The 144,179-nt window shown below is 39.3% G+C and overlaps 1 protein-coding gene across 1 annotated transcript; it reads right to left on the bottom strand.

Annotated features, from left to right (window-relative positions):
• Window positions 1-60,559: 60,559 nt before the first annotated feature.
• Window positions 60,560-109,956, bottom strand: STMN2 (stathmin 2). Its single transcript, XM_068525538.1, has 5 exons — window positions 109,812-109,956; window positions 82,806-82,901; window positions 78,913-79,085; window positions 68,751-68,942; window positions 60,560-60,779 (listed from the first exon to the last, which is right to left on the bottom strand). The coding sequence occupies exons 1-5, from the start codon at window positions 109,828-109,830 to the stop codon at window positions 60,720-60,722; spliced, it is 540 nt and encodes a 179-aa protein (XP_068381639.1). The 5' UTR covers window positions 109,831-109,956; the 3' UTR covers window positions 60,560-60,719.
• Between the last annotated feature and the right edge of the window lie 34,223 nt (window positions 109,957-144,179).

The following is a 144,179-nucleotide window of genomic DNA, read 5'->3' as shown; positions in this document are numbered from 1 at the left end:
GCACTGTACAGTACAGTAGCCACTAGTCACATGTGGCTATTGAGCACATAAGATGTGGCTAGAGTGACAGAGGAAATTAATTTTTCATTATATTTAATTTTAATTAATTTAAATATCCACACGTGACACTGTGGCTGCCATATTGGATAGCACAGCTCTAGATGGACACATTATGTTTAGCCCACCGCTTCATGGATTTCCTGATATAACAGCAATTATTTCTGGGGACAGGTACTGCCTAATGCTCAACCATGTTCTGTCTGTGGGTGGATTTAAAATCCACAAGGCAGCTGTGATGCTGGGTAACCTGCTATTCTCTCTGTGGCTCTCGGTAAACACCACCACTGTCCAGCACTGCTTGCCAGCCTGCAGCTTCTCTTGTGTCTTGGTCAACACAGCTCTTTCCTCCCTGGGGGGTCCCAAGCAGCAACCATGTGATTTCAGGAAGCCCAAAGAAGCTCTTCAGAAGGACAACGTGGGTGATCCCTGCTCAGAGTGCTGACCCCAAACCCGAAGCCCCTGCAGCCGTGTTTTCTGTTTCTCAGAATGGCAGTGAGTTGCGTTTCCACCAGGGAACACTGAGAATGGTTCCTGCTGCCATTGTCCTTTGCCGAGAGCATCCTGCAGTTCCCACACAGGACTTGCTCCAAGCTCAGCGCTTGCCAAACTTCTCCTGGCTTCTGACCTCTTTTTAGCAGTTGAGCTGAAGTTTCTCTTCACCCGCTTTTGCTAATGGAACTTGACAGTCCCAACATAACATTATCTTTAAACAGGGCCCTTCCCAGCTACTCTCTAACCACCTGCAGAATTTCTTTCTCTTTTTACCCATCCCACATACTCTCTGTTTTTGTAACTCCTGGCCCCCGTAAACTTAAAGAGCTCAGAGGCATTTCATACTCCCCATTTTTTCTGAACAAATTCAGATGAATATATAGTGCACTCTAGTTTATTCAAAAGCATGGGGGAGTAGGGCATTCTGATCGATAGACAATTTTAGCTTACTGAAAATAACTGTACCTGCCAAATGTAGGTTGGCCAATTTTCTGAGAATTCAGAACAATAAGACAGTCTTAACAACGAAGCTATGTAATGTAATGCAATGCAATCTTTCTTTGGTGGCTTAGAAGACATTTCAGGGTCTTGCAATGCCTTGGAGTCATCATTATGAACAGTAATTACCCTTCAATTGTACAGCATGGAATAATTATGTTTATCTTAGTTTTCCAGTAGGTTGGATTCAAGACAAACAGATCTTTGCTGCAAATAAAACAGTTTCTAATTTTTTGTCTAATAGTGATTACATTTTAATTTTTGGGTTCCATGTGAATTAAATGTGTTATGTTACATTATTAACATTAACAGTGCTCATATGGAATGTCTACAATTTACTTATATATTCTAGGAATTAAACTAAAATCTGAAAACATTTCTTTTAAGTAAAGGTGTTTTTGAGGCAACTGGTGCAATCCAGAAAGTTGAGTATAAATCAGGCTTTTCAAGAATGAATCTTGTATAAGAAAATTTATTTTTATGAATATGAGAATAATGTATTCATCATAATAAATATGGAAAGCACAGAAATTTTAAAAAAATCTATAATCTCATCACAATAAATGCCAGCTGGGTGATTTTTCCTCCTAGTTCTTTTTCTATGCATGTGTATGTAAATAGATTTCTATATATTTACAAAACAGAATTATATGAAATTAGCTTTCATATTTGGCTTCTTTTATTTAAGATTTTGCCATGTTATTGAAGTCTTTGAAAATAATTTTAAATTGAAACACTATAATTTATTTAACTGTTTCCCTTCTTTGACATACAGTTGTTTGCATTTTCTCACTGTAATAAATAATGATGCTGTGAACATCTTGTTCATAAATTTTGCAGAATCTCAACTTATTTCCTCAGCATATATTCCTAAAGTTATTACTTGCAAAGAATGTGAACATTTTTAAACCCCTTGACATTTATTGCACAATTGCTTTCTAGAAAGATTGTACCATTTATTCTTCCAGCAACAGCACGTGACAGTGTCTCCCAGCGCCCCCTGCAGGACTGTGCCTATACCTGGTGGTTCGAGCTGAAACCATGGAATGAATCCGAGGTGCCTGGGTCGACCTGGCCTCTACCATTTCCTACCTGTGGGACCTGAAGCAAGTTATTTAATTTTGCTGAACCTCAGTTTCTCAAAAGTAAATGGTATGACATAATGACAAATTGAGGTGATAATAAATCACAGCATATTATTCAGTGCATAGTAAGTGCTTAATAAATGCTAGCTATGAATAAAATTGATAGTTAAAAGGTCTATCCTAATGGGCAATATGGTATCTCATGTCATTTTATCTGGTATTTTAAACAACTTTAAATAAAAGTAATGGTAGTTACTTTTTTATTATTACAGAAGCAGTCCTAGAAAAACTAGAAAATACAAATCAGCAAGAGGGGAAAAATACATAATCCCAACAATCTTATCTTTTTGATGTATTCGCATCTGCACTTTTTTTTTTTTTGAGGGGAGTGTCATTTTATTGACAGCTGCCTTAGTTTCTTGCCTGATTGTTGCTCCATTCTTTTATGTTCTTACTTTTAAGGATAGTTCTATTTTCTCATAACTTGCAAACTTATATTTAGGACAGGGTGTTAGAGAGTAGGAGGGAGAAAAATCCTCCCACCTTCTTCCTGGTGGGCAGGTTTACTCTGTTTCAAGTAGCCTTGCATTTGTGCACCAGGATTCGTGTTTCTGAATCCAGTCCCACTGGTCTTGAAGTCCCTGAAAATTCCTCCTAATTCTGGCAATCACTTGAATCTTCAGTGTGTTTACTTTCCTTTCCTACCTGCTTCCCCATCCCTACCTCCCATGACTCACCTTCCACCGCTTTTCTGGGAAGTTGAGAGAGGCTGTGTCTGTTGGCCAAATTCTGTGTTGTACCAAAACCCAGACTATATTTTAGAAGATATTTTAAAAAGGGGAAAAAAGTTGTCCTCTAGTCTCTTAGTTAATCTCGGGTTAAATGCATTTTTCTTTGATTGGTGCTTTGAGAAATAAAAAAAGTATGTTCTCAAGAATTTTACAGTTTAGTGGGAAAAAGAAGAGATGTATACATTTAACAGCAATTCAGTGAAGAAAGTGTGAAATGCTGTAAGAGAAAAAGCTAAGGGGAGTTTAGAGGGCGAGCTTATTTTCAAATGCAGAGATTAGGACGTTTTCATGAGAAAGTAGCCCTTTGTATTAAACCTGGAGGGTGGATTGGATCTGACCAAGCTGTGTGAAGGGCAGGAAGAACGTGGCAGGAACAACCAACAGCAGGGACCAGGTTCAGAGGTGGCCTTGAGCACGGCAGGTGTAGGAAGTGTTCCATAGTTCATCTGGGAGATGTTTGGTGGTTTATCTGGGGAGATGGTCAGTAGGTCATTTGTCTGGAATGCAACCTGTATAAAGGGAATAATGAGGCACCCATCATAGGGGACCCTGCTGTCAGGCTAGGGAGGCTGGCTCCTCTAAAGGTTGAGGGAAATGAGTAGAGCTTTGTTCTGGGAAGAATACTCTGGAAAGAGTTGGACCAGGGACCAGAGAGCCTCGAGCTGGGCTCTATTATGTGACACTGCCTATAGAGTCCAGACAGGCAGGACAGGCAGTGACTGAATGAAGCTGGCTTGTGGTTTCCCTGTTCAACATCTGGGAGTGAGTTTTATTCATTCTACCAAGAAACATTTTCTTAGTTTTTTTAAATACGTGGTCTTCTCAGTCCCTCCCCTCCCCCTGACTCAATTTTGAATGAAGACGTGGATTTTGAAAGCTAACATCTTGTACTCTTACTTGGCGTCACTTTGACATTGTTTTAAGTGCTTTTAAATCCTTTATCCCTACAACCACCCCACCAGGTAGGTACAATTATTATCCTTCTTTTTAATGATGAGGTTATTAAGGCACAAGCTGATGAGCAAAACTGGCCCAGATCAAACTCATGACAAAAGTGGGAGGACCAGAGTTTGGATCCAGGGACTGTCTGGTTCCAGGGACCCTTACTTGATGCCCCTGGGGATACAGAGAAACACCTCTAGTATGAGATAGTCAACTGAGCAAGCACAGGGTTAGAAGGCCACTGACACTTGCTTTCAGTGTCTTGAACCAATGGAGCATTGGGAGCTGAAAAGGATAAACCCCAGCTAAGTGGCGTACTCTCCTCAGCTCCAGCTCTCCAGCTGGTGGTTGTCATGTGGGAGAACAGGCCAGCACCACGAAAGTTTTCAAATTTTGAAAGAAGGTGGAAATCTAGATTTTTGTGTGAAATTTTGTGATTTTTAAATGTTGGCTTAAGTGTATTTAAACATATTATGATGGCCAAATAAGATCCATCTGTGGGTCAGACTTGGCCCACAGGCCACTGTTGGTTAGAAGTCTGGGAGGCCACAGTGGTCCAGGCAGGGGGTTAAGAGGGTCTGAGTCTGCATCCTGCATCTTGGTTAGGAGAATTTTGCTGTATGGAAGGAACCTCCCTTTTGTTCTCAGCATGGGAGGAAAGCCAGGGCACAAATGTATTAGAGTCTTGTGAGATGAGATTCTTCTGACATGCTTACACACTTGAGAGAATATTTATTCCCCTGTCAGATGTCATATTTACCCAACTGTACATAGACTGGGCCAGCTAACTGGACGATGGACATAGAGGGAACTGAGACTTTCACTTCTACGTTTAGTACCATGTCCTGAAGCACTAGTGAGTGGGGATTTGTGTCAATATTGGCACCCATGCGATTTTAATTTATAGAGATGACTGTATGACAGCATAGCTACTGCCACTGAAAGAAGATTTGTATTACTTACATTTCCCCAAATGAGGGGTCATGCCATACTCTGCAGGGCCACATGGGGAAGCACCAGTCAGTCAGGAGACAGAAAGGAGTGAGGGGAAAACATAGGCCAGGGCCTCTATTGTGTTTTCTGTGGGAAAGGCAAGGCAGAGCAGGGAGACGTTTTAGGATTGGCTAGTTTGAATGATTCTGGCAGTTGGGGCATAGGGGCCCTCCCTAGTTGGCTGATAGCTGGTGCTGGGTTGATTTAGGGCAGGGGAAATACTGACTTGGTGTGTAAAAGTTAGGTATAGGAGGTGGCTAAGGGTATGGACTCAGGATTGGTTGGTTTGCATATGAAAAGTGTGTTAACAGGCAAGTTATTATCTTAGGAATCTGGCCTGGGAGGGACAGTCTCTCCCTGGCCAGCTAGGCCCCCCCAAGAAGTCAAAACATCATATAATATAGAAAATAAAAAATAAGATTAATATAGAGTCCCATCAGGATTTTTAAGAGTTAAGTGCCTTTACCACTGCTCTTTTCTCTGGAATAATGCAAGTATTTAAGAACATGAATTTTCTTCCAAGTCCAGCTTAGCCATGTCCTCAGGCCTGGGTGTGAACTCTTCTCCTTTTCATCGTTTCCTACAGATGTTAGTTTTGATTTCTGCTTTGATCCAGGAGTTATTTGGGAGCGAATGCCTTCCAATAAAATGCACCCATCTTAGATGTCCAGCTCAGTGAGTTCTGGCAAATGTGTCCACTGGGGTAAACATTGCCACAGTCAAGACCCAGAACATTTCCATTCTGAATATCTTTTTATTATTTGTTTTAATGCCATTTGATTATGATCAGAGCATAGCCTGTAAAAGTCTGTATTTTTAAAAATTCTGTTAAGGTTTCCTTTGTACCCAAAGAAACAACAGCAAAAAAAAAAAAAAAAAAAAAAAATAGTGATTTGTAAAAAATATTTAAATATCAAATATTCTCTCCCAGATCATCTTCATTCTGTGCCTAAGGTAGTCTAGGCATCCTTATATTAAGCTGTAATCATGCTGCAGTGTTACGAGGCCTTTCTCTGCATGCCCAACCCCCTTCACTAGAGAGGGAGCTCCCTGAAGTCAGGGTCACATCATCACTGAATCCCTGGGGCTACAATGGGACTCAGTGTGGTAAAGATGCTTGATCAATAGTCACACCTGGAGTTGAATTAAGCATACTTGCCTGTGCCCTTGAGAACCCACCTGGGTGCCTGGTGATTTAGAGACTCCCATCCACTACCCCAGGCCTTATCTCTACCGTGGCTCAATTCGTGTTAAGATATCTCCTATTTTATTTTATTTTATTTTTTGGCCTTGCTGCATGGCTTGCGGGATCTTAATTCCCCAACCAGGAATCGAACCTGGGCCCTTGGCAGGGAAAGCCCCGAGTCCTAACCACTGGACTGCCAGGGAATTCCCTCACCTGTTCTTTAGAGAGCCTGAATAAATAAACTAAATCATTCTAACACACGCCTATTGACTTCTCTGCCGTGACCTGGTGGCTTGAAATAAGAAAAAAAAGAAAATAAGAAATAAGATTAATATAGAGTTCCATCTGGGTCTTTGTACTTCTAGGAGAAGCATGGATTGACAAAAGGGCTAATTTCTACAAGAGGCCCAAGCCTATTATCTATCTTGTAGGTCCTATTTCATTTCGATTAGATCATGAAAATAGATCAGTTCTTGTGCAGTTTGTAGTCAGCTCCGTTTCCTGGTTCTCACACAGCAGCCTGACATTGTTGTGTTTGGATTCACAACACCGCCAGGGGATGTTTACATCCCCACCCAGACAGCTGTGCTCATTGAAATAGAAGGAACGATGATGATGTTTACTTCCAGAATGGTAAAACACTGAAACCCCTGGTCTCCAAAAATAGGTCACTATTTTATTTAAAGGTGAACTAGAGCTGTTTACCTCAACTCAGCGCTGTCTTATAATGGTTTTCCCAAGTTAGTGTTAAGTTGAAAATGGTCTGACATTATTTTTAAAGTGTCAAAAATGGTAAAAGTCTTGGAAATTCTGCAGATTTTATTTCTGGCATAATCAGAAGATTTGGAATCAGGGTTAAGAGACTGTTTTCATGTATTTACTCTAAATTAGCTAAGTCTGGAAAATCACGGAGGTAGCTGGTCCTTTTCGCATGAGTTCTCAAAATCAGAATTGCTTGGCTGATGGCTGAACTCTGACCTTGTTGTAAAGTTTCCAAGGCTGCCTTAATCCTAAAACATACTGGCCCATTTAGGAATAAAACAAAGGGTGCAGAGGAATCTACTTTACCAATAAGTGACCACTTCTGGTGGTCCTGGGGAAGCAAGATAATCCCCTTGGGGGTTGGCTTTAAAAATATTAGAAAAAAAAAAAAAAATATTAGACAATTTTCACCCTGCAATTCTCATGATACAGCTTAGTTCTGTGGACAAGCTGAGCTCTTGGGGAGGAGCTTCACGTTGGTGTTCACTTGTGTAAAAAGGGCCGTCTTTTCACTGTTGAATGCTCTCCAGACCCAGCGTCAACCTTCCCAACCCCTATAGCTGTATTTCTCACCCTTCATATATTGCCCTCATTATTCTAAGAGCTTATATTAGAAATATAATAAGAGAACATTTTGACAGGTTTCAGGAAACTAAGCTTACTTGACAGGAGCAAACTTCTTTCATTAACATACCCAAAGGTCATTAAAAAAAAAACAACCTCCTAAAGATCCTCAAATATGTTTTCAAATCTTTGCATTCTTTGGCCTGCAGGAAAGTGCTGTAAGAGCCTCAGACTTCCATTATTCACATGCAAATGGAATCCTAGCATACTGTCTGAATTTCAATTAATTTTTGGCTTCCTTGCTGATTCAGGTGATCTGAGTGGTATAGGCTGTTAGTTGCCTACTCAGTATCTATTCTTGCCTTCTTCCTGAGTGACAGATTTTTTAGCTGAGCACATTACTGCCTAGAACAAGACACGTTTCCAGCCCCCATTCTGCCTTGGAATGGCCAATTAGTTCCAAGTGGAATCTGTTGGGAGGGACTTCTAGAAAGTGCACTTTATGACAGGGTCAGATGGAGGCAGGGCATTTTTCCTTGCTCATCCTCACTTCCTCAGTGCCGACCAGGATCATGGACTTGATGGCTAGACCTTCAGCACCATAATGGGTTTTGAGGTGACCTTGAAGATGGAAGCTCCTGTGTTAAGAATGCTGGAGTAGGGAGATGGGAGTGTGGGTCTTTGATGGTCCTGTGGTGCCACTGTCACTGCTGCAGAACTGCTTATTCTTGGACTTCATTACTGTAAGGAAATAATAAACTTTTTCTGGTTTAAGCCATGAATCCTATTTGATATACTGTGTTAATTAATGCTGATTCTGTTCATATTATTGAGAATTGAGTTATCTGTGAGAATTTCATTTACCTAATGCTTAATTAGTGCTTGTTGAGAGCAAATTCTTCCTGGACTAAATGTGATGTGGTTATAAAAGCAAACAAAAAACCTAGGTGCCAAATATAGAACTTGACTTTTAAAGCCTCTGCTAAGAAATCATATTTTCTAACTTCTCTAAATAGCTGGAAAACTGTTCACACACCCACCCACCCACACAAAGGATTATTGGCCTTTAGCTCAGGCAGACCTGTGTTTGAATTCAGGGCTCTGCCTCTGACCAGCTATTTGCTAGTCAGCTGCATGATCTTAGGCAAGTCACTCAACTTGCAAGTGGCTTCTTTTTTCTTCACTTACACAATGGGGAAAAGAATATGTACTTCACATTTGTTTGGAGAATTAAACCAGATAAGGTATGTACAGCAGAAGTCAGTAAAATAAAGTGGACTGAGTTGACATAGTAGAACGTAGGAGAAAAAATTTAGACAGTTGAAGGGAGGGACAAAGTCCTAAAAATAGACTCCATAGCCCTTGTCTGTGTATTCCTGCATTCATATTTCAGCCATTCCCTTACTTCTAGTCTTTCTCCTCTGTGACCCAGCCTGTGTACTCTTACCAGCCCTGTCTTCTTAGGTCTGCTTCCGCTGCATGAACCTGCAGCAGCCTGACATTTAAGACACTGCAAGATCTGGTCAGTCTAAAGTCTCTGACATCATAACCAGCACTTCAAAACTGAAAGCTTCTGCTCCAAGTGTTCCCACCTTCTTTGTCGGTCCCACACATTTCCATCCCTATCCAGGGCACCACGGCCCAATGCCTCATCCATGTCAACCTACAGAGCCAACTCATGCCCGTCTTTTCCATAAGGCCCTTCTTAGCCATCCCTAGTTTCCTGCCCATGAACCACGTGATTTAGCAGTTATCTGTTGCTTTATATTATTCTCTGATGTATCAGTGTTTTCCCTCCTGGTCAAAGAGGTGGTTTTATTCGTTTTTGTCTGTGTCAGCAACATGTTAGTTGCACATCTGTCTAAGGAGCAATAGTGGTGGGTGGTTCAGAGCCCGGGAAAGACCGGCAGGGTATCTCCCAAATGCTCACAGGGAGGTGTGGCCTCTAGGAATTGCCTGTGGCTCAGAGTCGAAACTTCAAACTTGCAGACAGAAGCCTAATTTCATTCATTTGTTCACTCAGTAGATGTTGATTGAATTGACCACAAGCACTGAAATTTCCAGCTGACCCAATCTCTCAAGGGCAGACTTACAGTAACCAAGATTACTTGTAAAGTAAGTAAGCAAGGTAACTTATAAGAACCAGAGGTACTGAGGCGGCTAAAAGGATGCTCTTGACCTTCTGCTGGTGCACTCTGTCTCTGTGGGCTGGTGGAAGGATCCCGATTTTCCTCAGCGATTACTTGGTGAGTTAAAAAACTTCCTGTTTCATGCCCTGAGCTACAGTTAGCTTGATGCTCCTCTCTCCCCATGGGGCTCTGCTCTCCACTGCCCACATGAGCCAGTGCACAGCTCAGGTCCCTGGCTCCCTGGATGTGCCGGCCAGGCCTTGCCATGGTCCTTTGGCTGGTGGTCCAGCTCCGCTGCTTTTCTACCCAACGCTGCGAATGTCTGACATGTACAGGGAGCTGTCCTGATGCTTTAAGGTGACTGGGCCTATCTTTCCAGGTACCGATTTTGCATTTTATCTTTCCGAGGTCTACCTTATCTCTTTGTTTTAAGTTACTGCTGCATCGGAAGTACTGACATCTCTGCGGCCTCCTGCTTCCCTGCGGAAACCACGGAGCATTTAACAAATATTTGCCATCAGATTGAAGACTGGATGGATGAAGGGCAGGCTACGGAAGATTGGCACCTTGAAGATGGTTACGTTTCATTGGAAAATTAAAAAGGGATGACTATTTCTTAGGTTATTAGTCAATCTTCAACTGAGTTGAAAAGGGGAGCTCTGATAGCATTGCTCAGCGCCTAGCTGTTTGATTGTGACCGGGGGGGTCTCCTCTTTAGGCTCTAGGTCAAATGCGCAGGAACACGAGTCAAGGATAAAAGAGCCCCAGACACGGCCTCTTGGATCATGGCTTCTGTACTCAACTCTCAGGGGGGGAAGACCTTGCAGAAATGTCCGCAGTGAAAGGATCATGTGCTGCTGGGGCTGACGTGGAAGTGGTTAGCAGTGTCTTTAAAGGAGCGATGGAGGGAGGTTTGTGGGTTCATGCCTCAGCCCAAGCCTATGAAGACGGTCCTCAAGTCCTCTTGCCATCCCTTTGGCCAGAGATCACGGCCTCCTGGTCTCTACGGGAGAGGTAATGCTCTGATCTCTTTTCTTGCTGTTGTTTCAAACAGGACATGACCTCCAGTCACTTAAAAGCTGTTTTTATTTCTTCTTCCTTGAGACAGCCCATCCTGCTTCTAGCTGCTTGCCTGTGAGGGAAGAGAGAGGAAGGAAAAGAAAGAAAGAGGGAAGGAAGTTCCTGCCCCACATGGAGTGAGACTCGTCTCCTTCCCTAGAACGTTCAAGGATTCTTTTCAGCAGGTCCTCCCCACCCCAGCCTGACCTTCCATGGTGCTTCCCCTGACTCAGCCTCCTCCAGCTCGGTCACAGCTGGCCACACAGACCTCCCACCTGCAGCTCGCCCTGCCTCCTTCCCAGACCAATGTGGGCCAGAGGCAGGAAACAATCAAGCAGAGCCCAGCGCTGCCTCTCCACAGGGTCAGGCCCTCCCATCCAGACATCCTCACCTTTCTGCTCACCCAGGATGCATGACCCTCGGCTGACCGCTGGGTTGCTGCCTTGTTCAGGGGTTACCGCGACCCGTCCCTGTCCCCTGCCTCCTGTCTGCTGCACAGGACATCTTGCAGCTGGCTTTGGCAGCCTGAGCCTGCCCCCCCCACTGTGAGACCTGGTTTCTAAATCTGCCATTCCGCTTGGGACCTGAGAGCAGTGACCTTAGGGAATTCTGGTCCAGGAAGCGTCTTGATTCTGTCGTGTCTGGGTGGCTTGCAGTGCGTGATTTGGGAGGCTCTAGCTATCCTCCCAAATCTCTGCAGCACTTACATCTCTGGATATGGATGATTTTCTCAGTCCTGTGTCAAGTGCCTACACACTCAGCTTTTCTAGTCCTCTTCCAACCAAACAGCTGTCCCTGAGTCCTTCCCGAAAGTGAAATCCTGGAGCCGCCACTGCCCTCTTCCCTTCTGCCTGGACACACCTTGCCACGTCCTCGTAGCTGTCCCTCAGCTGGAGCCCTGGCTGTCGTCCCACATGCAGCCGGCCCAGCTGCCAGGGCTCCGGCTGTCTGTGGGCCCTGGTGTCCTGACCACCGTGGTGATCACCCCTGTTTAAAAGACCTGATGGTTCCCCTGAACTGTCCCCATGGCACACTCAGTCTCTTTATCCTGAGACTCAGGGGAAGCTGTTTGTACTCCTGGACCAACTGGATGGGGGGAGGTGGATGGTGCAGGATAGAGATGGCACCCTTCAGGCTGACAATCTTTACTTATTTATTTTATAAATTTATTTATTTATTTATTTATTTATTTTTGGCTGCGTTGGGTCTTCGTTGCTGCGCATGGGCTTTCTCTAGTTGTGGCGAGCGGGGTCTACTCTTCGTTGCGGTGTGCGGGCTTCTCATTGCGGTGGCTTCTCTTTTTGCGGAGCATGGGCTCTAGGCGTGAGGGCTTCAGTAGTTGTGGCTCACGGGCTCTAGAGCTCAGGCTCAGTAGTTGTGAAGCACGGGCTTCGTTGCTCCATGGCATGTGGGATCTTCCTGGACCAGGGCTCGAACCCGTGTCCCCTGCATTGGCAGGCGGAGTCTTAACCACCGCGCCATCAGGGGAGTCCCTAGGCTGACAATCTTTAAATTCTGCTCGACATATTTAGAGGGGGCAGGGACAGTATGGGGAAGAACTGTTTCTAATTTTTACTTCAAAACCTTGTCTCCTTCTGTGGCAGAGAAACCAGTTTACTTTTTGACCATTCTGTAATGAGTCCGGATGTGGGGATCTGTGGTACAGTGGGCCGCGCTTTCAGGTATGTTCCCATAAGACTTTAGCTGTCCTTGTAGATGGAAGCGCCAGACAGCTTAACAGGGCTCTGGGCCTCTCCAAATATCCTTGGCACCTGGACACGCCTCACCTTTCGCCGAACTGTCTGCAGTGTGACATGCCAGCCTCTGTCCGTGACTCCAGCTTGTTCAGTTTTCCCACTTAAAATGCTTTTCCAACCCACTACCCTTGAGATACAACCAGCACTTTGCAAAAAAACTCAAAAACCAAAAAAAAAAAAAACCCGCAAAAACCCAAAAGCCAAAAAAAAAAAACCCCACCACTGTGGCTGTTAGAAACAAGGACAAATTCTAACATATAGTAGTCTGTCCTCTGGGGACCAGTGGAGTTTCTTCTCCAGGACTTTCTCTGGTCCAGATGAAAATGACTCTTTCAATGAGCCTTCCATCCGATCCCTCAGGACGTGTTTCTACTCTCATAAATTTTGCTATCAAGATCATTTTAGGAAAAAAAGCCATTTTTGTTTCTTCTCCAGGAAATTGATTTTGACATTTCCATCCTTATGGGAAGATTCTGATGGAAGACTTTGAGCACAGCTGAACGACTGTGTGATGTGGGATGGACTCAAAGGTCCTCAAGAAAATAAATGAAGTGGCCAAAGTCCTTTGAGGGAGAATCTATTTTCTGACAGTTTTCTAGATTTTGGGTCTGGTTTCAGTGGGTCCAACAGGGTCACAGAAAGTGGCCAACTGAATTTGGAATCTTCTCACGTCACAAGGCTGGGAACCAGACTGATGATCATGGCATTTTGCTGCCATTGGACGTGATAATGAAGAACAGAAGCCCTGGGATCAGACTGCCACTGTCTGTGTCCTGGCTCCACCAGGACAATGTCCCCGTTCTCTGCCCCTTAGAGCAGTCTGTCCAACCTCAGTTAGGGCAGGTATTGCATCATATCGTAATCAGATCTTTTCTTCTTCACTAGATTGTGTGCTCTTTGAGGGCAGTGACCATTTCCTTTTCAACCATCCATCCATTTGTAAGTTCCTCCTCGTATGGTACTTATTCATCCATGTAAGTGCCATGTAAGGAGGCACTTATACATGCTTGTGGCCCTACCCTATTCTACATACAATAGTAAGTTGTCTTTTAAACTCACTGCAGGCCTGTGGAAGAGATGTAATCAGCCTCATTTTACAAAGAAAGAGACCGAGGTTTAAGATATTAAGTTGTTTACCCCAAGTCATGCAGTTAGTATGTGGGAGAGCCAGGTGAAGCACCCAAAATAAGAACCCACAAAATGATCCCCAAATCTACTTGAGTCCAAAACTCAAGCTGTTAAGCCTGATGCTGTTTTCCTTGTCTGATCATAAGCAGCTTGGCAGGCCTCCAGATCTTGTGGTTGACTGATGTGCTGTGCTTCTTTGTCAGAAGGTCGGCTAGAAGGCTTTCACCAACTGTCTCCTAATGTCTCTGATAATAAAAATGTATTCCTTTCATGATGCTGTCTTCTGAGGGCCAGGGATTTTTTTTTTTTTTTCTTTTCCCAAGAAGTACTAAGTTACCAAGTAAAGGATATTTTGTTGTTCTGACTTCTCTAATCCTACTTTAAAAAACTTTTTTGGAGCATTTCAAATCGGTCCTGGATAAAAATACACAACCTTCTGAGAAATATGGCAATTCCGGCTCCTGTGGGAAAACATGACTTTGGGCCCCAGTCACATCTTTTCTGGCCTCAGAACAATACTAATGTGGGAGGTAGCAAGGCGATGGCTCCACTGGAGATGAAACCAGGCACAAGCGGGAAGGAAATACGACCCTACTGTTTCCAGACAGCCACAGACAGGTAGGCATGTCTTTATTCATGGGATCTATTGGGGTTATAGTGAATTCTGGGGACAGTGAGGTGTGAGGGCCCAGAGTACTGGATACTGGGAAGCAGAGTTAACAGACCCCGATTGCACATCTGTTTGTTTTTTTTTAAACATCTTTATTGGAGTATAATTGCTTTACGATGGTGTGTTAGTTTCTGCTGTATAACAAAGTGAATCAGCTTTACATATACGTATATCCCCATATCTCCTCCCTCTTGCATCTCCCTCCCTCCCATCCTCCCTATCCCACCCCTCTAGGTGGTCACAAAGCACAGAGCTGATCTCCCTGTGCTATGCGGCTGCTTCCCACTAGCTATCTATCTTACATTTGGTAGTGTATATATGTCCATGCCACTCTCTCACTTTGTCCCAGCTTACCCTTCCCCTTCCCCATATCCTCAAGTCCATTCTCTAGTAGGTCTGCGTCTTTATTCCCGTCCTGCCCCTAGGTTCTTCATGACCATTTTTTTTTTTTAGATTCCATATATATGTGTTAACATATGGTATTTGTTTTTCTCTTTCTGACTTACTTCACTCTGTATGACAGACTCTAGGTCCATCCACCTCACTACAAATAACTCAATTTGGTTTCTTTTTATGGCTGAGTAATATTCCATTGTATATATGCACATCTGTTTTAATGAATCCAAAAGATTTCAAATACTTTGGTTTGTGTGCTGACACACCCCAGGGTGAGGCATGGAAAAATCATCACGGCTCAGCCGTTGGGGTTTCAGAGGTAGAATGAGACACAGGGGCCCGCTGACCGGAATCCCAGAAGATCTGGAGCTGAAAGATGTGGGGAACCAAAGAGGGCTGGGGGTGTGTGAAGTCTAACCACCCTCACGCCCACCCCGGAAGATCTGGTAGGGACGTCTGCCATCTAGTTAGTTCGTGAGTCTAGCTCTTGGCACTGGTGGATCCATTAAAACAATGTTAATCTGGTTCAATGTACTCTCCTGCCTTCTCAGCCAGAGGAAGCTTGTCACAGTCTCCAGTGAGGGAGGGAGAGGAAAGCAGAGCCAGGAAGTTCAGTTTATTTCTGAAGAAAATAGAGAAAGGAAGGTCGATGTTGAAGCCACCCGTGCAAATCTGTGAAGGGATGAATTATTTTTAGTCAAGGGATTATGAGGTTAAAACAATAACATGACACACACACACATGCACACACATACAAACACACACATGCAACAAACCCAAATGCCTTATGCTGAAGCCTGAAACTACTGCCAAACTTCTGACCACGTGTAAGTTATTTTACTTTTCACCGTGATTGATTCAGAACTCAAGTGTTGCTAAAGAAATTGGATAGGATCTTCATCCCCTCTTTACTTGAGTTTCATTCACGTTCTGCTGGGTTAGCTATTTGCTCTCTGGTCCCCAGCAACTAGTTTATTTTTTATCCTATGGACTGTATGAGCTGTTGGATTGCTTATATTAAATATTTGCTGAATGCCGGGTGTTCTACTACATACCTGACTTGTGTAGCTCATAACTCTAAGAGTTGATTATGATCACTCCCATTTTCTGGAGAGGGAAACAGACTTAAAAGTTTCAATGACTTGGACTCAAGGCCACAGAACTGGTTGGAGCTGGGATTCAAATGTAGGTTTCTCTGACTGCAAGGCCCTCCACGGCATTGATAAGGCTTCCTAGATCAGGTTTCTTCTTCTGTATTAGCTGCTAGCTTGCTGAAGACAGATGCATCACCTATATCTAGCAAGTGTACAGAATCTGATGAGAGGTATTAAGTGTATTGAATTAAATTCTGTCTTTCTTTTATTTTCTCTACCTTTATTTCCCCATTTCCAAGATGTATTTACTTACTTATTTGTATTATATATATATGAGATATATATATATATATATATATATATATATATATATATATATATAGTAAGCTGTCTAAAATGTTTTTTTGGCAAGATATTTAAGGGATGTAATAGCAACTGGGAAGGAAATACCTATGTAAATAAATACTATCTAGACTCAATAATTGTTAATAATTTTTCTTAGTCATAAAATCTAGCCTCTCTCTCATTTCTTTACTGCCTTCCTTCTCTCTCTCTCTCTGTCTCTCTGTCTCTCTCCCTCCCCCTCTCCCTCTCTCCCTCTCCCCCTACCCCCTTTCTGAGTTGTAAAAGCCTAAACCTACTGCCAGACTTTTGGCTACAGGCAAATTATTTTTCTTTCTTTTTTAAAAAAATTTATTTATTTTATTTATTAATTTTGGCTGTGTTAGGTCTTCGTTGGTGCGTGTGGGCTCTCTCTAGTTGCGGCGAGTGGGGGCTACTCTTCGTTGCAGTGCAGCGGGCTTCTGATTGCAGTGGCTTCTCTTGTTGCGGAACACGGGCTCTAGGCGCGCGGGCTTCAGTAGCTGTGGCACGTGGGCTCAGTAGTTGTGGGTCGCGGGCTCTAGAGCGCAGGCTCAGTAGTTGTGGTGCACAGGCTTAGTTGCTCTGCGGCGTGTGGGATCTTCCCAGACCAGGGCACAATCCTGTGTCCCCTGCATTGCAGGCGGATTCTTAACCACTGCGCCACCAGGGAAGTCCCAAATTATTTTTCTTTTTTAATGGATTGACTCAGTCTTAAATATTGCTAAAGAAATGTTTGGGAGCTTTTCCCATTCTTTATTCTGGTGTCATTGAAGTTCAGCTGATTTTAGTTATGAGAGTTCCAAATGTTTTATAATGGGTCATTTGCCCAGGTAAAGTAGCAAATGAAATGCTTTATACAAAGCTAGTGAACAATATAGTTTTATCCCTTTGTCAAGAGAGAGAAAAAAAATGACCATCCTGGTCACTGCTGGGCATTTCCTTTAACCAAACACTTTCTCTGAGCTTGGAGACAGATTAAATCCTTCAGGTTGATGAAATAGCCCCAACTTCTTCCTAAGTAATAGGACAGTTATTTCCACCAGTTTTTGGAACATCAAAGGCTTAGCTCACTGGCAGTTTAAGTCAGAATGATGCTTCCTGTTAGTCTCACCAGTAGGTGCACAGAATGTGTTTAATTGGCACAATAGGGGACTTTTTATTTTTAAAGTTTTATTATTTTATTATGAATTAGGAAAAGTAGAATGAACACATCATATCTGTTATTTTAGGGATATAATGATTCCTTAGTATAAATCTATAATTTTAAAAATGAGTTGATTTTGGAGGCAATAATAAGTAAATAATTGTCCTGGTGGCAACACACAGGGAAAAACTTATTAAGGTGATAAGCCAATAAGTAGAGTCTTGGAAAGCATCAATGAGGACAATCATTCATGGAGAAATATGGGATGAAGGAGGCCAGCTGGTGGATACCTGGATATCTTGCAGTAATTGAGATTGTTATGCATTTGGAAAGCCCTGATGCCTTTCTGCCCTTCTTCACCTCGAAACTTTGCTACATGTGACCTTCTTGCACTGAATAAAGGGTGCTTTGCTTTCTATTGTTAGCGTGCTGTTGATGGATGTTCTGCACATCAGCTTCCCTACATTGTGGCAGATTCCCTTTAGGTTTCTTGGGTCATAGTTTTTCAATTTGAGCACCAGTCTTTAAGATTTTGCTTCCATATCCCCTAAATGAATTTTGAACATCTAGAAATAGGCATCTAATATTTTTCATCATCATTTTAAATGGTTGTCAAGGATCTAGTTCCAAGAATTTCATAAATATTGACACAAAAATAAAAGTTGTTCATCACTCGTGTAATAAATCCAATGGAATCATGACCCATTTAAGAAAAGAATGTACGGGTAGGTTCTTCTATACCAGTCAAACATTTTACATCAGTGCTTTTTCTCCTAGAGCTTCACCACTCTATGCTCTGCTGATTCCCTTTGTATGGGTTACATTAAAAATCTCCAATGTAGTGGGACTCATTGGGATGGCCAGCTCTAATCCCGTAGACGTGCCTCTTTGGGCAGAGTTCTACAGCAGGCCACTTAATAGGCTACTGGTTCTCAGACCTGGTTTCTCCAGCTGTGATCAGGTGGGGTCATTTAGGGAAAAGCATGGAGTGAAGTAGAACCATAAAGGGCTGCTTACCTCCAGTCTTCCTGCTATGTGTTAAAATCCCCATAAATTAGATTTTTCTGTTGCTTGCTGCTGATGGACGTTACTAACGGCTGGATTGTTCTTCGGTTGTCTGCTTAGATGGCATTTCCTCTTAGATGTTTTCCCACATCCTCAAAGATGCATTTAGGGTTCTCCCTTCCGAGGACCCTATTATAGTAAGCGGTGCCTCCTCCTACCTTAGCACTCAACTTATCTCTTTTTGTCTCATTAGACCATAAAATCCTTGACAATAGGAGTTGTATTTAATATTCAGTGTGTCCTTAGCACTTACAGAGTAGATGCCCTATGATAGTTATTATACAAATGAATAAAATTTTTGTAATCAACGTATTCCCTAAAGGAAAGGGTTTCAAAGTAAGAGTAGAGGACATCTCTCTATCTGTCATCTCTCTAACCACACTCTCTGTCCTTAATGGCTAATTTACTAAAGAACTACCTTTTGAAAGGAAGATCACAACTTCCATGGACCTTGAATGGAGAAGCCCACCTTACCGCTCAAGAGCCCTATTTGCAAACATTTTTGTACTCAGTGACCTAAATCAACCTGGAATTTTTTCAGATATTATTTAACTGTTGGTTCAAAGCTTTTATTGAGTGTAAGTCCACAATCTCTTCAGCTAAGTGGATCTTGCTTTTAAAAAACTCAACTCCTCCGCATCTGAACCCAAACCCTGCATAATTCAATTTCCACTCTTCCTTTTTTGATTAGTAGCATACCATCTGGTAAAATGTGTTTGTGTGTTTAAATGCATTGTATTGTATTTCATGGGTACTGGGCAGCTTGATATTTATTTATAAAACCCATAGTAACTATGGACTGAGGGCACTTAAAATGAAAAACACAAGATACCTTCCTGTTTAAAGCGTTATTTTGTCCTGTTCTGTTGTAAGTAATGTGCAGAGGAGAAAGAAGAGAACACAGCAATGCTGGCAATTCTAAGAGCAATGAGTGACACACTGAGTCACTCCAGAGAATAGAGGTGACACTGGAGTCACCTCTAGGAGCTTATTGGACATAACCACTGGGCCTTGGGTATCACGGAAAACTGGCTGGACAGCATTAGCTGACCTATTTTATAATAACCCAGAGTTACCTTAAATATTGCATTCTGTAATCCCTCAGTGGAAAACCTACCGCTATAGAATCAAGATGTATAGTAGTCTCAATGGCGGAAGAGCCAAACATTAAGTATTTCTGCAGTTTCTGGTCTGGTAAATGTGTCATGCAGTTTATTTTTCAAAAAGTGACACATAAAACACTTAATTTAATTTAGCAATAAGGTTTGGCTTCTAGGCAGTTTCTCATGTGTGACTTCAACAGGTTTTTCTGGGTTGACTCCTGGAATTTGTAAGGAGTAGCACATGAATTAACGACAGTTGTGCATGGAAAATTAAGTGTTACCTTGCTATTTATGCTGCTATGTCTCTCCATGCAAATCCCAGTGGAAGACCTACATCATGAACAATTCCTAGCAGGACAGCCTTCCAGTTCCATGGTACTAGAGAGAGAACATTGAACATATGAGGGAAAAAAATGTACACTTGGGCTTTTCGTTCTTTATTACCTTGGTGGAGTGGTCACACACTTTTTTGCAAAGCCAGAAAGTTTTTGATGCAATGAAATCTTTCCTGCCAGGCTGCCCAGAAACAGCTGAACCTTAGTAAATGAGGACGATTTCACGCTGGTTACAGAGACAATCTTGTGTAGAATGAGACGGTACTATTAAGAATCCTCTATGTCATGTGTTATTCAAATTAGCAGCTTCAGTTCTCCCTGATTTATTGGGAGGCAGAAAGCCTGGGCTTATTCCTGCCTGGTCTCCGTCTCAGGTCTGGTTGGGTGGAGACACACATGGGGGTGCTTTGTTGATATTACCTTGGTAGCAAAATTGGGAAGAGGGACAATTTTGTCTTCAAAGTCAGCTCTGTTTCAATCTGTAATCTCTTCTCAACATTAATTACATGGTAATATCTGAATACATTCTTCTTGTAAAAATAACATGATATGATGAGTCTGAGTTTCCCTTAACCACTCTTCCCAAGCCTAACCTGTTCCCAGAGATCACTGTTATTATCAGTGCATTGAAGATCCATCCAAGAACATAGGTTACGTATTTACGTACGTGTATATGCACGTGTGAGGTTATGGGACATTGCTTTGTGTGGACATATGTGTGGTATGTGTGTTTACTTTACCAAAAGGAAGATCAGACTATGGATTTTGTTCAGTCAGTTGCAATTTTCAATCCACAATATTTCCTGGAGATCTTCTATATAGACTGTTCTTTTTAACTGCTGTGTATGTTCGTTGGTGTGGTATACAAACAACAGTTGACTCAGCCCTTTTGTCTTTGATGAACAGGTATGTTGTTTCCAGTTTCCTTTTACTTTCCTACCTCCTGGAGTTGGCTGATCCCTTCTAATTCTTGGGCTCCCAGGGTCTACATGTTGCTTCCATGACGCAGAGAAGGACACCCTGAACCCCCTGGGTCACCTCCTGTCATGTAAAATTTCCCTTCCATCTGCTGGGAGGAAAGTGCCAGCTTAAACTAACTTATTCTGGGGTCTTCCTCCATTTCAGAATTTGGGATTGCTCCCCGCTACCTGCAGCAGTGGTTCTCAAACTTTTATTGAATATAAAGATTGTCTGAGGTGCTCATTAAAAATGCAGATTCCCAGAACTTACCTCCAGAGAGCCTGCTTCAGGAATTCTGGGCTGAGGCCCAGGAACCTGCATTTCAACACATACTTCAGGTGATTCTATTGGGAGAGGCACCAACATTTTGAGCAATGACCTAATCACATATTTCTTAGCACTTTCCCACCCTCCCTTACCAGGTTCAACCTCTCACCCTCTTCTGTTCACACATCAGACTCCTTTCTCTAGTCTACAAACGTGCTTATGCTTCTGAACTTTTCTTATTTTGTTTCCTCTGCTTAGATTTCCCCTTTCACTCTCCTCTTCTAGCCCTCGATTCCACCTGGCAAATTTCTACTCATCGCTCAAAGCCCAATTTAAGTGTCACTTTCTCCACAAAATCTTCCTTCACTCTCTCCAGCCCATCCTCTTTCACTTCGTCCTTTATTCTGTTACTAATAAAATGTGTGCTTGTGCATGTGCACACAGGTACATGCATATACATACACATATTTTTTATGTCCAGCTATACAGGGTCCCCATATACGGTTGTTAAGGCTGTATACTGCACTTACCTGGGGGCATCGTTTACATGAATAATTATTATAGCATATTTATTTGGAAAAATTTCTGGCAGATGACAAGAAAATGTCAAGAAAGACAGCTTTTTCAAAATTGCACAGTGCACCGTTGGGGAAACCCAAAGCCTGGTTATATAAGGCCTATTTTCTCCTTAGATTATGAGTCATTCAGGGGACGAATTATATAGGGCATAGTGATCTATGATTTACCAAACTGTTAGCATAGCCATTGGCACATAGCAATAAAATTGTCAACATCTACTGAACATTTACTATGAGTTACACACTTTCTGAAGACTTCCCATGTTTCAATTTGTTAAGGTTATTTAATTCTCACAATGATCTTATGAGACAGCTGTAATTATCGTCCCGTTTTAGAGATGACAAAACTGAAGTACAGGGAGGTTAAGTAACTTGTCTGATGTCACACAGCTGGGATTTAGCTCCGCAGCCTGACTCCTAGCTCAAGCTCTTGACCATCCAAATATATTTATTTGAATTATTGTGTTCTGACTGTAGCTAAATTTTTTTTATGTGAATAGTTATTTAAGTTTATTGGAATATGAATCATTGATCAAAATTGAGAATGGAAAATTTAGCATGGTATACATTATGTTAAAAAGCAAATACAAGTAATTATTATTTTATTATTATTTGTATATTTAACCTAATGTATAAGAAATTTATTTTTTTATATTTAGTATACTGTTGTATTTGGTTTAGTAATATTTGGTTTAGGATTTTTGCATCTACATTTTTGAATCATATTGTCAATAACTGTACCATTTTTCTAGATTCCACATATGTGTTAATATATGATATTTATTTTTCTCTTTCTGACTTACTTCACTCTGTATGACAGTCTCTAGGTCCATCCACATCTCTACAAACGACCCAATTTCATTCCTTTTTATGGCTGAGTAATATTCCATTGTATATATGTACCACATCTTTTTTATCCATTTCTCTGTTGATGGACATTTAGGTTGCTTTCATGTCCTGGCTATTGTAAATAGTGCTGCAATGAACACTGGGGTGCATGTATCTTTCTGAATTATGGTTTTCTCTGGATATATGCCCAGGAGTGGGATTGCGGGGTCATATGGTAGTTCTATTTTTAATTCTTTAAGGAATCTCCATACTGTTCTCCATAGTGGCTGTATCAATTTACATTCCCACCAACAGTGTAAGAGGGTTCCCTTTTCTCCACACCCTCTCCAGCATTTATACTTTATAGATTTTTTGATGATGGCCATTCTGACCGGTGTGAGATGATACCTCATTGTAGTTTTGATTTGCATTTCTCTAATAATTAGTGATGTTGAGCGTCTTTTCCTGTGTTTGTTAGCCATCTGTGACCACAGCTAAATTTATTTACTTTTCTAAGGTAATAATTTAGGCACTACACTGTGTATCTTAGACATTCTGAGGAAAAAAGATAAATTAATAATAAGTGATATGTGTATAACCTTTCACACAATTACAAGGCATATTCACCTCTAATGATAATAATAGTGCCATTTAATTCTTTTTATTAAGTGCCTCTTATATGCTAGGCATCCCTCTAGAAGATTCTTTACATGCATTCATTATTCCATTTAGAAATTGCAATTACATGCAAAAATAGGTAATAGTAGTTCCACTAAACAGTGAAGAAAACTGAGGCTCAATGACACTGAGTGATTTGCTCAAGTACAAGTGACGGCTCTGAGCCCAGGACTGCCCGACTCGCAACCCCTAGGCCCACCATTACCCATTTTGTAGACGAGGAAACAGAAGATCAGAATGGCTAAGAACCTTATTCTTATCTAGTGGCTCAAAAGCTCCTATGTTTTGCTCTACAGCATATTGGCCCTTAGATTAGCTTAATATTGGAATCAGAATGCTCCAACTGCTGTCATTTTAACTGTGACAAAACTTATTGATTGTAAAACTACATTGTACAGATGAGGAGACTGGAGCTGAGAGACTGTCAATGACTAGTGAATGGCTAAGCAGGAACCTCAACCCAGGGATTCTGACTTCAAAAGCATTATCAATAGCTTGAAGTCCAAGTTCTGGACTGTACCATTAATAATTGTTAATTACTAATGCAGCAGGTCCATTTCCCCCTGAGCCTCCCTATGGTGTCCCTCCAGAGCTGGTACCTCGGACAACGGCTGGCAGCCCACATCACCAACCCCAATGATGTGATCCCTTTTGAACTTCTGGTGATAAAAGCAGAGATATACTTGGCTCTGACTAGAATGCCAGCAGTGCCCAGCTGGCTGAGGTTCACTGGGGAAATGTGGAGCCTTCCAGGGAGTGGGGAGATCTGAGTCACACACAACCGAGCTCCCTGGAATCCAGGGAGGAGAAGCCACCAGGGAGGAGAAGCCACGAGCTCTCTATGCGTATAGGTTCTGGTCGGAGGCTGATACATTTGCACTGGCTCTGAAATTGTCTTCAGCTCATGTGAGTGCTGTTTTGAGAGGTGTAGCTGTGAGGCTGTGTCCCTGTGGGAGCTCCTTGGCTCACCCATCTGCCTCTTACTTGCCAAGGGGAAGGTGAAGCCAGGGCTTTGGGGAATATTCTAAGAGATGCCTGCTTGGAACACTGGAGATGGGCTAAGGCTGGTTTTTGAAGGGGGTTGTATCAGTTAGAGACAGATTGCCAGTCTGGATTCAGGGGAGTTCCAGCTTTTGAATGCAAGGCCACCTGACTATAACGCCCCAGTTGTTTTCTCCATATCCCAACACCCATCTCACCATTAACTTCCTAACTGGGCATTATTTGAGTCCTCCGTTTTACAGAGTAGAGAATGGAGGGTCAGAGGGGTTCAGTGATAAGCTCACACTTTAAGGCCAGAATTTGATTCCTGGTCTTGGGACTCAGAAGGCCATACTCTTTGCCCTGTGACATGTTGCCTTTAGACTGGCTTAATATCAGAGCCAAAATTGATGGCTTTTTGAATTTTTTGTTTTTTGCTTGTTTTTTTGAGGTAACAGTACAAGAAACTTTTTATTTTCCTGACACATTTAGGACAAGTTCCCAAACTGATATCCCATTACCCCAGAATACTATGATGCATATTCCTTACCAACAAGGACATTTTCCTATACAACTATAATACAACCACTGAAATCAAGAAATTACCACCAAAGCATCACTAACATTTAATCCTCAGGCCCCATTTAAATTTCACCAATTGTCCTAATAATGACCTTTATAACAAAAGGATCCAGCTTAGAATCACAGCATACATTTAGTTGTCAGGTCTTTTTTTTTTTTTAATTTTATTGGTGTATAATTGATTTACAATGTTGAGAATTTGTTGTTTGTTAATCTAATTTTATATAAAACAAATAATCATGGACTCCTGAACTAGTTGCGGGAAAATCACCCACTCTGCCAGCCCTCATCTATAATCTAGTCATTGCATGAGGTTTGAATGGTATGTTCTGCAGCAATGCCAGGGACCAGGATGCAGGTGTGAGGCCGGCAGGTATGACTGCAGTCAAGTGTTCATGGTGGATTTGAATAATGAAGTGGGTCTTGCGATTCTGTGCAGGATGTGCAGCCAGGAGGGGGTGTGATTCAGTGGTTAGTCTGTTTCCCCCCCATGGGAGCTTTTCATTTTAAATCTATTGACTTGGCCTGGCTCCACATCCCTTCAGTTCTTTGAGCGCTGGCTTTGCATCAGTGAGTCTGAGAGTCTGGCTCTTGCAGTGGGGTTCACAGCCTCCTCGCTGGGGCGAGTGGATTTGGGGGCAGTTCCTGCCTGGGGCATGGACACTTCAGAGAGTGAAAAATCCCCCAAGTTTTTGTGATCCAGGCACAAAATGATTTGAAACAAAGGAAAGCTGGGAAGGCAATCATGACAATAGAGCAAAGAAACAAAAACATATGCAAAAACAAAAACAAAAGCAAAAACAAAAGGCAAGACCTGGAGCTCAGGTGAGGGATGGAATAATATCTACTCTGGGGCACATCCAGAGGTGTGAACCGGGACAGATGGATATAGCAGAGGGGAGCCGTAGCAGTCTCCATGAGGAGCAGCACCTTCTAGACACGGGCAGTCCCAAAGTGGAGGAGGAGCCTGCATGGCTGCTTGGAAGAGACAGAGGTCTCCAAGTAGAAGTGTCCATGGAGCCCAACCCTTACCTGTGATGGGGAAGGTGAAACTGTGGGGTCAGGCAGTCAGAATCAATGTCTGCAAGAGGTGGACACCAGCGAGGCGATGCTTGAGTCTGGTTCTCCACACGCTTGTTGCCCCGGGACGGCAGAGCTGACGGTCTGCAGTAGCAAACATCTGGTGCCGGCTGATACCTGGACCAGGTGAGTCAAGAACTGACAACATCCACTTAGGAACCAGGTCCTGCCAGGCTCAAGGATCATGGAACATTCAGGAAACAGCGATCCTCATCCCTCGGCTGTGAGTCCTCAGCTGAGATTTAAGCTCATGCTCGTACATACCTTGTTTCCATAAGTCTCCGAATCACCCAGGTAGAAGCTCTGACCCACAGCTCTGAGACACTGTCTCTGATTCCCTCAGTGCTGATTTGGACACCCCTGAAGTGACTGTGGAAAATTCATGATTGATTGGTGGCTGACGTGGCCCTAGAAAGCATTTCTCAACTCATGATGTGATTGTACTGATGAACTAGAGTCTAATCCATGGTAGGAATGTTCCCATGTGCTTCTGCTACTAAAATTACTTAATTAACCTGCCAACTCCTCAATGAACAATCAGAAAGTATACTGTGGACTCAGTGGAAATCATATGTCACAGGCAGAGACCAATTTGAAGAAAAGCAAATCTGATGCACAAATTCCCAATCTGGGTTTTTTTAGGCTCAAATTCTTCAATGTCTAATAACAAAAGATATCTCTTCCCATTAGGAATGCCAGACCACAAAGAGTTTTCCCCTGGGAATCTCACACATCTGGACTGGAAATTTAAAAAAATCATCAGTTACTTCTACATAGTTGGAGGGTTAGCATAATGCAGATATAAGGGCCTGTTTTTTTCCTCCCAACACAGAGCTCTTCCTGACTCACCTGTAGAAAAATTATTAAACACTACTACAAGGTAGAGACTCCACTGGTGAAGATGAACTCTAAGCTCCTAAGCCTTTAAGACTCTGTTCTCTAAGAGTCAATGCTGGGGAGTTTGGGAGGTAGAGCAATGATTTTGAATCACTTGGGGAGAATAAAAAAGATCCCCTTGTGCAGATGGCACCCAAGATCAATTAAATGGAGTCTCAGGGGAGACCTTGGCCTCTGTAATTTTATAAAAGTTCTCTAGTGGATCCACGCGTGCAGCCAAGGCTGAGACCCACTGCTGTAGGACAAATCATGCTAAGGCCAACTTCAAAATCTAAACCAGGTTGTAGGTGTGATGGGATATTGATCTTCTCAGTACTTAGCGTGACCAGGGCCCCTGGTCAGGGGCAGGCCACCTCTGGCCTCAGACCTCCCCACCTAGGTTGCTGAGAAATAGGATCATTTTCTATGTGAAACAGGTTGAGAGCACCTGGTGGTTTAAAATCAATCCTCTTATTTACAGGAAGTTGGCATGAAGGTCATCACGCCACAGGAGTGGATGTCCTCAGCCATTTGGGTCAATGCTGCCAGCTGGCAGCTCCCAACAGAGGGCACCTGTCATGTCTGTGCTCCATTTCTCTTTCACTCATCTGTCTGTGCCTCTGCCTGCCTGCCTACCTGTCATTCAATTTACTTATTTACATTATTTTTCCAACAGTTTTAAAAGGGAGCCCTAGGAAAATATTGTTATACATCTTTATAAGTAGAAGACATGAACAATTGGTTGCTTAGGGTCCTGTTCTGCTGGATTCACTCACCTGATCCCTTATTCTGGAATTCCCTTACCTGTGCACTTTCTTTTTAAAAAATTTTTTTAATTTTAATTTTTTAAATTGAAGTATAGTTGATTTAAAATGTGTTAGTTTTGGGTATACAGCAAAGTGATTCAGTTATATATATATATAATATATATATTTATATATATAATATATATATTTATATATATAATATATATAATGTTCTTTTTCTGGTTCTTTTCCCTTACAGGTTATTACAAAATATTGAGTAGAATTCCCTGTGCTATACAGTAGGTCCTTGTTGGCCTGTGCACTTTCTTGTGTCTCAGGACTTACTGGTCTCTCACTGGAACCCCCTTATCCGCATTTCCCAGTTTACATACCACTGGCATGCTTCACGGCCCACTACCAATGTTGCCTTCTCGGCGCACCCCTGCCATCAGAAATGTAATCTTTTGCATTTTTGAACTGCTGTAGCGCTTGCCTGCTATGTCTTAAAGCACTGATCGCTTTGCACAGCAAGCAGGTGGATGTCTGAAGATATGTCTGATCTCCTGGTCGTGGATGTTATTGGTGGCCTATCAACCTCCCATTCACTTTGTGACAGGCTGCCGTTTCCCAAAATAAGTCGCAACAATCATTCCAGTCTCATATATTTTTCCAGAATCTTGCCATGGAACCAGCAAGATGTGGAATTTATGTTCCTTCCCCTTGAATCTGGGTGGGCTTTTGTGACTTCTTGTACAAACAGAATGCGACGAAAGTGAGGCTAAGTTAGAAAAGGCTACACAGCATCTCCCTGACTCTCTCTATCTTGGGATAGGTGTCTTCAGAGCCCTGAGCTGCTCTGAAGAAATCCAGTGACTTGGAAACTACCGTGCCGGGGAAAAGATGCAGTGACTCCATGGAGATAGAGAGAGATCCTGAGGAGCCCCCTAGTGATCTTCAAGCAGCCCCCTCCCCCAGATGTTGCCACATGGCCCAGAGAAGAGCTGTCCCCACTGAGTCCTGCCCAAATTGCAGATTTGTAAGCTAAGTAAGATTGTTTTTAGTCACAAGTGTTGGGTGGTTTGCTCTGCTCATACGTAGCCAGGACATTACTTTTCCTCATTCCTCTCACAGTTTCAGTTTTGTTAAGCTCGCTCCCGCCAGCTCTTGCACCCAGACTAGAGAAAGCTTGGCACATCCTCAGTTCTAGGGGGTGGTTCTATTTAGTCTAAGAGTGTAGGAGCAGGTCCACTTGCCAATGATTGTTTCAGGATTCAATTCAGACCCAAATACAAGAGGAGAGGTTTGTTGGGGAGTTCTTGTTATGTTCTTTTTCTCTCTTTTGGGAAAACTTCTGGAAGCTACTTTCTCCCTCCCTCTTTAGATTTTTGTCATGTGCAGATGTGAGGTTCAGAACCACTACACCTGTATCATCACGAGCTCAAGATGAGTCTCCATCATGGAGGAGAGCAGAGGCCAAGTGTATCACAGAGGAATAGAGCCAGAACCACTAGATCACACCACTCCTGAAGCCCACCCTACTGCAGGACTTCCCGTTATAGCAGTATATCATTTGGGTCAGGTTTTACTGTGCGTCATGCAGACCTGAAATAACAATGACTTAAACAGGATGGATGCTAAATTCTTTTTCATGGAAAAGTGTAGGAAAGCAGATCAGGGCTGGTGTGGCAACCACCATTCTTTGAAGTCCTCGGTGGCTCAGGATTCTTCCAGATCATCATTCCACAATCTCTAGGATATGGACCTTATCCTTAAGGTCTAAGATAATGGCATCCGTTTTCTAGGAGGCTAGAAGGAGGAAGACATAAGGAAGAAGAGGTCGAAGTGTATGTACCATCTGTCTCTTGGGGAAGATTCTTAGAAGCTGCCAAATAGACTTTGGCTTCTATCTTGCTGGCTAAAACTTAGTGTGAGGGAGGCTGAGAAGGTAGTTTTTATTCTGGGTGGGCATATGCTCAAGTAATCGTGGGAGTTATATGGCTATGGGATATTGGGGGACAATTCAGTCTCTGATGCAGCGAGGCAATAAACTTCTTTACCATTTAAAATGAGTTTATACTGGATTTTCTGTTAACTTGTAGCCAAAGAAATCTTGACTAATACACCCTATTTCTAGTGTATAATCTAGAATACTCTTCTTTCACCAGTCTCTTTGGCCAGAAGTTCAAGTCCTGGGGACCTCGAATCAACAGAGAGAAAGAGTAGTTGTGTCTGCTTCCCTCATTCAACTTATATCTTTCTAAGGGAGAAGATGTAACAGCTTGTGGATAGTCTAAGTCAAGGATGGAAATATCTTTTGAATTAAATGCCAGTGTCATCATACTGACCTTGCAGGAGGGCAGGGACCATATGCTATATTGTTCACTGTGGTAGCCTAGCACATATTACAATGCCTGGCACCTAGTAGGTGCTCAATGAATATTTGTTGAATAAATGAATGACTAGTTGAGTTCTGACATATTGATATAGATTGCCTAAGGAGTTGTGTTGAGGAGGATTCCAGGGCTTTGTCTTGGCTGAGCAGCAGATATTTCCGATATCTGCTGTGAGCTTAGGATGGGGGTATTTGCCGTTGCTGGTGATTGATGGAGAAATACCTCAGATGTTTCTTTATAGCAAGTGTCTGTTATTATGCATCTTACACATATTATGCATACTTACTTTCAATTAAAAACCATCTTTTCCTATAAAATTACATTTTTTCCACATAAGAAATCCTGCCCCAGAAACTTGCCCATGGCAGGAATCAATCAATATTTGTTAAGTATCAGTTATGTTTTTCCACAACAGTGACCTGCACTCAGTGTGCAATCAATCAACCACCACTGATTGATGTGTCTGAATTAGATATTTCTACATATGCCTTCATGTGTATTTATCCAAACGAACATCTTTTGGACCTAAAAAATATTACCAGCACCTCACAACTTGGAGGTAATGCTAAATTGAAGGAGTAGCAAATATCAGTGAAGGACTTGAATCAATTAAAAAAAAAAACCTATGTGAAGATGGTTTTTGTTTATTTTCATGGAAAATAATTCAAAGTATATATTAAGCTCTAGGAGCAATGACAAGGACACAACTGTTGAAGTAGTCACGGTGACAATGGGAAGCCAGTGAGACCCATGTGTGTAACATGATCTCCCAGTGGGAGAGAGCAGGGGTCTTTTGGATGCAATGCCTTATGGAGGAGAAAGGGCCAGTCCTCCTTCTCAGCGTCTTTTAGGTGCCAGTGCATTTAGAATGCCACGTCCGGTTTTTACATCCATATGTCCCATCTTCAAAAGAGGCTCTTGTGAGTCGAATAAAATGCACGTGAATAATAATGGTTCATAAAAGCCAACATTGATCGAGGTCTTTCTATGTACTGGGCGATACTCTAGTGATATTATATTTATGTTTAATTTAGTTCTTATAAAAAGCCCATGAGGTGGCTACTAATACTTTAAGGAACTAGGGATTGATTTATGAGTAGAAATATAAGGAGAGCATCATGCATAGCTCAGTTGAGAAGGATCAAGAAAGAAGTCAGGGTTGTTGACTCAGGAATGAATACACTGCAATTATTTAAGACCAAACCAGGGTCACACGTCTTTGATATAGAACATGGAGAAGAGATGTGCTTCAGAAAAGGAACTCAGGCTGCATGCTGTAGATGGCATTATAACGGCAGTAGGATGGTCCAGATTGGTCCTCAGGGTCGTGCCCTTTTGGGATGAGATGCTGGGCTATATTAGCATGGATAGAATGGGCAGCGTCTGAAGGTGTTGAGTTTCCCTTCGGTAGCATCGCACATAGGATATGCCCCGCCTCCCAGCCCTCTGCCAGAAAAATGGTAGAAGAAACGTAGGTACAAGAGAGATTTCTTTGAGGTGATATTCTATGATCTTTCTAACCCTTAGAAGTTATACCTTAGAATATCTCCAATTCTATTTTATTTAAATGTTTCCATTTCTTCTTCTATCTCTCATTGTCTTCTACGTCATCTGGTTTAAAGGCAAGGCAAGGATGGTGCTTGAAGCCCAGTTCCCTTCCTCAGGGAAGCTCTGGGTTACTCCAGGCCAGTGTCTGAAAGTCTTTAGAGAATGTCTAACTCGATGCTGTCCATGAGCTATTAGCTTGTGGAGGAGACTCTGGAGAGCGATTTCAGTGAGGGAAGAAAAGAGGGCACACGTGATCAGGAGTAGAGGAAGTCACTTAACACCTAGGAGGTAGAACGTGGGCTAAGAATTTAAATCCTGCTCTCATCCTTGGACAATTTCTCTCCAGTGTCCCAGCATCTGCTAATTAACTGACCAAATAAGGGCTGTGGTTCCCTCTCAGGATTAGAACTCGTGATATTCTCTCGTGAAGTTATTAGAGAAATTAACATAAGGTGGTATCTGTTCCACACGTTCAGAGGTTTTTGAACTAAAATTGCTGTAAAATGAGAGTGATTGAACAAAGGTATGAGATTCCTAAATGACTAAAGGGATAGACTTGACACGAACAGGAATTGAGGAACACAGAGGGGATGGAAGTGGAAGCAGAGAGTTGCCTCCTGCCAAGTGATGTGAAATAGGGAATCCAGTACGAAGACAATCGGCAAAGAAATTATTTTGGAAACAACTTACCAGCCACCAAGCACATATTGGGATCTCTTCCCTTCTACCATTTGGACCTCTAATCATTTGAGATCAATATCTCCAAAGAAATTTTAAAACATGTTGATTGACTTTTAGGACTCACTCTCTGACTGCTGGTGGAGAGACTAAGGTGTGACCTTGGGCTATTTGTCAAGGCTTTGATGTCTTCCTATTCTCAGGTGCCAACTGCAAACCTTGCTGCTCTGAAGGAGAGATTTCTGTACGAAGAGTCAGAATAGTTAAGGGACTGAGTTTTGGCAATAAAATAAAAATGCAATAAAATAAAAATGCTCCCATTCCTGGAGTCTTTCCTCTGGAGTTCTTGTACATTTCAGGAGCACTGTAATGACTTAAATATTAGGAATAAAATCAGATCTTCTTGAGGTCTGCAGTGTTTTCCCCAGTGATCTCAGTCCTATGCCTGAGTCCTTCTGTTTTTTTTTTTTTTCCTTTATCTGCGGGCTGAACGTGACTTGGACATTTTCATTTTAGGAAAACGGAGCCTGTCTGTACCAGGGCGGGGTGGGTGTGCACAGTGTCAGGGCTTCTGGGCGCAGAACTAAGTGCTCATTGATCACCCCCAGAAGCCCTGAGACTGCACGCCCGTCTGCTGCTTGAGCCAGGACTGGCCCTGCAACAGCTGCATTTTAACAGAAGCTGTTTGAAGAGCTTGCTGTACTCATTTCCAGATTGTTCTTTAGGCCTAGCTATGGTTCTTCAAAGTCTAAACTCAATGTGCCTGGGCAGTTCCGCATTTCCCCCAGCCTCTGTTTTTTCTCTGGCACGAGAGTCCCCACAGCCCCCATTCAACCAGGGATCTAGATTCTTTGTTTTTCTTCTTTCTCCCCTCCCTTCCCCCCTTCCCCCCTTCTCCCTTTCTCCCCTTCCCCCCTCCCCCCTTCCTTCCTTCCTTCCCTCCTTCCCTCCTTCCTTCCTTCCTTCCTTCCCTCCCTCTCTTTCTCTATTTCTTTATTATAGCCAGCATGTTTTACATGAGATCCTCAGACCTTATTCATCTTAGAGATGAAAATCTGTACCCTTTTACCAATGTCTCCCTATTTCCCCCCAGATAAGAATCTAGTTTCTTATCCTATTTTTAGTTGTTAAGTGGGTAAGTTTCAAACTGGATTAATGTCTCCTGCAGCTTCTAAATTTAACCAGGTTTCCAAGTTGAAACCTGACACTGATTCTATGATACAGGTAACCAAGAGGCAATTGTTAGGGGTGGGAAGCAGCTTCTGTGGCAAGAATTCAGACGCTGAGAAGAATAATAATGAGTTTGACACCTGGAGACTCCTGTAAGGTGAGGAAGGAGCTTGTGATTCTCGAAAATAAACCATTGATTCCCCTCCCCTTCTAAATCAGAGGGGTGATCCAGTGACTTCATTTCTGCTGGGAGTCAATAGAATTTTTCTTAAAGAATTTATTAAATTTTCAAAACAATGGAAAGATTTCTTTCTGTTTGTGTCTTTTCTTTTTTCTTTCATCTTCCTCTCTCCTTCCCTCCCTTCCTTCTTTCTTTTTTTTTTCTCTTGTGCCAATATTTCCTAATGTGAAGAATCCAAGGAAAAGTTATTTCTTCATTGAAAAGTAGAGGATCTGCACAAATTATCCATTACATTTTAAGATGCCCTGGGTGCTCTAGTTAAACCACGTTGCTATATTATGATGCCTACCAAGGACTGTGGGGACAGGCATTAGGAAAAATTGCCTTTTACGTTTATTCATTTCATAGTTACTCCACCTACTGCCTTGGCTTCCACATTTAATAGGCAAGAAATAGAACCTGGAAAGATGTGGCATACCAGGCATTTAAAACTCAATGTAGCCACTCAAGGGGACTATAAGCCTGTCCCTGAGAGCAGAGGCCTTGTCTTATACACTCTGGTGCCCTGGAGAATCCAGCCTGGCATCTTACACAGAGTGACATTCATTCAGCTTTGTAGAAATGGAGGATATTAGTCTGAACTGGCTGTCTCCCTCACTCTACTGTGACTTTATGGAAGGAAGGAACTGCGCCTTCAAAAAAAAAAAGAAAAACAAACCAAAACTTTAGGTTCCCCCCACTAGATATTAGGTAGCACAATAATTAAACTATAGTACATGATTTGTGCACGATAAGTTATGAGAGAGTTGATTTTTAGGTGTATAAGCAACTCCTGGACTGCTTATACACCTAAAAATTGCTTTTGAGAATACACACACACACACACACACACACACACACACACACAGTGTTAGGTAATGTTTATTCTGCTATAATTTTAGAAAAGGGATAAAAGGACACCAAGATAGTTATAGCTTGGGCTGTAACAATCTAAATGTGCACGACCAGCTTGGGTATTATTTTAGTTACAATCGCATGTTTTAGAATTCAGTGACGGTTGCTTATTGGCTTTTCCCTGTAGAATCCCCCAGCAATCTTCAGGCATGAATAACTAGCACGGGAGCTTCAGCAATGCATGAGCTGTGTGTGCAGAGCCCTGCACCGATGCCATGCATGAAGGGTGAGCAGGGCAGGAGGAAGAGCAGACACCAGATAGACCGTCCCAGGACAGCTCTTTGGCTTCTGGAAATTACCATCTTGCTGGGTGAATAGAAAACGCAGGCAAACCCATCACCGCTCACCACCTGCCCATGCATATATGGCTGTTGACTAAGCTCATCAATACATCAATAACCACAAAGAAGCTGTTCTGAGGCTGTTAGAATGTGTTTTCTTTTCTTTTCTTTTTTTTTTTTTTTGGTCGTAGGGCATAGTTATTTATTTATTTATTTTTGGCTGTGTTGGGTCTTCGTTTCTGTGCGAGGGCTTTCTCTAGTTGCGGCAAGCGGGGGCCACTCTTCATCGCAGTTCGCGGGCCTCCCACTATCGCGGCCTCTCTTGTTGCGGAGCACAGGCTCCAGACGCGCAGGCTCAGTAGTTGTGGCGCACGGGCTTCGTTGCTCCGCGGCATGTGGGATCTTCCCAGACCAGGGCTCGAACCCATGTCCCCTGCATTGGCAGGCAGATTCTCAACCACTGCACCACCAGGGAAGCCCCTAGAATGTGTTTTCTTGAAGCAATGAGAGACAAACTCAATTTTTCCAGATGGAATTGGTATCTGCAGGTTCTGGCTGCGTGGCTGATTTTTACACATGCACACACACTTGTGGTTTTCTTTAGTTAGGGTGGGTCCCTTTTGGCCTTGCCTGAGGTTTGTCACATTCTTTCACACACACAGTGACTACTAAAGATATCAGGTTTTCCTCACAGCTCCTGGCAGCCCCTCAGCTTTCAGCAGGTGTGGTTTCAATTTATATTTAGTCTCTTAGATACTCTAAGCAGGCTCATTCTCACCTTGAGGCAAACGACGGTGGGAGGACCATACTATAAATCTCCTTCCTGAGCGTCTTCTCTGGGAACCACTTCTAAGGAAGAGGGTAAGGGCAACGGGTGGAGTATTTTCTACCATCAAGTTCAAAGTGATTGTAGACAAAGCCCCATTGATCTCAGCACACCTTGTCTTCAGAGGAAGGTGGGGTATCCTATTTAAAGGGAGGGAAACTGAGACACAGGGGTGAAGTTACTTTCTTGAGGCTGTGGAGAGCTTGTGACAGGAACAGATGCCTACAGCAGCCTGCCTTCTTGGTTCCAGCCTCCTGCCTTAAGCTTGGGTCTGGCAAGATTGATTTTGATTCAGGGTGGGTTCCCTTCACTGAGTCTCCATCCAAAAATGGGAGTGAGGGGACTTCCCTGGCGGTCCAGTGGTTAAGACTCCATGCTTCCACTGCAGGGGGTGTGGGTTCATCCCTGGCTGGGGAACTAAAAAATCCCTCATGCCACACAGTGCGGCTAAAAAAAACCCCAACAAAACAAACAAAAAAGACAAAACCCAAAATGGGAGTGATCTCTCCTTAGCCAGCCTACTTCCCTTGAAGTCCAGGAAGAACTTTTGCACTTTGGGGCTTTGGCTGATCAAAATACAGGGGTTTGATACAGGAGAAATGATTGCCCAGCTAGTGGAACCTCTTAATAGCTGTGTGGTCTTGGGAAAGTCACTTTACTATCTGAGATTCAGCTCTTTATGTGTCAAATGGGGATGCAATATTGATGACAGGACAAGAGTTTCTGTGAGGGCCAAATGGGATAATGCACCAGAAAGTGCTTTCATTAAAAAAAAAAAAAAAATTATTGTGTGTGTTTATTTTTAAAATGGAAAACTTTATACCAACAGAAATATGCACATATTAAATATTCGCCCCCTTGGGAGCATGAACATTCTGTAGGAATCTATTTATTTACCCCTCAATTTCTTTGGCATTTCTTGGAATTAGGATTCTTTTCTTCTGTGTCACCCACTGACCCTCACTCTCCTCAGGTCTTTCCCAAAGAACTTGTCCAGTGGTTTGTGTCTCTATGTTAAGTCTTCTAGAATAATGTGGCTTCTGACACTTTTCAGGTCTTCGTGGTTACAATTATTTATTTGTATTTTACCAAAAAAATCCCTTAAAATATATGCATGTCGTAACAGATCAACCTATGCCCAGAAGTATATAAAGAAAAAGTTAATCAATTTCCCTCCCTCTGCTTTCATCCCACTCCAGTAACCAAAATTAACAATTTGATGTTTATGCTTCCCCTCTGATATCTGCACTTATGCAAATGCATTTAACTGTATATGCATAAATAGGCATTTAATACAGAAAGGGAATCATACAATAAATATGGCTTTGCAACTTGTATTTTGCTTTAAACTATATCATTTAAATGGATATATTCATTTTAATGGATACACAATATTTCATGGTATGAATATGCCATAATTTATTCAATTATTTTCTGATTTACCTGGATTCAATTTTTCAAGTCCCCCCAACTACCAAAATATGATGCAAAAAACAATCAAATACAGGAATCTTTAAATATATGGGTGCTTTTACTTCTATGAGATAGATTTTCAAAAGAGGTGTCATTGGGTCAAAGGCATGTGCATTTGAAAATTTATTAATGCTGTCAGATGATTATCAAAAAGATAGTACCAAATTACACCTCCACCTGCAATAAATGAAAAAGCCTGACTTCATGTTGGACTCCTGGCCAGCACGGATGCCATCAACATTTCTGATGGGTTTTCATTCTCATTTCCTTGGTTATTGATGAATATGAGTATTTTTTCATACATAAACTGGCCATTTTCAGTTCCATTTCTGTGAAATTACTATTCAACCTTTTTCTATGGAAGATTCTTTTCATATCAATATCAACTCATCTGCCATATGTAATTCAGATATTTTCTTGTAGTATATTGTTTGCTTTCTACTCTTATTTATGGCATCTCTTGCCACATGAGAATTTTTAAGTAATTCGCTCTGTTTTCAGAAACCTTTCTCTTATCTTCTGTGGTTCTGTGGTGCTGCAGTATCTCTGGTTTTCCCCTTTTCCCCGGAATGATTCTTTTTCCACTTATCTCCTTGTTTCCTCTTCTTTTTCTTCATTTCTCCCATAGCTATGAATTCTGCCCACTTGGTCTTTCTTTTTTCCTCCCTCAAATTTAGGAACATCTATCAATTCTTTGTCATTTCTCACCTTTATACTGATGACATCCTTGTCTATATCTCTAGCCTTAGGTTTCAGTTGCCCATCAGACATCTGCACTTGGATCTTTCGCCCTCATCTCCCAGGCAGCTTGGGTAAGAACAAATTCTTTGTTTTAACCCCCTACACCAGTTCGTCACACCAACTTCCCTGCATGTCTCAATACAACTAGTTCTCTGTCACCTGGACTTGAAACATTGGGTTCACCTTCAACTCTTTTTTTTTTTTTTTAATCAATTGCTATTTATTTATTTATTTATTTATTAAATATTTATTTATTTTTTGGCTGCATCGGGTCTTAGTTGCGGCACACGGGATTTTTGTTGCAGCGGGCTCTTCGTTGCGATGCATGGGCTTCTCTCTAGTTGTGGCTCACAGGCTCCAGAACGCGTGAGCTCATTAGTTGTGTCATGCGGGCTCTCTAGTTGTGGTGCCTGGGCTCCAGAGCACGTGGGCTCTGTAGTTGGGGCACATGGGTTCTCTAGCTGTGGCTTGGGCTTAGTTGCCCTGTGGCATGTGGGATCTTAGTTCTCTGACCAGCGATTGAACTGGCATCCCCTGTATTGCAAGATGGATTCTTGACCACTGGACCACCAGGGAAGTCCCACCTTCAACTCTTATAGCAAAACACTTATTCCAGTTGTGTTAAGGCCAGTCTTTTTCTTTCTGTGCCCGATGCCCCCTCCCTGGTCTAACACCTGTCACCTTGTGAGTAAATACTCTCAGTTTTGCAGGCAGGTAATTCCTCCCATCTGCAATAAGTGTTTGCTATAGTGTATCAGGAAATGCTCTTGTACTTGGAAGAGTGAAGACACACTTCAGGGTGAAGGTTATGGGCACGGGGATTCTGGATAGGAAATCTCACTGGTAGAATGAAATCATGTGTGATGTCAACACCTGGGGAACAGGTGGACACTCACATAAATCTGGAAATGAGGAAGGAGTTCCACTAACAAAGATCTTCTCTGACTTAGATGTCTAGGTAGTTGCTCTGTATCACATGTTTTGTTTTTTTTTTAATTAATTTTTATTGGAGCATAGTTGCTTTACAATATTCTCTTAGTTTCTGCTGTACAGCAAAGTGAATCAGCTATATGTATACATATATCCCCTCTTTTTTGGATTTCCTTCCCATTTAGGTCACCATAGAGCATTGAGTAGAGCTCCCTGTGCTACACAGTAGGTTCTCATTAGTTATCTATTTTATACGTAGAAGTATATATATGTCAATCCCAATCTCCCACTTCATCCCACCCTACCCACCCTTTCCCCCTTGGTATCCATGTTTTTTTGTTTTTTTTTAATAAATTTATTTATTTATTTACTTATGGCTGTGTTGGGTCTCCGTTTCTGTGCGAGGGCTTTCTCTAGTTGCGGCAAGCGGGGGCCACTCCTCATCGCGGTGCGCGGGCCTCTCACTGTCGCGGCCTCTCTTGTTGCGGAGCACAGGCTCCAGACGCGCAGGCTCAGTAATTGTGGCTCACGGGCCCAGCTGCTCCGCGGCATGTGGGATCTTCCCAGACCAGGGCTCAAACCTGTGTCCCCTGCATTGGCAGGCAGATTCTCAACCACTGCGCCGCCAGGGAAGCCCTGGTATCCATGTTTTAAAGATAGTTTTACCACATGGAACAAGCTAAAAGGTGAGGATCTCAGGCAAGAGGCATGCAGAGATATCAGCCCTTGGGGCGAGTGTAGTATTCAGAGGAAATCATGTAGAACAGGGCAAGCTAGCTAGAAAAGGATTAAAGACTTGTGCTTCACAAGTCAGATTTCTTTTCTGAGTACTCTTCCTGTGTTTCCACTTTGTTCTCCTTCAGGATTTAGTAAAGACTCTTACAGGGGTTGGCTTGTGTCAGCACTGCAAAGGGGCAGAGCTGACCTCCCCTAGGATCAGCATGGTGGCGGTGGGTGAGCTCACAGGGAAGGGACCGAGTCAGAGCAGGCACAGTAGTTGGGAGGCAGTGTAGTGAAGTGACTGAAGATATGGCTGCATATTCAGACTCCTGTCCCACCACCACCTGGCCGTAAGAACTTCATCAAGTTGCTGGACTCTTCCTTGTCTGTTTCCTCATCCATAAAATGACAATATATACTCAGCAGGTTGCTGGGAAGATCTAATATATTGATGTTTGTAATGTGCTTAGAACAGTGCCTAGCCTATAATAAATATTATATCAACATTTCTTTTCACCAGGAAACTCTACTCTGGGTACTACATTTTGGAGGTTCTGAATTTTACTTTCTTAAGGGAAATGCCATTATCTTACATGCTTCATGACTTGAAAAATGTACTAACCTCCCATGTGCCACTTCGATCCAGATTTTCTAGTCTCTGAACCATGTATGGCATCTTATCACCAGGATACTCTTCCTTGCAGCCCATTTTCACCATGACCTTGGATTCATTCTGTCTGTAGAGCATCACCTTTTTTTCTTCCCGTTTGCTTTGTTCAGGGTGGTCTCATATACTGTCCTTGTTCCTACCTCTTTGTTTTCATTAAGAATATTTCTTTACCTGGAATGTCCTTCATTCCCAATTCTTTCCCCGTTCCCTACCTCCCCTCCACAAACTCTACCTATTCTTTTAGATCTAAATTAGTCCAGACTTTTTCCAGGAAGTATTCTACGGCCACCTTAGCTTTCAACTATTTATAGGTCATCTCCACTAGATGGTTCGCATGTACTTTGAACTCAACATATTTAGACCTGAGCTCTTTTTTTTTTTTAATATTAATTTTTAAAATTATTTATTTATTTATTTATGGCTGTGTTGGGTCTTTGTTTCTGTGCGAGGGCTTTCTCCAGTTGCGGCAAGCGGGGGCCACTCTTCATCACGGTACGCGGGCCTCTCACTATCGCGTGGCCTCTCCTGTTGCGGAGCACAGGCTCCAGACGCGCAGGCTCAGTAGTTGTGGCTCACAGGCCTAGTTGCTCCACGGCATGTGGGATCTTCCCAGACCAGGGCTCGAACCCATGTCCCCTGCATCGGCAGGCAGATTCTCAACCACTGCGCCACCAGGGAAGCCCTAGACCTGAGCTCTTTATCCTCCACTCCTCCCATTTATTTTCTTATAGTTTTTCTCTTATTGCTGCCAGCCAGGGTCTGTGAGTTGAGGACACCAAATTATGACCCAGTAGAAATTAAGAACATCCAATCAAAATGCATCATCATTGATCCTGCTCATATTTTATCCTCAGTATCAATTGGCTACCATGTTGTCTTGGTTCTACATCCTACGTAATTCTTTATCCCATACCTCTCATTAGCTTTTGTCTTAACTACTGAGATAGACTCCTAATGATTTCCTTGCCTCTCATCTTGTCTTACTCCAAACCATCTTCCAGGCAACAATTAAGATAATCTTTCTAATACACAATACAATTGCCCTAGTCTCCTCTTCTGATATTTTAAAGACTTTCTATTGTGTAAAGTTGAAATCTCCATCCCTATTGCCACCTGGTTTCTGCCTCTCTGCCATTCTCGTATCCCATCATTGCTCAATTTTTACTCTGACTTCAGCTCATTAATGGGCCACCATGCCATTTCCTGACTCAGTGCCTTAGCACACCCAGTTCTTTCTACCTGGAAGATCCTTCACTCATGAGTCTACTTAGAAAACACCTTCAAGACTCTCCTCAAATGCCACCTTTTTGTGATGTTTCTCCTAGTTCTCATGCCCATCTTAAGCATTATCTATCTATCTATCTATCTATCTATCTATCTATCTATCTATCTATCTATCGATCTATCATCTATGTAAATTGTCTATCTATAGATAGATAATTATAGGTATTTGTAGGTATCTATCTACAAATTGTTCAATCTTCAAAGTAATAAAAAATATATATTACTACACACACGCACACATACACACACACACACACACTACACTAAAAGTAAACACTTTGTTTACAGTCTGTCTCCCCTACCAGCCTGAGTTCCTCGTGGGTGGGATTGTGGGTTATTCATATCCCTCTTGTTTAGCAAGATGCTTCATATGTTACAGGTGGTCCATTAATCTTCATTGAATAAATTAATAAACAGAATAAATCATACTCTTTACAGCGAGAGTGTGAAGTCTGCAAGGGAGAGCGCAGTGCCTTTTACATACACTCTTGCACCTCATTCACGTTTGGAACTCAGTAGGCGATCAACAAATATGTATCGACGATCTCAGTTGAACTCTGCCACACAGAAGTAGAATCTGTTTTATATTATTATTAACAAATATGTTTATGCGTATATGCCGTGCTCTCATAATTAAAGTTCCTTTAGGGCAAGGACAATATTTTACACACTGCTTTCCCCACAGTGATTCATGCAGTGCTGTTTAATGAATGTCCATTAATTGAGTAACCAGGTAGCAGAGCCTAGATTATTTCTTTCCCAACTCTTATGGATTTTTGTTTCCTGGGACAGTATTTGGTCTCTCCCATTAACGGTTCCTAGTGAAGAAGTTGCTGAGGCCTTGGGGGACCAGCTTCGTTAGGCCAAGCAGGGGCTCTAAGCTCTTTATGAGTGTTCTGATGTGCTCTGACAGGAATAACGTCTCTAGGTGTCTCAGATAACACACTCTTGAAAGCACCTGGTCATTGACTTTCGTCAGGAAATGGCAGTGCTCCAGGGCCTGTTCATTCTGGCTGGCAGTGAGTTGAGTGAATTCTGGGCAGCCTGTCAAACGTGGGTGGCCATTTTCAATTCTGCCCGCACCAGCAGAGCGCTCCTCTGCATTTCCTTATCTGCCAAGCAAAAATGATAATTGCCTCTCATCTATCTCAATGAGTTATGATGAGGCTAAACCAGACTATTCAATGTGAAGGAAGCACCCGTTGGAAGTGCTTGAACAGCATCGATGCTGAGTAGAAACCGGAAAATTCCTTCTCACCCGATATTAATACCTGCTGTGACCTATAGCTGAGTGATGAAAATTATAAATGATTAGGAAGTAGAGATTTGTTCCATTAGATAAGGGTAATTATAGAATTATGAATATGGAAACGCCTCTTTTTTTCTTCCTTTTTAATACATTTTAATCCAATTACTATATTTGTCATCTGTGAGGATTATGTATTTTATTAGTCATGTAAAAGGAATGAATAGCATTTTACGCCCATTTTTAACAGATGGGGCAGGCAGGAGTGGCTCCCATACAAAATGATTGCCAGGGTCAGAAAAGTTGTTGTCACACGTGGTCAGACACTGCCCCCTGGTGGTCCAAAATGATCTCACATCTCCTCCAGGAAGGAAAACCCGCAATCCAAAGGCAACACATCCTTAGGGGATCTGAGAATCTCTCTCTCTCTCCTCCTCACACACATAAAACTTCTTTCCCTACCGTTCTCCCTACTCCACCATGTTATTTACACCACCATAACTGCCATATTATAATTTTATTTTTAAGAAAATTATTTATTTATTTATGGCTGCGTCAGGTCTTCGTTGCTGCGCGTGGGTTTTTCTTTAGTTGCGGAGAGCGGGGGCTACTCTTCGTTGCGGTGCGCGGGTTTTTCATTGCGGTGGCTTCTCTTGTTGCGGAGTACGGGCTCTAGGCGCGCGGGTTTCAGTAGTTGTGGCTTGAGGGCTCAGTAGTTGTGGCGCGTGGGCTTAGTTGCTCAGTGGCATGTGGGATCGTCCCCGGACCAGGGATCGAACACGGGTCTCCTGCATTGGCAGGCGAATTCTTACCCACTGCGTCACCAGGGAAAGCCCCATGTTATAATTTTTATACATAAAAGTTTATAACTTTTCTAATTCCAATGTAGGCTTGCTGAGCACAGTTTTGAAGGTTAAGGAGACATTTACTGAGCACCTCCTATGTGCCAGGCCTTTGCCTCCACCTCAGATAAGAATCTTTGGACAACTTTATCTTATGTATCCCTTTAATCTAACAGACTATGAATCTCATCATTTTCATGGCCATTTCCCCCGAGTTGTATGAATGTATATATATGACTTATTTGTTGTCAGTCTCCCCTCACAACCATGTAAGATCCATGAAAGCAAGAATCACATCTGTTTTATTCAGTATTGTATAGTTAACACCTAGTCAAATATTTGGCACTTAATAGTCCATCAATAGTGTTTGTGGAGCGAATGGGTAAAACTGGAAGAAATTATTTCAATTGCAATGTGATAATTGTTGATACAAGCAAACATAGGGAGTTACAGAAGCAGAGAGGAGAGCCAGCTAATGGGGGGAAGTGGGAAGGGATGGATATGTGTTCAAGATAGGTTCCTAAAGGAACCAGTGGATGTGTGAGCTGTAGAAGAAGGCAGGTAAGCAAGCAGATAGAACAGCACGAGCAAAAGCATGAGCCTGAAAATGAGCATGGCGTGTATAAACTGTGATTATCAGTTCAGTCATGTCGGAGGGCACCATGCTTAAGACCATCCAGTGGGCAACTGGCAACTATTGCTAAGAGTGTGAGATAGCTATATTTGTTTTTTAGGCAGATCACCATTTGAATGGCCTCACAGCTGTGGATCAGGTTCTATTCATTTATATATGCAGGGCTTGATGTGCACGAATCACTCTCTAAATGTTGAATGCAAACATGAATCAGTAAGAACAGGAGTAAGAGAAGGACAATCATGAGGATGGTTGATGCAAGTAGAAAATAAGTGAAGAGAATGGGCACAGGTCTGTGTGTAGAAGAAAGAGCAAAAGATGGCGAATGCATGTGATAGTTTTCTCAGATTGTGTAAACTCCATGCTGGATCCTCAATGAATGTTTGCTGAATGACTCAGTGAACCGGAGGACTTGTTACCAGAGAAATAGTGACCTGAATGTGTTGCAACAAAATTCTACAGATTGTGCAGTTTCATTCCCCGTTTACCAATGTGCCAGGCATTGGGCCAGTTGAATTAATCGAGTTCTACCTTTGTTCTCGGTTTGGTGTTGTACTGCTCATTCTGTAGTGCCTTCCTTGTATATGCCATTTAAAGAGTGAGACCATTGATTTGCTTAGATTTAACCTACTTTTCATAAGGTTTCAACTGTGAAATGAGTGAGGAAAGCCCCCTGAAATCTGGGTTTCACTTACGGAAATTGACCCCTACTTAAAATTTTAGAAGCTTTGTTCTGAGTGTGCTGCCATGAAAATTATGTTTTGGCTTATTCATAGTGTAGGATTTTACCTTAAACTTATACATAGAACAAAATCCATTTTGGAGTAGCTTTCCTTACATGTTTTTCTCTTTGTGGAAACTAGCTGAAATTCATGGGTCTTTTAATAAGTATATTACTTGAGAGTGAATTCCACTGCATGGCAAGACCTTTCTAGAATTTATTTCAGTTTCTGGAGGATCTGAAAATTTAAGAATCAAGCACAACAATTTACAAGTGTTCTGGATTTTGTGAAATTTTAAGGAATCATCTGTTTTTACTGAGGCTTCCTGTATTCTTAAATTTACTGAATTCTTTAGTGATAAGATAGTGTGGAAGGAGTCTGGTAAGAGGCTTGAAAAGAAGCTTGATTTGAACTGCAGAGAGTTTCTCTCTATAAATAACACTTTTTTTGGATAACATTTTCTGAAAAGTTCCAAATTGTTATTACTTTTGAGAAGACCATTACTGGTAAAAAGTCAATCAGAAACTATTTTAATTATGTCAAACTGAAAGAGATTTAAGGGAATTTGGTGTTTTCCAGAACTTTGTAAGTGCTGTAAGAGTGAAAGTCAGAGGCACTGTAGCTGTGTGGTCCAGAAAATCAGGAAGTCGTTGTCGCCATGTAGGAGTCTGGAGACGGCAGGAAAGGCCAGTGTCCATGGTCACAGTTGTCCTGAAGTAAGACATTGTCAGAGAAATGTGACTGCTACAAAAGATCATCTTTGCTTTCCCCCCCAATTCCAGGGGGGAAAGAATGACTTCTACTTCCCTTCCACCTTCCAAATCTAATGCAAGCACATATCATTGGCAGAATCAATAGAGTACCAGGAACTCTGCTGGCAAAGAAGACAGGAAGTGTAGTTCACAGGCTTTTAGTCCTTGGGGAGAGTACAGAGGGATGAGAATGATGCTGAATGATGTTAGACAATATCAAATATATTCATCAACAATAATTAGAAGACCTATAAATCTTACTGGCTCCTTATATTGACAGAGTATATCCTTGAGTAATTTTCTCAGAAATTGGGCAGTACCTTTTATGAGTTCTTTTATATATGAAAGTATCTTTATTTTGCCTTTGCATTTGATTGATCATTTGATGGATATAGAGCCCTACCTTATTTCCTCAGGACTTTAAAGATATTTCTCCTTTATCTTTTAGCATTCAGAGTTGCCAACAGGGACTCAGAATCAATCTGATTTTCACTCCTCTGTAGGTAAATTATTTTTAACTCTGGTGGCAATTTAAAGGATTGGATATTTCCAAACTTCAGCATTTGTGTGGGTGCAGTCTTTTTGCATTTGCTCTGTTTAGCACTTAGTTGGTTATTTCTATCTGCTGATTCATGTTGCTCTGTAGTGCTAGGAAATTTTCTTCTGTTATGTCTTTATTTCCTACACAAACTTCTCCCCCTCTCACCCAAGTAATCTAGAAGAGCTCTGAGATGAATGTTGGAGCCCTGAATCCATCTTTCTTCTGTTCTTTCTTTTGGTGTCAAATCCAAAATAATCATTGCCAAGATTGATGTCAAGGAGCTTACCTTTGATATTTTTTTCTAGTAGTTTTATGTTTAAGTCTTTAATCTATTTTGAGTTGATTTTTGTGTATGGTGTAAGTTAGGGGTCCAGTTTCATTCTGTTGCATGTAGTTGTCCAGTTTTCCCAATACCTTTTATTGACAAGACTATGCTTTCCTCATTTATATTATTGACTCCTTTGCCATGAACTAATTGAGTATATAATACATGGGTTTGTTTCTGGACTCTTTATTTGGCTCCTTTGATTTGTTTTTATGCCAAGAGCATACTGTTTTGATTACTATAGCTTTGCAATATAATTTGAAATCAGGACGCATGATGCCTTCAGCTTTGTTCTTTTTTTTCAAGATTTCTTTGGCTAGTCAGGGTCTTTTGTGGTTCCATACAAATTTTAAAACTATTTGCTCTATTTCTGGAAAAATGTCATTGGAATATTGATAGGAATTGCATTGAATCTGTAAATTGCTTTAGAGAGTAAAATGAGTTTGAGTGTGTTCCCTCTTCTTCAATTTTTTTGGGGGAAGAGATTGAGTAGAATTTTCATTAATTCTTCTTTAGATGTTTGGTAGAATTCATCAGTGAAGCCATCTGGTCCTGGGCTTTTCTTTGTTGGGAGGTTTTGATTATTGAGTCAATCCTTACTTGTTACTGATCTGCTCAGATTTTCTTTTTCTTCACAATTCAGACTTGGCAGATCGTATGTTTCTCAAAATTTATCCATTTTTTCTAGGTTGCCCAATTTGTTAGTATATAAATTGTTCATAGTAGTCTCTTATGATCCTTTGTATCTACTGGATATCGGTTGTAATGTTTTCTCTTTCATTTATAATTTTCTTTAGTTGAATCCGCCCTCTTTTTTTCTTGGTAAGTTTAGATAAATGTTTGTCAGTTCTGTAAACTTTCCTCTTAGAAATACTCCTGTCATCCGATAAGTTTTGGTAGTTGTGTTTCCACTTTCATTTATTCTAATTTTTTTTTTTTTTTGTCTCTATGTCCTTAGGGCTCACACTCATTGTTTTAGTTCGAATACAAAGATAGTGTTGTCTAACTCTCACTAAAGCCTGGAAAGGGGAAAGGAGTCAGCTGGCCTACATACTCAAGATATATGCTCTCAGTTAAACACTCTGATACCTGGTTGCCCCACACCTGTTACCTCTTGACTCTGGACTTAGAACTCCCCCCAACAGCATCTACCTCTGAGATACATGCCTTCCTCCAGCTGGATTTCTCCACAGATCTGAGTCCAACTGGTCTCCATTTTTCAAAGTTTGCTCAAAACTTCTGGCCTATTTACAGCACTTCTATTTTCTATTAGTGCAATGGAATTACTCTATCTTAAATATATTTTATGCTATTTCACGGATTTGGGACAAAAACAATGAGAAATGAATGTATCCAACCCTCCATCTTGATCTAACTGGTGACTTCTCAATTATGTTTTCCTAAAAAAATAGTCCCTTAAACCATTTATGGTGTTGCTCAAATAAGAGGAAATCACCCTTTGCTTTCAGAATTTTAATTAAAAAATTGATTTTCAAAATATGTATATTCAAAATTATTATCCCACATTTACAACACAACTAAAAAGTTATTGTTCTATCTGTTCTGATACATTTTGTGCAGACCTACTCAATGACAGAGAAATCAATTTGTTAATCCTTTGAGATTACTTTTGATTCTGAATTTTTGTTTTTTTTTTTTTTTACTCTCCGTACTTTTAAAGTGTTGTCATCGGCCATGTTGGTGGGCTGAGCCGTGAAAGGAGGAAATGAATCAAATCACTAAGAAAATGGAAATGTTCCCTTTGTTTCATTCATTTGTTTTCTTTCTTTCTTTCTTTCTTTTTTTTTTTTTTTTTACACTCCACAAATGTTTTCAAGCACTCTGTTAAATGTTGGGAGGAGAAAATCATGGTATTTTCCAGAAACTAAAGAAAGTAAGGTTGTTACATAGATTATAGGGCTATGATGATAAGAGATGAAAGCAGTGAGACCACAAGTTTGTAAATTACACTAAGGAATTTAGAATAACTTCAGGGCAATGAGAAGCCACCAAAATATTTTAAGTGGAGAAGTGACCCAATCAGATATCAATTTTATGGACTCCCACCTTGGCTGTAGTATGTAGAACAGACTAGAAGTGGGTAAGATTTTTTCTTTGCAAAAGACTGTCCTATTCTTACACATTTTTCTTGCTCTTCTCTTCCATTTGCTGTTAGATTCATTTTACAAAAATGAAAACCTAGCCAAGAGAATACAAAGCAGTTTAATAAGAAGGTTGCACGTGATTCTGTAATAGATCTTCTATAATGGACATTCTATAATTGCTAAAGTTTAATAGATTTCCCCATCCTTTTTGTGATAATTTATAACTAGGCTTAGTTTATAGCTCTGGACTAGAAATGATGTTTCTTTCTTCTGTAACCATCAATTTCATATTGAATGTATGAAACATGAAAAGTTTCCCAAAGAGGTATTACTCAAAATGTTAAACTCTAGGGGAAACTTTGACTTACTCTGTTCCTCCTCATTGTTTCTTTTTAGTATGTAATTTGGTAATTAACTGTCCATCTCCCAGTAGATAATGAAAAAGACATATAGGCAAAATACTGTGGTTACACAAGTGCTTGTTAATGAGTAAACAAATAAATTACATATAGAATGTTGCTGACAACTGCTTCTTATTGTTGTGTTAAATGTTGTGTTCCTTCAGCAGAATAAGTATATTTTACTAATATGTTTGGGCTTTGTGGCTACAATAACTGTGAGTGGAAATATATTTGTTTAATGCCCTACTCTGTTCCCAAAATCATCTGAGATATTTATATGTGTAAATATAAGCCCTCATTGCAGGCAGAGAAGTGTTTGAAAGCTAAATCTGTAACAAAACTTGTATGAAAATCAAAGTGGGGCTTCCCTGGTGGCACAGTGGTTGAGCATCTGCCTGGCAATGCAGGGGACACGGGTTCGAGCCCTGGTCTGGGAAGATCCCACATGCCACGGAGCAACTGGGCCCGTGAGCCACAACTACTGAGCCTGCGCGTCTGGAGCCTGTGCTCCGCAACAAGAGAGGCCGCGATAGTGAGAGGCCCGCGCACCGCGATGAAGAGAGGCCCCCACTTGCCCCAACTAGAGAAAGCCCTCGCACAGAAACGAAGACCCAACACAGCCATAAATAAATAAATAAATAAAAATAACGACTGTGGAGTTTTCATGTGTTGCCCTTTCTTAAAAAAAAAAAAAAAAAAAATCAAAGTGGCCTGGGTGTAATTATAAAATGTCTTTCAAATAGCTGTTTGTGATGAGTTTAATATAAAGTTCATGACAGAAAAGTTTGCATTTCAGTTCCTTCTAGATAAAAAATAACCAAAGTAACTAATACTTTATAAATAGTAAGTACTACTTCCTAGAGGTTAGGCTTTTTTTTAGTGCTTAAAGTTGCTAATTCATTTAATTTTCACTATAACTTTATGAGGTCGGTACTACTATCATCCTCCGTTACATCTGAAGAAACAGAGGCAGAGGGGCTAAGTTATTTGTTTACTGACACCTGACTGATAAGTAACCAAGGTGGGATTTGAACCCACACACTTTGGTCCCATGTTACTGGCCAGCACACCATGTTTCTACATTGTTAGAAGGCTATCTCAGTAATCCCAACAAATGATGATGGTAGATTAGACAAAGGTGATAAAGTATCTATCTATCTATTATCTATCTATCTATCAATCATCTATTTATCTATCTATCTATTGATTCTGAGAATAGAGTCAACAAAATTTTCTGATATTTGCCTATGGAGTATGAGAGAAAGAAGGGGATCAAAGATGACTACACGGTTTTTGGCTGAGCAATTTAAAGGATGAAAATGTAAGAGAATGGGGAGTGGGATTTGGGGGGAATATTGGAAGTTTTGTTTGGGGCATGTTAAGTTGAGGTGCCTATTATACAAATATACAAATGGAGATGCATGCAGTATATACAAATGAAGATGTTGAGGGTCAGTTGGCTATATGAGACTGGAGTTCAGGTGACAAATATAGATCTAAAAGTTTGGGAGTTGTATGCATATAGATGATGTTTAAACTTTGAGACTGGTACAGACCACTAAGGGAATAAGAGTGAAAGTAGATCAGACCAGGGACTGATCCCTGGGACACCCCAACACTTAGAGGTTGGGTAGAAGAAGAGGGTCCAGCAAAGGAGAAGAAGAAGCAGAAACACTGAAATGAAAGCCAAAAAAAAATCTGGGGTAGTTAAAGCCAAGTGAAGGAAGATATCATGGAAGAGAGAATCATCAGTTATGTCAAGTAATAGGTCAAATAAGATGAGGGTTGAGTATTTACCATTGGATCTGGCACCCGGAGATCATTGGTAATTTGACAAGAACAGTGTAGGTATAGTAGAATGTGGGTAAAAGCCTTATTGGAGATGGTTCATGGGAGAAGAGGAGAGAAAAGATAGTGAAGGGAGACAATGCTTTAGGAGTTTTGCCGCAAAAGGGAGCAGAGAAGTATGTCAGTAGCTGGTGGAAAATTAAATAGAAAAAATTTTTTAAAGTGGGAGACATAATAGCATGTTTTTATGCTGACACTGTAGAAAGAAAAAAATGATGAAATAAGAGGGAGAGGAGAGAATTCCTGGAGCAATATATCTGAGCTTGTGAGAGGAGATGGAATCTAGCACACAAATGGAAGGGCTGGCTTTGGATAGCTCATCTGTAGTAATAGACAGGAAGGCAGACATAAGTGTGGTAGGTGGATAGATGTGTTGGTGGGAGTTTGTGGAAGTTATCTTCCAATTACTTCATTTGCTCAGTGAAGGAGAGTCATAAGCTGAGTGTGAGGATAGGGGAGGTGGTATTAGAAGTTTGAGGAGGTTTAAGAGAGTATAAGAATAAAATTAGAGTAATAAAGTGTGATTTCCTGGAAAAATTAAGGGCTCACTTGGAGTTCAAGTTCGTGAATTTAAAGAAAGACCAGTGAGAACAGATGTGTGATTTCTACAGCTGTGTTCATCTGCATGGGTACAGCATGGATTAGATGGAGAGTTAATTTAGCTCGGGTGTGGGTTTGGCCAACTGAGAACAACCCATTAAACGGAGGGAGTTGTAGGGATGTGTAAGAGAGAGAGTGCAATAATTGCCCATGGAAAATCAGCTGGTAAGGAGGGAAGGGATGACTGGGAAGGATAAGGAACATGAAGAGGTTCTATCAAGGAACTGGAGTCTCAGTGTGACTGAAGGATAGGAGTCAAAGTACCAAAGGGATTCAGCTAGAAAAAGGAGGTGGTAATCAAACAGCGCGATGATAGAATGGAGATAATGGGGGGATTATGATTATTGATAATAACTGATCATAATATGATTATTGATAAGGTCTAGGGAATAACCAGGAGACTAAGTGACTGAGGAAGCTTCATCCATGTGGATATCATGTGGATATCATCATGAACACAGAAATAGAGTTGAAGAGAGTAACAGTGATCCAAGAACTAAAAAACATAGAGAAATGAGGGAACGTGACCTGGGGGTTTGTAGTGCACCCCAACAATGAAGACAAGAGGTTGAATAGTCTGGTGACATGAGACGCAAGAGCGGGTATTTCAGGGAGGAGTTAGAATGATCTGAATGTGGAAAACAAGACCACACGCTCCTTGAGAAGCCTACAGGGGAAGCAGAATCCCCAGGGGAGAGAAGGAAAGACATTGTTTCCATTGGGAATTTCCATTGGGAAAGACATTGTTTACGTGGGGAATTTAAGGCTTAAAGGAGACAATGCGCGTACAGTATTCAGCACGTAAATGCCAGGAATTTTGTTGTCACCAGACCCTGAGAACTGTGCCCTTTGCTGTACTTTCCCATTTTGGAAGAGAGTTCAGTTTAGTTAAACTCCATTTCCTCAGGAACAAATGGGAACTTCAGGCTTCAGAGCCCTGGACTAGCTGCTGCTTTAAGTGGCCTGACCTTAGGGCAGAATCTGCAGCCCACGTGGTGTGACCTGCTGGGACCAGTGTTGCTTTCATGGAACGTTGCTGAAAGTGTTACCATTAAATTCCTAATTAAAGAGTTGCCTCCATTTCTGAACATTTCATATGAGTGGAATCTTACAGGCTGTAGACTGTTAGTCTTTTGCACATGGCTTCTTTCATTTAACACCAAGTTTTGGAGGTTGATCCACGTTGTGTGTTCCGGTCTCTCGTTCCCTTTTGTTGCTGAATAATCTTCCATTACGTGGATAGACCACATTTTGTTTATCCCTTCGCCAGTTGATGGACATTTGAATTATTCCCACTTTTGGTCTATTACAAACGATGCTGCTGTGTTCACATTCACGTACAAGTGTGGATGTATGTTTTCATTTCTCCTGGGTATGTAACTAGGAGTGGAATTGCTGGGCTGTATGGTGAATTCATGTTTAACTTTCTAAGGAATCACTAATTGCTTTCTAAATTATACTACATTTACATTCTCACCATCATTTTATGAGAGTTCCAGGTTTGCCATAGCCTCATCAACACTTGCTGTTGTCTTTGATTCTAGCCTTCCTAGTGGGTGTGAAGTGGTGCTTCATTGGGGTCTTGATTTGCGTTTCCCTAACAGTTAGTGATATTGGACATGTTTGTGGTGATTAGCCATTCTTATATCTTCTTTGGTGAAATATCTATTTAAATCGTATGCCCATTTAAAAAATTGATTGTCTTTATTTATGTTATTTATCATGTGTATAATTCACAAGTACTTCCTCCCAGTCAGTGGCTTCTTTTTCATTTTCTTCATAGTGACTTTTGAAGTACAGAAGGTTTTAATTTTGAAGTCCAGTTTACAAATTTTTAGAATGAATTTTAGTGTCTTATCTAAGAACTTTTTGCCTAACTGAATTCCCCAAAGATTTTTTTCTCTTTTTCTTCTAGAAGTGTTTTAGCTTTTTAGCTCTTAGGTCTTTGTTTGATTTTTGAGTTGTCATGTATAATGTGGGGTAAGGGTTTAAATTCATCTTTTTTGCATGTGGCTATCTAGTTGTCTGAAAAAAGTTTTTTTGTTTGAAGAAATAAACATTTTCTTCCCCCCCCCCCAAAAAAAAAAAAAGAGTTGCCTCCAAGTGATTTTATTCTGTTTTTCTCTATGGTTAGATGTTAAAAAGTCTTCCCTTTTTTGCAGAGGTTTATTTTTCTGATCATCTAAAATCGTTTTGTATACCTAAAGGTTAATTTCAAGCTCAAATAATCTGAAACCAAGAAGACACTCTTAGACTATAGAGGAAGGAAAGAAGATGGGAACTCATATTAAGCGCTGAATATGCCCAGCACTGAGGTAAGTATTCTTCTCATTTGAATTCATCCATTCATTTTGTTCATTCATTCATTAACTCACCAAAAGTATGTGTGTGTGTGTGTGTGTGTGCGCATGTGCGTGTGTGTATTGAACGCTTGCTAAATACTAGGGATTCAACAATAAATTAGAAAAAGAGTCTCTGCTTTGGAGGAGCTTATGGTTAAATGAGAGAAACAGCTAAGCAAACAGAACTTATAAGACAGTGGGTTATATGTTAATAATAATTATGGAATATTTACTATGCACCAGGTGCTGTGTAAAGATCCTTTACATTAGCTCATTTAATCTTGTCAGCAGTCTTCTCAGACACTACATTAATCATCTCATAATAATGCTGTGTTGGGGCTTCCCTGGTGGCGTGGTGGTTGAGAATCTGCCTGCCAATGCAGGGGACATGGGTTCGAGCCCTGGTCTGGGAAGATCCCACATGCCGCGGAGCAACTAGGCCCGTGAGCCACAACTACTGAGCCTGCGCATCTGGAGCCTGTGCTCCGCAACGAGAGAGGCCGCGACAGTGAGAGACCCACGCACCGCGATGAAGAGTGACCCCCGCTTGCCACAACTGGAGAAAACCCTCGCACAGAAACGAAGACCCAACACAGCCAAAAATAAATAATAAATAAATAATAAATTAAAAAAAAATTAAAAAAAAATAATGTTGCGTTACAAACCATTTCAAACCTCGGTGGCTCATGACCATAAATATTTACTTTTCTTGCATATATATATATTTTTTTCCTGTTTCAGAGTGTTGGTCAGCTGGGCTTGGCTCCAGGCTTTTGACTGGGTTCGGGTCTGCTCACGTGCCTCCACATTCTCCTTGTTATGGCAGCTCCTCCAGGACATGTCTCCATGACAGGTCATAGGAGTGAGTATAAGCTGGCAAGCCTCTGCTCGGTTAAAGCCTTGACTCATGGCAAATCCAGTATTATTCCATTGGCCAAGGTCTGATGCGTAGTCAAGCCCAACATCAGTGGGTGGGGAAATGTACTCTGTCTTCTCCAGTGAGAGGTCCTGCCGTCACATGGAGAGAGTGAAGAGCTGAGACAATGATTCAGCCAAGTATAGGCGTTGACTATGAGATCATCCCCAGCTTACCGGTGAGGACATTTAAAGAAGATAAGCAATTTGCTCAGGGTCCGAGAGCTAGGGACCTTAATCTCCAGAGCCCATGCCCTTGACCACTACACTATTTTGCACAGGGTGCTTTGGGAGCACATAGGCGATGCGACTCACCAGCCTATTGGGGCGTGAAGTGTTCAAGGACGGATTCGTAGGGAAGGAAGGGACTGGAGCTGATCCTGAGTAGTATTTGGCCAGACTGGGAGTTGAGTAGCAAAGGGGCCATTGGTAGTGGTGAAAGCAGTTTCACTGGAGAGGTGACAGCAGAAGGCAGACGGTGGTAGGTTGAAAGGTGCTTGGGAGGTGAAGGAAGAGAAACAGGTTCTAGAAGCTTGACTAAGATGGGTAGAAAAAAATACGACAATAGGATTGGAATAGGATAGAAGATAGCATTTTTTTTTTTCTTCAGAGACCTGAGTGCTTAGTGCTAACCTGAGAGTTAGTAGAGAGGCCCTGTTGGATTAAAGTTTGGCCTCCATCACATCTTTGCCCCTCCATACAAGATGACCCCGCTGGATGGTGGGAGGTGAGGGACAGAGAAGAGTTGAAGGTGACTCAAAAAAGAGGGAGGGGGGGGACTTCCCTGGTGGTCCAGTGGTTAGGACTCCATGCTTACATTGCAGGGGGCACGGGTTTGATCCCTGGTTGGGGAACTAAAACCCCACATGCCATGAAGTGCGGCCAAAAAAAAAAAAAAAGAGAGAGAGAGATAGGATCATTTCAATGATTGTATGTGCCATTGCATATAACATGTAGTGTAGCTCAGTGTCTGTCATGTAGCCTACAGAATTGAATTGATACATTTATTTAACTAGTAGTTAGGAAACATCACAAGCAGGTTTTTAAAAGACTTTCCGGAAGTCCCCATTAATTGAAATGGAATCCTTCACAATATTCCATGCTTGTGTCAGGTTAGTCAAACGTATTATTTCCTTTCATACACAAAAGGGTCTACTGAAGCCTCAGTCATGGGAATATGTGTGTTAGGCAAATAACTTCTAGAGGTAGTTGGCACAAGTATGTATGTGAAGATTTTTGTAGGCTAGACTTTGTATAAGGTTTTTAACTTTTTGCTCTCTTATCTTTTAAAACAATGCAGGTGACTATAGTTCAAAATAAACCAATGAAAAAATTCAATTTGCCTTTTCGTATTTGAGATAAATAGTTCAGTTGGTTAGGTCAGGCCTCCTTCCCAATATCATAGTGTTAAATGGTTTCTTTGTCATTTAGGACTCAAATGAATTGAAAATATGTAAACCACTTGAAAGCTGTTGAAACATTCAATTCAGACTGGGGATGATGTGGTTGGCTAAAAGTTACGGTGTGTGATGGTAAAAGGAATTTCAATTCATTAATAGTTACTAGTGAATAACAACCTCAAAGCTCAATGGCATAAAACAAACAGAGTTTACCCCATTCCTGATACATGTCTCTCACAGATGGGGGCTGAGCTCTGCTTTATCTTCTTCCAGGTCGTGGTAGCAGGGGGAAATCGGGCATGGTGAATTGTGAATTTCCTCTTAAGTTTTCCACCTGGAAGGGGCACAGCTTACTCCCGCACAACATGCACTGAGCAAAGGGAATTACACAACCACGCCTAACTAGAAGTGTCAGGGAAGCAATCAATCCCAGAAAAAAAGAAGCCAGAAATATTTAGTGAATAGCACTAATGACAAACAAATGGAAGGTATCCTAGCTGTCATTAGCACTGTTCTCTAATTCTGTCGGTGGTCTGTACTACAGGTTGTCATATACTCTGTTTGTCCTTCCAGATTCTCTTTCTGCCTTTCTTCATCCTGCTCAGCCCCAGAGGCTGACTTCTACACACTGCATCACCTGGGCTCCCTTGCCCTCTGGTTTCTTGTTGGATTTGGCCACTGCGAGTCCTTGGCTACAGATTGAAGAGTAAGAGAAGAAAGCTATTCTATTCTGTGGATTCCCTCCTTGCCGGACTGCATTTGTTAGAAGCTGAATTCCTCTCTTTAAGGTCATAACCCCTGATCAGACAGCCTTCTTCTACAGCTACAACTTTCTCTTGGATCTATAGGCCACAGGTGGAAATGGCTTCTCTCTGGTGGTACACACTAGGTCCTTCACCATCCTTTGTTGGTTTCTTTTAATCTGTCCACATCCTCATAAAAGAATCTTCATTAAATATACTTCATTTACCCCTTTATAGTACGCCATCTATTTCTTGCCAGGTTGAGGACTAATATGTGAGGGTATGATAGTAAAAACGTAATGAGTCTTGGATCTACAAGTTTGGTGGGCAGCAAGCTGGCAAGGAGCTGCCCAGATTCCATGGAGGGCGTATTCTCCAATGCCCTAAGGGGAATAAAGGAACAGGAAGATCTGCTTAGGTGACAGATCCAAGAGCCACGGACTGGGGAGCCCCTCTCTGGGAGTAGAATAGAGACAGAAGCAAGGAATGTTCCCTATCCCAAAGGAGGAGGACCCTCATAATGACTGGCCAATGGGTCACCAGAATTTCTATCTTCAGTGAATGCCATGTATTCCCTATTGTTCCCCTTTAGAACAAGCTTGTTTATCGTGATTGTCTGTCCCCATTTCACCACCGTATATTGAATATGTTAGGGAAGATAACTTGTATTTTAAATTTATTTGTCTCTTGTCAAGAGGACTCACACCCACATCTGTCGGAGAGAGTACTGTGCACCACCCAGAGATCCTGGACATAGAGCTTGATGTCATGGACAAATGGGACTTGGGGATTTTCTATCTTAGGAACAGTGTGAGTGTACTTTACATGTGGGAAGGAGAGTCAACCTGCTATTTGGTGACCAGTAGGGTGGTAGTCATTGGTGCTGTTTACCAAATATTTCTGGCTTTCCTCCTTCTGGGCTTCTGATGGGATGGAACTTTTCCTGATCATTTGGAATTAAATGTGGTTATATCACTTACTTTGACCAATGAAATATAACTGTGCTACTTCTGGGAGGAACCTTTAAGAGAGCCAGCACGTGATTGGCCATGTTTACACTTTTCCTCTTCTACGGTGGCCATCGATGTTCCAGATAGAGGCAGTCCTTGTAGGCCTTTGGCCCCAGAGTGAGCAGTGAAACAGAACAGCGTCCACTGTGACTCATGTTGGACATGTCCAGCAGGAGAAGGAAATAAACTTCTGTGGTTTTATTTCACTGAGATTTGGGGGGTTTTATTACAGAGCAAGCTAGGCTCTTGTGACTGATATTGTAGTGAAGATAGTTCTAGACAGAGAGTACAGCATATGCATGGAGGCCAGAAATTTCACGTCATTCGTATGTCAGGATGCATAGTTTGGTGTCTAAGGAAAATGACATTCTTGAGAAAAGAGAGGTGTGTTGGGGACAATTTAATGTCATGTAAAGAAGTGCAGATTTTATTCTGCTGGTAAAGGGGAGGCAGTAGTAGAATGTGGGAGAGACCTGATCAGCGTGTAGAGGGGGCTGTAGACTGGCACAGAAGAGACTTGTTAGTTGGCTCTTGTAAGAGTCTAATAGCATCCAAATTAAGGCAGTGTTTATGAAAGCAGAAAAGCAAGGAATGAGGGGCAACTTGGAAGTCAAATCAGTGCTGCTTGATGGTCACTTGGTGGTGGGCCGTGGGGACAGAGGGGAATCTAAGATGATCTGGGATAATTTGGGGGAGCTTGAGGATGTTAGTTTTGCTTTAGGCTCTGTGTTTGCCTTAGCAGTTTTCAGCAAATTGCCTGATTAGAAGTCAAGGACCGTTGTCCTGTCCAGCCTGGGAATGCAAGAGGTGATTGCTTGCTGAAGTCAAAGGTGCCATGTCTCCCTTCTCATTCTCTCCCTCAGTGGGAGGGGTGGTGGCAGGGGTAGAGTACGGCTATCAGTGCATTTTTACTTCTGCTTTCTCCTCTGAAGTGTTGTGAAGTCTGGTGCCTGATCCAGGGAAGAGAATAACATTTATCAATCCTCCACTGTTTCACACATTTTTGAGAGTAGAAGAGATGAGAGGAGGGTGAATCTTCAAATCAATGGGATTCTGTGAGTTTTCTTTAAAGAACATTTCAAAGTCATATACCCAATTTAAACGTAATCCTGAGGAAATCCAGGGCTTAATCACAGGTTCTGGCCCAGTGGAAGCCCTTCAAGTAATGTTTACTGAATTAAGCAACATAAAAATCAGTGTGAAAGTATAGTTTATTTTATGCTAATCAGAAGCTCTGATTGACTTCTGAAAGGAAGATCATGGAATTCATGTTTTTAAGGATGTGTATCAATGGTTGCAGTGTTAGATGCCCACAAATAAAGGATATTCAAGATAGGGACCAGGTGGCCTCCACCTTAAACTTGGCTTGTTAGCACTCCTATGGGCAGTAGCTCAGTTTGCTTATTCATAAGTCCGTGTGGTTTCAATTATTTATGATTTTCTGCTAAAACTGGATGTGGTTCCTTTGGTCCTGCAGTATCCATCTGGGTCATTGACACGCCCCCGCTGGGTCCGTGTGTGCAGTGTGTTTATTGGCAGTGCAAAATTCGGCAGTATGGCAGGGAAATCACATTTTAACAGGCTGGGGAAGGTGTCCTGTGGCCACGTGGGAGAACGTGAGGCGGTGCCAGGAAGCCTCCAAGCTCTTTGAGAGGGGCTCTCTCCTGCAGAATTATCAGTCTGAACCTGTGGTATCTCCTTCAATTTTTGAATGTTTTTAAGGGGAACAGATTGCAGCCCTCTCCTGCTGTGTTGGCCTGTCAGAGGGAGAGAGAAAAGTGATGCTTTCTGCTGCTCCAGAAGGGAAGTGAATCAGCAGGGCCCTGGTTTCCTTCAGACTCTAATTACTGTCTTTGCTTCTGAGATTGCCTAATCCAACGGCCACCCTTTTAAAATCTGAACTCCAGGGTCAGACACACGGAGGGGCAAGAGAACAGACCAAACCTGTATTAGTTCACAGAACTCCAATTCTTTATTAATCACAGCTTGCTCACAATGACATACAGGAAAATAGCACTAATGAAGAGTAAATATGCAGGCAGCAACCTTCGGGAGTTGGGAGTTGGGGGAGAAACGACTTCAAAACTGCAATAGGTACTTATGGTGGGTATCTGTTGATTCTCTCAGTTGGCACAAACGCCCTGCCTAGCCCCCTTGACTGCATCAGCCCTCATAGATGGAGTAATATATATAAATGTTTTTTAAATAGGCAGGATTGCCTCACACTGGGGAAGAAAGACCAGCTTAAGTGAAAGTCCGCAGTGTTTTTGATTTTGTTTGCGTGTGTGTTTGAATGCAACAATCAGCTCACAGTTTCCAAGTGGAAAAATATTCAGTAGCATCATGTACTTGTACTATAGGTAAGAGCTTAAAATGAACATCACCAATCATGGCATCCACAAATAAGCCACCTGACACATTAATTCATTCCATCAAAAGAACTTAAACTAGAGAATAAGCCCACTTCATGAAAAGCGATTTCATGGCTGCTTGAACCATTTGGGTTAGGATCTGTGTTCAGCACTTTAAAAGGTTCAGCTTTTTGCTTCTACCCAGATTGATCTCAGATCTGTCTTTTTCATCCATCCCTTTCTAAAGCCAAAGCACATTTGTAGCACATAATCCAGTAGAAGCAGAAGTAAATGCTACGAGTCGTGGTTTTTCTTAGCCTGGTTTTGTAGTTCCTAGGCAGTAAGTAGATTATGAGCGGACAAACGTGGTGATCTGTGTGGAGTTGTAATACCTGTGATCTAGGTATGGTTTCAGTCAAGTTCAGAGATTACCAAGCTGTCTAGGTCAGTAGGCAATGGTGGGTTTCTAGCACCAAAGACTGTCTATTGACCTCATTTTTCTGTTGGAATGAAAAGGGCAGGGAATGGAGTCAGACATGGGGAGCTTCAAAAAGAACAGACCTAGCAAATTCACTTGAGTGGAAAGACACAACATCAAAAGCCTGTTACAGGACATGTAAGATTATGAAATAACTTGCATAATGCAATACTTGTATTTTTTAACAAAAATGTAAGTATTTACAAAATAAGATCCAAGGTATTTTTTAAACATCAAGCAAAACATTCTGCAAAGAGACCGCATTGATTTATTTTTTTTTTATTTTTGATTCTGTTTTTTGTTTTTTATAATGAGTTCTTTTTAAACCATGTCATACATTTCCCATACTGATATCGCATGATCCATTATAATATAGGCAGGGGGATTTTACTAATGGTGGGGCGTGCCATACCCTCCGTCGCTTCAGCCAGACAGTTCGACCTGGAGTTCCTTGTTCCTGCGCACCTCCGCAGCATGCCTCTCCTGAAAAACACCGAAGGGAGACGAGACATCAGGAGCCTCGCCTGGTCCACAGAGAACTAGGAGGGCCCGCCCACTAATTTGGCTTCTATGCGCTTGACTGGAAGTAACCCCCTTTAGCGTCTACCTTTAGGAAATGTTCTCATTTCAAAGAAAGGAAAACGTGGAACCCAATAAGGGTCACATTACAGGAGATCATAGAAGACTAATAGTGTCTAAAAAAATTTTGTCACTGTATTTGATTAAAATGATGAACAAAAGATCATATGATTAGAAGAATTTTTAAAAATTTAAAAATTTTTTGATTAAGAGAATTTTGACTCTTAGGACTACTGTATAAATCCAGAGGATAGCAATAAAATATCATACTGTCTTCTCTATCATTCTGAACGGTGTTTTTCCTTTTCCCTAACATTTTAAGGGATTTATAATTGCCAGTGGACACTTTGGGAGGATGAGATGTAGGAACAAGACTTTTTGTATACTTCCTAAATTTTTAACCCGTTAGTCAAGGTCTTTCAAAACTTGAGTCCAAATGACCTCTCCAGTCTTACCCTCCACCCTTCTCCTACGCCTGCCTGATTTCTCGGTTTAATGGAATTGTCTTTTCATGAACTTTTCAATGCTTGAGTTTCCTAGTCTTCTAGCTCCATCCACCAGGATAGTAAGTAAACAGACTCTTTAATCCCTGTAGCGGTTGCCTCTTTCTCCGTGAAGACTTTCATGAGACTGAAAACTATCTCACTTTCCATTTGAAAACCTGCATTAATCTTCCCTTTTTATGTGGCAGCCGTTTTATTCTAACTTGTGCTTTGGTCATTTCTGTTCTTATCTCATCAGCTCTCTTAGGCAGATGCTTATTTAGAAGCTCGCTGAGGGCCAGGGCTGCATTTTCTCACTGTTGTTCCACTTGCAGGGCCCAGCAGGTTCTCTTGTACATGATCAATAGATGTTTATTTACACGAGGATCTGGGGCACTAAACTTGATTTGGGAACTAAACTCTCTGAGAAGGGAACTGATAGGGAAGGTGGAATTCTATTTTTAGTACACAGTTCTGCCTTGGATGATTATAAGCACATGGTCTTGCCTATCATAGGTGATAAATAAGTGGGTGTTAAATTGAAATTGAATTTTTAAAATATTAATTGTTATTAGTATTATTTATTTTTCTATTTAGAATATTATTTATATTGCTATTTTTTTCCCCTGCAGCTCCAGAAATTTCTTGTGGCTCTATAGCAGGGGTCCCCAACCCCCAGGCCACAGACAGGTACTGGTCCGTGGCATGTTAGGAACCGGGCTGCACAGCAGGAAGTGAGCGACAGGCGAGCGAGCGAAGCTTCATCTGTATTTACAGCTGCTCCCCGTGGCTTGAGTTACCGCCTGAGCTCTGCCTCCTGTCATATCAGCAGGGGCATTAGATTCCCATAGGAGCGCGAACCCTACTGTGAACTGCACACGCAAGGGATCTAGGTTGCGCGCTGCTTATGGGAATCTAATGCCTGATGATCTGAGGTGGAGCTGAGGCGGTGATGCTAGAGCTGGGGAGCAGCTGCAAATACAGATTATTATTAGCAGAGAGGTGTGACTGCACAGAGACCATAATAAATCAACTGCTTGCAGACTCATATCAAAACCCTATGAGTGAGTGGCAAGTGACAATTAAGCTGCATCTTACAGAATAGACTGGACATAAGCAACACACTTCGGGTGTCACTGTCTCCCATCACCCCCAGATGGAACCATCTAGTTGCAGGAAAACAAGTTCAGGGCTCCCACTGATTCTGCATTATGGTGAGTTGTATAATTATTTCATTATATATTACAATGTAATAATAATAGAAATAAAGTACACAATAAATGTAATGCACTCGAATCATCCCAAAACCATTCTCCACCCCCCGCCCCGGATCCGTGGAAAAATTGTCTTCCACGAAACCAGTCCCTGGTGCCAAAATGTTGGGGACTGCTGCTCTATAGATTCCTTTAGTTCAGAGGCAATGATCTTGACAAGCTATAAAGTAAATCTTATCATTAAGCTCTATTAATCTCAAGGAGTCTCTGCTTATAGGTTCCTTATAATACTAAGCATTTATTAGGCACTTAATATATACCAGTTCTGCATAGGTACAGATTTTACCTGTATTAATTCCCTTGATCCTCAAAACAATCCTGTGATGGAGGCTCTATTCTGGTGCCCATTTTACAGATGAAGAAACTGAGGCACAGAAAGGCTAAGTCACTTGCCCAAGATCACAAAACTAACAAGCAGCAGAGCTGAGACTCCAACCCAGGGGGCCTGGCTATACAGCCCCCATTCAACCACTGCTATGTAGCCTCAATGTGAATGTGAGGAGAAAATTTTATAGTTGTGTGGAAAAATGCGTCTTTTCAAATGTAGGTTCTGGGAGAGAAAGACATGTACAGCCCTACATTTCCTTCAAAGGTACAGAGTTAGTAAACAAGAAGTTGATTCTAGAGAAAGAGTTTAAAAGCAATTTATTTAATTGGTTTAAATGACCTTTTTGTCTGTATTCAAAAGCCATGAAGAGAAGAGGGAAAAAGCATGTATAGAGAAATCATGTCCTGTTTGGAAATGTCACAGGGGAACTAGCATGAATGCAGCTGACTCTTCTTTTTTTGTTCTGCTATGGTGAGGAAAAAGATGCCATAAAATCTTTTTCTCATGCAGAAAGAAACTAATTAGTAAGACCTGAGCTCTGACAAAAATTGAGAGAAAGCCCAGACCATCACTATGTTAGGAAAAAAACCAGCCTCAAGTCTAAAGATTCATATAAACTCAAAAGGAAAGATTATAATCAGTATTATTAGGCTACTTTGGAGCACGCTTCTTATTCAGCTCAAAATTAGTTGCAAAGAAATGGATTTTGCCATAGGAAAGAACAAATATAATCTGTGCGCTTGAGATAACATGAAAAAAAAAGGAAATTTAATAAATGCTGAGCTTCTGGGAAAAATATTGTTTATTTTCAGGTATTTTAGTAAATCTATAATTTGAAAACTTTACATTCAAATCATCAAATATATACTCAAAATTGTAATGTGATTTTGTATAAAAATGTGGGAGAATCAAAGGCAGATATGCAGGGGGCGTGTAATTTTCAACACAGTCTGTTTTTTTCTAATCAACAAAATGTTGGCAATTGTCAGACCTTGAGTAAGAGGTTACTGAGGAAGTTGTGATACTCTGAGAAAGCACATCAAGAGGTCAAGTCTATTCTTTGATAATATTCACTTCGTCATTGAGCTTCTAATATTTGCCAGGCACTGTCAGACACGCTGGGTTAGACAGAGTGAAGCAGATCTAAATTTACAATGTTCTCTACAATTTACCCTCTTGCTCCCATCAATATAATAGTGCTTAAGCACCTGTATGCAACTATTCTTTTGATATGCAAAAATGTGTAAGAGATGGTTTTAGGAAAAAATTCTGATTCTCGGAGAAAATGTGATTAGAGAGATTTCTGTACTGGAAGCAAAGAAATATGAGGTCTTTCTTTTACTTTACCTTTTAATATCCCCTTCACCTCACGAGGTATCAAATCTAAACAAGCGACTTGAACTAGATGACCTAGGGTATCAATTCCAATCCATGAAATCCTATTATATGAGTATTTAAATGCACGATGAGATTCAGCATCATCAGAATCCTTCTTTTTACTAATAACTATGAGCTTGCAATACAAAAGAGGGGTCAGGAGTGAGTCGGGAGTGCAGGAAAGCACATTTTCATACACGAAGATGACGTTGGTCATGGGGGCACTATCAACATCCAATGCCGCTGCCAAATCTGCTTACTGTGTAGTGTTTGAGGATGGCCAAAGTTACAGCTTTAGCCTAGTATAAAAGTTTGGAGTCAAAAAGACATGGGTTCAAACCGAGACTCTGCGATCTGCTTAGCTTTGTGATCTTGGCCAAATGGCTTAACCTCTCTAAGGACCAGGTTCCTTAGATGTGAAATGGGGTTGATAACAGTATTTCCTTCTAGGGCTGTGGTTTGGATTAAATTCCATAGTATGTGTCAAATGCCTGGCCTATGGTGAGAAATCAGTGAAAGCTAGTTTAATCCTCTTTTTCCTTTCATTATTCATTTATCAGACATATTCCATAGGAAATAGTTACACAAGTAGCATTCGTGAATCAGAATGATAAAGAAAAAAAGTCAGATGAGAAGAATGAACGGTTACAACAGACGGAAATTGATAATGGTTGAAATCTCTATCTAAAGAGTTATATATCATCAAAATCATCTCTTAGAAAAAGAATCACAGAATGTTACTCCCTGAAGAAAAAACATTTTTTATCCTTTCTATATCCAGATTATTTTGCATATGTCTTTAGCCTTCACGCAATTAAAAAAAAGGAAACTGTAAATCATAGCTAATGTGATATAGGTGTGGCTAACGCAAGGAAAGAGAAGGACATGGAACTCCAATTTACTGATCCATTTCTCAGACAGGTCCTGGCCCACATTCAAAGGTTGTCATTGGAAGTACATTTAAATGTTTGATGCTAAAGGTATATGTTTAATGAATGTATCTATTGTCAAAATGATTATACCTGCTTTAACTGATTTTTCGAAATTAACTACTCACTACAGTTCCTGGTTGGGTTTGATAAGAGAGCTGCTACTACCCAGGGTTCCAAATGGGTCAGGTGGTGAATTTTCTGTGGGATACTGTCTAGTGGGTTAGGGGAAGAAGGACACGTGGGAGAAGGAGAACGTGTCTCTTATCCTTTCTGTATGGTGAGAATAGGTGTTTCCTCTCTCTCTGTCTGTCTCTTTCTATTTTTTAGAAATAGAAACTCCAAGAATAATAACATTTTTAATTTTACCACAGTGTCAATCATAATCCATAGACTACGATTTTGAGCCCTGAGCGTGACTATTTATGTCACTCCATTTGAGTGACTGAAACAGATCAGCCTAATGCAGGTCTTTGTGGCACAGCCATCTTTTTTCTCACACCCTCTTCATTTGATTCTTTTCTATATGATAAGTTGGAGTGTTGAGATGAAGCGCTAAGGAAATTTAAAAACAGTGTAACATTCAAAATTGTACTGAGCACAAAGCTAATATGTGTCATGTGTTCAGTAAATGTATCGTCATCATCACAACTACATTTATCCTTAATAATTATTAACTGAATGATTAATAAACTAATAATCATAGGGTATGTTCTCATATAGGAGACAGTAGAAATTGTGAGAGGCATAAGGAATCCTGGGAATAGAATAGAGAGAGAAGAGGGATCATGAACTGAATTATGTATGTATGTATGTATGTATGTATGTATTCAAAAATATTTGTTGAGTTCTTCCACATTCTAGGCACTGTGTGTTCAGTGGTGAATAATATAGACACAGTACCTGCCCACGTATTACTCACATGTTAGTGTTTTTATATTTTTATAGGTGCTCATTTATTCAATAAATGAATAGTAATATATGTTAAAAAAAAGAGTGTAACATTGTTGAAGGAAGAACGAACACGTTTACGGAACAAAAAATAAAAAAGATTTAAATATCATTTATGACAACATAAGAAAACATATTTAAGAAGCCTTTAACTCGGTGCTTCTCAACCCTGGCTAAATATGAGTGCCTATGGGTAAGCTTTAAAAATAATGCTGATCTCTGGGTTCCGCCCCAGACAGCTACATCAGAGGCTCTCATTTTAAAGAGCTCTTCAGTAGGTTCTAAAGTGCCACCAGCATTGATTTTGCTTTAGGCTTTCAGTCTTATCTAAAGACTTTGTTCTAACATGGCTGGGACTCTGAGAGGTCTGTGGGAATTCATCAGTGAATGACACTGAGGATACCATCATAGCCACCATCAAGGGACATGCTCTGCTCAAATGCTCAATTTGATTAATTGAAGAGGAGGGGGACTGAGGGCTGGGTGGTAGGCAGATCGCTGCAAAAGCTCACGTGGAATTGTATCACATCTCTTGGCTAATCGGTAGGGCCAGTGAGGGCTGTCAAAATGGTGGGCACTTAGTGTGGTCGCCTCATGACTATCTCACTAATAGATGTCATTTCAGTAATAATCATCTTTTGATGTGGGAGATTCCAGAAAAGCTTATGTTATATTGGCAGTTTCATGCACTTTCAGCATAATTATTATTATTGATCCTCTTTTTTAATTTCTAACTTCATTGCAGTAATTTCATTCAGAAAAAGTCACAATAAAAAACTAACTTTGTCTTATTTTAGGAAGAAGCATACATACATGTGTACATACAAACACATATACCATATGTCAACAAAAAATCTACAATGTACTTAAAATACAACAAATGGAAGTAAAGTTAGTATGCTCTAAGGAGTGTCTCCACTTTACTGAGAAGATAACAGATCTTGGCTGTCACTGGTCAAAGATTCTATTAGATTTGAAAACTGTCTCTTTAGCTATGGAATTCCAGGGAAAATGTGGCCCTAAAAATGATGTGGGCTGCATCATTCAGCACAGGATAAAATGCTGTCAGCTGAGATTTACATCAGAACAGGCTACAAACCGCTAGTTCTCAAACCTGACTGCATACTGGAATCATCTGGAGAGTTAAAAAAAAATATGGATGCCTGAGTCTCACCCCTGGAGATTCTGCAGCTTGATGCCAGGAATATTAAGCATTCCACAGGTTGATTATTTCCAGGACAAACTGTATGTATGCATGTATGTAGACATGCAAGTGTGTATGCAAATATGTATGCATGGAGGGAGGAGACCAGTTCTGGGTGAGAGTGAGAAGAGAGAAAAAAGGAGCTGGCCAGAGGGGTGGGTGAAGAAAAATACACAGAGAAACATAAATTGCCCATTAAAATCCAGCACTTCTGGAAATAATAGTTAAATATGCAAATTTTATGAACTATTTTACAACTGAAATCAAGAAGGATCTGTTGTGTGTTTGAGTATGTGTAATTTTAAAAAACAGTAATGCTCCTGGATAGCCTTGGATTGATATGCCTTTTTTTAATTTAATTTAATTTTTTTAAAATTTTATTTTATTTATTTTTTCATAAGCAGGTTCTTATTAGTTATCGATTTTATACATATCAGTGTACATATGTCAATCCTAATCTCCCAATTCATCCCACCACTTGGATTGATATAAATCTTGCACTGGATATTAAAGGTCTAATTGCCAGTCCTGGAATAAGATCAGCATGCCCCATTCCTAGCAATGCCATTTGCTTTTATTTTTTTAGGGCCTAGGATGAGAGATGAAGGTTGATTCACAATTATCCGGAGTAAAAGATACAGCGGTTCTGAGAGAACAATTTCTAGAGGATTTCCGGGACTGTTCATCCTGACTGATGGGAATAGTTATATGTTCAGGTTGGTGAGAAGAAAGGCACCAGGATGCCAGAAATTGAGTAAATGAACTTCCCCTCCTAGCTTTTAGTGTAGATCTTCCTACATGGAGAGAATGGGTTTTCCGCTGTTCATAAATATTCTGCCCTTTTCTGACAAATATGTTTTTCCAAATGTGTGGAAATATGTCCAAATATATTTTGACAAAACCTTTACATATTTAATATTATATATTAATTATTAGACTAAATTTATTATTTTACTATATATTATTGTCATTTATTACTGACTGTATGAAATAGTTAATATTTACAATTTAATACTTTTCCAGTAGATGGGTTCCTAAGACTTGTACCGAAGTCTGTTATACATTTGAAAAGCAGGAATCAGCCTCCCTCAATCTACTCACCACTGGAAAATCTGACAGAATTCCAGCTTTAAGTCCTACTCCCATTCCTCAACCATGCTTCAGTGCCCACTAAGGCCATGCTACCCCGGGAAACCCTGCCCATGGGGTTAGGTGCCTTCTGCACCTGCAGCAGAGATTGATTAAGTCTCTGGTGCCTGGGCATTTGAGAGTTCATCTGGCCGTGTTGCATATGAATGCGTGCATCTGCTCAGGACTCTGTTATGATTACCTTTTCCTGCAGACGTTCAATAATAGCAGCTAGATTAGCCTCACGGTTTTCCTTAATTTGTTCCATCTTCAGGATCAGCTTCTCCTCTGCCATTTTGCTGAAGTTGTTGTTCTCCTCCAAAGCCTTCTGGAGGACCTCTCGCTCGTGTTCCCGCTTCTCTGCCAATTGTTTCAGCACCTGAGCCTCCTGAGACTGGGGAAGAAAAACATATCCATCTTAGAATCACCCAGACACAAACCTGGTGGAATAATGGTCCACTGATTCAAGACAGCTTTCTTTTCAAATGAATAGTACTTCTAGCCTTGAGCACCGTTGTCAATTCCCTGCTCATCTGCATGCCTTAGAATTTTCTATAGAATGTGGTGAGTGGGGAAATGTAGTGAGCTGAATTTTCAGCTGTGAGTTTTTTGGGTAGATTGTTTTAGAAGAAGAAGCATTTTACCCTCCTGGAAGAGTTTTTGTTTTCATAAGTTGCTGCTAAGCATTTACGCAACAGGGAATGCTGTAATTAATCACCTGATGGCAACATCCACGGAAGCCTGAGGAAAATAGGTGAGGATTGGGGCACGTTCCCATCTTTTTCCTGCCTCATTGTTTTTGATCAGTTGTAGGCTGGGCCCTGCAATGAGCCTTTCAACTTTCCCCAAATTGTTAAATTCACTTTCTCATTTTATTCCATGCCCACCTCTGCTCTTTTTTTTTCGTGCACCAAATTCTCTTTGGAGACTTGGGAACAGCGCAAACTTCATCTCCATATGGCCACAGGCAACAGAAACTCCTTTTCTGGCCCCGTCTTGAATATGCCAAGGCCACCTGGGTCACCTGTGAAACCCTGTGATTGCTCAGTGATTACAGCAGAAACATCAGAAACCTTGTGTACCCCACTCCGGCACGTCCCGCACATTTTTGTGCACTGTAATTCTCCTGCAGCATCAGGAGGCTATACGGTTCTGTATGTTAACAGTCAGAGGGGTGCTTGATAATTATGCCGAGGCCTGGTATCCACCCGCGAGATTCTGACTCTGCAGTTCTTTGGTAAGACCCAGGAAGCTACATTTTTGATAAGCATCCCTAGTGATTGTCATGCAGGCAGTTCACAGCCTACTTTTTGAAAAATACACTGGCATGGGCTCTGGTGTCAGGTCTGTGTTTAAGTCCTAACTGTGTCAATGACCCTGGATATATTAACATCTTTCCACATTCATCTTCTCCTCCGCAATTATGCAGCTAAGAGAAGTCTTACCCAATACTGAACTATCCAGGTTTAAGACTAAATTATTACACATCCATAGTTCCTGGGTAATTCCTTGGGATCAGCTGGTCCTCTGAGGTGAGGCTTCACAGGAGTAATCGTAAATGTGAATATCTAAACAATGGTAGATCAAACGAACATTTCATGGGCTAAATATTGATTACCATTAAAAACATTAATAGGAAGATATTTCAGTTGATGGGAGTGGTCGTGGGCCCTTACTGGAGAGATTGTGATGTATAAACAATACGAAGTCTGACAGGGAAAGAAACTTTTCTTTAGATAAAATTCTACAGGAATGGTAAAATCAGACAGCCTTAAGAGTCTTTGTTGATGTGGTTATTCTGAAGTTTATCAGGAATATGTCTAGTGACTCACTGGAGATTAAACAGACAGTTCTGGGAACCAGCCCCACTTCTTGTTTTAACCCCATAATCGTTTCACTGACATCTTTAGTGGACCCATTTCATTCTTGCTTTGCTATAGCTTGCAAAAAATACTATGAAAAATGATAAAACGTTAACACAAAGTAAGTTCAAGATCAAATGGAGCCTTTCTGGAAGAAACATGAAAAAATATTTTCTAGCTTATTCATCGTCCTGCCTCTAGGTGGGACTATTGGTAAAACATCCTACATTGACTTTGCTTATCTACTGCTACCAGGACTACTGAATTGTGACACAGGGAAAGAGAGACTGACTAAAGGTGTGTGTGTGTGTGTGTGTGTTTAAAGTTTCTCTCTGAGAGAAGTCTTCATGAAATTATTTTTTTGGCATATGCATAAAGATAGTAGCTTTCTCATAGGACTATTTGCCAGCATCAAATGAAATAATGTTTACTAGGTATTCAGCACGGTGCCTAATATCGAGTTAAGTTAGTGCTGAGCAAACGGCAGCCATTATTATTGAAAGGAATACTCAAAACACTTGTGACAGGAGAGGATGGCAAATGAACCTTCTGCTACACCTAAACTCAGATGTAGAATCTTGGTTATCTCACGTGGGCAGGATATCTGTTCACATTCCTTTAGTTATTGACGGTGAGTGGATTCAGGTGTCCTCGCGGTTGGTGACAGTCAGCCCTTCCTTAACTCCCTCCTCTCCGCCAGCACACGTACACTGAATGGGGCTGTACTGCTAAGAATTTTCACAGTTAAGGAAGCACCACAAAGAAGTAAGAGGAAATGACTTTGATCTTTCATTTCAGAAAGTTCAATTCAATTTACGTAACCTAAGTCCAGACAACTTTTTGAGGGAGAGAAGTCTGGGTTATCACAAAACAAGGGTGCAATGTGTCCAAGAATTATGGATAAGATTGGGGCCTTAGGTATCTCTTGTAATGGGCAGAAAACGATGGGACAGCTTCAGGAAACCAAAGAACACCAAATCAATCAAAATAAAGCAAAACAAAATTTTTCAAAATCCTCTATAGCAGTGCTTTTAGATTGTATTCCTCTGTACGACATGGTCCATCAGCCAAGGCTGCTGAAGCCAGTAGATACGTGAACTTTTTGCTTGGTATGTTAGTAAGTCCCTTTCCCCTCCTCTTTCTCCCATAGATCAGTGCTTCTAGCGCTGCCCTGGATAGGATCTACCTGGATTTTTCTGTGGCCGTTTCTCGCAGAGTTACCATGGATAGTTATCCAGAAGCAACTGCGTCATTTTTAATTTTCAGATGCTCAAATTAACTTTGGCACTTTGTGAAATTGTGTTGTAACTTGATGTTTATATTTGTGCTCTTAATTTTCTTTTGTGAAAGAGCCAAAACCAGTCAGGAGACAGCAGGGGAATAGGATTGAGAAGGGAAGGCCTTGGCATTGAAAGGGTAATAGAGCAATACATTCCTTTTCAGATCTCTTGCCTTGGTGGGACACATTTGGACTGTGTGAACACAGACTCCCTCAGGGGCCCATAATCACGAAAGGAGGGAGGCCTGTTGCATTTGTGGAGTGTGGCGTTTGGCTCAGTTTGAAATGCCTCAATTAATGGCGTTAGTACTTTTGCAGCCACTGGGGCTAAATGAGATTACCCAGCCTAGGTGTCAAGTGCATTCCTTTAGCACAATTAATGGGGTGAAACAGAAACAGAAGGCAGTACAGAACGTTCTCACGTGAGGCCGCTGCTCAATGATGAAGACCTGCCTAACCGGGCCAGGCCACCCTTCAGGGCCACTCGCTTCCATGGAGCCTTTCCTTACACACTGGTAGGGATTGTTACAACCACCACTGCCTCAACTCATGCATTAGTAGGATCTAATAATTATACATGTTTCAAATATTTAAAGCTCAAGTCCATGGAAAAAAAATACAGGATGAGAAGTTGATTATGGAAAGAATTCCTCACCAAGAAAATATGTCTGCCTCCCAGTTTTGATTCTTCCTCATACATACTCAACTCTTAAATTCTTCCATGGAGCTAACAGCCCTGAGGGCTTTGATCTCAATTCCTAGGGTCTCTGGAACTCCACTGCTGCAGAAAGTTGTAATTCTTCTTCCTTCTTACATAGCCTGGCATCCAGATATCACCACCTATAACCTCTCTAACTTTGTTCCTGGGGAGAAATTGATTCTATGAATACAGCTTTAATCTCCCAGTCACGGCCTCACTGGTTCTGATTCTAATATTTCTATCAATAAGCAAATAAGTATTTAGTCCAGAAAACTGCCTTAAAACAGAAAATGAATGTGAGGATGTGTTATATAAAAGTAGAAGCATTTTCCTTCATTTCAGTAGGAGTAAAGTTTTTGCTACGTGGTCGAATAGGTATTCTTACTTTATTCCTTGTTTGGGCAGATTAGCAGAAAGGAATCTTGATTGACTCATAGGGAAGCTGGAGAGGTGGGATTTGCTAAAAGTTGTTAAAAATAAATTGTTTAAGGGAAAAGGATCTGACCATGGAGGAACATTTCTGAATAGCATGTACCTAATGTTGAAGGTCACTGAAATGTGGAAGTAGAAAATGAGGGCATGATAATGACCAGCAGGTATAATGCGAATGTCAAGGCAAAGTATTTATAGAGCTAAGACATCCAACATGATGTTCTGGGAGATGCAGAACATCTCCATCTTGCTATTGTAATAGCGGAGCCACATTGATGGTGAACACCTATTCTAGGCAGAAATTTCCTCACATTGAACTCAGTATCACTGAAATAATTACAAGAGAGATACGTGAAGGGAAAAATAATGAGATGGTGAGAAGAATTATTGTACATTTAGGAACACTTTAACTATATAATTTTCCAAAGAGGTTCATTACCATTTCTTATATTACTGAGTATAAGCATTTAATTACTGTATAATGAAATGGAAGATAAATTTGAGTTAAGTGGTATAATAAAACTCATTTTACTTTGGGTACACAGAGGAGATTTAAGACTATATTTTAGATAGTGCTAGTTTTTATTTCTCTGTGTTTTGAAGTATACACATTTCTACCTCTCTATTTTCTTTTAAAGTATTTTTTTTTTTTTGATGGACCATTTTTAAAGTCTCTATTGGATTTGTTACAATATTGCTTCTGTTTTACGTTTTGGTTTTTTGGCCGTGAGGCATGTGGGATCTTAGCTCCCCGACCAGGCGTCGAACCCGCACCCTGCATTGGAAGGTGAAGTCTTAACCACTAGACCGCCGGGAAGTCCCCATACCTCTCTATTTCTTGTCCCTTTTCATCATTTGGATATATTTCTTGCCTTCTGGAACCATTTATCCGACGCTAGATCTCCTAGTACCTAAGTGCTTTTACTGTAGTAGGTTAGATGATGTGCCTCTAATTATTTGCTTTACTGTTAACAATGAAAAAACATTATTAACCCAGCTAAAGTCACAAATAAAGTCTTGTTAAATATGATGATTGAATATAATTATGTAAAACAAAAGGGTTTAATATTCACTTTGTGTTGAAGAATCAGAAGCATAATAAGAAATTTAAAATGACTGAAATCCAAACACCTTTAGAATGAGCCCTTCTGCCAGAGTCTGTAGTGCGTTTACTGTGGTTAACTCCTAGGAAAGAATCACGGGGGTGCTTTTCACACACGGGAAGAGTGTGGACCACGTGTCACATTCTCTAAGGAGCAGAACGCTTCCTGAATGTTGAATTGTGAATAATCCAGCACTTTAGCTCATAATCATTGCTATACAAACCACCCACCTTTTACCGGATCCGGCTTTAGTTGCCATCTACAATGTGAGATGCCGACAAATGGAAAAGGTAAGTCTACCATGTTTGGTGACAAATGGTCCAGTTCGAGGCCATATTATTAAAAATAAGCAACACAGATTTCTTTCGGAGGTTCGATGACTTTGGAGTTGATTGTGCCAGTATTGTCAGTATGCCAATTATAGTTTACTGGAGTGGTTTGAATAACTTTCTTTTTAATTTAATTGATTTTAGCATGAGATTTTATCAATATCATTCAATTCCTTAAGTTTTCATCATTGTTTTTCATAGTACTAATTTTTTGAAGCCACTTTTAGTTGGGCTGAACTATTTATATATCTGTTACCTATCAAACCACCTTTGTAATTTGATAACTAATATTTTATAATGTTTAAAAATATTTATGAAATGTATTATACAGTAACATTTCAGTATCTGTGTTAATGAGAAGCTTTCTTTATAAAATCATGTGTTTGCTAGATCATCATCTCTGTGAGGTTGGAATTGGATGTGTTTTTACACAATAATAGCTGACACTTTCACAGTGCTTGTGATATGGAATAACTCTTTTAATTCTCACAATAACTCCAGGATGCAGGTCCTACTGTTAGTCTCATTTTACAGATGGATAAAATAAGACATAATGAGATTAGTGACTTGCCCAAGGTCACACAGCTATTAAGTGGCGAAACCAGACTTTGATCACAGGCATTCTCCTTAACCATGTGTTCTTAACCACTATGCTTTTAAAGATGCTCTTAAACACTGTGCTTGTCTTACCATAATCACATAATTTATTGTCCAAACTGGGATACTTACGAGATTGAGATAATAATGACAAACAAACAGTAGGAATAATCTGGGGTTGTCCTGGGCCAACTGGAGTGTATGGTTAGCTTAGCTCTGCTGCCTCTCACTAAATAAATGTTTGTTGAATGAACAAATGGATAGATGGATAGGTGGATGGATGGATGGATGGATAACTGAAGTGTTCATATCATTTCATCCACATGGGTAAGCTGCTGTATGGAAACTTTAATTTCAAATAATGAGCTTCAAAGCTGACCTCATGAGGTAATGTGGTCTCATGGAGGTGAATACTGATTCTCAGAGATAATCAAAGAAGGAAGAAACAAATCAGGAAAAGGACTTATTCCTTTTATAATAATCTTCTACCAACTAATCAATGGAGCATTAGTTCTGGTTCAAAGGAGCCTAAGGGAGGAGCATTTAACGTAGTGACCAGATGATCAGTGCTGCAATAGTATCAACAGATGGAGTGAGGAATTGGGGAAACTGCCAAAACATTGAACACAGAGTGAATTTGAGCCCACATGGAGGTGAGTCAGTGGCAGCCCTCCAGCTCCAAATCCAGCAGGCTCCAGCAGCACAGCCTAGGTAGGTCACTGCTTCCCAGACATGATCTCTAAACTCAGGTCCCAGAAGCAAGTCTTTCAAGGGTACTAATGGAGGGGGAGGGGTCTCATAACCTTTTTGTTTTAAAAGCCCTATCAGAAGTCATATTTCACCTCTGTGAAATACCTCTGTGTCTATCTTTATCCTTACTTTGAGTTAGAATTATGTTAATTTAGTGAGAGAATGCTTATTTTATGATAATCAAAAATATTAATTGGCAGTTATAGATGCTTTGATTATAACCATGACAAAAGGAATTAATACTTATTTAAATGTATTATGTTTGGTAAGCGGAATCTTTACAAACTGTTAGCTTGTAAGAAAGGAAATGGAACCAGGGCAATATGAATGTTGCCGGTCACTCGGCTAGGCTGGACATCTGAGTATTTTTGAAAGCCTTTAGTGACTCCTCATTTCTTAGATAAAATGGAGTTTGAACACCTAACCTGTCATTGAAGGCCCTCCACGATCTCACCTCACTACTCTCTAACCCCCTACCCTAGGCCACTAGCCCAAACTACTGGTCTACCCACTGCCCTGAAAACACACTTTCTGCACTCTCACCTCTGGGTATCCTTAGTTCTGGAACCATTCTCTACATCTAGAAGACTTTCACATCTTCTCTATTTATCTAACACTATTTATTTTTCTAGTCATCCAGCTTTTTAAAGCAGGTATTTCTCTGAATATAGGCTGTGATTCACAAGGAGTGAAATGGTTTTATCTTCCCAATGACCGTCTTTTTCATTTGAAGTCAGGGTCCTTAAAAATGCTACCTCTGACCTCAGTTCCTACCAGTCTCCCCTTTCTCCTTCTACTCCCACCATACTGTCCTCTGTGTTATTTCTTGAATAGTCCTAGCATACTCCTACCTCAGGGCCTTTGCACTTGCTATTCTCTTTACTTCAAATTCTGTCCCCCAGAGAAGAGTCCCATGGCTCACTCCTTACCTTCTTGCCTTTTTTTCAAATGTTTTCCCTCACTATCTTCATGCTTCTTTTCAAATGTTCTCATATTCAAGAGGCCTTTTCTGACCACCCCATATGAATAGCACTTTTCACCCCAGAACTACCAGTTCTCTTTGTCCTGCTTTATTTAGTACCATCTTATTGGGTTGGGCATGTGACCCGACACAGGTCACTGAGACTCAATTCTAAGACTTCTGTTAGAACTATTAGGAAAGAGAAGCTCTCTTCCTGCTGGAGTTGCTAATTTGTGAGAAAAATAATTTGGGACTGACTGAAACAAAAAATCCTTGGTATTGAGACCAATTAGTGGCAGAAAGAAATGATAAATGTAAAAAGAAATATTGAGCTCCTGGATCAAGCTGTTTTTGAAGCTGTAACACTCTGAGGATTTTAGTCCCATACCCTCTTTTTGCTTCAGTTAGTTGAGTTGGGTTTTGCTTATATGCATGTCCTCACTTAGATAGTTACTGAGATATATGCACTTGCTAAAGGCTCTGTAAAGAGAATTAAAGAATTTAAAGAATTCTTTTTAAAGAGAATTAACAGTTCCTCACATGAGCGCTAATTAAGTCAGTACCAGGCAATAGAAAAAAAATCAATTAATGATTTCTTAAGCTGTCACTTTCTGTTAATTAGTTGTATTTTCTTCTAATTAAAACCCTAGTACCTGGACATAATCTATATAATGATTTTTTTGAAAATCATTTTTTTGAAAATTTTAGTAAGAGCAGAAATGTGACGGAATACTGATTTTAAAGGGCTCCAAAGAATATTTCTCCTGGGTGTCGCAATGCTGGATGATTACATTTGTAAATGTCTTTTAGCCACATGGCCAATTTCTAGTTAAATTCATTTGTTTAAATGTGTAATTGTTGATAATTTATTGTTGTCAGGGTACATGAATTTTAGCAGAATCAGTAATTAGTTAACTCAGGGAATTTTATGAGCACATCCAGTTAATTTTGATCATCTCTGTGTTTTTCTTTTTCTTTTAATAATTTCCTTCAAATTAAATATACCAGCAACATCCTGAACTATGATGTTGAATTTTCATCTCTAATTTTCAATTTCAGGTCAGTTACTGACTTCTAATCAAGCCATGGCATCTCCATATGTCAACCTATGACCTATATTTACACCGGTTAGCTATAAGATGCCACTGCTTCGGTGAGACCTTAAATTACCTTGACTGTAACATGCTCTCTACTATTGTAGTTAGTTATTCATATTTGTTGGCGACAGTCTCGAAGGATTGTAACTCTGAATACGTTCGTTCAGTTTTACTATGAGAAGAAAGCTATAAATGACAACAAAAAAACCTGATAAATGTTTCTAAAGCAACTTCCTGTATGTCTACTTGGGTTAGTAGCTTAGTTTCCTTCCTTTGAAATCCAAATTGATAACAAGAGTGATTGGTCAAATACAATAAATAATATGTAAAGAAATACTCACTGGATGTAAAGAGAACTTCACCTGAGTAAAAGTTGAAATTGTGATCAGAAGGTTACACGACATAGGAAGATTTTCCAACCACAAAGATTAAAACAAAAAGTATTTTTGGTTCAGAAAACTTAATCTAGGATGTATGATCTCTGAGCCTTGTTATTTGATGCTACAGTTATATATGTACATACGTGTGAGTGTGTGTGTGTGTGTGCATGTAGGTCTATATAAACACATACACATACACACACATTTGGGTTTGTTCTGCACTCCCTGTTGGAGAATTCAGTCTTTAGGAGAAGGACTGTTTTCATTTTCTTTGTAAGTATCCAACATAGAAGTGTTGAACCAACTTCGAGGCCTTGGGGACAGGGGCAAGCTTCTGGCCCTTACCCTGGGGTGAACAGCGTTTCTGGGCAGGAAATATCTCAGAGGGAGTATGTGGTGCTTTCTAGTCCCGAGCAAAACCATGTACTATGCTTTGGGGCAGGACGCAGACTCTGAGAGGAAGGGCTCACCACTTGGGCACCTCTCCCCACCGCAACCCCTGGAGTTACGGTACCTAAGGCTGTGCTTTCTTGACAGCAAGGATAGGCTAAGGCAGGGAGGCTTTCATCAAAATGGGTCCAAGATGGGGGGAGGGCACTAGGGCACTGAAGTTCTTTCAGTGTCTGAGATCTTTGGTTTTAACTAGCCTCAAAGCAGCAGTTTTTACTTGAAGTAGCCTGGATCTATGTCTAGAAGACCTACATGTGCAGGTTCAGACGTCATTGTCTGAACTTCTGATGGAAGTGTGTGTGTGTGTGTGTGTGTGTGTGTGTGTGAAAACGGAGGGGTGGGGGAGGGGATGGGAGAGAGAAGAGGAGAGAGAGAAGGCAAGGAAAAGAGGAAGCAGAATTAAAAAACCTGTGGAAAAAGTTACCTTTCTTCTTTCCTCTGCAGCCTCCAGTTTCTTCTGGATCTCCTCCAGGGACAGATCTTTCTTCTTGGGAGAAGCTAAAGTTCGTGGGGCTTCTGAGATAGGAGATGGTGGCTTTAAGATCAGCTCAAAAGCCTGGCCGGAGGCACGTTTGTTGATTTGCTTCACTTCCATATCTGACAGATGAATATTTGAGAAGGTTCAGCACACAGAACACAGGCATGGGTTTACTAAAATAATTTGAGTTCTGGCAATTAAAAGTAGCCTTGTTATTCTGGCAAAGATGAGTAAAATACTGCATATGATCATTTACTCTACATTGTTTGAACATATAAGACCTCTTTCTTTAGTATAATTATGGATATACTTTAACTGGATAAATATTTACAGTGTTGGGAAATTCAATAATGTCCATAGGGAGTTGAATCATGGTAGGCGTGCCCAGAAAAAAATAGCCTGAATCGATTTTAAACTAACTTTATTTTCCTTTTGAATAAATATGAGCCTCATATGAAAAGCAAGGAGGCACAGATTTAGATTTATTTATTTTTTTTGGAAATTAGCATAGCTGGAAACATTTTCAGATTAAATAATGAGGAAAAGAACAAAGGCCTCCAGTTCTCACACCTAATCCTGTGGTTAGAAATCACAGGAGCTGTGTGGGAACCGATGTAGCTCCCTGAATAGTTGGAAATACTTGGCGCAGTCAAGGCTCATGTGCAAGACATCCTGCTGGTTCCTGTTTTGCCCTTCAGTGTGTCTGTTGATCTGAGTCATCAAGCAATGTAATGTCCACTCTGGGGAGGGCACTGTGATGGGGGTCCCTGCCTTCAAGGTGCTTACAGTCTAATGAAGACAATAAGACAGGGTACCATGGTAATATCTTTGCTTCTACTTTGTTGCTACTTAGAATGTCCTTCTTCATCATCCCTCACCTGTAGACAGGAAGTGGGGGAAGAGGCATTGTGGTAGGGGAGGGAGGGGGCAACATCTGCTTATCCGATTTATACACTCTGTACATTTTAAAAATATTTAAACTCAATAGCTGCATAATATGCATAGTAATTAAATGGGCAAAAACCTGAAAATAAATGCATAATATAATTTATAATGTAAAATAATATAATTTATAGTATAAAATAGAGTGATAGCTAGCGCCTGCTAGGATATTAGTGTAATTACACAACTTACAGCTTAGTAAAATATACTGATTTTTAAAAGCTCATTGGACAGCTCTCACTTTTAGATGAGCAATTTTTTATTTTGAACCCCCGACTACACCCCTCTCATTTCGGCCCCCCGGTCCTTGTTTTGTCCTCGGAACCCACCCAAAGTCAGGCCAGTCTCTGTTGGGCATCACAATAGTATCTGAAAAGAGTTATGATTTTCCATTTCAAATTTTTTCCCCAGTCTAAAGCATTCTCAGTGTCCTAAAGTGACACTGTTTCTAGATCTTTACTACTGCATCACTCCCTAATCTCACAGGGCTCACTGATTTATTAATGTCCCTTGAAAATTGTGGCAACCAGGCTGGCCAGGTCTCCAGGCTAGTTCTGACTCGAGCAGAGCAGAGAAGAATTATAAATTAGCTTCCATTAAAGTTCCTTTAGCAGCCTCGTTAGTGCACTTTCAGCTTGTGGTCAGGTAAGACCCCAGGTGAACAGGAACTGACCTTACTTAGACCTGTGAATGCTAACAGATCATACAGACAAAGTCAATTCAGTAAGTATGTTAAAAATGATGTGGCTTTTTTCACAAATGTAAAAATATTTTAAATCTTCCTGAAGGCATCCAAATTTGTACTTATATCTTAAGTACAATTCTATAAAATTTATGGAAAAGGATTTCAAGAGAACAGAGGCAAATAAAAATCACTTATTTGATAGGGTGATGGGATTTTAAATGGATAGAGTTAGAGACACTGTAATCAGAACTGCCTGTATTTGCATCCAAGTAGTAAGCCCTGCTTACTAGGGTGTGATACTGGGAAGGTTTAATTCACTTCTTTAAGCTTTCATTTCCTCATCTAAAAGATGGAGATAAAAGGCACCTTTCTCATAAGACTGTTGTGAAGATTAAAAGATGAAAGATACTTGTCCAAATTAATCAAATTATATACATTAAATATGTGCAGTGATTTGCAAGTTACCTCAATACAGCTTTACAATTAAATTGTAAAGATGTTCCAAAAAAAAGATATAAAGGATACTAAATGTCAAGCACAGGCCATAGCACTTAGTGTTTGTAAATGTAAATAATAATAATTATTATTAATTCTTGTTATAATATTTGTCTACAATAAACACTTCACATTATTACCTAATATAGAAGGAGAAGACAAGGTTAAAGACTTTGGGAATTTGAAATTCTCTACCAGTTCTTTTAGGAAGCAGTTCATGGGCTATGCTAAATTGTCTATTTGACTTCTAAGTCTCAGCTTATATACAACTTTTGATTTTCGTTTCCCTCTCTCCAGTCCCTAAGAGGGCAGAAACCATCACTGTCTTCTGTGTCCTACCAGTAAATGCTGCCTTAGCAAATAACCACAGTGAGTTCCACTTACTGATTATTTGTATGTTGTAATTCTCTTCTACTAGGCCATGAGTGCCTTGAAGAAGAGGCCTGAGTCGTATTCATCACTGGTACCTCAGTGACAACACATGGTGAGATACAGTCTCAGAAGAAACATAGCTGGATTACTAGTCACAGCCACATTTAGCAGATTAAGGATAGGACCAGTGTACTGGTTGACTGAATGAACTTATACGAAGTAGACATGGGGCCTGCATTCTAATGAGAGTTTTGGTTGGAAACCAAAATCTTTTTGCATGAAAGACATTTCCTTGTGAAACAGTTAATTCATATTTATGATGCTTGTGCCATGATAGAATCAGCTTGAAAGAAAAACGTCTTTGAGTCCTGGAATATTTTAAATGCATAGAAGGGGTTAACTGCCATAGATCCTTTCACCTTACCTTTAATGTATTTCCTTATACATGTGGAAAAGAAAATCGTTATGAGCCGAACAGGTAGCCAAATATGCCTCAGCGTTATCTACTACATATATAACTGCACCAAACATTTTGATTAAATGCACTGAATTAAGTAAAAATGGTATTGTTGATAATGACAGCTACCATTTTGAATGCTTACAAGAGGCCAGGCTCTATGCTAAACATGAAACCATTTAAACCCAACAACACCACTGGGAGGAAGATACTAGAGTTAAATCGGGCTCAAAGAATCTAAGTTACTTGTCCAAGGTCATGCAGATAGTGGCAGAACCAGGAAGGTAATCAAATTAAGTAGTATGAATCAGGATAAATCAAACCAAGAGGGTTTTACTGCAAAATAAGGTTCATAGCTATGCCAGTTCTTCAGGATTTTCTTTTAAAATCCTCTTTATCTGGGGCTTCAGTCATAGGTCGGTTTTACTATTGGAACTTATTAGGTTGTTGACATGCGCACACAAAATACGGGGATTTTATAAAGACTACACTAAAAAACTGTGATGGTGGTTGATTTTCTCTCCTGAGTTTTCTAACTACAAAGCATTTTCTTGCAAATTGTGATCTCTAATTACAGCTTAGCATATCACGTTATTTGCAAAGAAAAGCCTCGGACATGTTGTGGATGTTGACATGTTGGATGCGATGGCTAATAAGCACTCAGCCATGTTTCTTAAGAGACATTAATGTGCTGTCGTTAGCATCAAACTCATACTGTTTTGAGCAAACGGCAATCAATAAGACTCGTTAGCTAGACCCGGCAGGTCAATAGTAAGATCTACAAAATATTGATTTAATTATACCAGGAACTGTGAGACAGAAACAAATATATCCAAGCTTTGCCAACTGATCCAGCCAGCAGGGGCATTTCTATTGTAGGCATCTCACCATCGTAAGTATAGATGCTGATGTTGCGAGGTTCCGGGTAGAAGCAAGAGCAGATCAGTGACAGCATGGAGAGCTCCTTCATTTTTTCCTTGTAGGCTGAAACAGAAGGCTCAAGATTAGTATCTATCATTTTCTGAATTTCCTCTGAACGTTTCTTTTAACCTGAGTAATAATTGTAGCCTCCTGCAGAGTGAATGTTGCCAGGGACACTGCCCTCTTTCACAAAATATAAATGAACGAAAGACGGAAGCGGACGGACTCTGGGGTGCATATTCCTTACTACAGAGGACATAAAACACAAATTGTTGCAGGTTAGATGAGAACTGAGAGAAAGGGAGCTAGCGAAAGAAAGGAAGGTAGAAGGAAATGAGATCCAGCAGGGTAGGAGGGAGAGACAGGAAAGATATGGAGGAAGCAGAAACAGACAAAATGGGCAAAGAGAAAGGTCCATTCTAGTACATGTGCACACGGGTCTGTTGTATATAAATCAGCTTCAGGAGGTGTCCTTTGCTGGTTGACCCTGAATGGCCACATACTCATTTGGGGAGAGTCAGAGAACTCATCAGCATAGTTATTAAGCAAATATTGATATATTCTGCAGGGACCAATGTTGCTTATTTCTCTTCATCCCAAGTGCACCTTTTTTTTATCTCCCTTTTTCCACACACACCAAAAACCTGGACCTGAGATCTGATAAGGATGTCTCTTCCTCTCTGCACACTCAGTTTGGATGCCAAGCAGCTGCTGGAGTTCAGACCTTCCTTCCCTTTCACTCCCCCCAACCCCCCCCCCCCATTTCATTTTCCCCTTTGTCTTTCAAGAGGTCTCCTGTCCAGGCAACCTTAGAGGGCCTCTTATCTCATTGGTCATCACCGGGACAAGTGACAACAAGATGGGGATAAAGAGGTGGGATCCTCTCACCTTTGTTGGTTATTTAATTAGCAAAATTAATAAATTAAGGAAAATGGAAGAAAAATAAGAGAGATAACGTGCACTAACTTGTGAGAAAGTATAAACAAATGGTGATGTCCTAACATATTGAACCTCACAGGGAGCAGGTACCTCTTGGCAGGGTCTTCTGATCATTATGTAACCCATGGAAGAGGAGTACCTTGGGAAGGCGAGAATCTGCAGAAGATTGTTTGGGCATTATTGCCAGGTGCCTTGTGCCAGAATAGTCCTGCCAACACCCATTCTGAGAGATTTTACTGGATGCCTTTGGAATTTTAGAAGGCTGAAACCATATTTCTTTGTCCTATGTGTCTATTTAGTTAATAAAATTATGTCACTTATAAAGGTCCAAGCCAATCTTCACATGGATGTTCAGTGTGAATCACAATATCTGTCACATAAAAGCATTCTGTGGTTCAATGCATTTAATTCCATGAACTGATTAAAACCAAAACAGCAAGTCTTTGTAGGCTTGTACCTTTTTCTGGTAAGAGGATGCCAAATGGTACCAAAATATTTTGCAAAATTAAGCACATATTAGAAGCACATGTTAAAGACATCAACTTTATTAGAGAAGGACAATCCAAAAGCAAAATAAAAGATACTCTGTCTCATAGAAAAGGGAACCTTTCTATACTGTTGGTGGGGACGTAAATTGGTGCAGCCACTATGGAAAACAGTATGGAGTTTCCTTAAAGAAACTGAAATAGAACTACCGTATGATACAGCAATCCCATTCCTGGGCATATATCCAGAAAAGATGAAAACTCTAATTTGGAAAGATATATGCACCCCAATATTCATAGCAGCACTATTTACAATAGCCAAGACATGGAAACAATCCAAGTTCCCATCAACCAGTGATTGATTGGTTTAAGAAGATGGAGGGGGTATATATATATATATATATATATATAATGGAAAATTACTCAGCCATAAAAAAGAAGTATTGCCATTCGCAGCAACCTGGATGGACCTGGAGAATATCATACTAAATGAAGTAAGTCAGACAGAGAAAGATAAATATTATCTGATATCTCTTATGTGTGGAATCTAAAGAATAATACAAATGAACCTATATACAAAATAGAAACATACTCACAGACATAGAAAACAAACTTATGATTACCAAAGGGGAAAGGGAGGGGGCAGGGATAAAGTAGGAGTATGGGATTAACAGATTAAAAACTACTATGCATAAAACAGATAAGCAACAAGGATTTACTGTATAGCACAGGGAACAATATTCAATATCTTGTAATAATCTATAATGGAAAATAATCCGAAAAATATATAAAACAGAATCACTTTTCTGTACACCTGAAACTAACACAATATTGTAAATCAACTATACTTCAACAAAAAAAGATTTTCCATGTTATAGAGAGGTAACAGATTAAAGCTGTAAAAGAAAATGAATTCCTACTGAAGAAAACATTCCTCAACATCTGTCCTCAGTTTCCTGGAGATGAAGTTCACCAATTTTCAGTAAGGTCGCTGATCTAATTAAGATTGATAAAGGTGTAAACGTTGTCAGGAACCCACACATTTAGAGCCCATGTGTAATATATAACTATGACTGATAAAAATGTTTGTTCTTTCCTCTCTTAGGTGGTCTGGGGACAAACCCCAGCTCATCTCTGTGGGTGATTTCTTTAATGGCATCCTTACTTTGATTATTTTTTTTAAACATCAGGGCCTGTGCCTCTACATGGCACGACTCTATCCAGTAGTAGCCATTGCATAGATTTTCGCTGATATAGTTGCTCTGATCCTATGGAACCCCGTAAAACCAGTTGCAACCACAGCCCAAACAAATTCTGATTGTTTTCATGCAGCAAAGGCATACTGTGAAGATGGGTCTTCTTTCCACTTGCTGCAGTTGCCCAAGATTTTCCCCAGATGGCATTGCCCTTCCTAATCATCTCCACTCATCTACATCCTTCCCAAGATCTGAATCCCAATTCAGATCACCCCTCGTCAGTGTTTCCCTCTCTTCGGGGTACTCCCACATTGATCTCCTGTTGTCCTTAGTAGGCTATACTACATAATCATGATTATACACTGTTATACTTGATTATATACTGTTTCAGGTCATTCACTACTGGTTTTTGATGTGTAATTTTTGTTTACTAAACTAAACTCTTTGAAGGCAAATGTTGCATCTTACTCATTTATGAAGTAATTTACAGCATAGCTCTGAATGGAACAGAAAGCAGTTGCTTAATAAATAGTTGTTGGCTATTTTGCTCACTGATTTTAAATCAATCTCTCAATTGACAAGTATCAATATTTACAATCATCACCTATGGTCAAGAGTTTCTGTGAGGCATTATGAAATTAAAAAGAGATATAATATATGTGTCCTCATTCTTAAGGAGCTTTCAAGTCAGGGAAATGAAGTATATGGATATAAAAAGTGATAGAAACACATGCAAAATAGGGTAAGTGTCAAATAGAGGTAGATGATTTGTACTAGAAATCCAGAAGAACCTCAAAGCCCTGGGGCTGTGGGGAGGGTGGTCAGCAATGGCTTTACAGTTAGAGTTGCCAGATTTAGCAAATAAAAATACCAATACCTAGTTCAGTTTTAATCCAAATATTGCATGGGACATACTGAAAACCATTCCTTGCTTTTCCGAAATTCAAATTTAACTGGGTACCTTGTATTTTATATGGCAACCAGGGCAAATGGACCAGGATCATAGGGTTGAGGAGGGTTGAGGAAAGCAAAGAAGAGAGGAGGTATATTTGTTAGTGTTGACATGGAAGTGGGTTTATAAAGAGACCATATGGAAAACTTTTGTGAGTGGAGCAGTGAGTTTACGTAAGGATGGATGACTCAACTCAACTCCGGGGAGCATAATTCACTTCCAGGTCTTTGTGAATGGCCTTCTCTGTGTTTCAGGAGACAGCTTTTTCATAGACTACACTACAAAGGGTTTTTAGAAGTTGTGTGTCCTGATAGTAAGTCTTCTTTGAGGTCAATTTTGCTCCAAGATTTTGGGTAAGATGTTTTGAAATTTTACTCATGTAAATGGGTTGCTGGGACTTAAAAACATTATGTGTACATTAAAACGAACATGGTTATATACAAGAATGTTAGAATTTCAAGAATTTTAAATGTGTAAACTTAAAAGAAATTTGAATTTGAGAGTTTAGTTTTGAGTCCACCCTTAGGGATATTTAGGTGAGAAAGTTTGAAAAGCACAGAGTTGGCAATGGGTTGGTTCGCTGTTAAGTCCTGGTTTGCCTGCGTGATTCTGGTTTAAGCCCATTAATAACATTAATAACGTCCCCATTCACGGTCAAAAAGTTTGGCTATTACAAGTCATCCTAGCAATAGGAAGCCATTGAACATTTTGAAAGTGGAATTACCTGATAAAAGCTCTTCTTAGACCTTTTTCGCCGTTTTATGCAGGAAAGACCCATCACTAGGAGACACACTTAAGAAACAATTGAATAAAGTTCAGCAGGTAATGCAGTGTGGTTTTGGGAAATGGTAGTGCAGAGGAAAAGGAGAGGGAAGATGCAGGGGACTTTATGAAAGATGAATTGATAGAAAAGAATAACTAAATTCGGAGTCAAGGGCAGATGGAAGAGAGTGAGAGATCCTCATGGATGGGTAGCCAAGGGAAGCTTTCCAGAAAAAGGGTCGCTAAAACTGAGTCCAGTAGGATGTTTGCCTTGCAGAAAATAGACCATGGGTTGAGGTACGGAAATATATATAATTTGGATAAACTTTTTTATTGACAATAAAACAAATCCCAAGCAAATGTGAATGCTATTAGAAACATATTATTAAGATTTCACTATTGAAATTTCATACTTTGAACTGACAATCATTTTCTTGATTGGTTTTTGGAAGTCAGCATATATTAATCTTTTCACTATACCCAACACCAAGCAGAGTGTGCATGTTTGTAAGGATGCGGGAGGAGATAAGTAATTCCATATAATGTTTTTCATTGTTGGTTGCATTTGCTATTTACTATTAATGTTTACAGGTAAGTGTATTTCTCTAGTAAATTCATTTAAAATTCAACCCACATGATGTGTAATGATTTTATAGCAATATCCACTTAACCTAGTGTTGTTTGAATGCTGATATTTTTTCCATTCTTCTAAATGGCTACAATGAACTATGAATAATGGCAACAGCTGCTATTTGTTAAGCACAAACAGTGTACCAGGCATGGTGCTAGCTGGCTGCATGCATTTTCTCATTTAATCATCTCAACAATACGATGAGAGGTACTATAATTAGTCCAGATTTACAGACGAAATTAAAAGACTCAGAGAAGTGGTGTAGCTTGCCCAATGTGCAGTAGATGGTAAAGTGTGGAGTTTAGTTTGAATGTAGGTCTGTCTGACTCTAAATGCTTTTCTGCTAATGTTATTCACTTCCCCAAGAATTTGCTCAGATGTATTACACTCACCTTCACCATCTACATATTGTTTCTAACTAGAAAATAATGCATATTATTGCTGATTTTTTTTTAAAAGCTCCTTTTTTAATTTATTTTTAAAAATTTATCTATTTATTTATTTATGTCTGTGTTGGGTCTTCGTTTCTGTGCGAGGGCTTTCTCTAGTTGTGGCAAGCGGGGGCCACTCTTCGTCGCGGTGCGCGGGCCTCTCACTACCGCGGCCTCTCTTGTTGCAGAGCGCAGGCTCTAGACGCGCAGGCTCAGTAATTGTGGCTCACGGGCCCAGTTGCTCTGCGGCATGTGGGATCTTCCCAGACCAGGGCTCGAACCCGTGTCCCCTGCATTGGCAGGCAGATTCTCAACCACTGCGCCACCAGGGAAGCCCCACTGATTTTTAAAATGAGTTTAAGACTTTTTTCTTTCCCATTTTTTCTTTGGCGTTTGTTCTTTAACTTCATTGACTACATGGCTATAGGTAAGGGTAGGGGTTTATAGAAAGAAAATGTAACTTTTCTTTTACTTGTGGATTTTACTCGGTACAGAGGTGGCTAGAAAACGCAGGAACAGTTTCTCAGAAGGACCTTTGAGTATATCTATATTTATTATATGAGTAAATATATCCTTACACACTCATATTCCAGCTAATGAGGTAGAAAGAGAAAGTGGTAATTATCTAGGTATTTTAGGAAAAAAATGCTTTTGCATCACTTATTTGGATTATTATTTTAAGGATGATATATTTTGGCAGGCAATCACCTAAATTTTCTCAATTTTTTTTTTTTTTTTTTTTTTGCTTTTTCTTGTGTGTGTGCGTGTGTATGTGAATCTGGAGATTGTAGTCCTCCCTTAAGGAACAAAGAGTGGTTGAGGAGAACAATACAAACCATACTAGAGATTTAATTATCAGATTAGATCTTGGGCTAGATTAAAATAGCAGAGAGATTTTGTTTACTTAGTAAAATATGAAATAGACACACATATATATATGTATATACATATAAAATTATTTCTCCCATTCTTCTAAATATATATCACAAACTCTAAGCCCTTGGCTCAAAATTTCAAATACATCTTAATTTTATACACTTTGTGCTTCAACAAGACAATAATCTATATTATTCACGACAATATACTCCATTACTTTTGAAAGGCTTGAATAATTAAAAATAAGTGTTTTAAAAATGTTCAATTTTCTATTTCACCTGGCTTGTGTGGGAACGACCATCAGTATGAGTTCTCATACTTCCTTTGTTGTTATTTGATTTAGAATCAGTAGTATCACAAAAATATCTTCCATTTATTCATTCTGGGCAAAATTTTATTTGACTCAGTTTTGGCTAATGCAGAGTATAAAAAAGAAGTAATATGTATTAGACTTCCTGTTAACATGTGAAAGACAGTTAAGGAATGCTCTGAAAATGTCATTAATATACTACTTTGGAAGAAAATATCTCATAATCTCTGAATGCGCTACTGGTCCGTGTCCCCACATAGCAGTGTTAACCGTAAGGACAGAGTCATTCAGGGCGCTGGTTGCCTGACCATGGGCTTGTGTTTTGGGGGCTCCGATGAAGGATGCTCAGGGTCTGTCAGCACATTGCTTTTCCTCTTTTCCTTTCTCATGTTTTACCTGAGATCATTGATCATTTTAGTCCAGTAGGGGGTAGGGGTGGGGTTTCTTGGCAAGTCCTAAGATACTCAGTTTGGAGTCAACCTAAATTTCTTCTTTTGACAGGTCTCTGGGCAGAAAGTAAAGGACAAAGTTAGATGATATACAGAATGCAGGATGTAAGTTCCTTGCAATGATTTTACAGCAAGTAGATTTGCATTGGTTTCTAAGAGATTTCATTGACAACATTTTTTTTTATTTGAAGCTTTCCAATGTATATAAACAGTGAATTAAAAGCACCTCTTTCTTTGGGAAAAAACGCTGTCATTTCCAGGTAGGGGCGTCTTTAGGATCTGGCAAGTTGGGGGCGATAGTTGTGGACATTCCTGGTAGTCCTCGTTGCTGGTGCCAGGGTTTAAATGAGAGATAATGGGAGAAACAGGGTACTCTGCTAATTGATTCTAAAAAGACTCAAGACTTACACCCACAGTCATTAAACACTGAACCCACACTCTACCACTGATCTCCTAGATCTGACTTCTCTCTGTGCCTCCTATTATCTGTCTTTAAATAGATGGGAATCCATTACCTATAAGCTCTTTTTTTGATGCCTTCTTTATCCATGTCATAAATTAAGCTCCTGCTGTTCATCTTAACTTGATTTTGGCCATATTGTGTTATTGTGTGTGTGTGTGTGTGTGTGTGTATGTGTATGTGTATTGTGTTTGGTAGTCTGATTGCTTTGAGGTCCCAGAGCCTGAGGTCAGATTATTTTCTAAAAGTCAAATCTATCATCCCGTTTAGAAATACTTTCAGGAGTTCCATCACTGTGATTTTCTTCTTGAAAGATGAAATAGACTAAAATGATTCTATTTAAAACATTCACATACTATCTTGGCTTCAATTTGGACCCTAAAAAAACCTTAGCTTAATGAATATGTAATTGAGAATTCAACATTTACATGAAAGAGAAATCTCAGATTTTTCAAGATCTATTTTAACATCCCAGAAGATCAGTGATATGAAGTAATGTTCTAGATATTTCTGCCATGATGATGTAATGCTAATTAGTTTAGTATAAATATGGATTCAGTTTGTATTTATTCCACTCACATCTCCCCACAAGGATTATGATCTCCTAAGCTATAATACCCAGGGAGGTTCTGAAAGATTAATATTTTGATCAGCCAGAGCAGCATACTTTTTCTGTAGGAACAGATATCAAATCAAATAAAGGAACACTTAAGAAGGTCAAAGCTGTACAACCCATCATTGGATTTTACAGAAACACATGAGGCTCTTAAATTTCAATTCCATTGATTCTTGGCAAAACAACTGTAACAAGGAAAAGAAATTGGGTGACATGAATCAGTCCTTGTGATCAAAATTGTAATAAAAGCAGTAAATTGTATCAATTTGGGACCTCACCTTACTCTTGATTCCAGGTCAAGCGCCTGTTGAGTTTAATGAGAATTCCGCTGTATCATGCAGGGTCTTGCTCTTTTATCTTTCCCCTGATAAAGAAATTCTTGTAGTTCTACATGGAGACCAAACTACGCTGTGGTTTACAGGAGTAATGGGAGCACTTTATTCTGTCTGCAATTCAAGATTTTATCAGCAAGCCTAATTCTGGGTACCGAGGGATGTCTTTTTCTTAAGTCACCAGTAGTAGTCACAAGCCTAGGATGATAGCTAAATTGGTTGGGACTTAAATGAGACGAAGCCAGAGAGAAAGAACAGAGAGACCATTCATCTGGCTGAGTGGAGTTCTCGTAGAGGAATGACTCTTTTCTCCCCTTCCCTGCAGTCTCCTGACGGGGAGGCAACCTCCATTTGAGGGCTGCCATGATGTTCTCTGAAGTGTCTCCACAATGGCTGAATGTGACACCCAAGTGATTTAAATCTCTTCCCATTATTTTTTACAAAATCTTTACTACTTGTAATAGTTACTAGCATCAACTGTGAATAAAAGAAGTATTTAACTTGCTGTTATTGCCAAAATAATACTTATTAAGTTTCCACTGAATAGAATCCTTATCTGGGTAGTATACAAACTGTCCTTAGAGCAGTTTTTCTAAATTTTTTCTTAGGAAATGAATGGCATATAAAAGATTAATAGACAATATTTCAGGAAAAGGCCACAAAAGCCTCATGTAGGAGCCAGCATTTTGCTTGTTTCCCAAAACCTAAGGAGAATTCTAGAGTCTTACTCAATGAAACTTTGTAAAATGCAACAGTATGTAACATTTACTCAGTAGTGCTCTAAAAGTTGGATTTTTAGATCATATTTATTAGAGTTCTGTTTTAGTCATCCATTCAAAACCTGTGTATTAAAAGCTTAGGTAACTGGCTTAGTGACCAAAAACCGAGCAATCAGGTAAAATTTTTCCCCTGAATGAAAACAAGTCTTATGACCTTGTTAGTCACACTTAAGTAATATGTCCTACAGTCACTTTGTGTCAAAGAGAATAGAATGAACAAATATATATTTAAAAATATAGGAAATATAAATATCGTCAAGGTTTAGAATTGCCACTGATATTAAAAAAATTTAGCGATACCATTGATTGAATATCTCTGCGAGTATGTGAGTGTACTGGAGCCTTTGAGATGAGTGTGAAACCTCTTAATATTACGGCTTCCACTGTGTAATTATCTTCAGCATCCATTCTCGAGGCAGCTAAACAGTGTGGAAGAAATCCTCAGGTTAATGTAGATATGCCATGAAAATTGCTTTTTTGTTTTGGAAATCAAATGCTAATTCCACAAGCTTTGCCATGTAAAGACTCAATTTCTGAAATAGGATTCATCCCATCATATACTAGAACTTGAATTAGTATAATTTTCTGCCAGGAATGAAAAGCAGTCTAAAAAGCAAGTAAGAAAAACGTCGGCAGCTTCTGAATTCCACAGTCCATTTTGTGTCATCACTGTTACAAACAAGATTAAAATATAAAAGACAACTTGGTCCAAGAAAAGTTTTCTAAATTTTCTTTCTTTCACATGCGTTTTGTTTCTTCTGGAAATAAAAGCTCTTCTAAGAAACGGCAATTTTCAGTGATGCAAAAGTTTTGTATGCTTGTGCTATGATAGATGTATTTTTGTTAAGTTATTGTTCTTTGCATGCCAAAGTATCACTTTGCCTTTTTTGTAATAAAGTAAATGGCTACAGAAAGGATAAAGAGATTGAAATTTGGGTTTTGATTTATTTGAAATAAGCAATACACATCACAAAAAACCCGGAAAGGTTTAAAAAGTAACCGTATGTTCCCTTACAGGTGGATTTCATAATACCCTTAACCTATAAGGTACAAATAAAAATACCTGAGTGATCAGGAGGGTTTGTTCATACTTTGAGGAAATATATTATGAAAGTTTTTAGGTGGTTTTGGTTGTGCATTTTGTTTTTCTACTTTAGTGACATCTGGTTGACCTGGATTGGTGAGCAGTTTCTCAAAAAGAGTTACTTTAAGGTCATCAATATAAATATGTTTAGATTATTAATAAGTCTGCATTTTGTCTAATGCAATTGGAATCACTAGCCTTAGCATCATAGAACTGGAAGGAACAGCAGAAATAATGTAAATAATCTAATGATAGTCTCATTTTATAGATGAAGAAATCAAACTTAATAACCTTAGTATTTTTAAAGGCCTTCCCCCACTTTGGGGATGGTAGGTGGGGAGGTGGTGGTGATGACAGGGACAGAGGGGAAAACAGCAATGGGAGAAAGGTGTAATGAGTGGAAGTGATGAAAGGCTTTTTAAAAAATCATCTTTCTTCCATATTTGACTTTTTCTCCTGCTTCTAAATCTGGTTGTACATTTTTGATGTTGGGTGATATAAAGCAATTTATTTGCATTCTGGCAGTTTTTTTTTCCTTTCCTGAAACCTAAGGATCATTGATCTCCTCTTCCAGAGCACTTGGAACAGCCTTTCAGAGGGCTTCACACACTTTCATCCTCCTTGGGAAGCAAATTCATCTGCATGTGAAGACCAGTGCCTCACGTATACATACAAAATTCTTGGAATGCATCCAGAATGGTGGTACTTGCTGCTTCTGCTGACCAAGGCAATATATATGTACCATGTATTACTTGTAGAATTCCTCCATTTACAAAATTTTCATGAAGAATGGCATTTCTCTTTTACTTTACAAAATTATGCGATGTGTTGCCATTCTAATGAAACTACGCTCTTGGATAGTAGCTCAAGTCTTAATTAACCCCATGTTTCAGGTAGGAAAATAAGTATTAGATGGTGACTGGATTATATGACCTTTGAGGTCTTCTCAGAACTTAAGATTTTTCTGTTAAGAACTTGAGCAAGTCATTTAATTTTTCTGGACCTTTTTTTTCATTGACAGTTGGTTATTTCCAAGCTCTGGAATTCTATGATTCTACAAATATAGCAAATATTGTCTTTAAATGAATTAACTTCCTCATTACATGCAGATTCATTTTTTTGTGTTTTCTGCACTAAGGGCTTTCTTTACCTACCTTCTTTTAAACAAATTATTTTAAGGCATTACACTTTTAAAGAAAAGGAAAACTTACTCTTCATAGTTCTGCTTTGTAAATTGTTTCCTCTTTCCAAATCTTGGTATTTCATAACAAATATTTACACGATAGACACAAAATGTTATATATAATGTGATTCATAAAGCAACTCATCATTTGAATTTCAAATTGTCAAACTATTTGAGCAAACTTAGCTTTTCCCCATACTACAAGGAAGATCTATTTTAAATATATATAAAATGTATTTTATGATTAGGCAGAATAGGTGATTCATAAAATATGAGCTTTTTGGATGCCATCTGGAGCCCGTTTTGAATTCATGATACTCATTCCTAAGATATGAGAAAGACTACATGTTGGTATAACTGGTTGAGTGAGATAAGAATAACCTATGCTTCTTATTTTCTTTGTGGCAGCAAGTACTACAAGACTTGGTCATAAACACTCCCAGTAAAAAACTGAAGGAAAAATGGTATCAAGTGTTTGGCTCTGCATAGATAAATATGAATCAGAATTTGGCATAATAAATTGCTGATATTATTTTAGAAATCATAACTTGGTAATACATAATACTTAAAGGCACAATATGGGCTTTCCTTCATGTTCTGTTTTCTCTAGATTTATTCGGCCTAAATACATTCATAAAAAAGTGTACTTGTGGTTCGGGATATTGCTCAAAATTGCAAAAAGCTGGCCAAGTAATAATGTGTAGAGCAGGACAGAGGATCTGTGTACCAGGATGTGGTGACAATTCAGAGATGTCTCCAATGGTTGACTCATGCAATTCCATAAGGCTGAGTTTGCATCTCCCTAAAAACAGAAGTGACTCAAACTTAATGGTTTCCATCCAAAGGGCTTTGAGTCTCTTCTCCTTTCAAAGACACAGTCATGTTCCTGGCTTGTTTCACAAAGCTTAGCCCTTATTCCTCTACTGTTGGGTTCGCTGCTAATCATTTCTTCCCAACTATATTTCAGTTTTTTGAGGGCGAGAGAAGGTGTCTCATTTAATGCATGCATGTAGTTATATGTAGCAGTTAGTGTTGTATAAGTGCTTATCTTCTGGTGGCTGAGCAGGAAGGAGCTGTCACCAGCTGCAAATGATACCCCCTGGATCTGTCAGTGGCTCAGCTGGCTTCCCATTGAGACTAGGTTAGGAGTGGGGATTAGGAGTCCAGATGTTGGAGCCAGATTGAGCTCACCGATTCTCTCCACTAAACTTACTAACTTCCTTTAATGCTAGACTGGTATTTCTGGGTGCTTTGAAGTGGCCTACTCATCTCACTTAGCCCTTATCCCATAGCTGTAGCTATGGCGATAGTTTCAAAATGGCACTAGTTAGTGGCACAACTGTAATTGCTTGGTTCCCAGGCAAAATTTAAGCAGCCCCACCTACCTCTATCCTTCATAAGGTCAACTTCATGACAACAGGTAATCACCTCTCTCTATGCAAGGAGAAAAAGGAGGCAGGTGAATGTCTCCTCTGCATTCATTTATATGTTCTGTTGCTTTTTTGGCCACAATACTGACTTAAGATAAGTAGATATTACCTTGGGATAATGGAAAAAATATGAGTAAAAGCTGAAGACTTACTTAGGCTCTAGCTCAGGATCTATCCAACCTTAACAATTTATTAAACCTTCTAAACATGAGTTTATTTATCCACAAAATGGGGATATTATTGTAAAGATTGAATTAAATAATGTATTGTGAAACTGAAGTGCTAACTCATATGAGATATTGTTAGCAAAGATTAATCTTCTCTGATTTGCTCTTTATTCTTTGAGTGACTTTTGAAGTCTACAGGCCGTGGCTACAGTGAAATGCTGTGGCATCTTGCTTCTTGTAATGCTGTGGCTTCTCTTCATCCTTATCTCATCAAATTACCGAACACAATCAGAGCCCCTACTATGTCCAAGGGAGACTGTAGGTATAGTGGTTGCCTAAGAGGGCTCCAGGGTCAGACTGATTTGTTTCAAATCCTGGCCTTAACACCTGCTGGCTGCACGTGGCTTTCCTTCCCTGCCTTCCTTTCCCAGCTGTGAAAATGGGGGTGATAATAATCTTCTCAAGGTGCTTGGGATAGCTGTCACTGCACTCGGCACACTACACTCGATACACGTTACCCAATAGTATCATTACTGCCGGCCACACGACGCTGTGAGGGCGACAAAGTACATGAAACGTGGTTCCGGCCTAAAAGAAGCCCTCAGTGTAGTTGCATATAAGATAAAGAAATGTCTGTAGCAAAACACACAGGTAACAACTGTTCCCGGTGAGGCAGCTGGAGTGAAGAGAGAGGGCTTGAGATCTGAAACCCACCTTTGCCCTGAACAAGGTGTGTGGCTTCGACAAAGTCACTTAACTTCCCTTGGCTTCTCCTATCCTTCCTTGTCCAGTGGGAATAATGAAACCTAAGAGTTGCCATAAAAATGAAATGGGAAAAAGGGCATAGGGACACGTGACATGTGACTAGTTCATGCATAGTAGGGGGACAATAAATGATGGGAAATACGATGGCCACAAGAAGGTGCTGCAAGTCGGTATGTGGCTAATCCCCAAGCTCATTGTTAGACAGGTAAGCTGTAGAGTTCACAGGAAGAAAGATCACGGAAAGCTAGATCTGAGGCTGCCTTGCAAAGCCTGCTACTCTTTGTCTCAAGGAGAACAAAACCTTTTTCAGAAGCAATTCTGAGAAATCCTATTTGACTTCTTAGCTGACCATCCTCACCCTATGTATTCACCATTCACGTCTAAAATTTATCAAAAGTGATAAAATGTTGGCTATTTGTTGTCAGGAGCAGCGTAGTCCCTTTGCAAAAGTGGGTAGGCGTTTATTCTCTCCGGCTATGCAAGCAGGTCATAAAGTTCATCATTCTCTCCCAAGTTACATTTTTCTGCAATTCTTCTCTTGCATAAGTTGGAATACAGCTTCCTGCAACTCATAACAAATAGACTGCTACTGTACACGCTTGAAAAAAAATTCATTTTAAGAAAAATTTCAGCAAGTGGAATCCAGTTCCTTCAAAGCAGCATAATTCAGTATTTCTTCAATGTTAATGCTGAACTTAGAAAAAATTCTCATCCTAGGTACTGAATTTCATTTTCTTTTATTTGTTCTACTACTAAGCTTTTTTGTTTTAAACCAAGTTTTTGGTTGATAGAAGAGATGCAGTTCTTTTCTTTCTACCATTGTGTTTTGGTTAGGCATTTCGGAAGCTTGTTCAATTTTTTTAAAATGAAAGAATGTCTACATTTTCTTTAAAGCTGAACTCTTCTACTCACTGCAATATATTATGACCTCGTGAGGATTTAAATTGTATTGATGCTTTCATATAAAGCTCCTCCTTTGTCATTATTTCATGTTTATGAGAAAGTAGGAGTGTATCTTATCATCTGCATTTTATGGCCTATAAATATGAACAATATTGAGTCTTTTTATATGTAGATTGTTATTATCAACAGTGTCTAATTTGAAAAAGGACTATACTTGTAAATGTAAACATATTTCTATTAATATGCTTGTAATTATGTCATAAATATAATTCCAACTTTATGTACCATATGTTTAAATGAAATGATATCTTGGAGGCAAAACAAAATAGTTGTAATGCTCTTTTATAACAGAATTACACTCCCTTAAGCCTTTGTCAAGTCAGATGTCAGATGAATGCTAATTTGATTTCTCAGGATATCTTTATTATTTTAATAATGACATTCCAGTAACATTTTACAGTGTTTTACTGATGGGTACCTGGAACACTACTGATTGAAAAGGTATTATTTTCATGAGTACTGGGAGAATAATACTAAACTCTAAGTATCTGTATCCTTTTTCTTACTACAGTCATCTAAGGAATATTCTGTTTGTTCTGTTTGGCTCTAGTATTTTTGTTGTACTTATCTGCTAATGGGTGGAGAGTAGCAAGGCTAAATTGATCCAGGTAAGAAATACCTGAAGTTATCCCTGAAAGAAAAGATCTAGCTGAAGGATAGGTGTTGAAAATGGAAGTAGGAGAGCAGGAGAGTTCCAGGCAGGGAGGAGACTGGAGAAACAGAAATGAGAGATTATGAAACAGTCAAGTGATGTGAGATTTGGGTGCAATTGATGGGTTAAGAAGATTTTAAAAACAAGAGACTCTGTGTGTGCGTGTGTGTGTGTGTGTGTGTGTGTGTGTGGTACGTGATATAATTTCCCCTTTCCTGCTCTCCAAGAAACGTCAGGGAAGACTTTTACATTTTAATGTTTCTGGAATCAGTTTTTATTTCTACTGAATGTGACATTTTATGTTGATGAGCCTTACTGGGTAGGCAAGAAGGGTTAGCTTTATTGCAGCTATGTATGTATTTGAAGGAGGATGAGATATGAGATATGAAGTATAACAGGGAAACATGAGATGAGAAATAAATGCAAAAGAAATGTATTTTTAATTCTGGCATTACCTGGAATGGATTTATCTTGGAGGTGTTCTATATTGACAGCTGTGTCATAAATATCACATCAGTTCTCCCTCTACCACAAAGAATTATTGAGTGATGCTCATTTCCTAAATTCCAAGTAATTCCAGTAGATTTGTTATTACATGTAGAAATTTACAAAGTATAAGAATTTAGTTATTTACTTTAAATTAATATTTTTACTTAGTGTTTTCATCATCCATCTAGGGTGTCAGGGAAGGGGATTACTCTTTTGGTTTACAAAGTGCTTAACACTGAATTGCTTACTTAATCCTCTCAACAACCATGTGATGTTTTAAAAAATTGAAGTATAGTTGATTTACAATATTATAATAGTTTCAGGTGCACAGCATAGTGATTTAGTATTTTTGCAGATTATACTCCATCATAGCTTACTAGGATAAAGGCTATAATTCCTTGTGCTATACAGTATATCCTTATTGCTTATCTATTTTATACATAGTAGTTTGTATTTGTTAATCCCATATCCCTAATTTGCTACTTCCCTCTTCCCTTTGGTAACCACAAATTTATCTTCTATGTGAGTCTGTTTCTGTTTCACATATACATTCATTTGTATTTTTTATTTTTTAGATTCCACATATAAGTGATATTACACAGTATTTGTCTTTTTCTGTCTGACAACTGTGTAATTTAGGTGGTCTTATTTCCCCCTGAGATATAACTGAGCTATACCTGAGATATATTGTGAGATAGAACCAAGAAAATTGTAATACAGAAATGATAATTCACTCAAGGATTATCGACTAGTGAATAGGTGGAACAAGATTTAAAATTACATCCATCTAATCCCCATACCCACCTCTTATCCGCTAGAGGTCTCTTATAGCATTTGAGTGGCTCTCTGTATTTCCTAATTGGTGGTCTTAGTACATCATTATATGCTGCCTCATAATATTGTAGGGTAGTGTAATAAGATTGTTAAAATGGTGGAGACTTCTATTTATAGTTACAAGTTACTATTACTGGTTATTAATTTTTTTTGTATGTACAGGGTCCTGTTTTCTTCAAAAGACTAAATTCTCCAAGGGTAAGGACCATGATTATTTATATTTTTACAATACCTAGCATAGGCTTCAGAACAAAGTTGGTATTTGAATCTATTTTACTGCAGTTAATGCCATTAACTATTTTTTTTTTAACATCTTTATTGGAGTATAATTGCTTTACAATGGTGTGTTAGTTTCTGCTTTATAACAAAGTGAATCAGCTATACATATACATATGTCCCCATATCTCTTCCCTCTTGCGTCTCCCTCCCTCCCACCCTCCCTATCCCACCCCTCTAGGTGGTCACAAAGCACCGAGCTGATCTCCCTGTGCTATGCGAATGCCATTAACTATTAATAAATTTAGACTGAAGGTAAACCCACTTAGTGTGTGCCTTTCCTCACTTGTGCATATTGTTACTGGACAGAAGAAAGTGCTACATTTTATTAGTTTTGTTTTTATTATATATTATCATATCTAATATAGATGTAACATACATTAGATATATTCATATATATCATATCTAATCTAATCCTATCTAATACATATAATATATATTAATATATATTAGATATCTATATCTTTTTATTGAAGTATAATTGACTTCAATATTGTATTAGTGTCAGGTGCACAGCATATTGATTCAATATTTTTATACATTATAAAATGATTCCCACAATAAGTCTAATTACCATCTGTCATCATACAAAGTTATTACAATATCATTGATTATATTCCCTATGCTGTACATTACATCCCTGTGACTTATTTATTTTATAACTGAAAGTTTGTACCTTTTGGTCTCCCTCACCTATTTTGCCCAAGCCCCCTTTCTGCCCCCTGGCAACCACCAGTTTGTTCTCTGTATCTATGACTCTGTTTCTATTTTGTTTTGTTTGTTCATTTGTTTTGTGGATTCCATCAGTGAAATTACATATATATATATACACACACACACACATACACACACACATAGACCTGTGTTCTGGCCCTAGCTCTAAAACTTACCACATGTGAACTTGACTAAATTCTTTGAGCTTAAATTTACTCATTTTTAAACAGAGTAACATGTATACTATGCCCATCTCATAAGGATTATAGGAAGGTTAAAAAGTATGGCACAGGTGAGTATTTTCTGAGACCTACAAGGTCCCACATTGATAGATCATGCTATCCAATTTTTCTTTTGAATGTTTTCAATCTTCTGTGTTTATCTTCTCCTTTTTTTTTTTTTATTCTAAAAGTAAAGATTAGGTCAGAAATAGAATGAAAAGATGATTTTTAAAGCGACAGGAGTCTTGGATCATGTAATCTGTGCATGAAAAGGCTAGAATCAACTCTGGTAATTTGTCATGTGTTTGAACAATGACTATGAGAAGTATGCTAACTGGCACTGCTCAGATAAAGCTGTAAGACTTAAAAAACAACAGTAGATACTAGTGTGTCAGGAACAAAAAGAACCACGCAGTAGTAAAGACAATTATGTTCCTAAGCAGGGTTTCAAGGCACGCTGCAGTAACTCTAGCTGCTGTTCAGTTGCCTGAGATGGTTGGTGCCCCTCCCCATTAGAGTCTGGAAGTGGTAACAAGTGACATCTTGATGTGATTTTCTGGTCTCAGTTTTGCAACAGTCAAATGTTTCATACCGTTGAGCTTTATCATGTGAGTTAGGTTTCTATTTACTAGGAAGCCCAAACTAAAAGACTGTTATTAGGTTTACTGTAAGCAGTTTTGTTGAATGGAAATTAAATTTTATGGCTGCCATTAATAGAAAAAAAAAAATCTTCCAAAAGAGGGAGTAGAATGAAAATGTAAACTTTAAAATGCTTTCTTGTATGAGTATTTGTGGAACTAAGTTTAGATGAATTTCATCCATTTCTTTTCCAGATATAAAGACCTACGACTAAAAGGTTGACAGATTCATATTACTGATCATCTATTGTGATACTAAGTCCTTGTGCTAATGGATGATTTACAAATTCTGACATCCAAAGTACAATTATTCCAGAAGAGTAACTGCTAAATAAGCATACTTATAGGCATTGGTTTACAATTAAAAAAATCAATTCCAGATAATATTATATTTAATGGACTATACAAGAACTGTAATTATTTTTGATCACAAAAACAAATTTTTAAAATCTTATAATTTTTCAAAGTATTAAATATTTTAATCTGGAGGTCAACAAAATTGCAAATGAGAAAAACCTTAAAATTTTGTTATGGTTTTATAGTATAATGTGTGGCTTCTTTTCTTAAGTACAATTCCTAGAGAAGCTATATTTCCAGATGACTAGCAAAATGATTGCTGAAATGCATTAATTAACCTTTACATTCACATAAAAGTGTTTTGTGAGAACAAATGTACACAAAATGTTATCTTAATCATGACTAATAAAAATGGGTTATATAAACACAGGTTTTACTACTGCAGATGTCTCCTTGACAAATGACAGGACCTCATTCCTTTATTAAAAGATAATTAAAAATGTTTTGCAAGGGAGTCAGAGCCTCCCCGCAGATGTCTCTTGCCTGAGTGTCTGCTTTTGAGGTAATAAGATGGAGAAAGTCTTGAAGTAATATCTAATGATTATGTTAAATGTGAATGCCATGGCTGTACCTCTCTTTTAGCTCTAGATTTATTTCATAAAACAAAGATTAAACACCTTTATTAAGATTAAACATCTAGGGTCTACGGAACCAGCTAAGAGCCCATTTTGAAATGTGTTAACCGGAAGATACTGATTAGATTAAGTCAAGAATTCTTTTTTTCCAGAAAAAAAATCACTGTGTCCACAAGAGAAGTCCCTGCTGTGTTCTTAGTTGAGCCTTCAGAAAGCGAGGTGGTTCCATACATTAGAGCCCCCAAGTCTTATAGCTCTCTTTCACCAAAAGCCTAAATCCCAGCAATTATTTTAACAAGCCCCAGGTTAGCTATTAAAATAGTCATTAATTTGAAGGTATTTCATCTTCAAGGTGGATCTGTGCTCAGAAAGGATAAGACCATTAGGCTTGTTAAACAAAATAGCAGTATCACTGGTTCAAACCCCATGGTGAGAACACCTCTGAAGTCTAAGGGTACTGGTTAAAGGTGAAGATTCTGGAGCCAGAAGGCCTGGGTTCAAATTTTGGATCTGAATAACTGCGTGACCTTGGGCAAGTCATTCGTCTTTTCTGCACCTCAGTTTCCTCATCTGTAGCAGTACCTACTTTTTAGGATTATTGGATGATGAACATAGCTAATATGTGTAAAGTGCTTAGTGCCTAGCATGTTATATATACTATATAAGGATGAAAGCAATAAATTAAAGTAACTTCTTATAGACACTCTGAAATTTACTTCTATGCCAGAGAAATGATCCTTGAAAATAAGCAATGTCACAGGAAAATTGTTGATTGAAGGACCAGTCAGGAAATTTTTTGCCTCATTCTTCAGGGTCCACTAGTTTAAATTTCTGTTATCTCCAAATGAAGTATACATACAGCTACAACAGACTGCTAGGATTAAACGTTTAAAACACAGATTACTTTTACAATGCTGGCTTAGCATGTCTTCTTCCTTTTTAAATGTACCAGGAGTTGCAAAAGTTGAAAGTTTCCTAGCTTTTGAGAGACCCTGAAATGAACAGTTAAAAACAATAGGAACAAAGGGATGGATAACCTTGAGGCTTAATTCAACTTCATGGGGAAAAACAGTATATCCTCTTATCTCTATGGCCAGTTTTATTTGGGACCATGTTTTTAGTGCCCTATTTGGGAAATGGTAAATTTCTAATTTGAGATATTTCATGCATAGTATCATTTTTGCAGGAGAGCATTTCCCGAGATGTGGTGATGTTTGCTGGGTCACCCACCCACTGAATGCCGGGACTGACATAATACATCTTTGATGATATTCCCTGAAGACCCATTTTTTACCTCTAGGTTGACTTTCTTAGAAAGGTAGTATAGAATAATGGAGGTCCTTTATTGGCTTAAGTAAGCAGAAAACACACACGTAATCTGTTTTCAAATATACAGCCATACTCAATAAAGTATTAATAATTTGCTCATGTGGTATCCAGGAAGAAATGCTCTGTTAGATAATTTGGTAAGTAATAAGTATGGGATATGTTGAGAGACAACTTTAGGACTGCTCAATCCTCTGTGTTAATTTCCTTAGTATGTAGAGTATTTGCAATGAATTAGCCATATCGTAAATGGGGTTACAGACTTTTGCACGATATTCCATAACTAAAAGTTTCTGAATTGAACTTTTTGCTCTGTGCATTGTTTTGTAAATGACAGTAAACTAGCAGTATTGATTTATCATCCTTCTCAACTGTGCTGCAAGCCACATTCATTTTTTTCTTACACACACACTGCCCACCCCCCCAAACAGAGTCAAATTCTTATTTCCACATTTCTCTTGAAGGTCTTTTGCTGAATCCTGCAATATGAATATATTACAAAAATCCCATTAAAAGAGAATGATGGCACAGAACACATAACTCCCAGAGGAATAAAATCCCTAAGTATATGAGTTTGGAGGTGAAATATTTTGTAAAGATTGCCATAGACTTGAATGTTAAGACGTAATGCCAGAGCTTATTGTGGAAGGAACGTGTCTATCACAATTTTATATTGCTTAAACTGATGTGTTTGGTGGCTAGAATCGGCATCTTCTGGAAGCTTGTTAGGAACGCAGAATATCTGGCTTCAACCAGATTTGCATTTTAATGAAAATCCAGGGTAATTCACATGCACATTAAAGTCTGGGAAGCATAGTAATATGAACCTATTAAATATTTTACAGTTGGATTAGAGTTACATGACATAAGAGAAAAAGAATTTCCTACCTTTGCAAACATTAAAAAATCCACTTTTGATAATCCTAAAAATTAGTTTATGCTTATCGATTTCTTCTTATTTCATTAAAATTAACATCAATTTTCTACTAAATAATAAAACTACAAGGAGGTACTCAATAATTATTGAAAGCTGACATAACATTAGATTTAAATATTCAAGCTGAAATCACACTGGATTTGGTTTAAAAGGTATCCCTTAAATGGAAAAAAAAAAAAACAAAAAACCAAGAAGTGGGAAAAAGAGTAATAGCCTGTTTGGGGGGCCCCTCTCAGTATCACATTGTATCTACCTGCTTTATCTACTAACTTGACATCTCCCTGAAAGTGGTGAGTGACATTCAGGTGTGTCCTCAACACTGAGCACATTTTAAATAAGTGAATAACTAAACAATGTTTTTGTTTAATTATTCCTTTATTTAAACATTGAAACATTCTGTTCCTATATAATCTTGATATTACTGCTGGCCACCATCTACTATTTATCCACTACAAACTCCCTAATAACATAAATGATATTACAGTAACAATGTAATGATACTAGAAAGTAAAATCATCAGAGAATAATTAACCAGGACCTACACCTATTTCCAGATTATGAAGATGGCTCATTTCATCTCGTCTCCTTGAAAAAGTGTACAAACCCTTTTCATTCACTAGGCTAAGCATGCCATTAAACTTATCCAATAAGAAATTGAATGCTCCAGATAAAAGACGTTCTTAAATAGCAAGTATTTGGAACAGGGTTTAAATCAATCTACTTCTTTGGAGAACCTGATTGCCCTCTAGTGGGGTGAAAAGTTAATGCAGACTCCAAGCCTTGGTTCTGGAAACATCTGGGTCACTGGCTAATTCTGTTTTTTTTTTTTTTCTTGTCTGGAAAATTTCTTGCATTCTTCATATAAGGTCACAGGTTCTTTGACAACAGAATAATGTGTGTTTTTCTAAGACCATAGAGGAAACTGGTGTGAGCTGGAGTTAGATATAACAGCTTGGGGTGGCCACACCCAAAGCAGGTAACCACCAGCTCTGAGGCCAGCGTCATCCAGCCTGTGTGAACAGTGAGCTATTGGGGTGGGTGTATAGTCGGTTGGAATAAAAAACACCAGTGACCGATAAATCAGGAATTTTCCTAAAGATGGTCTGGATTTATCAATGACAAAAATCCTCAATTAACTATGTAATTGATTTATCTTCCATTTCATTTTTAATTGTACAGATTTAACTTTAAAACTCTGCTTAATAGCTACTACTAAATATTCACAGAATTGAGTAACTATTTTGATTCTAAATTACAGGGAGGAAAGCTATTTTATTGCGTGAACCGGCTTTATGACACTGAGAGGACATTTCCTGAATCTAAGGAAAATGTACCCTCTTGCAGCATTTCACCATTGAGAACAAGTTATTTGAAGGTAAATATGTTGTGCCAAATGATTAAATGCTTATTCCACGATCTATCCATTAACAATTAAAAGAATATGAAGGTAAGTAAAAGTATTTTTAATGCAACAAATACAATTCTGCTAAAACTGTTAATGATTAAGGGCAGAGACAATTGCTCTGACAATAAGAACACTCCCTTCCCCCTTAGAATAATTTAGTACAATTATTCGGTAAGTCACATCACAAAACCATGGTTAATTTTAATTAACTTTAAAGTTGTGTATTTTAATATGACAAACCATCCAATCCAATAATCATTGATAATTATCATTGAAAAATTTATTTTCTTTCAGAGAATTTTACCATGCGTAGGTAGACAACCACCACCCAGTGTATTAATTTATATCGTTAAACCAGCTACCTGCCTTGAGCTACGCTGGGTCAGTAATGCTGCTACACTGGGTCAGTAATGCTTACTGCAGTCTCAGCTTACTCTCCTGGTACGAACTATGCATATAAGATTAAGTGATAAACTACTGCTATTTCTCTTTCAATTTTATCCTGAAAATTTGACAAAATCTTCCTCTTTACACTTCTAGTTATTTATATATCCATTTATAAGGTGCCCACTTCATTAGAGAAGATAACAGGGAATATTATATGCACCTAGTGCAATCTTGCTGAATACAATAATTGTTTAATGAATCAGGAAAAAACTCCCGCCCTGGTGATTAACTGATTATGCTTTGCAACTGGAACGACTTCAAAATCCATTATTTTAATAATGCAGAGGTTGTACTTCTTTTCATGATTTGCTTACTCATGGCAGAAAGGGCCCTTGCGTTTGTCATATTTGGGGTGGGATTTTTATTAATGGGATGGTGGCTATTTCACCATCCATGTTTCTGTGCAGAATCGAGTCCGTATCAAGAATCAGCAATTGGAAGAAGAATTTAGCAATAAAAACAAAAAGTTAAAATTTCGTGCATAACCTATATTTATATATTTATAGATAGGGTCTATGGACTATAAGGTGAAGATCAAAATATTTCAATTATATACGGATATTTTCATCCATTGCGGCCACAAACAATTCTCTGCGGAGAATTTTCCAGCAATCTTTGGCACACAAGCCCTGCCCTAAGCAAGCACCTGCACTTGTATCTGACCCACATGAACGTACAAAGTCCCTAAAGGAAGCGAACATGTATTTGTTTTATAACGTAAAATGAAAGGGGGAATGCATTCTTTTTTTGGGAGGGGGGTTGGGAACAGGAGGAAGAAAAGAAAAGTGAGCACAACAAGGGTTAATCCTTATTCAGATGCAGTCATTCAAACCTTTTGAACAAATATGGCCGGTGAGTCATGAAACAATAATAATAATTTAAAATACTAGCAATAATGTTGCTGCTGCTGAGTTTGCAGACGCCCTCCTGCAGCAGAAACCTCTCGGTGGAGGTGCAGAGCGCAGAGCGAGAGAGCCCCCATCCCCCCATTCTCAGAACCTTGCCGGACTGCCAGGCGAACCGCAAACCGCGGGAGGCCGGGGTAGTTCAGGACACTGCGCAGAAACCCTTCTCCCGGCTGCACCCACGCGGGCGAGCGCCCAGCCCTGGGGAGCGGAGCGCAGGGCGCGGCGCGGGGCTCTGCAGGGCTGGCTGCGCTCCACTCGCCGGCTCGCCACGTGCGCCCCCATCCGGCCAGCGGCTGTCGGGTCTGGGCCCCAGCTGGGAAGGGTGGGGCCGAGGCCCTCGCTCGAGGAGCGAGGGTCTCTCCTACCGAGACCATCCAAGGGGTCTCCACCCAGGGAAGCATGGAGAACAGGGCGTGGGCCGTGGGCTTTGGCTGCGGGAAACAGCCCCATGCTCCACGGGCTGTGGGAGGGCGAGAAGAGACCCTCCCCGCGCTCCTGGGAAGGGGTCACCTCTGCGGTCCCGCGGCCGGCTGGGGTGGGGCCGCGCCTTTGTGTGGCCGGGCGGGGCTCGAGCCGGCCTTTCCGCAGAGCCACGCACTTGGCTGGGAGGGGCTCGGCGCTGGGACTCGGAGCAACGCCCGCTGTCTGCGCACATCGAGGGGCGCCCGGTCTGTTCTGGACTGCGGGGCTGGAAAAAAGGACTCGAGGACGGCAGACCTCTCAAGGGCCCCTCCCCAGCCCCCTTTCCTTGCCCTGTATCTGAGCCTGAGGTCTTTCCGGCTCCGCCTGGGAGGGTGGGGCAGGGCGGAGCTGACCAGAGCGAGCCCTTTTCGCCTCTTGCCCCCTTCTCCGCATCCCCCACCGGGTCCCGCGGAAGGGGTGCTTCCAGCCGCCACCCGACCTCGGGTCCCTCCCTGCCTGTTTCTCCCGGGGCCACCGAGCGCCGAACCGAGGGGCACTGGAGGCGCAAGACCCGTTGGGGATGGAGGCCCTGGATCCGGAACCTCGTTTGGTCTCTGCGTCTCGACCGTCTCTCCGATACAGGCTAAGTCTATGAAAATTGCCGATATGTGGCCCTGTCTGACCTACAAAACACATACTTCACTTGGCTCAATTTAAGACCTTGACCCCTTTTGTGTCTGTATTATTATGTATACTCGTATCTAGGTTCCAGAAGCTTTCCCCCCAAACGATCAAATGAGTTCAAAGAAGGCTTTATCGCGTTTATGTCTAATAACCCTATGTAATGTGGTTTTGAAAAGAAAAATGTTAACCCACTTTTCCCCCCTTCTCTCTGTAAAACGGAACAATGAGGCCAGGGTGGGGAAGGCGGGGGCAATGCTCAGGTCTCACTCGGAAGCCGAGGCTGGGAGTCGGGAGCGCGAGGCTCCGGGCGTGGCGCTGCTGTCTCCCCAGGGCTGGGCTCCTGGGCGTCGCGCTGCGCTCCGCACCCGGCCCCCTTTCCGCGGCACCGGGTTGGGGGGAGGGAGGAGGGGGCGGGCGCCAGCGCGGCTCCGCAAAGGGTGGGGCCGTCCGCATTGTGTGCCCAGCGCTGCAGGTGCCTCCCCCCCGGGACAGCTCGTCCTCACACAAAGAAACCCCACCCCAGAGCCTGCGAAACCGCTGTCCCTCCACCCCTCCCCAACCGCGCGCTTCCCCGCCCCTGCAGCTGCCCACCCGCGCCCTCCGTGCCCTCCCGACTTCCTCTCTCCTTCCCCCTCCCTTTCCCTAAAACAAAGGAGTGTAAGTCTCCCCCCCCACCGCCAACCCCGCCCCGCGCCCTCACCTCTCCGCACCGCGCCCCAGGACTATCAGTTTTTCCGACCAGACAATGCCATACATTTGCCCGGTTCTTCTCCCGCCTCCCTCGTCTCCACCCATCTTTCAAACAGCCTAGATGGGACCGCTTTGACTTTGCGTTTTTCTTTTTCCTTTCTCCCGCCCCCTTTCCTCTCCCCTATTTTCCTTCTTTTTTCTTTCTTTTCTTTTCTTTCTTTAACTAGAGAAGAAATAAAGGATGTTACAAAGCACTTTCCAAAATGTCCCTTAACCCCATTTAAGGCATACAGTTAGAGTAGACCCCTCCCCCCCCCCCACGACTGAGCCCCAATTTTAAATAGGGAAACAGAATAAATTCGCTACCCATGGGACGGCAACTTACCTGCTTCCACCTTTAAAAAAAAAATCTTTAGCTTTAGATTTCCAAGGATCCCCTTTTTGCCCTCCCTCAAACCCCAGAGCGGCCTCCATCCTTCCCGATTGCTACGTTAACAGTAATGTCTTTTTCTCTATAAAATATCTGCGAATGTCTTCCAAGCTGTAAGAGAGAGGGTGAGAGGTGGGCTCCAGGTCGAGCCGAGGAAGAACGAGGCGCGATGCCTTACCCATTGCTGTTTTAGCCATTGTAGGGATGTGCAGATGCTGAGCGTTGGCGAAGGCGGAGGGTCCAGCTACAGCAGCGGAGAGAGCGAGAGAGAAGACTGAATAAGGCACTGAGTCTGCAGAGTGGGACCGTGCGAGAGAAAGAGCAAGAGGCAGGAGCCCATGAATAATTATCACTCAGAAGCTCAAGCAGATTGGCTCCCAAGGTCCCCTGACATGACTCCCGCAGAGTCAGAATCTCCAAGCATTAAATATTGATCGGCCAATGGTGCTGGAGTACAAAGTACCAGAATGCAGTTTGAAATGGAAATCAGTCCTTCCCTGGCAGCTCCCCCCGTTTTGGGGGCCTGATAGTACAGTCCAAGTTGAGTGGAGCCTTAGCCCAGAATCCTTCTAGGAGCTAAGAACTGGGCTGTACCTACCTGGGAGCCAGGAGGCTTGACTTGATTTGCACGTGTTTCATTGAACAAATAGACATAAAACAAGGAAAGGGATTCAGAGGCCTGAGAAGTCTTCATGCCATGCTGACTGTTGGAAACATTTGTTTCAACACTGTTTTTACTCGTTCATGTTTCCTCTTTCACCTTTGGCCATGTCTCTGGTAGATTCTAGTCTCTCAGGGTGACCTCATGTCTGGCTGTGGTGGTAACGCAGAGGAGAACTGCACTATTGTCCTTTGTCTTCTAGCACAGCTGAACTAAGATGTCTCTGGGCTCTTGAGGATCTCTCAGTAGAGCAAGGCCTGATATTTTCTACTTTTGGCACAGAAGGAAGGGGCTGCCTGGGTTGCTTGGGAATAAGGACAAGTAGTTATGGTCTACCTGGGGACTTTGTGGAAGAGGATGAGAGCTAGCCTCCTGTGCCTGGGTCCTGTCCGACTGGTAAGAGGGCAGAACCAGCTTGACTGGTTGGCTTGAGCATTGGAGGAGCCACAGGTGGGTGGATGCCATGCTACCCTGAAGACGTAGGATTACATGGGTAGAAACCTCAGTGACCTTTCCAGGGCTCTAAAGAGAACCCTTTACACTGAAAGCTTAATGGAGCTGAGAGGCATGATCTGGGGCATGATTTTTTTCTGAGATCCAGAGCACCATTGATACAGGGCAGAGAAAGATGTGTCCATGTTTCAGGCTGAGCAACGTGAGGATCTCTGAGACCAGTTGCAGAAAGTGATTCATTACAAACAAGATATTCCTTAATTCCTTCCTACTCACTTAATGAATGCCATTCATTAATTCATTCTTTCTCACTTGACTCACATGAATATTCATTGAGCATTTACCATGTGCCAAGCTCTGAGGATAGAGCAGTGAGAAAGATTTTAGGACTTGCTCTCATGGAGCTTTTTTATTTTTAATTTATTTTTTATTGAAGTATAGTTGAATTACGATGTTGTGTTAATTGCTGCTGTACATCAAAGTGACTCAGTTATATACATATACACATTCTTTTTCATATTCTTTTCCTTTATGGTTTATCACAGGCTATATATATATATATATATATTTAAACATCTTTATTGGAGTATAATTGCTTTACAATGGTGTGTTAGTTTCTGCTTTGTAACTAAGTGAATCAGTTATACATATACATATATCCCCATATCTCTTCCTTCTTGCGTCTCCCTCCCTCCCACCCTCCCTATCCCACCCCCCTCTAGGTGATCACAAAGCACCGAGCTGATCTCCCTGTGCTATGCGGCTGCTTCCCACTAGCTATCTATTTCACATCTGGTAGTGTATATATGTCCATGACACTCTCACTTTGTCCCAGCTTACCCTTCCCCCTCCCCATAACCTCAAGTCCATTCTCTAGTAGTTCTGCGTATTTATTCCCGTCTTGCCCCTAGATTCTTCATGACCTTTTTTTTTTTTTTTTTTTTTTTTAGATTCCATAGATATGTGTTAGCATACGGTATTTGTTTTTCTCTTTCTGACTTACTTCACTCTGTATGACAGACTCTAGGTCCATCCACCTCACTACAAATAACTCAATTTCGTTTCTTTTTATGGCTGAGTAATATTGCATTGTATATATGTGCCACATCTTTATCCATTCATCTGTTGATGGACACTTAGGTTGATTCCATGTACTGGCTCTTGTAAATAGAGCTGCAATGAACACTGTGGTACATGACTCTTTTTGAATTATGGTTTTCTCAGGGTATATGCCCAGTAGTGGGATTGCTGGGTCGTATGGTAGTTCTATTTTTAGTTTTTTAAGGAACTTCCATACTGTTCTCCATGGTGGCTGTATCAATTTACATTCCCACCAACAGTGCAAGAGGGTTCCCTTTTCTCCACACCTTCTCCAGCATTTATTGTTTGTAGATTTTTTGATGATGGCCATTCTGACCGGTGTATCACAGGATATTGAATATAGTTCCCTGTGCTATACAATAGGACCTTGTTGTTTATCTGTTCTATATATACCAGTTTTCATCTTCTAATCCCAAACTCCCACTCCTACCCTCTCCCACGACCCTCCCCCTTGGCAACCACAAGTCTATTCTCTATGTCCCTGATTTCGTTTCGGTTTCATAAATAGGTTCATTTATGTCATATTTTAGATTCCATATATGAGTGATATCATATTGTATTTGTCTTTTGGACTTACCTCACTTAGTATTATAATCTCTAGTTGCATCATGGGGCATCAATGTTAATTTAACTCTTCTGTGACTTCACTGAAACTTCCTTCAATCTAAGTCCATACAGAATCTGTGGTTTTGACATTTGAGAAATAGACAAATAATCTCTAATTCCGTTGCATTTTAAAGCTAAAAAATAGTGCATTGTTGAAATCATGTACAGGTACAAAACTCTGGCCAGTTTTTAATTTTATAGAAATGATTAGAATTTTTCTCATGAATGAAATAAGTTCTTAGCAGCTTTCTGTCCAACCACCTTTCAAAATTTCTTTCTAGCCTCATGAGTAATATGCAGCTTTGAATGCATAAAACCATTTGAAAATTACAGGGTACTCTCCTTGGTGCTGAAATAAATTTCTTCGCCTATTAACTTGTAAGACATTTTAACTCCATGGACATCTTGCTGAATGATAGAAAGCTACAGGAGCTGGAGCAGTTCTAACCTGCTGAGTCATAGGAAAAATAAAAGATAAAGTGGAGATCAATAAAATCATTTCTTGAACAGGAAGATTAGAAATTATCTTTCCTGTCATTGTATAGGTCTGTGACTATGACACAGCAAGAGAGCAATATGGAAGTTGGCAGCGTCTGGAAATAAACAACCCTTTTCTCCCTCTCTATAGTCACTTCCCACTTTAAATGTGAGAGCTAATTCCCTCTCAGTGGAGTAGTTTCCAATCATGAGATGAGGGACCTTCAGTATGTCTGTGTGATTAATATTGTTAAAGTATTCCTCTTCTCCCCACCACACCCTTTCCCCTCAGGCTATGTGTCATTTCTACCCATTCTTTAGCTTCCTTGGAGAAAAAGGTCCCTAAGTCATGGCATTAATGTCTTTAACAACCACCATTAACAGTTGAACAAGATCTATTGCACTTTTGATCGCTGTGAGTAAAACAAAACAAAACACACATTTTACGGTCTAATCTCTCACTCTCTGGGAACATTACTTACTGATGTATAGGAATGTGAGATGGAGGTCAATATACACAGGGGCAAGTGTCACATGGGTGACTCTTTTCTATTTCTGACTTTCTAGGTGCTAGCTACTTAACCCCCGTTACGTATGATTTTCAAATAATGTCAAGCTGGGGCTATCATCAACTGCCTAAGAAAAACTAAATAAATTCAAAGAGCTGAGTTACATCAATTATTGCTATATATTTATGTTCTTTTAACATAACAATGTCAATCATGCATCTTAGCCTGATGGGGTAGGGGCAAAATAAGGACAGAGAGATTGTCTCATATTCAATAGTTTAATCATTATTCATTCATTTGTTCAGTTCATTCATTCAGCAAATATTTATTTAATGAAATTTCCGGTTTTTATATTATGAAATCAGCTAAGCTTCTCCTTAGTGTCTAAAAAATTATAAAATAAAGGAAACTATAACCCCCACCTCCTTAAGAAAATGTTATTAATTTTGAAGGATGAATATTATCCTGTGTATCAGTTAGAGTGCTTTTGGTTGCAAAGAATAGAAAAAACAATGCACACTGGCTTTGATAATAGAAGGGGATTTGTCAGCTCATCTAACTATAGATTGAGCAGGTCCCAGAGGTCTGAAGATGAGAATCAGCTTTCCATGAAGCAAATGGTTTTGATGAGGATGGGTGGATGCCAAAATTAAAGAATAGGTACTAGTTATGTACAATGTAAATAAGGACAACAATTCCTATATTACAGAATTTGAGGTAGGCTGAAGGGTTACCATGTGTAAACTGCCTAAATCACCATGAATGTTTAATAAATTATGGCTACTATGTTTATGGTTTTCAATACAATTAACCTTTTTAAAGGTAGGGACTGGGTAGTGTATATCTTTATATCCCTTTTAGTGTTTGGCTTCATGATTCACAGGGTAGATAGTCAATAAATGTGTGTGAAATAACAACAACAACAACAATTTTCAACACTGTTGAAAATAAATCAAGATGACTGAACCCACTGAAACCATAGCATGCTTCTAACAGCCCTTCTTTGCTTAGCTCATCTTGGGAGCAGGTACTAAGCTGTTTACTATTGTTTCTTTATTTATATCCTGCCCCATTCCCAAAAGGACTTAAGGGGATAAAGCTCATGTCAGTAGAAGATCCTTGGTAGTTTTAAAAATCTTTAACAGCAGTAAGAGGAAGTTGTGGAAATCAAAGGCGTGCTAACAGAGATTTTAATTACTGTGGGTTTCGGTGGTGTACTGTGTATTATCTCTGCAAGGAGGCCTGAGGTGTTGGTTTCTTTCCAAACTGGAGAGGAGCAGTTGCTTTGGAGGATTAGCTGATGTCATCTAATACAGTCATATGATTTTCTGCTAATAATAATCAAGAGACTGGGAAAGAACCTTAAAGTAATTATTAAAAGCTAGTGAGATATGAAGAATATTGTTAGAATTGAATTACTTGTTTTGATCTGACCTCAGTTGATTACAAAAGAAGTTTATGAAAAAGCAAAAGAGCCATAGAATTTTTTTAGGTGATTGGAAATGCAGTAAAAGCTGAAAATATCTAGAGACGCACCTAAAATAGTAACACATGAAAAAAGTTAACTGATTAACATTTTGATCGTTTTGCCACATTTAAACCCTTATAGATTAATGAAAAATAAAAGGACCCGATGTCCTTTATCATGTATTTATTTTTTGTTTTTTTTAATATTTATTTTATTTTATTTATTTATGGCTGTGTTGGGTCTTCGTTTCTGTGCGAGGGCATTCTCTAGTTGCGGCGAGCTGGGGCCACTCTTCATCGCGGCGCGCGGGCCTCTCACTATCGTGGCCTCTCTTGTTGCGGAGCACAGGCTCCAGACGCGCAGGCTCTGTAGCTGTGGCTCACGGGCCTAGTCGCTCCGCGGCATGTGGGATCTTCCCAGACCAGGGCTCGAACCCGTGTGCCCTGCATTGACAGGCAGATTCTCAGCCACTGCGCCACGAGGGAAGCCCTTTGTTTTTATTTTATTTAAAATTTTTTAATTTTTATTTTATATTGGAGTATAATTGATTTACAATGTTGTGTTAGTTTGAGGCGTACAGCAAAATGATTCAGTTATACATATACATGTATCTATTCTTTTCAATTTCTTTTCCCATTTAGGTTATTACAAAATACTGAGCAGAGTTCCCCTGTGCTATACAGTAGATCATTGTTGGTTATCTATTTTAAATATAGCAGTGTGTATATGTCAATCTCAAACTCCCAATCTATCCCTCCCCCCAGCTTTCTCCCCTGGTAACCATAAATTCATTCTCTACATCTGTGAGTTTGTTTCTATTTTGTAAATAAGTTCATTCGTATCAACTATTTTAGATTCTGCATATAAGCGATATCATATGATATTTGTCTTTCTCTGTCTGACTTACTTCACTTAGTATGATAATCTCCAGGTCCATCCATGTTGCTGCAAATGGCATTATTTTGTTCTTTTTTATGTCTGAGTAATATTCCATTGTATATATGTACCTCATCTTTATCCATTTATTTGTCGATGGGCATTTAGGTTGCTTCCATATTTTGGCTATTGTAAATAGTGCTGCAATGAACTCTGGGGTGCATGTTATCCTTTTGAACCATGGTTTTCTTGGGATGTATGCCCAGGGGTGGGATTGCTGGATCATATGGTACCTCTATTTTTAGTTTTTTAAGGAACCTCCATATTGTTCTCCATAGTGGCTGTACCAATTTACATTCCCACCAACAGTGTAGGAGGGGTCCCTTTTCTCCACATCCTCTCCAGCATTTATTGTTTGTAGTGATGTCCTTTAATGGAACCATCCAATATGGTTTACTTAAAAGGAAAGTCATTCCAAGGAGGGAGTTAGTGTTCCTTATTAACAATGAAATCTACATTGTTCAGTGAGTTCTGGTTGATTCTGCAGTGGTGAATGAACATATCATTATTTTCCTCTTAGGTTAGTTATTAAAAATGAAGAATGCTTAGTTAATTATTATCTCCTTTCTTATACCTAGGGTTTTCTTTATGTCCAAATGAGACTTGCACATATTAGTAATAAGAATAATTTACCCAGAAGCAAAATGACTTATTGAAATTCATAAGTGTTATTGACGATTTTGTAATTGAACTTTTCTGGAAATGAACTTGCCCTAATCATAAGAAAGACTTAATGTACATTTAATAAGTTGAATCTTTGCATTAAATTGGTAATGTTGAAAAACTATTTGCTATCTTGACAGCAACTACTGTAATGTTTTCCTTCTTTCTGTGTGTTGATTTACAACTTGAGTCCAAGGAGAACATTAGGTGGACACCACTGAAGCTGGGAATTTGATTCCCCTTGGGATTCCACTCAGCATTTTAGCTTTCAACACTCGAGTGAGAACACAACAGAGACAATATTGAAGTGCCTGGAAGAGAAACCTAGGAGAAGTATGACTCACTCCATTTATCCCACAGGGCTTATTCTATTCTACTTTTTAAACAGAAGCCCCACCATAATCATTGCACTATACACACAGCTAACATTAGTTGCCTAAGAACTTCGTTTTATTTAAATCGCATCTGGAAGGATGAGGAGGGGGAATTAGGAAAGAGAAAAGCAAAAGCAATTTATTGTACTGTCTTCCAAAGATACTTTTCCACTAATCATTTATTAACTCATTCTCTGACCCTCTGAACTTCCCACACCCCATCCTGCTTTATTATCAGATGGAATTGAATTAATAGATGTAGGTAGAATTTTTAAAAAGTGATTTCATAAAAAATTCAGTTTGACAGTAACATTAGCCTTGAGCTCTGCTATAGACAGTAGAATCTCATTCTATTTTTTCTCATCTTTTCACATCTTGATGGACTCTTCCTTCTTCCTCTTTTTTTCTTCAGTTGCTTCCTTAATCATAGGGTAACTAATTACAGCTAACTTTTCAGGAATTCAGGTCAGCGACAAGGGAGAAATGTACAGATTAGGTAGCAAATGGTGCCTACAGTTTTCCTCTTTGGGTTTATTTAGAATATGCAGGAAATGCCCTCTTTTGGAAAAAGGGTTTCAAAAACTTGTGCACACATCTTATATTATCAAAATTAAGAATATTTACTAAGAATGTTTTTGTGATGAACAATTTCAAATGGACACAGAGGAAGAGAGAACAAATAATGAACTCATTTCAATCAAGTTAAAAAATTATCAAGATTTCCTTGCTTCTATTTTTTAATTTTTCTTTATTTTTTCCACCTTTGTTGAAATCTTTAAGCGGAAATAGACATTATTAAATTTGCTCTTACATACTTAAGTAGGTATTTCTAAAACATATGCACCTTTTCTTACATAAATACTATTCTATTGTCACACTTAACAATTTTAATAATTCATTGGTAACATCTAATACCTGGCTCATAATCACATTTTCATGATTGTTTTGAAAATGCCTTTTTACAGTTTATTTTTTTGAAATGGTACCTAAATATGGTGCACACATTCTATTCAGTTTTATGTTTCTCAAATCTCTTTTAATCTGGAGCAGACCTCCCTTCATTTAAAAAATTCCTGCCATTGAGTTATTGCAGAAACTGGGTCAATTTTCCTATGAACTATTTTACATTCTGCATGTACCTATATGCTTCCAAGTTAAGTTGGTCACTTAACTTTTTACTGAGTTTCCTGTGAATGGAAGTCAAATTTCAAGTCTTGATTAGATTCAGGATCATCTTGTCAAAGAATAACTCAGATGTATTCAGTTTAATTAAAAGCATAGCTGATATTTATTCACATGTGATGGAGATCAGTCATGGAACCGAGGCAAGGAATGGTTTATAAAAGCAGAAACCACAGCATCTGAGGAACAGTGAAATATTATTTTTGGCCCATGGGCAAGGTGATTAGTTAAAATTTATCAGGGGGAACATTTTCCTTGAAACAAGGTGGCATTCATCAGGGGCTGGCAGTTATCAGGGAAGGCAACTTTAGTTATTTATGAGTTTTCTGAGAAATCCTGTGACTGAAAGTGATTGTCTTATTTCTGGGTATGGCTTTTGCTGAACTCTTGGCTGGACTTCTGCTGAACTCTGCTCTTTCGTTAAGGTAAGACTGTAATATTTCTCTATTAGAATAACTTTGTCCTCCTTTTGGTCAAAGTCAGCTGAGTGAGCCATAATGGCTTCAGTCTTTTTGATGCAGTAGCATAAGCTGAGCGTCAGCCTGGCATACTGGCACTGTGGTAGTTTTTAAGCACCTGCATATCATTCAGTAGAAAAGCCAAGAAGAATCATAAATATCAAAAGAAATGTTTGGAATCCCACTATTTGTACCTAGTTCTTTTTTTTTTAATATAAATTTATTTATTTTTTTATACAGCAGGTTCTTATTAGTCAACCATTTTATACACATCAGTGTATACATGTCAATCCCAATCTCCCAATTCATGAAACCACCACCCCCACTCCCTGCCGCTTTCCCACCTTGGTGTCCATACATTTGTTCTCTACATCTGTGTCTTAATTTCTGCCCTGCAAACCGGTTCATCTGTACCAGTTTTCTAGGTTCCACATATATGCATTAATATATGATATTTGTTCTTCTCTTTCTGACTTACTTCACTCTGTGTGACAGTCTCTAGATCCATCCACGTCTCTACAAATGACCCAATTTCGTTCCTTTTTAAGGCTGAGTAATATTCCATTGTATATATGTACCACATCTTCTTTATCCATTCGTCTGTTGATGGGCATTTAGGTTGCTTACATGACCTGGCTATTGTAAATAGTGCCGCAGTGAACATTGGGGTGCATGGGTCTTTTTGAATTATGGTTTTCTCTGGGTATATGCCCAGTAGTGGGATTGCTGGGTCATATGGTAATTCTATTTTTAGTTTTTTAAGGACCCTCAATACTGTTCTGCATAGTGGCTGTATCAATTTACCTTCCCACCAACAGTGCAAGAGGGTTCCCTTTTCTCCACACCCTTTCCAGCATTTATTGTTTGTAGATTTTTTGATGAGGGCCGCTCTGACTGGTGTGAGGTGATACCTCGTTGTAGTTTTGATTTGCATTTCTCTAATAATTAGTGATGTTGAACAGCTTTTCATGTCCCTCTTGGCCATCTGTATGTCTTCTTTGGAGAAATGTCTATTTAGGTCTTCTGCCCATCTTTGGATTGGGTTGCTTGTTTTTTTAATATTGAGCTGCATGTGCTGTTTATATATTTTGGAGATTAATCCTTTGTCCGTTGATTTGCTTGCAAATATTTTCTCCCATTCTGAGGGTTGTCTTTTCGTCTTGTTTATGGTTTCCTTTGCTGTGCAAAAGCTTTGAAGTTTCATTAGATCCCATTTGCTTATTTTTGTTTTTATTTCCATTACTCTAGGAGTTGGATCAAAAAAGATCTTGCTGTGATTTATGTCAAAGAGTGTTCTTCCTATGTTTTCCTCTAAGAGTTTTAGAGTGTCCAGTCTTACATTGAGATCTTCAATCCATTTTGAGTTTATTTTTATGTATGGTGTTAGGGAGTGTTCTAATTTTATTCTTTTTCATGTAGCTGTGCAGTTTTCCCATCATAGTTTTTTGAAAAGACTGTCTTTTCTCCATTGTATATCCTTGCTTCCTTTGTCATAGATTAGTTGGCCATAGGTGCATGGCTTTACCTCTGGGCTTTCTATCTTGTTCCATTGATCTATATTTCTGTTTTTGTGCCAGTACCATATTGTCTTGATTACTGCAGCTTTGTAGTATAGCCTGAAGTCAGGGAGTCTGATTCCTCCAGCTCTGTTTTTTTCCCTGAAGACTGCTTTGGCTATTCGGGGTCTTTTGTGTCTCCATACAAATTCTAAGATTTTTGTTCTAGTTCCGTAAATAATGCCATTGGTAATTTGATAGGGATTGCATTGAATCTGTAGATTGCTTTGGGTAGTATAGTCATTTTCACAATATTGATTCTTCCAATTCAAGGACATGGTATATCTTTCCATCTGTTGGTATCATCTTTAATTTCTTTCATCAGTGTCTTATAGTTTTCTGCATACAGGTCTTTTGTCTCCCTAGGTAGGTTTATTCCTAGGTATTTTATTCTTTTTGTTGCAATGGTAAATGGGAGTGTTTCCTTAATTTCTCTTCCAGATTTTTCATCATTAGTGTATAGGAATGCAAGAGATTTCTGTGCATTAATTTTGTATCCTGCAGCTTTACCAAATTCATTGATTAGCTCTAGTAGTTTTCTGGTGGCATCTTTAGGGTTCTCTAAGTATAGTATCACTTCATCTGCAAACAGTGACAATTTTCCTTCTTCTTTCCTGATTTGTATTCCTTTTACTTCTTTTCCTTCTCTGATTGCCATGGCTAGAACTTCCAAAACTATGTTGAATAATAGTGGTAAGACTGGACATCCTTGTCTTGTTCCTGATCTTAGAGGAAATGGTTTCGGTTTCTCACCATTGAGAATGATGTTTGCTGTGGGTTTGTCGTATATGGCCTTTATTATGTTGAGGTAGGTTCCCTCTATGCCCACTTTCTGAAGAGTTTTTCTCATAAATGGGTGTTGAGTTTTCTCAAAAGCTTTTTCTACATCTATTGAGATGATCATATGGTTTTTCTTCTTCAATTTGTTGTTGAACTCTGTTTGCTAGTATTTTGTTGTTGTTGAACTCTGTTTGCTAGTATTTTGTGGAGGATTTTTGCATGTATATTCATCAGTGATATTGGTCTGTAGTTTTCTTTTTTTGCAGTATCTTTGTCTGGTTTTGGTATCAGGGTGATGGTGACCTCATAGAATGAGTTTGGGAATGTTCCTTTCTCTGCCATTTTTTGGAAGAGTTTGAGAAGGATGGGTGTTAGCTCTTCTCTAAATGTTTGATAGAATTCACCTGTGAAGCCATCTGGTCCTGGACTTTTGTTTGTTGGAAGATTTTTAATCACAGTTTCAATTTCATTACTTGTGATTGGTCTGTTCATATTTTCTATTTCTTCCTGGTTCCGTCTTGGAAGGTTATACCTTTCTAAGAATTTGTCCATTTCTTCCAGGTTCCATTTTATTGGCAAAGAGTTGCTCCCCATCAAAATTATGAGAAGAGGGATTTGTTATGAATCCTAAGAAAGGCAGTATGATTTTGTCAAAGTGTAGGTCATTTTTGATGTCATTAGCATAGGCTACCCATCTAATTATACAGGAAAAGTAATCCCTTGGGTGTATATCAAGAGGACATAAAGGAACGAAAAAGAACTAGGGCAGGATGATGTAGTCAGCATGGGAGTACGATCTAGATACATAGGAAAAAAGATTCCCTAAGCGTACATGTTGAGGGTACATAAATTTATTGATATAATTGTAGAGAACAAACACTCTAGGTAGACTTAAACCATGTAATGGTTTCTGAAGAGCTTAGAGATATGGTTGATTCCAGGGCTGGGATAGAAAAAATTCAAGATGAGTCTGAAGCACTTCATTGTGTCAAAAAGTAAGGAAGTTCTAAAAAAAATGACATTGTAAAAATGACACAGGATCCAGTTTGAAGGGCTCTCAATGGGACAATGTTATCATCAACACAAATATCGCAGTAATGGATTAGAACCCATTAAATAAAAAGCTCTTCTTTATCATAAAATGTTATATAATAAATGTAGAAGGAAAGATAGAGTTGGGAAAAAAATTCACCATTCTGCAACTACCATAGTGATAAGTGACTTAGGCAAGAATCATTAATAAATGCTAACACCATTAGGTGAAAGTTTGATGAGGAACAGATAATTAAACTGTCTCAGAGTATTTCCCCACACATTACTTATTTTTTTCCCCCCACAGATTACGTATTAATTACAAAGGGTATATTGATAATTTTACATGGAGAAACCTTGTGGAAGCCATCTAAACCAAGTGATCGAAGCTAACATCACTAGTACTGTGATAAACTAATGTCATGTGCTTCTTGATGTATTGCACTAAGGACACAACATCGGTTACTTGGTATTCCTGACAAACATGCAAAAACTAACTGTGACAGAACATCAAAAAGCCCGTGTTGATGGAGAGTTCATAAAACAACTAGCCTGTGTTCTTAAAAAATATCAATGTCATAAAGGCAAAGACAGGTGAGAAACTGCTCTAGATAAACTAAAGAGACATTACAACTAATTGCAATGGGTGATCCTGGATTGAATTCTGGATCAAGAAAAAAAGTATATAAAGGACATTAGGAGGTAATTAATATACTATACTATGATATTATAAGAATATTGGGTTTTCTGAATTCAGTGACTATACTGTGGTTTTGTAAGAGAATGTTTCTATTCTTAGGGGATAAACACAGAAATATTTAGGAATAAAGGGTCATGATATCTGCAACTAACTTTCAAATAGTTTAGCATTAGTAATAATAATAATTTCATTATTTATATGAATATATAATATATATAAAGAGAGGGAAAGAAAGAAGGAGAGAGATATAAAGCAAATGTGTAAAATATTAAGAATTAGTGAATGTAGGTAAAGTGTATACAGGAGTTAATTTAACTGTTCTTGTGACTTTGCTATAAATTAGGATTTTTTAAATATAAAAATGTAAAAAATAAAAAATATCATTAATTCATTTTACCTCTCCAGGGCTTTGCGGCTTATAGGTAAATGAGAGTTTTGTTTTAAAGGGAGACTCTTATATAGCTTCTTGAGCAGTTCACCTGTGAAGAGGAGAATAAAAAAATACACAACTTCCTCCCAGCCAAAAGTTAAAGTGTTAGACTTTCATCAAGGAAAACTTCACTCTAACCAGAAAACTTAAAATTATTACTAAAACTTACTCAAAGCTTTGTGATTTGGGCAACTAAATGAAATCCATTTGTAAATGCTCAAATTATCCTTGAGGTGTAGTTGTAAGTCATGCCCTACCTTTATAGTTTTTTTCTGGGTTATGATAATTATAGAAAAGGCAATATTTGGTCACCTATTAAGTCTCTCAGGGGAAATTTCCCTGCTAATATTTTTGAACAGTTTGGACCAGTTTGCCTTTGTTACTACGGGTGATTTATGTAGCACGTGCACAAAAGTGCTGAACATTCACTTGGGTGCCACTGAGTAAACGTCCTGGGAACGTACAGATCCCTTGCTGTGTTGAGACAGTGCTGAGATACCTTTTCTTTCCTATAGGGACAGATTATTATAATTGAATAAGTATTTCTTATTTAAGTATGGATTCATGAAACCATAAGGGAAACTTTTGACACCAAGAGTAACAAAATCAGTAAAGGGTACTTTTGTGCATAGTGGTTTCTGGATGGAGTAACCCCCTTTAGCTTCAGAAGTGCATAACTAGGATTCCCTTTGTATGTTGGACTGCCTCTAAGAAGTTATTTGTTTCTTCTTCATGTTGGGGCGTCTCAGGAAGTTAAAAAACTTCTCTGTTTTCATACCATGCCTGTAGTGGAAACTGACATGATGCTTGCATCCCCTTCAGGACTGATGGACTTGGTCCCCAGCTGTCAGTTCTTCTTGGAAATTTTTCTCTCCAACTGTTTTGCTCAAGTTTATGCTCTCTCCTCAGGGGAGGTCTACATCCAGTGATAGATTGATTCAGAGTAAAATGCCTTACCTTCTTGATGTAATGGAAGACAATTCTGATGGGCCATTCCAGCTTTAGAGTCTGTATAGGGTCACCAGAGCCCTTGGTTGAGACTGTACCACAGCCTAACCTTATTCTCTGTCCAATTCTGCTTCAAAGGTGTTGAACCCAAGTATACACCTTAATAAATGCTCTACACAAACCAATTTCGGTCTTAGGTGTTGTTTCTGGGAACTCAACAAAGCTGCAGTCATGACCAATTTCTAAGTCATATCTATTATCAGCAAAGGTGTTCACTTAAAACTTTAAATAAATAGGTTCTGTAAAGAGAATGTCCAGCACAAAATATATATTGATTATTTTTAAGATATGTGTCATCAACAAATAATATGTTGGGGCTTCTAGGAGAACATTAATTGAGTCAGGATGGGGCATTATAGACAACTGCTAATTTTGATTTCTTATTTTCCCCCAGCTTTGTTGAGATATAATTGATGGATAAAACTGTGTAATTTTAAAGCATACAACATGTTGATTTGATACACTTATATATTACAAAATGATTACCACCATAGTGTTAGGGAACACCTCCATCACAACACATAATTTAATAACCATTTCTTTTTTGTGGTGTCAAAAACCAAACTCTGCATACTGACGAAAATAAAGTGGAAATGAAATGGAGCAGGACCCTATGGTCCTTGCCTCCACCTGCCCTTTGTCTGTGGAAAAACTTTAGCCAAAAGTAAGTTTAATCAGAGAAGTTAGAAAATGCAGAAACACAGGAAAGCAGTCTAACAAGACTCAAAAATAATAGTTTTGTCATTAAGCAAAGTCAAGGACCTTTAGTTCCTTGACTAATATTCTGAGCAATATCCTGTGAGCTGTCTTATAGATACTGAAATCCCCACCACATGGAAGAAGTTAACCACATGATGCCTAGACTATAGCCATGACATTAGCTGCCACAATTCCAAGAATTGGCCTCAAGGAAATGGAAACAAACCGACCCTGGAACTGAAGATGAACTGTACTTAAAACAATCAAGATGTTGCTGATCAGACCGCCGATGACCAACTTCAAGATGACTGTCAGAGCTGACTGTGCTGTTTCTTCATGTAGCCCCCAACCTCCTTCTATAAAAGCTCTTGCCCACTGATTGTCAGTGGCGGGAGTTGTCATGTGGACAGAAGTCTGCCCCTCCCCCCCAGTTGTTGGCATCCAAAATAAAGGACACTTTCCACCAACCTGGCCTCTTCATTGGCTTTTGAGTGGTGAGCAGCAGAACCCCACTTTTGGTTACAGAAAGATGAGTTTATTGCAAGGCTTTTGACCTGCAAGCCAGGAAACTCAAGGCTGTGGTACCAATGAGTTCCAAGTTGCTCACAGATGCAGGGTTTTTTGTGAGGTAAATGTAGAAGTTATTTGGCTTTTTCAGCTGAATAGTTCCCTAGTGATTTTCTTCCCTATTTGGATCAGTGTTGCTGAGTCATGGGAACAAAGAAGTTCTGAGATTGGTGTGAACAGATTTGGTGTTTGGGGATTGGTTGGTGTCCTCTGATAATTTCTGAGAAGAACTATAAATTTCTGTAAAGTTAGGTTAAGATTTTTTTATGTTCCTGTGTTGACTGTCTCCATTTTGTCCTTGACATAAGTGTTTGTCATTTTCGTTTTGTTCTACAGTGGTGAGGACATTTAACATCTACTCTCTTAGCAACTTTCGAGTATATAATAAACTATTGGACAACGGTTAAATAGTCATGGAATTCATCTTTACCAGGAAGGGAAAGTAAGGTAGCTGGATTTAGATTGGAGCAACATTTGACTATTCTATGGGAATCAGACAAGGTAGAATTTTGTACGTGGTAATAAAGCTGGTTGAGAAGTGCTGGGTGTTAATTTGGAGTAATGAGGCTTGCAATCTATTAAAAGTTTATAGTGGGACAGGCCAGGCCAGAACACTCTTTGTTGTGACTTTAACTAGTAAAGCCACTGCCATGCCCACATGTAAACACGATGTATAAGTCTTAGCTACAGGATCAAGAGACATGCCAAGACAGATTAGGAACCAAGATGGCGGAGGAGAAGGACGTGCTCTCACTCCCTCTTGAGAGAACACCAGAATCACAACTAGCTCCTGGACAATCACTGACAGGAAGACACTGGAACTCACCAAAAATGATACCCCACATCCAAAGACAAAAGAGAAGCCACAATGAGATGGTAGGAGGGATGCAATCACAGTAAAATCAAATCCCATAATTGCTGGGTGGGTGACTCACAGACTGGAGAACACTTATACCAGAGAAGTCCACCCAATGGAGTGAAGGTTCTGAGCCCCACATCAGGTTCCCAACCTGGGGGTCCGGCAACGGGAGGAGGAATTCCTAGAGGATCAGACTTTGAAGCCTAGTGGGATTTGATTGCAGGACTTCGACAGGACAGGGAGAAACAGAGAATCCACTCTTGGAGGGCACACACAAAGTACTGTGTGCATCGGGACCCAGGGGAAGGAGCAGTGACCTCAGGGGAGACTGAACCAGTGTTGGAGGGTCTCCAGCAGAGGCAGGCGGTGGCTCTGGCTCACTGTGGGGACAAGGACACTGGCAGCAGAAGTTCTGGGAAGTACTCCTTGGCTCCAGTGTTGGGTTGCCTCAGGCCAAACAACCAACAGGGAGGAAACCCAGCCCCACCCATCAGCAGTCAAGCGGATTAAGTTTTACTGAGCTCTGCCCACCAGAGCAACAGTCAGCTCTACCCACCACCAGTCCCTCCCATCAGGGAACTTGCACAAGCCTCTTAGGTAGCCTCATCCACCAGAGGGCAGAGAGCAGAAGCAAGAAGAACTACAATCCTGCAGCCTGTGGGAAAAAAAACCACATTCACAGAAAGATAGACAAGATGAAAAGGCAGAGGGGTATGTACCAGATGAAGGAACAAGATAAAACCCCAGAAAAACAACTAAATGAACTGGAGATAGGCAACTTTCCAGAAAAAGAATTCAGAATAATGATAGTGAAGATGATCCAGGACCTTGTAAAAAGAATGGAGGCAAAGATCGAGAAGATGCAAGAAATGTATAACAAAGACCTAGAAGAATTAAAGAACAAACAAACAGAGATGAACAATACAATAACTGAATTGAAAACTACATTAGAAGGAATTAATAGCAGAATAACTGAGGCAGAAGAACGGATAAGTGACCTGGAAGACAGAATGGTGGAATTCACTGCTGCAGAACAGAATAAAGAAAAAAGAATGAAAAGAAATAATGAGAGCCTAAGAGACCTCTGGGACAACATTAAAAGCAACAACATTCACATTATAGGGGTCCCAGAAGGAGAAGAGAGAGAGAAAGGACCCGAGAAAATATTTGAAGAGGTTATAGTCGAAAACTTCCCTAACATGGGAAAGGAAATAGCCACCCAAGTCCAGGAAAGGCAGAGAGTCCCATACAGGATAAACCCAAGGAGAAGCACGCCGAGACACATAGTAATCAAAGTGGCAAAAATTAAAGACAAAGAAAAATTATTGAAAGCAGCAAGGGAAAACTGACAAATAACATACAAGGGAACTCCCATAAGGTTAACAGCTGATTTCTCAGCAGAAACTCTACAAGCCAGAAGGGAGTGGCATGATATACTTAAAGTGATGAAAGGGAAGAACCTACCACCAAGATTACTCTACCTGGCAAGGATCTCATTCAGATTCGATGGAGAAATCAAAAGCTATACAGACAAGCAAAAGCTAAGAGAATTTAGCACCACCAAACCAGCTCTACAACAAAGGCTAAAGGAGCTTCTCTAACTGGGAAACACAAGAGACGAAAAGGACCTACAAAAAAAACCACAAAACAATTAAGAAAATGGTAATAGGAACATACATATCGATAATTACCTTAAACATGAATGGATTAAATGCTCCAACAAAAGACACAGGCTTGCTGAATGGATACAAAAACAAGACCCATCTATATGCTGTCTACAAGAGACCCACTTCAGACCTAGGGACACATACAGACTGAAAGTGAGGGAATGGAAAAAGATATTCCATGCAAATGGAAATCAAAAGAAAGCTGGAGTAGCAATACTCATATCAGATAAAATAGACTTGAAAATAAAGAATGTTACAAGAGACAAGGAAGGACACTACATCATGATCAAGCGATCAATCCAAGAAGAAGATATAACAATTATAAATATATATGCACCCAACATAGGAGCACCTCAATACATAAGGCAACTGCTAACAGCTCTAAAAGAGGAAATTGACAGTAACACAATAATAGTGGGGGACTTTAACACCTCACTTACACCAATGGACAGATCATCCAAACAGAAAATTAATAAAGAAACAGAAGCTTTAAATGAAACCATAGACCAGATAGATTTAATCGATATTCATAGGACATTCCATCCAGAAACAGCAGATTACACTTTCTTCTCAAGTGCGCATGGAAAATTCTCCAGGATAGATCACAACTTGGGTCACAAATCAAGCCTCAGTAAATTTAAGAAAATGACATCATATCAAGCATCTTTTCTGACCACAACACTATGAGATTAGAAATGAATTACAGGGGGAAAAAAGTAAAAAACACAAACACATGGAGGCTAAATAATACGTTACTAAATAACCAAGAGATCACTGAAGAAATCAAAGAGGAAATCAAAAAATACCTAGAGACAAATGACAATGAAAACATGATGATCCAAAACCTATGGGATGCAGCAAAAGCAGTTCTAAGAGGGAAGTTTATAGCTATACAAGCCTACCTCAAGAAACAAGAAAAATCTCAAATAAAAAATCTAACCTTACACCTAAAGGAACTAGAGAAAGAAGAACAAACAAAACCCAAAGTTAACAGAAGGAAAGAAATCATAAAGATCAGAGCAGAAATAAATGAAATAGAAACAAAGAAAACAATGGCAAATATCAATAAAACTAAAAGTTGGTTCTTTGAGAAGATAAGCAAAATTGATAAACCATTAACCAGACTCATCAAGAAAAAGAGGGAGAGGACTCAAATCAATAAAATTAGAAATGAAAAAGGAGAAGTTACAACAGACACTGCAGAAATACAAAGCATCCTAAGAGACTACTACAAGCAACACTATGCCAATAAAATGGACAACCTGGAAGAAATGGATAAATTCTTAGAAAGTTATAACCTTCCAAGGCTGAACCAGGAAGAAATAGAAAATATGAACAGACCAATCACAAGTAATGAAATTGAAACTGTGATTAAAAATCTTCCAACAAACAATAGTCCAGGACCAGATGGCTTCATAGGTGAATTCTATCAAACATTTAGAGAAGAGGTAACACCCATCCTTCTCAAACTCTTCCAAAAAATGGCAGAGGAAGGAACACTCCCAAACTCATTCTATGAGGCCACCATCACCCTGATACCAAAACCAGACAAAGATACCACAAAAAAAGAAAATTACAGACCAATATCTCTGATGAATTTAGATGCAAAAATCCTCAACAAAATCCTAACAAACTGAATCCAACAACACATTAAAAGGATCATATCCCATGATCAAGTGGGATTTATCCCAGGGATGCAAGGATTCTTCAATATATGTAAATCAATCAACGTGATACACCATATTAACAAACTGAAGAAGAAAAACCATATGATCATCTCAATAGATGCAGAAAAAGCTTTTGAGAAAATTCAACACCCATTTATGAGAAAAACTCTACAGAATGTGGGCATAGAGGGAACCTACCTCAACATAATATAGGCCATATATGACAAACCCACAGCAAACATCATTCTCAATGGTGAAAAACTGAAAGCATTTCCTCTAAGATCAGGCATAAGACAAGGATGTCCACTCTCACCACCATTATTCAACATAGTTTTGGAAGTTCTAGCCACGGCAAGCAGAGAAGAAAAAGAAATAAAAGGAATACAAATTGGAAAAGAAGAAGTAAAACTGTCACTGTTTGCAGATGACATGATACTATATATAGAGAATCCTAAAGATGCCACCAGAAAACTACTAGAGCTAATCAATGAATTTGGTAAAGTTGCAGGATACAGAATTAATGCACAGAAATCTCTTGTATTCCTACATACTAATGATGAAAAATCTGAAAGAGAAATTAAGGAAACATTCCCATTTACCATTGCAACAAAAAGAATAAAATACCTAGGAATAAACCTACCTAGGGAGACAAAATAAACCTACCTAGGGAGACAAAACCTACCTAGGGAGACAAAACCTACCTAGGGAGACCTGTATGCAGAAAACTATAAGACACTGATGGAAGAAATTAAAGATGATACCAACAGATGGAGAGATATACCATGTTCTTGGATTGGAAGAATCAATATTGTGAAAATGACTATACTACCCAAAGCAATCTACAGATTCAGTGCAATCCTTATCAAATTACCAATGGCATTTTTTATGGAACCAGAGCAAAATTTCTTAAAATTTGTATGGAGACACAAAAGACCCCAAATAGCGGATGAAATCTTGAGGGAAAAAAAACCGAGCTGGAGGAATCAGACTCCCTGATTTCAGGCTATACTACATAGCTACAGTAATCAAGACAATATGGTACTGGCACAAAAACAGAAATATAGATCAAACAAGATAGAACAAGATGGAACAAGATAGAACAAGATGGAACAAGATAGAACAAGATGGAACAAGATAGAAAGCCCAGAGATAAAGCCACGCACCTATGGTCAACTAATCTATGACAAAGGAGGCAAGGATATACAATGGAGAAGACAGTCTCTTCAATAAGTGCTGCTGGGAAAACTGGACAGCTACATGTAAAAGAATGAAATTAGAACACTCCCTATCACCATACACAAAAGTAAACTCAAAATGGATTAGAGACCTAAATGTAAGATCGGACACTATAAAGCTCTTAGAGGAAAACATAAGAAGAACACCCTTTGACATAAATCACAGCAAGATCTTTTTTGATCCACCTCCTAGAGTAATGGAAATAAAAACAAAAATAAACAAATGTGACCTAATGAAACTTCAAAGCTTTTGCACAGCAAAGGAAACCATAAACAAGACGAAAAGACAACCCTCAGAATGGGAGAAAATATTTGCAAACTAACCAATGGACAAAGGATTAATTTCCAAAACATATAAACAGCTCAATATGAAAAAACAAACAACCTAATCCAAAAATGGGCAGAAGACCTAAATAGACATTTGTCAAAAGAAGAAATACAGATGGCCAATAAGCACATGAAAAGCTGTTCAACATCACTAATTATTAGAGAAATGTAAATCAAAACTACAATGAGGTATCACCTCACACCAGTTAGAATGGGCATCATCAGAAAATCTACAAACAACAAATGCTTGAGAGGGTGCAGAGAAAAGCGAACCCTCTTGCACTGTTGGTGGGAATGTAAATTGATACAACCTCTATGAAGAACAGTATGGAGGGTCCTTATAAAACTAAAAATAGAATTACCATATGATCCAGCATTCCCACTACTGGGCATATACCCAGAGAAAACCATAATTCAAAAAGACCCATGCACCCCAATGCTCATTGCAGCACTACTTACAATAGCCAGGTCATGGAGGCAACCTAAATGCCCACCGACAGACGAATGGATAAAGAAGATGTGGTACATATATACAATGGAATATTACTCAGCCATAAAACAGAACGAAATTGGGTAATTTGTAGAGACGTGGATGGATCTAGAGACTGTCATACAGAGTGAAGTAAGTCGCAAAGAGAAAAACAAATATCGTATATTAACGCATATATGTGGAACCTAGAAAAATGGTACAGATGAACCGGTTTGCAGGGCAGAAATTGAGACACAGATGTAGAGAATAAACTTATGGACACCAAGGTGGGAAAGAGGTGGTGGGGTTCGTGGTGTGATGAATTGGGCGATTGGGATTGACGTGTATACACTGATGTGTATAAAATTGATGACTAATAAGGACCTGCTGTGTAAAAAAATAAATAAAATAAAATTCAACAATTGAAAAAAAAAAAAAGATGCCAAGGAAAGCAACGGGCTTATGACAAGGTCCAAGTTTGGGAGACAAGCACCATAAAGCACATTTTTCTTTTATCTACAAAGAGAAGGGTTTACATAGTTGGGGTGCCTGAATTCAGGAATTGTTGTAATGTCTGCCTAAGAAAGGAAAAGGACTTTTCTGATTCTAGATCCCAAGACAGAGTCTCTGGGTCTTTTATTTTAGTTAGCTTTCATGACGTTTGGGATAATTAATATATGAAGTATATAATATTTCAATTATATCCAGCATCCATTTATTGTAAGAGAAGCAGTAAACGTGATGGCCTATTTGAGGAGCATCAAGGATTGTTTGAGTGAAAAAGATATCTTAACAGTTTTATCAGTTTGAATTTGAGGCTGATATTTGGGAAAGACAGTATCAGAGAGATTTGTCAGAGGAAACTTCTTATGACTTCAATATGTTAGCATAAATCATAGATGCCTAAAATTTGGAAATTATTACTTGGTTAAGAAAAGACAAAATATTTAAGATAAACACAATAGCAAGTACTAACAGATATTAGATACCATAGCTTTTTCAGAAAAAAAGAGCTTTTATTAAAAATGATTTAAATGGTCTCTTTTACAAAAATTGAAAATAGAAATAAAAATTAAAAAAAAAATTGATTTAAGAGCATAGCAAAAGCCCCAAAATTATACCCAAAGATCAACATTTTTCTGAACTATGATTTATAAGCTTTCTTTGTTTACTAATTAAAATAACTTTATATATATGCATTTAAGCATACACAAACACACATAAAATTACCTAGGTGTTTAACATTTAAAAATTATCAGGCTTGTCAGCATGTCCAGGACAATCGATATCTTCACTGAATTTGTCATTCCAATAAAACTGCATCCAAAGCCTTGATAAACAGGTAAAACACACCCACCACTGACATAACAGTATCTCTTTACAACTACCATAACGTCTATATTAGCTTCAATTTGAAAAAAAAAACACCAAAAACCAACTTCTAGTCATTCACAGTTACAGAGAAAACTGGGAAGTAGGTAATTGAGAACTGTCATACGCTAGCACCTTAGCAGGATTTACTTTGCTTAGGAATATTATTCAAATTTATCCTTATGGAATTTTTCTGTATTTATATGTCCAATATTAAAAGAATTAAAGTCCTACTTAAAAAAAGATAGCCTGATATTATTGACATTTATTTACTTTTTACAACTCGATATCAAAAAAACAAACAACCCAATTAAAAAATGGGCAGAAGACCTGAACAGACATTTTTCCAAAGAAGACATACAGATGGCCAACAGGCACATGAAAAGATGCTCAACTGTGTTAATCACCAGAGAAATGCAAATTAAAACCACAATGAGATGTCACCTCACACCTGTCAGAATGGCTATCATCTAAAAGACCACACATAAAAAAAATGTTGGTGAGGATGTGGAGAAAAGGGAACCCTCAGAAACTGTTGGTGGGAATGTAAATAGGTACAGCCACTGTGGAAAACAATATGAAGATTCCTCAAAAAACTAAAAACACAATTACTGTATGACCCAGCAATTCCACTCCTAGGTATATATCTGGAAAAAAAAACCCCACGAAAACACTAATTTGAAAAGATACATGCACTCCAATGTTTATACTTGTATTATTTATAAATGCCATGATATGGAAGCAACCCAAGTGTCCACTGACAGATGAATGGATAAAGATGTTGTTTGTGTGTATATATATATATATATACACACACACACACACACACACACACACACACACACACACACAATGGAATACTACTCAGCCATAAAAAATGAATTTTTGCTATTTGCAACAACATGGATGGACTTGGAGGATATTATGCTAATTGAAATAAGTGAGTCAGAGAAAGACAAATACTTTATGATATCACTTATATGTGGAACCTAAAAAATAAAACAAAATAGTGAATATAAGAAAACAGAAGCAGACTCACAGATATAGAGAATAAACTAGTGGTTACCAGTGGGGAGAGGGAAGGGGGAAGGGGGAAGGGCAATATAGGGGTAGGAATTAAGAGGTACAAACTACTATGTATAAAATAAATAAGCTACAAGGATATATTTTACAGCACAGAGAATATAGCCAAAATATTTTATAATAACTGTAATAAAAATTGTGAGTCACTATGTTGCACACCTGAAACTTATATAATATTGTTCATCAACTGTAAAAAATAAAAAACTGTAATAAATAAAAAATAAACAAGTAGAAAATTTAAAAAAAAAATTTAAAAATACTACTATTTTCTGTAGTATTTTTCCAGTAGTACTTCTCCAAGTCAAGCTAGGGACAGCTCAACTTCAAGTTTTATTAATATTTTGCTGTCATCATGAAGTGCTCTCTTTATATCTTAATTTGACTCATTTTGAGTATTTCTGTGAGATTCCTATTTCTTTTCTGAAGAAAGGAGAAAAAGTCATGCACTAGAGAAGTTCAAATTTCTCAGGAGGTTATGAATCTTCAGACAAGTCAGAAGCAATGAATCCTATTCCATCTGCATTTCCTTTCCAGCATATTTATACAATAGTCATAGAGATAACTAGAATTTGTTTTTCAAGTAATGCAAATGTTTATATTACTCCCTTATTATCCTTGTAATGTCTGTAGGATTTATATTTAAGTTTCATCTTTCATTCTTGACACTGGTAATTTGTGTCTGCTCTTTTTTTCTTGATCATTCTGACTGTTGGTTTCACTGATTTTCTCTATTGTATTTTCTGTTTCATATTTCATTGATTTGTACTTTTTTTCTTTATTATTTCCTTCCTTCTGCTTGACTGCAGATCTCAGGGAGAGCTACCTGTACTGGAGTTGACTGAGTTATCAGGAAGGCATTTTCAAAATACCTTGTGACTTTGGGATATGTGTGGTATGTAGATTTCTGGGTAATGGCTACTGGACATCTGCTTTTGGTGTCTCCTTCCTAGTTAAGCCAAGAATGCCCTCTTTGCTTCATTACAATTCTCTCAAACTTTTTGGTAGGAATTCCTCTTGGGTAGTGCTGTGTGCCCCATGTCACAACACATGGATTGTCTGAATTTTTGTGATCAGTGTGTTTTGGGTTGTGGTAGCCTGATCCCTCCCTGTAAAGGTCCCTGTCATCTAATGATTTCATCTATTGATGATGTTTGAATCAATTATTTCATTTGGGGTTATCAGATGTGATTTTAAGAATTCTATACTTTCTATATAAAAATTCTATAATGTCATCCACATTATTCTGTAAAGAAGAACTTCCTTTCATCAGGAGGAATGATTTGAATCCCTGAAATGTAGTTAATAGAGTGAAAGCAAGATGAGCACTTCATTTTACATTTTAATTGAAATTTTTTGAAGTAAGGATTTTAAAAATGTTATATATTAACTAGGTTTTGGACTTTTCACTTTTTTATTATTATTTAGTCATTTAAAATATATTGATATTCAATATGTTTTAAACAGTTATGTTCATTATTATATTTGATGTTCAAATCATCTTGAATTTGGACAGTAGCCACCCCTTCATGTTGGCTCCTTGAATTTTGGAAATGACCATTTAACATAATTTCCTTGCTTCTTGACACAACAAAATGTTCATCTTGTATATTTCCAGATTCACATTTAGAATCAGCTATTCTTCTGAAGCCCCTGAAACATTTTAATAGGAAATGGCATTTAGAAACCATAATCTAGGTGCTAGTTGTGCTCAGTGCTATTTGATGTCATTGCTTCTAGGTCTCTTCAGTGAACAGAGCTAGGAAATTTGTATTTTCCAAGAGGAAAAAAAAAAACCCAGGAGTTAATAATGTTTTTTCAAATTCAGATTTAATATTAGAATATTTAACTTAACTTTTTTGTTTTTATACTTGTGTTGTTTTTCTCTTACATGAAGTATTTTACTATGTAATAGTATTAAATTTAATTACATATTTGCATATATCTAATTTCAAAATAAAATTACCAGTATTATTATCAATAAGTAGACTACGGTTAAAATTTCTTTCAAACTCTATTTGTCCACCAAATATATTGTATTCCACTAAATATGAAAAGTCAAAAAGCTATGTGGAAAAACAATTTTTTTTTGTTTGCTTATGTCTCTAACTTGTTATACAATTAGGTTTGTGTTCTCACTTTTTTCACATTTTAGGGCTTTTGCTTCAATTCCAATCTCTTTTATCCTCTTTTCTCTCTCTCTCTCTTTTTTTTTTTATAGCTACCCATTTTTAAAAACAAGTTGTGATTAGTACAAGTTTAGTACAAAAAAATTCTTGTTCCAAATGCAATCTGCCAAATAAATGCAAATTCTTTTCTTATGTAAAAGATAGCATACCATCTATGCTATTCTGCGTTTTAATTTTTCACTTAATAATATATCTTGGAGATCATTTTGTATCAGTGTATGAGATGATCTTTTTCAGTCCTTTTCAAGACTATGTAATATTTAATTTACAATAGTTTATTTAACCAGTCCCTACTGATGAACATTTGAGTTGTTTCCAGGTTTTAGTATTAAAAATATTATGCAACTAATAACCTTATATATAAAAAATTCATAATTTTGCCATTTCTTGACAGATACCTAAAAGTGGAATTGCTAAGTCAAAAAGAAAAGGCATAAGTAATGCTTCTAGTTACTGCCAAATCCTCCTTTATCAGTGTTATCTCTTTCTATATTCCCACTGTCATGGGGTTGCTACATCACAATAAAATGATACCTTGTCAAATTTTTGAATTTTTGCCAATCTTAAAGGTGAGAAGTGATAACTTAATAAAATTTTAATTTATGAGTTAAGTTGATCATCTTCTCATATGTTTCATTCTTCTTTTGTGTACTGTTTGTTCACATCTTTTGCCCATGTTTCTATCTGGTTGTTGTTGTTTTGCCTCAATTTTTAGGATATCTTTGTGCTGTGAAACTGTCATCCCTTTGTCTATAAGTTGTATATCTGTTCTTAGTTTATTCTTTGTCTTTGTTTATGGTACTTTTCCAATACAAGTCTTTTATTTTAGTGTGGTCAAACATTATTTCTTTTATTGTATCTGAATTTTGAATTTAATATTTTTCCAACTCCCAGATTATTTCTTTATTCACCCTTATTTTATTTCTCCATTATATAATTTTGAAAATTTAATTTAATTTTTACGTTTTTACCTCTCTGATCTATTTGGTGCCAGTGTGAAATGCAAATCCAATTTTATCTTTTTCCAAATGGTTACCTTTTATTCCAACCCCATTAAAAAATGTCTATCTTTCCTCACTAATTTACAATGTCACCTTTGTCATATAAAATAATATACTTTTAAAAAAATAAATTTATTTATTTTTGGCTGCGTTGGGTCTTTGTTGTATATGTGTGCGGGCTTTCTCTAGTTGCGGCGAGCCAGGGCTACTCTTCGTTGCGGTGCATGGGCTTCTCATTGCGGTGGCTTCTCTTGTTGCAGAGCACGGGCTCTAGGCACGTGGGCTCAGTAGTTGTGACTCGCGGGCTCTAGAGTGCAGGCTCTTTAGTTGTGGTGCATGGGCTTAGTTGCTCCTCAGCATGTGGGATCTTCCCAGACCAGGGCTTGAGCCTGTGTCCCCTGCATTGGCAGGTGGATTCTTAACCACTGCGCCACCAGGGAAGCCCCTAAAATAATATAATTTTTAGGGTCAAAAGTTTATGCAAATATTTCTGGTATCAGAGCCAGGTGTTCTATTCAACATTCTGCCTTCATCTCAGATAATGTCAACTCAAACTCATCCTTGAATTTGGCTATAGATATTTTATGCCAGGTCTTATTTAAATGCAAATTGATTAAAAACAGAAGCAAAATTTCCAAGACAATATCCTATGCCATACTGAAAAGACGTATAAGGCATAGACTTTGTAATTAGGAGCTTATAGTTTAATGAGAGATGGATATGCAAAAACACTATTTCAGTGTATTTTTCAATATAAAGCATTTGCAAAGATATATATGTGGACTTGGATTGTTCAAAAACAAGATATAAAGAAACTATGAAGGCAAAACAATTGTATTTATTTTATGTCTACTTCCTGATTATTATTGGCCTTGTTTGTTCTAATTCCTATTTTCAAAGTAGCCCTAGAAGACTAGCAAATCAAGCTGAGCAGATTAAGAACAATATGCAAATAAGGAGAAAAAATTAGTGGTGTGAAAGGCAGAACTCAGGGCTGATAAATTCTTTGGGTTCTGGTGAAGAAGAAACTCTGCATTTTATATTTAAGACCAGGGAACTTTATGAAAACAGGGAAACTTTGAATTCTCTTCGTATCTGAATGTTTTCCCACTTAAGCAGAGGTTTCTTCCGTTTGGTGAATTGTCATCCCCAGGGCCAGCAACATTGGATTAGATGGAATACTTTGTAACCATGTGGTCACCTGGACTTGCTTTCTGCCTGAGGTTTTTAAAGTTTTAATTGACTCCCCCCTCCCTTTTTGAAAGTTTAAGAAGGACTTTCATTATTGGGAAAGGGGAGTTCTAATTTTCCACTAAGAAGGTCAATTAAAGATCAATTTTATTCCTTCCTGCTTGGCATTTGAGTGATTGGAAAAACTTTCCCTCATCTGTCAGATGCTGAGGAAGCTAACTGAAGCATGGATTCCTGGGTAAAAGGCATATGTGCCTGCTTCCTCACTCGAGACCCTGTTCAGGAAGAGCTGCAGGTAAATGAATTACTCTTTCAGAACAAATGTCAATTCCAGACTAGCATCGTATATTGAAATGCTGCCCTGGGGGAGAAAGGAGAATGAAAGGAATGTTAAAGAGGTGTCTTAGCTAATAGCCTTATGTGAGAAATAGCATGTCATTTCTCAATCAAAGTCATTTCCAAGTCCTGCAAGGAGATTATTTATGGGGAGTGGTTATCTGGCAATTCTTAGATCATGTGGATCCATATCTGTCCCCTAGGTTTGTTCAGATGGATTTAGAGATTTAATTTTTAAAATGTCACTTTCAACTGCTTCTTTGCAGTTTGGTTGACCTCCCAGGCCGAGGTTGTATTTGTATTCATGGAATTACTGTATTTGCTTCCTTAAAGCATGGTAGAGGAGAATATTTGAACACATGTCATGGGACATAATAAAATCATGAGAATTAGAGATGAAAAGAAAAATGAAATTGACCACCTAGCTACAAAATAGGACTTGTGTACTTTCACCTTCCAATATACTCTCAACAGAAGAGGACACAGAAGCCTATTGTTTCTCAATGGCTTCCAGGTCAACTAATTCTTTTTGATGTTTAGCTCATTAAATAGATAAAGTATAACCATTTCATAGTAATAAGTTTCTGAGTACTCACCTTGTACCAGACATGATGGGCTTAATCTATACATTACTTAATTTGATTTAATCCTCATGTCAACCCTATACAATAGATACTATTATCCTCATTTAAGAGATGTGGAATCTAAGGGCTAAGAGAGTTTAAAAATTTGTGCAAAGTAACAAAACTACTAAGATTTAGACTCAGATCTATCTGATTCCAGAGCACATGTCCTTAGTAACTATGCTTTATCTGTATGGAAACCTAAAAAGTATTTTGGATTTAGAACTTTACTTTAGATTTAAAACATATGTCAGAAATCTGATGTAATATCTTGGGGAACAATGAGAAGAGATCATGACCAAGGATTTGAGTCCGGACACCAGCTTCTATGGTATAGTATGTGAATTCTAACAATCTATACTTATTTAGCTATGTGTGTATGAATGAATAAATGGGGTATTAAGTGTTTGACTGAGAAATTAATATTTATATATGCACAGTTATTGACATACATAGAAATTCCTTAACTGACTGTTGGGATTGTTGCATGCTGTAAATTGGTTATCAGGAACTTAGCACACAATTTCCTGTGGCATTGATGTTATTCATCATGCTTATGTATTAAGACCAATCCATAGAAAGTCCATAATTTTATTTGTTTTTTGTAGTAACATACCCAGACTCATGAATGGTGCCTGGAATATAGTAGACAATAAAGCAATATTTTGTTGAATAAATGAGTGAAAGAACCTGAAGAATACTACTAATCCCATTAAAGATGTAATTGTTATTTATATTACTGGTTCTGTTGGAGGGTACATTCAGAATTCTAACTTGAGATGTCAGTAATTAACCTCTCCTCCCTCCTTTCCTGAATACACAAAGGTATGAATGGAGACCCTTCATCAGGTTACTAATTTATTTTTCACAGTTTGGGAAGAGGTCTCCAGCAGGCCTGGAATCACTGCTTTAGGATGAAAGTATGAGGAAGAGGATCATGAAGAGGTATATGAGGGTGTGGTGGGGATGTGAGAACAGGTTAGTGTGTGGAAAGAAGTGAGGAAGGAAAATCTTCACTGATGGTGAGGTAGAAAGAAGAATTTCTCCTGCAGCCTGGCTGGGGTGGCCCTCAGCATGGAAGAATCGTGTGTATCAGGATGTGTATGTGTGTGCGTGTGTGTGTGAGATAGGAAAATATAATTTTTATTGTAGATTCATAATAGAAATCAGTCATTTTGTAGCCATGGTACAAGCATGTGCATTCAAATTTCACATCCCAAACCATTCATAAGGAGCGATCTTCAAAAGAGACAGGAGATTCCGCTACACTAGACTAATAGGATTTGGAAGTCAGGCAATTGCATTTAGCATAAAACAACTGAGGAAAATGTAGCTCTTAGACCACTTTAGATTCATTCATATTTCTTGAGAAGAGCTCCTTATAAGCCAATGATGGTTTGTGAGGCAAAAAATGTCCACAGAGACAAACAGAATACCCACGTGGAAGTGCTTGGAGGGAGGCTCACATTTCTTTTTGCATTATCAGTAATTTATTGAGACCAAAACATATTAGCAACTCTGGAAGAAGTGAAAGGTATTTGATTTCTTTTCCAGTCCACATGTGTTTCCCAGAAGACCTGAGTTCTCTAAAATTTATGTTAACTCTGACTACTGTTGTGTCAACAATATCTAGGTATTGCAGTTTTCGTTAGAATCCTCTATTTTGGCCAATCCTGAAGTCACTTCTTAGCAAAAAATCTTGTTAAAAAAGGAAGCTCTTTAATCCTTTCACTCCACCAAGATACAAACTTCGTGCCTTACAGTAACACTGCTTACAGAAAAATATTCCAGAAAGCCATAAGAAAGTTCACAGGTGTAAATCTCAAACTACTAAAGCATATTCAATGGCTGTCAAAGTCGAATCATTTCTGCATAGAGCTTCATAAGATCAACTGGTATCTAAAGTTACTCTCGTGGTTTCTCCTAAAGTACATGAATTAGAACGTGGGTCTTGGGGTTTCTCTTAAGTTTTCTTAGCCACCCTTTATTTTGTAACATATTTCTGTTGTAATCAGCGATCATTTGCTGCTTACCAAAACCGACTCAAATTATTTTAAGCAAAAATGGAAATATGTTAAAAAGATACAGTGATCCAATAAGAGGAAGTGAAGTCAGACACCACAGAGAGCTAAGCCGGAAGTGGGAAGTCCTCCAGATCCACTGCAGCCTCGCTCTCTGTCTCCCTCCCTTGGGTATCTCTCCTTTTTCTCTTTCTCTCTCTGGATACCCTCATTTCTCTCTCTCTTAGCAGATTGATTCACTTATGCACACAGGAGAAAATGTGTGCGTGTGTGTGTGCGCGCATGCGCATGAGAAAGAGAAAGAGAGGGAGAGAGTAATGATTTTTTTACAATCACTGTTCAAAATTGCAAAGTTGAGACTTCTATTTATGATCACTCATCATCTGAGGTTGTCTCTATTTGATTTTTAATAGAAATTCAGCAATCTTCTTCTTCCAAATATTCATACTTTAGAGCATGAAAATGAAATTATTTATAGATGTATTTTCTCTGAAGTTTATGACAAAGCCTTTTGCAGTGTTGTCTATTTATTCCTTAATCTCCTATTAGAAACTGCCTCCATATCTTCCTCTTTCCAGTGTCTTGAATTCCTCTCATCTAGTGACTTGGGATGTATGAAAGTTCCTTCATTGTGAGGTGTATATTCTCATCTATTTTTATTCCTTTGAGCAATTTCGCTTTTAACTCTTTAAAAATGCCTAATTATTTACCCAATTTATATAATCCATCTCATCTACTAGCAAAGTGGGAGTTTAAAACATCTCATACTTGTATTTCTGAAATTAGGAAATTTAGGTACAGAAGTAGAACACGGAAATAATGAAATTATGCCACGCTTATTATGGCGACACAGCGAGCTAACATGTAAAAGTCCTTACTGCAGTGATTGGCATGTGGAAATCACATTGTGTGTGGGTGTCTGTGTGTGTTGCCTTATACAACGAGGAGCAGGATTGTCTAGTGGTTAGGAGTCTGGCCTCTGGAGCTATACCTACTTGGTTCAAATCCAGGCAACATCACATATTAACTGTGACTTTGAGCTACCTTCCTAACCACTTTGTGTCTAGTTTTGTCATCTACAAAATTGGGATAATGGTACCTATCTCAAGGGGTGAGAATTAAATGTGATAACTCAGAGTAAAACTCATAGAGCAGTAGTACCTGATATTCATAACTACTTGGTAGATATTTAGTTATTATTATCATTTAGCAGACAACTTTCACAATATTATATAGAAAGGCATGAACTGGGTTGCTGTTTCTCCCATGATATTCCACGGCCTCTATACACATACTATCTGATTTTTCACCAGCTCTGCCTGAGGGGTTTGGTCAGCTTTGTATTCTTCTGGTCAACTTCTGTGGGAAGGAGCCCTTGGTGCTGGGTCTCCCCAGTTTGAAGGACTTCAGGAAGACTAGATGAGGGGAAAAAATAAGAGTTTCAGCCCACCTTTGTGTGTCCTCAAGAATGTATTTTGATATAAAAATTTCCAACTTAGAAAAGAGGTAACCAACTGAACATTCTTGAAAAGGATTCAGTATTTTCAGGACCAGTTTTACCCAGAGATAACCTCAATTTTCTCAGCCACTCTAAGGATAGCAGCAATTTATCTCACTGCCATGCTCTTTCCCTATTTTAATATAAGTAACTTCTGTACTAACCTGCATTTTACCCATGCCTATAAATCTGGATGTCTCTGAAATTCTTTTATGGTAATAAGGAGGTCCACATAAGATAGACATTAAAAAGCACAGCAAGAAGATTGCAGAGGTCTATGATGTGGTCTGAATGTGTCCCCTGACCCTCCACCTCCGAATTTATATGTTGAATCCTAGCCCCCAAGGGCCAAGATATTAGGAGGTGGTGCTTTTGGGAGGTGATTAAGTCATGAGGTGGAGCCCTTATGAATGGAATCAGTGCAGGCTTCAGAAAGAACCCTCTCCCCTTCCACCCAGTGAGGATGCAGTGAGAAGGTGCTATGTGTAAGAACCAAGAAGAGAACCTTCAGCACGTTGTGATCATGCTGGTGCCTTGACCTGGGACTTCCCAGCCTCCAGAACTGTGAGAATAAATTTCTGTTGTTTATAAGCCACCCAGTCTGTGGTATTCTGTTATAGCAGCCTGAACAGACTCAGACAGACTATAAATTACGTCTTTGCAGTAAGCATGTCATAAAAAGTGCCAACTCAGCTGTCACTTGGAAGTCAGCTTTTCTTTTTTGAATAAAGCTTCCATAGAAAAAGATTAAAAAAATTCAGAATATAACATAGTTTCCTCAGAGGATAGAAACATGTTGACAAATAAAAGAGATAACAAGTTTTGAGCATAGGACACTTGAGTGAGGAACATTGAACTCAGGGTCAGGAGATCTGAGCTATAGTCACTCTGACTGTAGTCACTCCATGTGTCTGACATGAGCTTGTCACTGCCTAATGGGCATCAGAACTGCTCTGTTTCAAGCATAAAATAATTTGAAATATGGAAAAAAACCTCATAAGTTATTGGCTAAGTCATCCAGAGTTACGTAGATTATTTGACTCGAATATTTACCATGTACTCACAGAAGAAACACTTAGCCTTTTAATATATATCTGAAATGGAAATATTTACAAATACTTATTGCAAAATATTTGACAGCTTTGGCAATGTATAGCTCCAGGCTTAGATGCAAATGAGTTTAGAGTTTGTCATTACTCTCTTGAGAAGAAAGGTCTTTAAAGAAAATGGGATAAGTGACACCGGAAGCATCCTGTTTTAAAATCTTATCCTCTGGAAAAACATTGCATCTCTCTGAAAAAGACAATAGTTCTAATTTGTTGGATGAAATAAATGTAATTTGTGCCTTTCAC

The sequence above is a fragment of the Eschrichtius robustus genome, chromosome 17 (genome assembly GCF_028021215.1).
Source record: "Eschrichtius robustus isolate mEscRob2 chromosome 17, mEscRob2.pri, whole genome shotgun sequence".
In the NCBI taxonomy this organism is placed as follows: Eukaryota; Metazoa; Chordata; class Mammalia; order Artiodactyla; family Eschrichtiidae; genus Eschrichtius; species Eschrichtius robustus.
Note: the sequence above shows the minus strand (reverse complement) of the source record. Positions and strands in the feature narration are given on the sequence as shown.

Coding starts and splice junctions, on each gene's coding strand:
- STMN2 (XM_068525538.1), bottom strand. Junction 68,943..78,912: donor CTGCAGAGGAAAGAAGAAAG/GTAACTTTTTCC, acceptor TTTCTTCCCCAG/TCTCAGGAGGCTCAGGTGCT. Junction 60,780..68,750: donor TTGAACGTCTGCAGGAAAAG/GTAATCATAACA, acceptor GGTGTTTTTCAG/GAGAGGCATGCTGCGGAGGT.